At 40.3% G+C, this 144,179-nt stretch overlaps 3 protein-coding genes and 1 long non-coding RNA gene across 8 annotated transcripts; 2 read left to right on the forward strand and 2 right to left on the reverse strand.

Moving 5' to 3' along the window:
* Window positions 1-30,214: 30,214 nt before the first annotated feature.
* MRPL15 (mitochondrial ribosomal protein L15) lies at window positions 30,215-40,801 on the reverse strand. Its single transcript, XM_082046937.1, has 5 exons — window positions 40,643-40,801; window positions 37,148-37,305; window positions 34,670-34,835; window positions 34,058-34,181; window positions 30,215-32,911 (listed from the first exon to the last, which is right to left on the reverse strand). Exons 1-5 carry the CDS (start codon window positions 40,739-40,741, stop codon window positions 32,574-32,576), a joined length of 885 nt encoding a protein of 294 aa, XP_081903063.1. The 5' UTR covers window positions 40,742-40,801; the 3' UTR covers window positions 30,215-32,573.
* Window positions 40,802-44,659: 3,858 nt separating this feature from the next.
* Window positions 44,660-91,713, forward strand: LOC309435721 (transcription elongation factor A protein 1). Of its 4 annotated transcripts, XM_082044369.1 has the most exons (17): window positions 44,684-44,808; window positions 45,358-45,389; window positions 48,366-48,431; window positions 49,928-49,975; window positions 50,838-50,908; window positions 51,582-51,655; window positions 52,354-52,455; window positions 53,038-53,214; window positions 69,942-70,004; window positions 75,005-75,110; window positions 82,806-82,893; window positions 83,928-84,076; window positions 86,407-86,463; window positions 87,435-87,589; window positions 89,484-89,630; window positions 90,758-90,829; window positions 91,393-91,713. In XM_082044369.1, the coding sequence occupies exons 1-17, from the start codon at window positions 44,740-44,742 to the stop codon at window positions 91,399-91,401; spliced, it is 1,485 nt and encodes a 494-aa protein (XP_081900495.1). In that variant the 5' UTR covers window positions 44,684-44,739; the 3' UTR covers window positions 91,402-91,713. The 4 variants fall into 4 exon arrangements, with proteins under 4 accessions (XP_081900493.1, XP_081900495.1, XP_081900494.1 ...); XM_082044366.1 differs by lacking the exons at window positions 44,684-44,808; window positions 45,358-45,389; window positions 48,366-48,431; ... (3 more) ...; window positions 52,354-52,455; window positions 53,038-53,214 and adding an exon at window positions 63,544-63,802; XM_082044367.1 differs by lacking the exons at window positions 69,942-70,004; window positions 75,005-75,110; window positions 82,806-82,893; ... (4 more) ...; window positions 90,758-90,829; window positions 91,393-91,713 and adding an exon at window positions 54,648-59,621 and having other exon boundaries at window positions 44,660-44,808.
* Window positions 76,381-77,819, forward strand: LOC309435722. Its single transcript, XR_014183219.1, has 3 exons — window positions 76,381-76,515; window positions 77,103-77,279; window positions 77,697-77,819. It is a non-coding gene; the product is annotated as an uncharacterized lncRNA (long non-coding RNA).
* Window positions 91,714-98,201: 6,488 nt separating the features above from the next.
* On the reverse strand, window positions 98,202-139,122 carry RGS20 (regulator of G protein signaling 20; the record flags this gene model as incomplete). 2 transcript variants are annotated; one of them, XM_082044670.1, is made up of 5 exons in its annotated part: window positions 98,202-98,390; window positions 99,560-99,794; window positions 100,644-100,730; window positions 104,414-104,562; window positions 139,000-139,122. In XM_082044670.1, the coding sequence occupies 5 exons, from the start codon at window positions 139,120-139,122 to the stop codon at window positions 98,202-98,204; spliced, it is 783 nt and encodes a 260-aa protein (XP_081900796.1). The 2 variants fall into 2 exon arrangements, with proteins under 2 accessions (XP_081900796.1, XP_081900797.1); XM_082044671.1 differs by lacking the exon at window positions 139,000-139,122 and adding an exon at window positions 120,497-120,595.
* Window positions 139,123-144,179: the final 5,057 nt, after the last annotated feature.

Genomic DNA, 144,179 nt, shown 5'->3' on the forward strand with positions numbered 1-144,179 from the left:
TTTTTTTTGTGTCACCTGTGCTAAAAAGAAAATACTTCTAGATAACTAATGTTTCCTCATTTCTCATGCACATATGTCCACAAATCTCTCCTGCTCTCCTATATCAAGAGAAAGAGCTATTCTTACACCATGTCTCACTGCAAGAGCTGAAACAGGGTCTCACACATTTCCAAGGAATGATATCAGAAAGGTGAGGATGAACTAACTCATGCCTCATGGTGATAATTTCTTTTATGCTAATTTCTTGTGTGACAATTATTGTATGACATTTCTTGTACGACATTCCTTGTATTTTTTCTTGTATTTCTTCTGTAAATTTTCCCCAATTATTAAATGTTTCCTCTAAAGGCCTGAAAATAACTTGATTAAGGTTGTGTCCTTTCTACTCACTAGTATTTTCTTCATTTTGACCAGTGGGACAACCACTTACAATTCTCTCTTATGCTTTTTGACCTAACATAGAATAGTGTGCTCTTCTGAAGGAGTTAGACTCAGCCTGTGAAACAACAGATAAATCCTATCTGAGACTAACCACTCATATGCAGATTGATTATAAATCACAGTGAGGTTTATTATAAATCACAGTGATTCTGTAGTGCAGAGCTGTTAGAGAGCTAAAGTTATGGGATGCAGGCTAATTTCTTGTCCGTGGGCTTCTGGCAAAATTCAGAAAGCTAAAACTCAAAGACAGATGAATAGAGAAGACTTTCCTCTAGAGGAAGGGATCATGGATTTGCTGATGTTGCATACACTGTACTTTGTGGCTGACAGACACTTCATAAAGTTCAACAGAACAAATACAAGGTCCTTCACAGGGGACAGAAGAAGCCCCTGCAACACTGCAAGCTGGAGACCAACTAGAGAGGGAACAGCTCTGCAGAGCAGAACCTGAGGTGGAGACGCTGTTGAACACAAGTCAGCAGTGCGCCCTTGAGGCAATGCAAGATAAGCACATGCCAGGCAACATCAGCAAGAGAGCAGGCAGCACCTTGAGGTAAGTGGCTGTTCTCTTCCGACGGGCACTTGTGAGGCCACATTTGGAGTACTCTGTCATGTCCACTTTTGTGTTTCCCAGTAAAAGGCACTGACACATTAGACCAAGTTCAGTGGAGGGTCACCAAGGACATGGGGCATTACATTCAAGGAGGGGCTGAGGAAACCAGATTTGCCCAGCCTGGGGAAGAAAAGGCTGGGGGTGCATGGGGATCTGATTGCAATAATCAGCTGCTTAAACGGTTACTACAAGCAAGATGGAGCCCAACTTCTCTCAGAGGTGCACAGCCAAAGAGCAAGAGCAATGGCCACAAGATGCATCCAGGGAATTTCTCAGCAAATATAAGAAAACAAACAAACAAACAAACAAAAAGGTTAGAGTGGTTAAATCTAGCCAGAGAGGTTGAGGAACCTCCACCCTCAGTTACTTTCAAAACTTAACTGGACAAGGCTATGAACAAGGCTATGAACAACCTCATCTGGCCTGCCTGAAGCAAAGGGCTGGACTAGGTGACCTCCAGGGGTTCTTTCCAATCTAAATTATTCTGTGATTCTATAAATAAGTAGTGGTTGCAAGGGAAAGGACCTAAATCAGACATGAGATCTGGCATGAGTCTTTCCTGTGTTGAGAGGAGAGAACAAGCCTGCAGGCTGCTGCTGCCGTTGACCTCTCAAGGGCTGGATGATTGAAAATCACTCCTGGATGCAGTGGAGCGTGTGTTCCTGGCACAGTGCTTGCATTGAGCCATTCCCAAGTTTCTCTAAGCAATGGCCTTATCTGGGTGGAGTGCTGTCAGTCAGGCATTTTTTCCTTCAATTTTGCCTCACCCTTTGCCATTGCCATGCATTAAACCCAGCCTGTTTAAAGGACTCACCAAACTTTCACACTCCAAAAACAGGCATGTGATTTATGCAATAATTTCAATTTTTTAAAATACAATTTTCATTTATTGAGAATGAATTTGTACCTTTGATGACACAAGTGTCGCACAAGTAAAAGGTACCAATTGCACACAGATTTCTATTTCTAACCTGAATTAGAACACCAGCCAGCGGCAAGAAACAAACAGACTTGGACTAGAAATATTCTCCTCTCCTTCTTTTAGCTAAAAAAGATTTTATTAAATGTAAATAAAGACCATACACTTAATTATTCTGGTGAATTCAGGAAGTAATAGGCTGGAGTGACAACATTTTTCATGTTGGGTAATTAAACTGGTGGAATGTATAGTGTAATTACTAATTAAAAAAAAAAAAAAAAAGTTTGATACATTCCTTAGAAAAGTTTTACTCCACTATCAGCTGCTCACCCAACATGCACAACCCCGGTTACCTGTATAGAACCAATATGTTTTACACTGATTAAAAAAAAGAGTTTGATTTTCAGACTAGTCAGTTGGAGACAAAAACCATTTTTATCTGATAACACCTGCCCAACAGACTATTAAAACTGTCTTCTTATATTTTATTTCTTTCTTAGCAATAAGTATTGGAGTTTGGATTTTCTTGCTGTAAGTAAGGACATGTAAACCAATAAATAATCTTGTACATGCAAGTAGGTCTAGCAATGTGGCTTCTCTTTGGTTTAAGTTGTTCCCTGCTCATGTTTCATAGGGTTAGAGCCTATGAGAAGAGTAACAAACTATGGCAACATTAACAATAAAAGTTTATGACTAATAAATTCAATAGACTTTTTAGAATCATGTGTGTTTCATGAATAGTACATCACTCTGTTGTTTCAAGTCCCCAAAATTTCACATTTCAAAGAAGCCACTCATTTTCATCTCTCCATCATAGAAATGTCATTTTGTGTTAAAGTCTTGCGTTTCCTTATATTCAGAATTTGAGACATGACACAGTGAGTCATTTTTGCTTGTAGAAAAGAAGACAAGAGAAACTTCTACATCGTTAAATTATCAGCAGCCCAGAGAGCAAGCTGGCAGTGGGAAACTCCATCACCCTTGTCCTCATTTGGGCTCTACTGCTGCCTTTTATTCCAGCTGGAGCTCAAACTTCGATCACTCATGTTGTGCTTTTGATGAGCCAGACTCAGGATATCTTCCGAGGACTGTAATATCACACCCAATCTGTCCAGATTGTGGGAAAGGAAGCTCAGATCAAACCACAGGGCGAGTGTGATTGCACTTTCCCCTTAGCACACCATGGCTGAAACAGAGCTGGCACTCAATGTGACCGTGGGCACATGTTGCGTGGATGACTGACAAGATGAGTCTCAGGCAAGCTCATGGAAACAGCCTTACCTGGCAGTGGAAGTAGCCTCAGGCTGGTCAAAATCTCAAACATTATTAAGAAACGTACCCTGTGTTCAGCAGATGACCATTTTATGAACTTCATTAAAATCTTTTCTACTCAATCAGTTTTCAGCTTGGTTTTGGGTTCAGTTCCTCGCTAGTCCTTACACTGCTTCCTTATAATGAAGTGCCTACTCTCTGAAATTTGTTAAAGTGAGAACTTCCAGACGGAAAACTTTACTAATTGTCAAGGAGATCAAACTCTAGCATTTTCTTGTCCATTAAAATTGAGAACTCAAAAAGACATGCAAATATTGCATGCAGCAGAACACGGAAAGGAAAGACTCTTAATGTTAACCCGTATGTCCCTAGTTCTTGCCTAAGTAGACCCAGCGTCCAGCAAATCACACAGATTTTAGTGCTTGCTGCCACATTCCAGTCCTTTTGCAATACATGGCAAAATTCCCAGTGATTTGAATAGAATCAGGTTTTAACGCAAACTTGGCAAGCCTGGAAAAAACCAAACAAAAAAAAGAAATAAAAGTATTTTTAAATCTTCGTGTTAGAACAAAAAGCATCTCAGAGGCTCTATATCAAAAGTGAAAACTGAGGCTGGAACTTAACTCCAGTTTCATGTGTACTTCTAACCTTTACGCCAGTATACTGACCAGTTTCTTTAAATACAATAGAAACTCTGCCACTTTGAAGATAAGCCCTCACAGTTAGCTTAAAACAATAATTCTGTACTTTCTTTCCTGTTTCTAGATTTATTTTAAGTATTAGTATAAAATGTCAGAGTCTGATAGCAGCCAGATCAGTTTGTATAAAAATCGACTGCCTGTTTGTAGTATATTACAGTCTATATTTGACACAGGAAAGCACTTAATCATGAATGCTATCAGCACACCACACCCATCTTTGTAAGTGCCTTATAAGCTTGATTTATCACCATGAACTTCAACGGGATAGAGACAAGTAATGATGAATAATGCAAACCCTTTCTGCAGAGGTAGGGTTAAAGGTGTACTATCCACAATACAACTGCCAGACAGTTCAGAAGCTGTGCTCCTATCTATCAGCAGCACAGAGGCATCAGGATCAACTCTCTTTCACTTTGGACTGATGTCCAGAGGACTGTTTCCACTGGAGTCATCAGGCTCAGATAAACAGAGTTCAGACAAAAGAAAAGAATCTGTCTCAAATATATGATCACACAGATTCTGACATTTTAGGTATTTTTTATCTCTCAGCTCATCGTATTTGCACAGCAGAACTGATGGCCCTTTAAGGACTTAAATAAAACTCACAAATTCTTTTGCCACAGGTTAAGTTTGATTTTATTTCAGGTGCCTAATTTTTTACCTTTATTCTAGCTTTTGAGCTCTAATATACCACTTTTCTTTCAGAAACATCCTGAAAGATGCACACATTACATGGGGGACAGGACCTTCCTCCTTTTCTCTGTTGATTCATGCAGAGAACTGCTCCCTTCTATAGAGGCTGCCCCTGTAGCTGGCTCCTCCATGTTTCTGTGCCCACCACTGTGCTAAAGCTTTTCCAAGCTCACGTATGGAGTCAGCAATGGAGATGGAGCAGAGCCAGGTGGACAAACAACTTAAGCCATCCCCCCAGCTGCCTTCTCCTGCCATTCTTGTCTCCCCAGCTCCTGCCAGCAGTGCTCCTTGGAGAAGGGAAGGATTTGGGTGGCTGTAGGGGCTGCTGCCGCCCCTCTGACTGCTTCTTCTTCCCTGCCACCACCATGCTCTACACCAGCCAGCTCATGGGGGACAGAGGACAGTGTGGTGCGGCAGGACCCTCATGGGCCTGGGGCTGGGCCAGAGATGTCCTTCTCTCCTCAGAAGAACATGCCAAGAAATCAAAATCTTTGCAAGGAAAGCAAACAAAAAATGCTACCAAAGAATCACAGTGTTTGGCAAAAGTTAACTGGAGAGTAAGTTGTGATTGTCACCTTGAGATATGGTGTGGACATGCACATTTTTGGCACATGCTTACTATGAATACACACAAAAAAGAGGTTTTGTTACCTGTTTATGACATTTTTTCACTGCAGCCCAGTTAGGAAACACTAATTAAAATTTGAGCCTTTGGGTTTTGCCTTGATTAAAAGAGAGGAATTTTGGCTGGGCTTTATTAATATGTTAGCTAAACCTAACTCAATCACTTTTCCTTATAGAGGAAGACAAAGCTTTTTACAGAATCACAGAATGTTAGGGATTGGAAGGGACCTTGAAAGATCAATCTAGTCCAATACCCATGCCAGAGCAGGAACACTTAGATGAGGTTACACAGGAATGTGTCCAGGCGGGTTTTGAATGTCTCCAGAGAAGGAGACTCCACAGCCTCCCTGGGCAGCCTGTTCCAGTGCTCTGTTACCCTTACTGAGGAGGTTCTTCTCAAATTTAACTGGAACCTCTTGTGTTCCAGTTTGAACCCATTACCCCTTGTCCTATCACTGGTTGTCACCGAGAAAAGCCTGGCTCCATCCTCGTGACACTCACCCTTTATATATTTGTAAACATTCATAAGGTCACCCCTCAGTCTCCTTTTCTCCAAGCTAAAGAGCCAGCTCCCTCAGCCTTTCCTCATAAGGGAGGTGCTCCACTCCCTTAATCATCTTTGTTGCCCTGTGCTGGACTCTCTCCAGCAGTTCCCTGTCCTTCTTGAACTGAGGGGCCCAGAACTGGACACAATATTCCAGATGTGGTCTCACCAGGGCAGAGTATAGGGGAAGGAGAACCTCTCTCGACCTACTAACCACCCACCTTGTAATACACCCCAGGATGCCATTGGCCTTCCTGGGCACAAGGGCACAGTGCTGGCTCATGGTCATCCTGCTGTCCACCAGGACCCCCAGGTCCCTTTCTTCTATGCCACTCTCCAACAGGTCATTCCCCAACTTACAGTGGAACCTGGGGTTGTTCCTACCCAGATGCAATACTTTACACTTGCCCTTGTTACATTTCATTAAATTTTTCCCTGCCCAACTCTCCAGCCTGTCCAGGTCTCACTGGATGGCAGCACAGCCTTCTGGCGTCTCAGCCACTCCTTCCAGTTTGGTGTCATCAGCAAACTTTAGCCTGTATATCCTCACAACTTAGACGATACTTACTGCAACAGTGTGAAACCCTCAAATGCTTTGCAAGGAAATGCATCTGCAGGAATGTTACACATTTGTGAATCACTTCACCCTTCACAAATACCTGTAACTCAAGCTAGAACGGGAAAGCTACTGAACGATGCAATGGAATATACTTCACCAGTTCAAGACAAATGCTGAAATATACAGAGAAATAATCTTTAAGTAGAACAACATTTTCTTCTCTCCAGTAAGAAAACACGTTGATATTTCCAAGGATCAGTTTTGTACCTCATCTGAAAGATGCCGCCATCAGCAGACGGTGCCTGTCATGTGGTGGTGAAGGGCTGCTCAGCGGTGACTCAGAGGGCAGCGTGACACCTGCTGCACTGAGTCACCAATGCTTCCCAGAGCACCCACGGATTCCCAGGTGACCCAATCTTGCCAGCTTGGGATGAGGTAGCACGGCTGCAAACTATATAAAGACAGAAACCACTGAATAAAATGCAGATCAGTACATCAGCGAGATATATTTTGGATTTCAATAAGTAAAGGTCATTCTTGTTTGGGGTCATGAATCTTTCCCCACTACACAGAGCAGACACCCAACCATACAATAAGTTCTTTTGGGACATTGCTAATTTTTCTTAAATTAATGAATTTTGTTGCTTTACTCCTTTAATACACTTATTCAACTGCATAACACTGTGCTTGGAAAAAACAATGTGTTTGGTGCCCCTAATGATAAGTTTGAGCACTGAAAAATAGCGTGACACTAGGAAGTATGTCCTTTATCTCATCACTCTAGCCCTAACTTTTTTAGTCACAATGTCATTAGTGACCATATAACTGATTGACATAGTAAAAAAAATACAGATACATAGTCAGCTGAATTTGGCAACCAATACTATGGACTGTCAATTCATTTAATAGAGGTAGCCACCCACAGTTACCAGATCTAAGCTAAAAACAAGGTACAGGAAGGAAAAAATTCTATTAATGAGACACCATTGGTATTCAGGGCTTTACATTACATGAGACACTAAATTAGAAGGAGAAAAGTCAGGATAAAGAAGATGCACAGAGCAATCAATACCCTAAATCATCTCAGTCCAGGAAGATCAGACCAACAAGTAGGCTCAGAAAGAGCAAAGCTAAAACTCTGCACAGTCTTATGATAAATATGTTGAAAACTCAAGCACTGGTTAAATACAGGGATTTTGTAAGTTCAGGGACTCTGCAATAGACCTCACCCTCCAGGTGATCTGTAAGTTGCCCCAAAGCACTTTTAAAGGTAACAGATCTGGTATGTGCATTATACTTTTTCAGGGTTTTGTGGCCAGATTTATCCTTAAGGGTACTGCTGTGACCTACAATTAATGACATAGAAACAGAAAATACATAATTATGTCTAATAATCACTTCCACAGCTACAGAGATTGAGTAGACCTCTTTTATTTTTTTCTTTAGAGTGAACTTGCATCATCTTTCTGTCTGTCCTCTTTTGGTGTAGAAAGCAGAGCACCAAAATGCCTGTTTTCATTATGGCCTGAACCCAGAGAAAATGAACATCAGCTGGAAAGGGGTTTTACAAGAAGTTACAAGAAGTTGCCCGGGTTATGTGCTGTACCTTTTGCAGAATTCTGACACTGCCCCAGTTGCAGAAATCATAGAATTATCGAATCATTTAGGTTGGAAAAGACCCTTAAGATCATTGAGCAAGTCCAAACATTAACCTAACACTACCAAGTCCACCACTAAATCCTTTCCATTTGATTTCTCAGCTTTCACTCCTGTATTATTATTATTTCAGCTTAGTCACAGTTTTCTAGGGACAAGCAAAACCCAAATTCCTGATGTTAAAAACCAACCAAACAAAAGACAAGCAGAAATTAAAGAAAAAAAAAAAAAAAGGAGGAAAACTAGCTCTCCTTTGTGTACTACAGCACAGTCAAAGCAAAACACACACCCACGCTCCCCCCCACTTTGTAGTTCACTTTTAAGTCCTGCCGTGTCCAACAGCTGGAAGCTGTCTCGCCATTGGACTCTGCACAGGGATGTGCCAGAGATTCCCTCTTACTCCCTTGGGTGGGATGTAAAGAATTCCTCTCCTCATAACTGGCATTCCTGCTGCACTGAGTCACTATAATCCAGGCAACAACTTACAAGTCTTGTTCAAACCCTTGTAGATAGACATTGTGGGTTTTTTTCTAATTATATAAATATGAGAATGTCCATTGGATATGATGCTTCCTGGCCAAAACCTTTATTAAAAACAGAGTAGCCCATGCTCGCCACCTGCAGTTAATAGACATACTTTGGTGTTCTTATCCCACCTTCCCAAAATTAATTATTCAAGACTGAGGAAGGGGTTTCAAATTCACAGCATAGCTATTAAAATAAATTTTATTCCGGGAAGATGCAGGAGTCAGTAATATGGTCACCTGCTCGTTCCTCCTAGTAGCAACCAGCACAAGCACAAAACTCTATTGTGTTGTGTACTGTTCCTAAGCACAAGCCCACCTGATGCTTTGCCAGCAGACACAGAAGAGCAAGTCATCTTGTCTGACATGTTTGGGCTGCAGTGGTGGGGTAGAAATAGAAGGTTTGTGTTTTGGGTTTGTGTTTTGGGTTTGTGTTTGTTTGTGGTTCTGGAGTAAACTGGAATGAAAGAGAAATGTTAACCGCAAAATCAGTGTTTGGGGTTTGGAATAATTTCCCCCTGCCCTGCCAGGCCGAGGTTGTCAATATTGGTGAATATTGTCCATCTGAATTATAAGATGGTACCTAATCTAATCAGGGTTCTGAGTACACCAGAGAAACATTGGGGTGCCGGACCTGTTTCATGGTGTGAACTAGTCCCCCATGACTGGATTATGCTTGGTCACACTCCAAAGATCTCAGCAAACTTCTTTTCAGACCTTTGCTCACATGAAGCTTCCTCCTTTCTACGCCTGTCAGCCTAGAAGAAAAGCCTTTCTCCCTTCAAGATGAATTAAATGTGTCAGCTTTTCATTATGTGGGGTTTAGATATTTTATTCAGCTTTTTATACCTTGTTCCTTTTTTTTTTTTCCCCTGGAATCTGATGGAGGAAATTTGGAATTGTGGGGTAACAGATCAAATTTAGCTTGTATGCTGTGCAGAGCAAGGCTATCTTGGCAGCCAAAAGTAGATCTATGGAAAATAATAAGATTAATTGTTCAACAAAGTAAATTTTTGTTTAAAATTGTTTACTGGTATTGTAGCCCATGAGTAGCCCATGAGTGAGAGGCATGGCTCCTCTGCAGAGCAGCCAACACTATTCATCAGGGCAGACACTTGGAATATTCCTTAAATACCTGGCCTCATGTCTCAGTGCTACTTTGTGGTGGTTCAGTCTTTTTGATTCTACATACATAAAATCCAACAACTTCAGTCCTCCCATAAGGTCTTGGTTTCATCAGTACAGAACAGGAATAATTTCAAACGGCAGAAAGGTTTTGTGGTAAGTAAACATGATTCTTCTTTCTGTCTATCCAATCCCCACCCAAGAGCCAAGTTCCTCCAAAAACTGACTCTGCATCAAACCACTTATCCTCACGGGAATTTGGATTCTGAATGACTGGAAATATATCAACACTTTTCACACACAGATAAGAGCTCTGTCTTCTGCAAGAAAACTATATGCAGATTATCCATGGGATAAGCTTTGGGAGCTATTTTACTATAAAAACATAAGTTTATAAGTGCACACTTATAGATACTAGAACATGCTGTAAAGGTATTGGTGCATGGTATAGGCTAACCTTCATAAAGAAGACATCATTTGTGTTCAGCATCTTTCTAAGCAAATTACTGGCATTTAGCCAAGTAAAATTTTTTTAAATACAAGAAAAATGAAATCACTTACTGGAACTAACCCACTGATTCACTTTTGGTCACTTTTACCACTCAGACCAATGTCCAGGCTACAAATGACTCCTTTTCCTGAGCTGGCGAGGACCACAAAGGACCAGCCCAAGCCAGGTTCTGCAGAGCCGCGTGGGAAAGAGACACAGGCAGCAGATGACAAGTTCGTTGGGGAGTTGGGCTGGACCCCACTGAAGGAGGGGCTATTTATTTATCCAATCTCTCATTAAAACTCAAAACGTTGGTTATAAAGCACGAGCATATACAAGAGATAAACTATTTTTTAAAGTAGCATTTAGTTAACCTAGTACAAAATCATTTTTATGCATAACCTCCAAAAACTCTACATGTCTTCTTGCTGCAAAGGATACCAGTACACACAGCTAAAATAACCCTTTTTTGTTCCTTTTTTTTTTCTTTCTTTCTTTTTTTTTTTTTTTTGGTAGGAAAAAAAAATCAAAATCCATAGTAGTGGTATACAGTATGATATAGTATATGTATTAAGCACATGCCCTTTATAGGAAACTTCAATGCAGTTTTAAGTAGCACAGTAATTGCAGCTCTACAACGCACTGAAGGTGCAGGTGCCACGCCATGACTGCTGCTAGGTCTGGGGCATCTGGTTCTACCAGCCATGATTTCAAGAGTCATTACACAAAATCCCTGCCTTGTCTCACTGTATAATAAAAAAAAAGTCTTCTCTGTATTTTTTTGTTGCTCATCTTCCTCCTTCCTAGTGAATTTACCAGTAACATTACATCGAACATGGACCTGATGTGATAACCAAACCTCTATTAAGGGAGAATCTTGTATTATGCATTTTTTTAATTGAGAATTAGGCAACTGAGATGTTGCAAATGATCCTATATGACCACTATAACTACACTACACAGATAGCACTTGTCCATCAACATGCAAATGTAATAAAGTGCCAACTTCATTTGTTCTTAAACACAGAGCTAATGCGTAATAAGTTACTTCAGTGACCACATTCCATAGGGACCAGGTGATTCATAGCTATACCCCACTTAACTTTCCTGCAGTTTCTCCTTTCTGCCTCTATATGCCCACATGTGATTTTGATGCTCCATCTAACATCGTTGTGATTTAAAAATCATCTAGAGTTTCCTATCTATGTATGAAGCCTTCTACATTAAAAAATGGTCTTTTTAATAAAGAAAGTGTGTAAAGTTCCTGCCTCTATTTATTTTAAAGTGTTACATATTTATTCCTGTTTGAAAACACAGAATACATTCTTGCTGTAAACCTCTCAAGGCTATGTTTTCTTTGCAGATTTTCTGAGCTCATTCACCTTGTGCTTGAGCTGGCGAGCAGGTCAGGCAAGGCTCCAGGTCCTTCACACCCCAACATCATCTTTCTAATGGAAATGTAGAGCAATGCATCAGCAAGAGGGCTGAAGAAAACTTAGATTTCTCTGATCAAGCTCTGGTGCACTCATTTAGTGCCTTGATGCTGGGTGTTTCTCCAAGTATTTTGCACCACCATCAGAATTGTGGTTTTATCTTGTCTCCCGAGTGATCTCTTTTAGACAGATGAGGTGGAGGGTCAGCAGGAATAACCAGCTTCTACACGCACTTTCTGCAGCCATAGGAAGGGGAAACAAGGAGTAGCCATGGTATGATTCTAACCACATCAATTTCTGCTTGCTATAGTTTTAGCCATTAAATGATTCAGTGCTGGCTCCAGGTTGCTCTATAGATAGTGTCACAGGAGCATCAGTGGATGTTGCACTGCAGACGTGTTGCGCCAGACTCCTCCTCTATTAGAATGAAGATCTGGCCACTACTTTCAACATGATAGAGAAAAACAGATAAATCCTGCTCTGAAAGGGAAATCAAATTCTCGTGATCACCTGAATGTTTCTTCAGCTCCTGCGATTCTCTTTTCTGAAGATGATTCTTTTTCATGAGTCTCCTTTACATAGGCATTTTACAGACAGCTTTACCTGCCTTTGGTTTAATAACCCTGTCATGCTTGCTGCTCCCCCCTTTCTTGTGCATGTGTGTGCTTTTGTTACTTGTATTGTATACGGTGCCTTGGGATATTCGCATCCTGTGCATTGTGTGGCATTGTGTTGAATAGGAGGCACAGAAATTAAAAGCGGGTCTCCTCCTACCCACATATGCCTTTTCTTTGCAGGTTTTCCTGGAAGTTTTGTGCGGGAAGGGAAGGGAAGAGGTAAAATATGACTTGGCTGAGACTGCCGGATGCTGAATCAGCTGCGATTGCCTCACGTTTTCCTTTCTTTTAAAATAAAGGGTACAGTTTTCAAAAATGCCCATCTGACTTCTCTACAGGCCCTACCCAGCCTATCACTTCTCAGTAAGTCACTTCTAAAAAATGGTGCTGCATGTGCCTCTAAGTCACATGGGCGCCCTCAGAGAACATCTTTATAATGCCTTCCTCCATGGTCTAGAGACTACATGTTCTGGAACTGCAAGAACCTGGTGCAACCACTGCAGAGTTCATGATCAGCTGCAACTAGTTTTCACCTCCTCAAAATATTATTTAAAAAAAAAAAAAAGAGGATATCGCCACATTCATTCAGTCAGAAACCCCCACCATCACCAAACACCAACACACAACCTCTTAAAGCATAATTCTGCTCTGCTGCACTGCTCTGGTTAAAGGAGCTGAGGTCTAAAGTGTTGGCTCTGTGCTGCTCACAGCTACAGACACGGGCACAGAGCGCTCTGACCAGGCTAGTCAGCGATGGTGTGGTGATGCACAAGTCAATGGACAGAGGAGCACTTCAGGAGCAGCACACAAGAAGAATGGCATCAAGATCCTTCAAGGCCAAGACAGGGCTCTTTGCAGGAGACATACACATTCTGAGGCTGCAGACAGGTCACATCAGCCATTGGTTAGGAGCTAGTAGCAGTCTCTGGGTTCATGTAATCTATTTTTGTCAGGGATCGGCATTTTGCTTCCACAGCATCCCTGTCTTTCAAAGAAAGGAGGAGCTTGATGATACTTTTTATTTAAAGGACACACAGCCCTATAACATCCAGCCACAGGGTGCTCAACCTTTCCTTCCCTGTTGTGCACTGACTCATGCAGATAAAGGTTCATCCAGTCTTGCTTGCTTACTGAGGTAGCTACTGTGATTGAATACTTGAAACCCTGGCAAAAGAGCAGAGGAAAATTGGGTGTTAATAAGGGCTGTGTCCTCCAAGGTGTACAAGAAAAAGAACCAGCATCTGACAAGCAAGGCCTTTGCATTCAAAGGTGAGAAAAGTAATTGCCAATTGCTATCTTTCCTCTTTCTCCTCTGTAGAAATGTGTATATATTCACCTGACACAGATAGCTTTTGGGTCTTGATAGCTGGTTTTATACACCCTCTTGAAGGTTATTAATTCTTCCTACACTGTTCCCACTTAGATGGAGCACCTTATAACTTCCTCATTAACATCAAGAGCTGTGATTATGCAGTTGTGTTACCAAGGGCTTCAAAGACATGAAGCCTAAATATAATCTTACAGTACCTTGTTACAATACAAAGCACATCCTCTAATACATTTTTTTTTGTTTGCATAAAATGCAGCACAATAATGGCTCGCTTGACCTTTGCCCCTCTGTATAGTTCATTTTAACATTGTTTGAGGAGCACAGAGTTTGCATTTTGCAGGGCACAGGTGCTCTGCCCCACACTGGAGGCTGAGGCTCGAGCCGGCGGTGCGCTGCACCGCTTCTCCCCCAGAAGCAGCTGGACTCAGGGGATTGCTTTTGTGGTCCACCAGGAATTTCCTGTGATAGAATATCAGAAACCTACTGGTGACTAGTAGGAGGTGACTTCAGAGGGCAAAAGTTCTCTCCCTACAATAAACATTCTCAGTGCTGCTGTGGAGATTTCCTACACAGACCTGACAGCCGCCAGCTACTTGTCATCTCAGCAGAGAATGGCTCAGGGAAAGGATCGTTGTCCTTTGCAAGCATTTGTCACCTTAAAAGTGAAGTTGCGCCCCCACTGACATTATATCAATGTCCCCTCAGAAAAGGAAGAATTCCAATTATCCATGCTAATTAAAACAAAGAAACAAACCAACAAGCAAAACCCAACAAACCAACCAAAAAAAAACTCCAAAAAAACAACCATTTTGACTGAAAAGACACTTAAAAATATACAAATCCTCAGTCAGAGTATACTGGTATACTGGTATACACATATAGTCCATATGTACCATATATCCTGGTATCTATAGGTACTATGATGCACTCACAGTCAGAGAACTTACACAACAATTAGGAAAACACCGTACTCTCTCTGTACACAGGTTTCCTTGGGAAAAAAACACATGGATATTTAGCCAACAGATCTCTTGCAGGGGACTGGCATTTGGAGGATCCAAGTAGCAAATCTGAGCCTGACACCATTCCCTTGGCTAAAACTGGTAAAAGGACTGTCAGGGGCACTAGATTCCTGTGGTTGGCTGAAATAACGTGCAACTGGGCAGACTGCAGTGAAGTTTACAGACTGAAATAGCTTTGGGGAAACAATACATTAATTTCCTGTGGAAAATACATCTATTAAAATGGAGACTAGTCTTGGTTGAGCCCAGCACGGTAAAAAAGCATGCTGTAAGGCCTGGAAGAACATACAGTTCAGGGGTGACTGGGAAGTGAAAAAATGCTGAAAAGTAATATTATCCTCAGAATCAGGGCTGTGCCAGGGTCCTCCTTGGTAGAGGCAGTGAGAGAGAGCAAAGATTTCCAGAAGGTGTCTTCAAGCTGTCTCATCAATTTCTCAACATTGTCCAGAACTTACGCACAAAGACTGCAGCCGTGGCCTTCACCATGTACTTTCCAAGCAGATTTCCTGTCCACTGAACAAAAATTCAACCCAAAGCAATGCTTATTTATTTGGCTTCTGAAATCTCGCCATTGGCTGGTGGCCATTTCCTCAGGTGAGTCTTCATCAGGGCTGGACAGAACAGGGCAATTATTTTGTCTCACATCTCACTTTGCTCTGCAACTCATAGCGCCGCATTGGGAAGAAGAAAGGGGAAAAAGGTGGTGAGAAAACTGTAGGAATACTCAACAACACTGGAGATATTTGATGCTGCAGTCCTTGTTCACTGTTCCTGAAGTACTCCTGTATTCATGGACATTTGCACCACTACAGAAATCACTGACCAGCCTGGCCAGAGCAGTCTGTGCCTCTATGTGTAGCTGTGAGGACCAGGGTGTCAGCACTTCATCTCCTTTAAGCATAGCAGTGGGGAGGAAAAAAAGCCCTGCTTTTAAGTCTTGTTTCTCTTTACATTCACAAATAAAAATTTATATTTCCTCCAGCCATGTACAACCTCTAAACCAGCACGATTTCTACCAGAGCTCTGACCATCCCCTCTTGGAGGGCTTAATTCAAAGAAACAACATCCATCTTACCCCACAATCTATTAAAGGTGCAGTGGGAGATGAACCCACACTATTTGGCTTCAGTGTACACACCAAACTTTTAGTGGCAAATAAATGTTCATGCTGAGGAAAGACTAAATCCACCTGTCAAATACTTCATTTTTGTGTGTGTGATCAAGGCTGATATTTTTAGTCTCAGTGACTGAATTTCCAGTCAGTCACTATGTACTCAGGAAGAAGAAACCAGTTTGGTTAGCTTTTTTTCTGTTTCTCAGCAAGCAGAACACTGTATTCCATTTCTGTGGACCGTGACATCCCATGGCACATTAAAAGCCTTATTCAAACTGCAAGACAGCCATATTTTACACTCAGCAGGAGACTCTAGGAAGAGGTATGAGGCCAGGGTTATTTTGACTCTGGACAGCTTGTCAAACTGGGAGCTAGGAACAAAGCATAGGACATTCTCTGCCAGTTCATGTGATCCTGAAATAAATAAGTAGAAGACTGCCTCAGAAGGGATTTTCTTTATATTGCAAGAGACCCTCCATAGAGGAAGGTTTAAATTAAGAAGTAGCTGAAACTGCACTTGTACTAAGTCTCCATCCATTGTGCAGTATTGCAAAATCTGTGGAAATGCAGGGGACAACTCTGAAATAAACAGGATTTTATTTCTTGTCCACACTGGAACAGAGCAAATGAACAAGATCTCAGCTTAGTTCATGGTTCTGGTTCACTGGGACCTGGGAACTCCTCTTCAAACCTAGGTCATGTCTCACATGCTGATCCATAGTTTTATCTCAAAAGTATAAAAAAGTAATCAGGAAATGGGAGAGCTTGAGAAGCCTTTTATTAGTCTGCTCAGTATTTTATTCTGATTGATCTTTTCAAAGAGATGATGACAGAAAACACAATAATCACTTCTACCCTCCAAAACAAGAAATTGCATTTATTGAACTCTTCCTCAAAAACCTCGTGCATCACTCCTCACATAAAGGCAGAGGACATTACATTCCCTATGGCTATCCAGTTCTACCGTGTTGAAGAGAGCATTTATACATTTCTACATGCCAGGACATCTTTGTCTTCTGTCTTCCACAGATGTTTAAGATAAACAGGAACGGAAAAGGGTCTGCAAGGTGGACACTCTCCTTGCTCTTTGACTTTAGCATGCAAGGCTGGATTTAAGCTTGGCAGAATCCGATCTTCTGAGTGTGCTGCATGACACCAGTTTCTAGCTGATATTGCTCATGACTGTGATGTGTAAATTAGCGCTATCATCCATGAGAAATAATATCAACTGACCTTAGTTGTGCACTTGAGTTTCACAATCAAGAGGCAAAGAGGTCCAAGGGTCTTCTTGAGCAATTTAGTTCACGTTATTCCAGAATGCTTCAAGATGGATGGCTTCTTGTCTCCTGAAGCTCATTGTAGTTCATAGGCTGCAAGCAGTCAACAAACCTTTCGGCGATTTTTGCTTTTGCACATGACAGAAAGTTTAAGGGGTCTGTTCTTTTTTGCCATGCAGGAGAGGAAACCTTTACATACTGATTCATTGCTTGCATTAGTGAAGTTTAATCACAAAACATCCACTGAATATCTGAGATAAACTTAGGGAAAGAGCTTTCATTGAGTGAATGTGTAGGAAAGGTCTCAGTTTGGAGCTTGGCTTTTCACTCCATGGGTACACCACGGAAGAAAATAAATCCATTGACTTTGATAAATTACTATTTCCATCAAAAAGGAGCAGAATAAAGCATATGATCCTTTTGATCACTACATCTCCTACACTTGGTGCACATATGGAGAAAGTCCGCAGACAAACAAAATGGTTCTTGCTTTTGAACACTTTTGAAGTTAATAAACTCAATCTGGCGCTGTTGTGGGTGGAAGATCTCTTTTGTGAGAAATCTCTAACATGTCATGGAAGATGTTACATTGTGCTGGGGCATGGGGAGAAGACAATGGTGATTGTTGTCTAATCTTACTTAGGTTGTTTTAATCCTTCACATTTGTCTTATTTCCTCATTTTCCAGTTTTGAAGCTCTTGCTGTGGTTTTTGGAAGAGAATAAAATATTTCCCAATGTCAGCAGTGTATTTCCCTTCTAACAAGGTATCTGACAGTAGTGAACTTCAGGAAAACAGCAGAGTTTGTGGAGCCACTAGGCTGCCAAAACCTAAAACACAAAACCTTGTCCTCTGTGGGTTCTTCTCCGATACACTTATGCTGCAATTCTATGCTAAAAATTTCCTAAGCTTTAGGAAATCTGAAGATGCTACTTCATATTCACATCTTTCCTGAAAGTGAGGTGAAGAAGAATTACATGACTCACTAATGGTAAAAGCAAGATAGTTTGCTTTATGTTTAAGCTTAACACTGCTTATTGACAACCAGGAGGTGACACAGCTGTAATCCAGAAACACACCACTTTATTTTTTTGTGATACGGAGGGTCCTGGAATTGGCCAGCTTGTGCTTGGGTCCACAAAATGGTGCATTGCTTGATTTTAGAGTGAAAAGGAGAATAGATGCCTTTTTTTTTTCCTTTCAGTAGCACACTTACAGTACTTCTTGCTATGGACTGCACATCACACAATTGGTTTTCCATAACACTTCTGTTACAGAAATGAACATGAAATTGCTGTTTCTTTGGATTGCAGCTGATTTCCCAAGACTACTCCTTCCAGTATTTGAATGCTTGGTACTGCTTTCCTGCCTAGAAGACTAAATCTCAATGTATCTTCAGTTCCTTAATTTGTAAGCAGAGCTTTAAATGAATAAATTTAATCCCACTAAACAGTAGCTTCATAAACAGCTCAGTGTGGCTGTTTGTAGAGTGATGTAGCATAATGTAATTCTAACCCACTTGCAAAATGGTCCAAACATAGAATCACAGAATCATAGAATGGTTTGTGTTGAAAGGGACCTTTAAAGGTCATCTAGTCCAACCCCCAAACATGTTAAGCTTAATGAATACTTTCCATGACTGTATAAATCTATTAAGATAAAGAAAAAAAATCTTTACAAAAGGCCTCTGCTTATTGTTTTGTTATTACTTTGTTTTATTATTACTTCTTTTTCCAGACAAGCTTAAAAGGTTCACCACCACTTCATTATTTCAGTGTAATGAGAATATTCATCTTACCACTTCTGACATAGAGATATCCTCAAAGATTGCAGGTTTTAACACCAGGAAATGTAAAGGTAATAGAGTAGCAGCCTTCCCATTTACTAACCATTATGTTTCAAAACTCTACTTTCCTTCCCCCAAAGTCGTTGCCTCATTAATCTCCACGCATGACTGAAAGCGTTAAAAGCTTTTTTGACTAATTAATTACAAAAAGACGTCTGGGGACATTTCCCATCGTTTTCAACAGCAGTCTCTGGTTTGGTGCAAAGCAGATTTTGAAGCATTCCTGCTTCAGAACCCCCCTAGAGATTTTTTCACTCACATTAGAGACTTTCAATCTCCGCACCTGACCCAGGAACGGAGCCGCTCAGCTTCGCCCCGGCGCTCGGGAGCCGTGCGCGGTAACATCTCCCCCCAGCGGCCACCGCACCGCCGGCCTCTTCCACGGGTTTGTACGATGCTTTTGGGGAAAATAAATCGCGACACCCCCCACACACTTCAGCCTTAATTCTAATTTCTTGTAAGGTGGTTAAGGTGATGGGTGCGCCTCCCTCTGTGTAACTCTGTGCGTACCTGCCTGCTGATGGTGACTGATGCTGTCGCACTCGCAAAGCTCTGTGGATTACTGTTAAGGTTAGAAAAATGATAACTGTAACCTTCTGCTTTCACATCAACAGGTCTAAAACTTTCAAAACCGTTCCAAGTGTATTTCACACAAATTCAGTTCCCTAAGTTTAATTTTTGCACACTACTTTGTTCCAGCGATGTGCCTGTCCCCACTTAGATTCTGTGTGGTTTTTTTCACTTGCCACTCCTGAACAAGAGAGATGGATTTTGCTGAGCAATGTCAGGAAGAAATAGACACACCAACTGCCTTATTCACCAATGGCACAAAACACACAGGGCTGAAAATCATGGCCTGAGGCTAAGCGCCCCTTCTTACCTCCTGGCTGCTCACCACCCACGCCTTGGCGGCCGCAGGAGTCAGCTCGCTCTGCCTCCAGCCCTCTGTCCCACCTTGACAGTGCTGTTCTTTCAGCAATAAGCATATTTTGGTGGGCAAACTCCCTTGGGAACCCCTGGGCAGTACCAGCCAGTCTCTTTCTTGAGCAGCAAAACGCGTTGGCCCTGCTGGCCCCATGCAGAGCTGAGCTACCTCCTTGTTTCGCGCTGGGTCACGCAGGCAGGTGCATTCTGCCAGCTCCAGCCAGGGCAGAAAAGGAATCAGCTCCTGTCCCAAAGAAAACTAGTAGCAAAATAAAGGAAGAGACATTTTTTAGGTAATTAAAAAATGGTCCACATCTGCAGAAGAAGTTTACGCAAAACTTTTTTTTCTTGCCTGAGTAACTGGTAAAAGTTACCACCAAGTCAAACATAGCATAAATTAGGAAAAATAGGGAATGTTCATCTCATTAAGAAATTATCTAGCAAATTAAAATCTTCTTCTAGGTTAATAGCAGCTTCCAATATTTTTTATTCTCTGTACTGTTATGCTTTACGTCTATCTGTTTCTGACACTGATCAACAAAATGTGTCTCCTTTTTTTATGAGTGGCAAGTGAAAAAAATTGCAGAGAGTAAGTGGAAATAAAACTGAAACAAAGTAGCACGTAAAAATCCAAATTACTGAGCTGGATTTGCATTAAATACACTTGGAATAGTTTTGAAAGTTTTAGATTGGTTGATGTGAAAGCAGAAGGCTATAGTTATCATTTTTCTAACCTTAATAGACTGTCAACTTTCTATAAATCACACCACAGGTGAAAGGGTTGTTCTTACTACTGTTATGAGCAGTATTGAGACTGCTGGGAGTGAAAAAGATTTTGAGGAAAAAAACTTCTGTTTTGCTTTTGACTGGATACTTTGTGGATTTGTTTTCATTGTTTGCCTCTCCAGACAGTATCTTTGTGTGCATATTTCCAAGAGCATCAGAGGCAGGAGACATGTGCCCTTTCACCCATGGCTTATGAGCAGCACCCCTGCTGAAGCCTGGCTCCTCTAGCTGAAGCCTTGGAGCTACGTTTGCTGGTGTCTAATGAGAAGGATTCACATTTAAGCCTGTGTATTGGTCAGGACACACGAGCCTCCTCTCCCAGTCCAGCTGCTTGTCTTCATGGGGCTTGTGAGACCTTCCGCTCTTGGATTTCTCTACTCCTTCATCAAGCAGGGCTGAAACTGTTCAAAACATTTCAAAAGAAATTACAAGGAAGCCAAATGGGTGCACAGACAGGCAAGTGTGTACTGTTGCACAACACTTGAGAAAAGAAGACTCAGGGGACACCTCATCACCATGTTCCAGTTTTTAAAGGGGCTACAAAGATGGAGACTCCCTTTTTACAAGGAATCATGTGGAAAAGACAAGGGGTAACAGGTACAAGTTATTCCTGAGGAGATTCCAACTGGACAGAAGGGGGAATTTTTTCACTATGAGAACAATCAGCCATTGGAATGATCTCCCCAGGGAAGTGGTGAGTTCCCCAACACTGGAGACTTTTAAGCTTCAGCTGGACAGGGTGCTGGGCCATCTTGCGTTTTTGTCGAGAAAGGTTTTACCAGATAATCACTATTGTCCCTTCCAACCTGGTGTTCTATGATTGTATGATTCTATGACATGATTTTTCTTAGGAAATCAGACTAAAACACATGAAAAACTTGACTGTAGCATTCCCTGAACCTGATTCTTCAGCTTCTGATTGCACAAGGTTATTATAAGAACCCATCACATTCTAGGAACGTCAGTCGGTGTTAGTGTTAGCTACTGAAATATGTTGCCTCGTTCCTTTTCTTTCATTTTCTCCTTTTCTTTTCTCTTTCCATTTCATTTCATTTCTTTTTGCTTATTTTCATTTCTTTTTATTTCGTTTCTTCTTCCTTTCCTTCTTTCTTTCCTTTCATTTTCATATCTATCTTTATTTTCCTTTCTTTTCTGGGTAGGCCTGCAGCTGAGAGCTCTGCTACCTACTGAAGAAGTGGCTATACCAGCATCGCCAGCCCTTGCTCAGTCAGTGCCTCCCAGACTTTGTGACCAATGGGTTACTACTACCACCAGCCTTCCAGAAATACTTTAGACTATCATGCATCCAGGTCAAAGTTCTCCTTGAAAACTCTGTAAAGATTTTATACAGGGTGGTGTATTAATATTTTTGGCCATCAGGCTGCAGTTTGACAAAATCAGGGGTTTATGTGCACTATGCCAGTGAGTGGCTTGCTGATTAGATTTTGATTATCAGCAGAGGGGTAATAAACCACAGTATTTTCATGGTAAATAAGGGACATTGATTACATTTGTTTTCAGAGTGGATTAAAAAAAAAAAAAAAAAAAAGTTTTGTAATCTAATTGGTCCAAACAAATCAATACAGGGGGGTTAATCAGAACAGAAATGTGCCATGAGTCAGGAGGACCTGTGTCCTGTGGGAACCTCGCACATGTCTTTCATGTGGTCAGAGGGTTTAGCATCCTAGGAAGGATGACACAGAAGAAGTTGAAAGGGGCAAAGAGAAGAGAGAAAAACATTTGAATTCCAGGGAAACTAAATAGCCTTCAAAGTTTCTTCCATGTCATCATAACTTTTTCATTCATATGAGACCTTTATATCCTCCTTTTGACCTCTCTTTTAGTGAGCATTTTCTGTTCATGGTAATCATGTGAGCAAATTGCTCAAACATACAAAAAGAAATTCAGTCACTCCTCAGTGAGCATGAAAGTTCCATCATTATTTAAATGACACGGTACTGTATAGCTTAATGCATGAGACTATACTTCACCATGATGTCTTTATTTGGACTAGTTTATAGGAAAGTGGAATTAGGAATTCTCAAACGGAGTTTCAAAAAGGAGTCAGTAATACTATAGGCAGAAATTATCACAAACTGTTGACTTCTGATAAAGAATATTAGTGGACAGAGATACAAAAGTAGTGTTTCAGTGTAGAATGATGCATTTCCTGGTGGTTTTCTGAAAACAAACAAACAAAACAACAAAAAAACAACCTCAACGGTGTAAAATCTTTCACCTAAGGTTTCATCAGTTGGTATTTTTAGAATACAGCTGTGTAAATTTCAAGTGCATGTGCAGTAGGGAGACATCCTGAGTCACAAGAAGAACTAAGATCAAACAGATACATTCAGCTTCAACTTTCATTTAAGTTTAGCTGTGACTGAAATTAGGAAATGCCTTTGTACTTCATATTTGCAAGTGTATGATGAATCCAGTTGCAGGCAGAGCCAGGATGTCCTTATACACTGCTTTCCTTATAAACTCAAAGATCCCATTGAAGGCTGTCAGGGTCCCCAATGTTTAGCTTTTGAAATGAGTAATTTGACAGGTCTTTATTACTTACACCTGGTCAAATTCACATTTACATGTTTTGTGACTCTTGTTCATAACTGATCATTAGCTTTTCAGTGCAAATGAAATAAAGTTTAGAACTCAGTTTTTGTGAATTTTTAAAATATTCAAATTGACTATGCAGATGAACTACCCTTTAACTTTGTGAGCTGCTTCTGGAGATCAATCAAGGATGGCTGCAAACATGAGTGAGAAAATACAGTTTTCCCTTCAAGGCAAATGTTACTGGGTGACAGTTTTGAGACACTCACCAAACTGCACCATCAGTTTTTCAGAGAGGGAAAAGAACTGTGTTCTGTGTGTTTGGACAGTTTTGCTATCCTCATTGCTAGTGTCACAGCACAATGAGGGGTGGCCAGGTGGGGGCTGGCAGCTTGTCCATCCTGTCCCAGCACCCTGGGCAGGAGCAGGGCAGCCAGGGGTACCAGGGCAGCCCCAGCCCTGGCCATTGGGCACCTCCCTGGGATGGGAAGGGGACATCGACCAGCAGGTTGGAGGGGGATGGTCATGCTTGGTGGTGCCCTTGCAGCCTTGAAACAAAACTGAGAAAGCTGTGATGATAGAAGAAAAAAAAAAATAGGCCATGATGATGTGGACTACTCTGAATAAAAATGGGTTTCACATACACAGTGTCAGAGCACCTGAATCCCAGACTTAGACGGTTACTATTTGGAGGCTTGTATTGCTCAGAGACTAGAATCTCCTGCCTTTGATGGAGATTTGTGCCTTGAGAATTTGCTAGGCCTCTCTCCAGAGGCACATCCTATCAGAGGTGGTTAGCACATGAAAAAAATCACTGTATTTTAAAATACAGAACACTTATTTTGTCATGGGTTAATTAGAAACATGCCACAGATACAGAACATGAGCCATATGTAAAGTTCTGAGTCAGATAGAAAAGATTATCTGAAGGAAAAGAAGCCTGCCTTTTCCGTTCAACAACACATGGCTTGTGCAAGTTCCTAGTTATTTCATTCAGGAAGAATCAAAGTTTCCTTTCAGCCACAGAAAAACATCGAGCTTGGACACTTTGTGTAGTCAAACACAGTACTAGTAGCAAAGAGTCATGCTGAATCAACCAAAATGTTTATTTCCAGTATTTCAAGAAACATTTAAATGACAAAAGACATTTAAAACACAAACATTTATCCAGTCCCAATGATTGCTCCAAGGCTTCTTTAGAGCTTCAGTATAGGGTTTTGTGTGAAACCCATTAATGTGGGGAACCACTGAGAACTTCTGCAGTCAACTTTTGGAGTCAATGATTATTCTTACAAGGAGAAGACTGCTTTGGTTCACATTGCGGGGGCTGTTTCCCCAAATTTATACGGTTACTTCTTTTGGTAAAGGTCACATACAATTCTCAGAAGTAGGTTATACTCCTGAAATGTTCATTTAGATAGGCAAAGAAAAATCAGAAGGCAAAGAAAAATCATAAGCATTCTGGAAGAGTCTTTTAGCCAAGTTTTACTCTTCCTCTTTATTACGCAGTTCACTAAGGCACAGAACTCAAAGCATTTCCAGCAGGATCTGCAATGATGACTGAACAAGTAGCACTTTCCAGGAGGCAGCGTCATTGTAAGATGCTACCCCAGGTCAGCAGACATCAGTAGACAGAAAATTCTGCAACTCAGAGAATATCCCCTTATGTTTGATTTTGCATTTTTTGAAACAGGATGAACAAAAAGAATCCAAACACTAAGGTCAGCCGTGATTTTATTAAGGAAAAGCCACAGAAGGACCATATTCCAAACCTACTGGTGATTGCTATCAGCCATCTCACAGTTTGCTCAGAGCAGCTGCAATGCACAGCTCCCAGGAGACCACAAAACCTTCATGGCTCCATGGCTTGAAAGCTTGTTCAAGCTACCTTAACTTCATCTTTAGAAAAGAACACTAGAAACTGAACACTGAAAACAAAGGCCAAAAGTGATGATGACACAAATTAACTATTCCATTTGAAGTTTAAACCTTCCAGATTTAGAGAAGAGCAAATAGTGACTGAACCAGAATCCAGTGAATTCCCATAGGAATAAATGCATCTGGTCACTAGGTGTCAGCCTTGCCTGTGCCAGAAGGACACTGGACCTTCTCCCTCTGCCCAGTGAGCAGATACAACTCTGAGCACTTCAAATAATCACAGCAGAGTCCTAATTTGGGGAAAGAAGCAGAGGAAGATGCTGTTTGTGTGGGATGCTCACATACCTGGTTAATATAATGTTTGTTACCCACAGGTTTGGATGCTGGAAACAACAGTGTGTTTCTTTCATGCTGAGGAGACATGACTGGAGGTCAACTGCAGAGACAGCAGAGGAGTTATGCTCTCAAACAATGAATAAGTCAGCAGAGTACAAGCAATGAATCAGTAACTGTTTTGCAAGCCTCACAGTATTTACTGTTTATCCTAAAGCAATAGTTCTTGGAACAATGCCATCCCATGAAAATGCTGGCAACCACTTCTTAAATTTGCTTCTAGTATTGCTGGATACAGGAACAATACTTGGAAACAAGATCCCTGCAGGGCTGAAAACTCTAAGGACAACAAAAAAAACCCCTAAAATGTATTCTTTAAATGATTTCTTGAATACTTACACTTCATTACAGTACAGTCAGCAAAAACAAAGAGTAATTAAAAGTGCAGCAGAGTTTTAGTGGTGTTTGTAGAATGCTAGTATGTTTCTGCTTTTGGAATCTCTTCAGATGGAGACTCTCATACCTTGATGCTCCTGTTCCCAGGTCCCATAGATTCTCTTTTCTTTTGTTAGGGCCAGTTACAGCAGCACATTTGCCTGTCAGTGCCCACAGTGCTCTGCTGCCATTGCAGGTTCCTCATATGCCACCAGCACAGTCATCCGGCTACGCTGAGAACAACAGTTCAAACCAGGAAAATGTGCACTTTTCACAAGATGCTGCAAAAAATTACTTGACGTCTTTTTGCTCTCTATTTTCTTTTTAGGTTTTCTTAATGGTCAGATAAGATTTTCCACAATAAATAAAGTCATAGCAGCCCAGTGCTTCTGTTCCCTCGGATACAGGCAAATGAATGTAGAAAAATTGACTCGGGTAGAATTTTGCAACACATTCACATCCTTGCTACAGTAATTCATTTCACGATCATTCCACGGTAAACACCTGTCTTTAATGATGAACCTGGAAGGGCTGGAGCCTTCCAATAACAACAACAAAACATATCAACAAAGTCATAATGAGCCCAGACATTTTACAAGTCCTAGAAGTCAGGGTGGCAGCAGTGTTACACCAGCCAAGTCCAACATAAAACCAGTAGAATAATATTTTGCCTGGAACAGTCTCAAGCCTAGTACATGGGCCATATCCAGACTGCCTGCTGTGGTGATTAGTGCAATTGCCTTGCCAAAAAAAAAACCCACCAGATAAATGATTGCCTGTGCACTAGAAACCAAACAGGTCTATGAGGTTTCAGGGACTCAGATATAATTGAAAACAGGAGAAATGGCAAGTCCAAATCTGTAGAAAGATCAGTCCCAAATCTGTCTTTTATAGAAATAACACAATTTATCACAGTAGTTGTAGGGGGAACCCTAAGAGACACATTGGCCTGCATGTTCTCAGAGTGCGGTGAGACAACATCTGTGTTTAAACATCTGTCACCTTCTCTAACCATTACAAGCACCACATGCTGAAGCAGACCCCTCACAGGGACACAATCCTCCTCCCCCATTTTTTCTTTTGCAAACACACACATCAGTGTTAGCATAAACATCAGCAACATATTACACAAGGGCCAAAGAAGGCAGGCAGTCAAATTTTGAATAGCAATGCCAGTGCAGGGGTAGGAACTGGGAGCCATCCACCTTGAAAGAGTCAGCAGCTTCTGGCAAGGATGCCACTGATTTCTGTATCCTAGAAAAGCTGCTGTCTTCAACAGTTGTATAATAAAATAACACTGATTGTCTGACCGCCAGCATTTTGCCTCTTGTGGCATCAAGATGTCCTCTGACTTGCTTTTTATTAAATCAATGTGCTTAATTCCAAAGACAAACACAACCTAGTACATCAAGCTTCAGAAATTTCAAATGGTAAGCTAGGCAATCCACACTGGAGATACACTGATCCCTAAGGAGAACTTCCAACCATTAACTTCAAGCATCTTGGGTCACTGAAAAGAGTGGGAGTCAGCTCCAAATACTTAAATTTTGTGTGTATACAAGTGTGTTACGTGTTAAAACTACTGTCACAGTCAGTGGAACCTAGGGTGTGATTTAGTTGATTGATCCAGGCTAAATGCAGGGATTCTCCAGGTTTCACTGACTGTACCAATCAGATTTCTACTAACTAGGAAATTAGCTTAAACAATTGTCTACCTGAGAGCAATGTAAATTGCGTTTATTTTGAAATGAGAACAACACCTCATGGTATTTAGATTAGAGGGAAAAAGTTGGATTCCAACTGTTGAAGGTCTGAATCACAGCTACATTCAACTAAGAAAGCATCTGCCTTGTCAGATATTAAGAGTGAATTTACTTTCTTAATTTAAGGTACTCCACATTAGGAGCAAGGCAAACTATAACAGCATCCTCACCCCCCCCCAAAAAAAAAGCCATAGAGAACTAGTTTACTGTAAATTTACATATCAACTATTTTTCATAGACCACCTTATGTACACAAACCTCTAGCTGTCATTACCTGCACAAGGAATAACAAGAAGAATATTAACATTAAGAAATGGCAGACTTTCAAGCTAACCTGCCCATATTTATAAATTAAAGACCAGACAGGACAATCCTATCAGGAGACAAAATGAATCTTATAGAAGCTGGATTTCCAAAAGTGCAAGGAGGGACTGATTTGGGTATTAATGCATTGAATGCAAAATTTCTGAGCCATTAAGACTTGTACCTAGTGAGAATAATCCTGAGTTAAGTGCACAGACACTCTTCTAGGAGTGCTCCTTGGCTCTGAATAACTCTGAATCCACTGCTCAAAGGGCCCTTCAACATGGCCAGTGTATGCCTTGGAATCTACAAGGTTAACAAGTAAACAACATTGCTGTTGACATTTTTAACAACAAAAGCAACACCAGTCCAGGAAACTCAAGCCATGAAAAAACCCCTCATATAAACAGATGCAGGAATGATCAACACTTTTCCTGCTGCAGAAGCACATAAAACAACCAGATTTTCAAACCCAGAGTGGGCCAGACAGGATGACACTGTGAGAATGATTGAGGCCTGTGGTTCCCACCACTGCAACGGGAGAAGTGAGAAGCGACCTCGGGAAGATGCAGATGCAACAGAGGGAATATTAACCAAGGGAGACAAAATAGATCTGAAGATAGTTGGCTTCCACCGAGAAACCAATAATTCTGTAGACGGTGCCATATGTTTCTGCTGCAAAAGATCAAGATGGGCCACCTGGGCTAGGAGAAGGAGCTTAAAAAGTTCATAACTAAGGGGTAAGAATTATGACACACCAGGACTTCTAACTACATCTTTTCATAGACTAAACTATACCACAGTAAACTGATGTACAGACTGTGAGTTATGTAAAACTGTTCCCATCTGATCACTGATGAGGAAATTTTAAGAAATAAATCTGCATATGGAAAATTAAACTGCCCATTTTGGACAGACACAGCATCTTAGCTTAGATATACATAACACTTAAATATTTAAAGTACATAACTTGGGCAACAATTTCAAATTAGAGACAATTTTTTACAGAACTTGTGGGTGTGCAACAGTGCAAAATTAGCTTTGCATTAGATTAGCAGTGTAAACTTTAGCAATAAAACAAAAAATAATAAAATAGCAATGGGAAGCTATCTTTGTAATTGATCACTTTTATATGACTTCCTGGAGCACTAACATCAATTATGCTTTTATGTCAAAACAATGTTGGCACACTGCCAGTGAAGATTCAGATCAGGGCCACTGACTTATTCATTTATTTCTTTCTGAAAATCAGGGAATCAACTTTTGGTTGTTAAACATGTCTAATATGAAGTATAATGAAGTAAAAGGCAGTGTGTCTTTGTTGTAGATACAAGTAAAAAGGAAAGTGCATTTATTTTAACTGGCTGCATTTTGAATCTGCAGTCAGCCACCTGTAAGTACAGTATTCACCAGCTGCTGTTATCAGTCTCTCTCATAAGAAACAGGTGATTTCCAATTATCGAGGTATGATATAACAAAGTATGTACTCATTCAGAGGCCTTTATTTTTATTTCAGTCTCACATACATAACCAGTTTTATCAAGGAACCATTCAAAAGTATGATGTTGATAAAAATTGACATGGCTTTCAGTATTTTATGGCACAAATCACGTTTCTTTTCCTCAGATACTGGATAGTGCTTTTCCGGTTACAGCCAACTGGGTGCTTTTTGCTGTGTTAATACATTGTTGCGTACGAAAACCCCTATCAAAACAGGATATCTAAGACAATAATTTATCTTATGAACATGAAAACATGGTAGATATTCCTAAATAAAAAGAATAGCCTCAGTGCTGGCCTAGAGTCTTTCATCAGTGAGCCTCACCCTCATATAAACAACGGTCCATCGGGAGGCTGTTTATTATGGATTTATTAGAAACCTTGTCAATAACTTACTTGTGCTTTTGATAATTCTGTATTCGGTTGCCAGGAGACTTGTATTCCTGATGAGATAAAATGAACAGGAAATCCTCTATAACCTTGTCACTTTTTTCACTAGTAAATAAAAATCAGAACAACAGTTATAAAATACTAGCTACTGTAAACAGAAGAAAAAAGACAAGCATTGCATATTTTAAATAAAGCAACATACAGCCCTTCTTGCCCTCTCCAATTATAAGATGATAAAAGATCACCTTTATAAAGTAGAATGACCGGATTTGGTGGAACGTGGCTGTTTTGGCTCCAAGGTATTTGTAGCGTTATAGTATCAGAGCCAGGATACAGCTGCCTTGTGACTAAGACGTCGTTCACTGAATAAGCGCTATCCAATCCCTCGACGTCACCAGACATCTGTTTCCTGTTTTCATTCTTTCTTTCACTGTTATCATTTTATCCAAGTTACCCTTTCACCTGAAAACCATTTAGAAACCTACAGAAACCAACATGTGCACGCATGTATATATCAAAGAAGTTGATTTTGAAAAAAAAAAAAAAATTGCTGAGAGCAATTTGTTCATTTTAATGCAAAGAGCAGGAGTGGAAACAAAGTTGCCTTCCCCCTTCTTCTCCTCCCAAAAATACACAATGATACATAAACACTTTTGTCTTCTGGTCTTCACTAATATGACTAACTTCCTTCTTCGCTTCCAGTTAAGTAGCTTTCCTGTTGAGTACCACCACCTCCACAAAATACAATTGTGAATTGATTCATAAAAACAGAAACATTATGGCACAAATAAGGGAAGGCAATAAATACTCTTTCCCTCCTCCAACTCCTTCCCCAATGGAGGCAGTAGTATTGTAATAACAAAAAAAGAAAAAAAAAAAAGAAGTAAAAAAGTATTGCTTGTCATTTAAGTTTCCAAACCAACAATCATCAGGATGCAGAACAGGATACATCTAAAGTGAGAAAGTTATTTACTTCACATTCAAGTTAACACTAGCTATACTTTTTTTGGCATGCTGTATTATTCTTAATGTTCCAAAAAAGTGTTGTGTGCTGTATAAAATATGAATGTTAGTGCCACTAAAACCAAATTCCTGCTATTCATAATCCAATTTTATATTGGTGTTATTTTCCTATGTTTCACCTATACTTAAAGCACAAGTCAGGAGAATGACCGGTACTGATAGCATCTAACACACATTAAAAACAGACAATAGAAGCTGAAGAGTAAATTATCAAAAATTAGTGACTTTCCATTGTTAATCTTTGGATTTCAGATTATTTAATCATCATGAGAATAGAAAACTTGTTTTATTTTGTTTTGCGATTACAGATGCTCATATTAATTTACAAGGCAGTTTGTTGAGTGAAACAAATATCTGAGCTAGTTCACAAACACCAATGAAAACATTAATCTACTTCTTGTTATTCCCTGAAAGAAAAATAAGTTGTTGTTGTGGTTTTTTTCCTCCTTAAAGCACACAAGTGGAATACAGGTGTTATACAGGAGATTCTGGCACTCAAGGCAGCTTCCCCTAGGAGATGAGATGGTTTGGCAGCTACAGAAAACTATATATAGCATTTCCAAGGGCACATGAACATTGGAAAGCAAGACTTATTCTTGTGTTCTGGTCTTCCGGACTGTTTCCTGTACCATAATAACCAAATTATCCATATTTTAAAGCCAAATTCAGCTTCCATTAAGTTCATGTAATTATGAAACATCTCACTAACTTCTAAGGAGTCTGATCAAGTTCTGATGGATTAACTTAGTGTCCTCTCTCATCTTTTCATTTACCGCTTGGTTCATCATCCCAACACCCAATCCTAAACTTCCATATGAAACCTAGAATACTCCTGCATAGTAATAATACAGTATTCTGCAGAGACTGATGAAACAAATGTTTGTTGGAAAATAGTTTTCGTAGTTGTATCAAGTCGGTGTGATTAAAATAGTTTCCCATTAAAATAATTTGTTCATAACTTTTCATATCTATATTTGTTTGTCGATGGTCATGTATGCAATCTGAGATCAAGCTGAAAACTGAATCTTAATTGTGTACTTAATCACATTCCCATCCTTCACAATCTGTTGTCGCTGTCTAATATGCATTGACTCTGGATTCTACTATGCATTTTTTATTAATGGCTTTATATTTATGTCTGGACAAGTTTTAAATTCAGTTTGAATAATAAACAACATTTAAGATAGCCTTTTTTTTTGTAATTTAGATAGACAGTTCTTTTAAACTGCACACCCCGTCTTTCTCAATTCCACCTGCAGACAAAAATCAAGACCTCTCAAGCTCTAGTGATATTGATGGAAGTGGCAAAATCCAAAATGTCGCTATTGAATTGAAGAGGTTAATGAATTCTGCAGTACTTTGTTATTTCTGGCTCTTTTTAATTTCCCCCCTCCAAAAACAGATGGTCTACCTCTCAAAGGTATTCAGGATACCATTTTCTAAAACATAAATGATAATGATATGTAATATGATTGTAAAACCAATATGGGCTTCGTACAGCCACATTTCTGATTTTAAATTGAAGGGGGAAATATAAACTAATTATTAGGTCAAGTAACTCTTTGGAACCATTCTCTGAAATAAAGGCAACATCAAAACATTTTATCCGAAAAAAAGAAATGGCAAATCATCACAAGAGAAAGTGCCTGAACACACTCCTCATGTCAGATTCTACACTGTTTCCGAATGTTAGGACTTTTCATATACTGTATTGTGATAATAAAAAGAGTTGAGAGCTACACCAGAAGATTACATAAACAAAAAATGTATGTTTTGTCTAGTCTAACAGGAGTCTTGAACAAAACAAAACAAACACCAGTTAGTATCCATTATTTCATACCCAGATGTTTCCTGTGCACCTGCAGTTGTCTCTAGTCCTGAATTCATGAGCTATAGTATTTTAACAGCCTCTCATCAGTTGGTTTGAGAATTTTCTTGTCTGCCATGTTCACGATCCAGCCTGGAGCAAGACCAAAAAATATCTGTCTAGGATCCTTGCGTGCGCTTAACATTTTGAAGAGTTCATCCTTCGTTATGTCTGGTAAGACGTAGCCATATTTCTTGGCAAGTTCAAGCCTGGCTTCTGCAACCTTCGATGGATCTGCCAGGTATCCCCGATTCTTTGCATCTGTGTAGTAACGGACTAAATCTTCAGGTGGAAGCATTCTCTTTGGAATAGGCTGGCCACGCAGAAAAAATACTACTGGCTTAATTAAAATTTCTGTGGACAAACATGAAAGACAATTAGGTATTATGCTCCATAATACATATTTAAAGATATTAAGTAACACCTTATTTAGTGTTTTGTGCTAAATAAGTTATTAAACTCTTATTAAAAAGTACCATGCAAAAAAACAAATCTTAAGAATTTTCTTGTTCAGAATGAGATAGTGTTTTACAAATTTCACCTAAAAAAAACCAAACAACTCTGTTTAACTGATATTTATAGTGACAATCCAGATGAATCATTACTTCTAATACATTTAGAATGACTACTTTGGTAAGATACCATAACTAAGCTAAAAGACACCATTTATTTAAAGGAATGACTTCCAGGTAAAAAGCAATGCATTTGCATGGCTATTTACACAGTGTACCAACAAATGTTAGTATTTTAAATAAAGAATTGATGGCATGTGTATCTATTTCATCATTTGTGAGACTACCCTCTCAAGTTTTACTGAATTTGGCAAAAGACATTCTGGATCTTTTTAACCTTACTATTTTTATTATTTTCTGGATTGGAAAAAGAGAACTTGTATCACTCCAGAATAACATATTTTGCAACTAAAAAAGTCTGTTCCTCCTGTTCTCAGCCTCATTCACACATGAAAGCTCCATTATTGTCAATAAAAAACACATGAATGAATATTAGGCAGGATGCAGCCTCAAGCAAAGCAAAGCTTCATTCTTCAGTGAAAGTGTTCTGAAAACAATAGCCATTTTGACTAGAATGATTCTGAGCTTCCGTAACTTATTTCCTCACTTTAAGTGGAAAAATATTTTAAATTAAAAATATAAATATCCGCAGTTCTTTTAAAATCTATTTTTTTCCTGAATTTTCTCAAGGTTATTAAACACTTGGAAAAGTTGGAAGAAAAAAATTCAAATAAAGAGTCTTTATTAAGTTGGTAAATGACAATAACACTGGTAGGGCTAAACAAGTGAACAGTTTAAAAAATAAAGACTCCAAACTGAGGATGCATTACAGTTCAACATTTGTACAACAATGTGTTGTTGAAATTTTTAGAATAGAAGTGGATGATTTTACAGGAAGAACTATGTTTGAAACTTTGATTTGGATCATTTAATCTTTGCACAATCAAAACAACAACAAAAAAAGTCACAGATGAAAATAAATTCTTACCCAAACTCCTTGGATCATAGAATGATGTTGTAACAACACCTCCATTTTTTTCTATGGCTGCAATCGCTAATTCAGATGCCCTCTGAACTTCAATATTTACTTTTGCTGCAAAGATATCAGCACCCTGTAAATTTCAACACATATTAGAGTAAAATTAAAACAAGTGGTTTTGGACATAAATTTATTCTTCTCGGCAAAGCTGTAAGAAACATTAAATCCTGCAAAACATTATGATGTGTCTGTTCCCTGCACCAAGACAAGTAACCAAACTGTCCTCAGTGTGAATAAAAAAAGTTTGCCTGTCCAAGGTATTAATACATTTCTTTCAGTACATTCTAGGCTTCTGTTCTAAAATACTAGTTCAACCTCTTGTTATGTGTGACTTAACTACTACGTTTGTAGTCTCTCAGGTCTTAATACACCATCTTGGCTTTTTTTGCTAACACACAGTGCCCTCTTGTGGTGTTGTTACCACAAAAATCCAACAGCAAACTAATTTTAAATGGCAAAGATGCTTCCAACACAGAGGAAGGTCAATCTGGCAGCCTGGTATGGAAAATTGAAGACCCAAGGCTTTATATGCCTGAAGTAATAAATATCCTGTACGCATACCTCCTCCACCAGCTGGACACCATAATCCCTTTTGAGAGGTTGCACTGTTACACCTCTGGCATTAGTGAGCTGCGTTAAGTCAATTGGTTGTGTGGGATCAACTCTACCCAAATCAATCAGGTACTGCAGCCTCTGAAGACTGAGCGGTTGATACTGACGTCTGCAGCTGGGGAGAGAAAAATAAAATAAAACTCAAACAAAACAATGATAAATTTACAAAATTAAAGCTTTAATAGCAACTGGTTAACTGAGATACATCACAGTGTACTTCATTTTCTACCTACTCCTAAAAATACCAAGTGTTTAAAACACACTCACCTGTAAGTCAAAATTTTAAGTTTAATGCAAATACAATCCCTAGTTACAGCCCAAGACTCCATTATGCCTTCAGGTTTGCTCACACACCCCCACTCCAATATGATATTAATAATTTTGCTGTTGCTGAGCTAATTTTACTCCAGAATATCTCTCCACCTCCTGGCTGGCTTAAGGAATTAAAGAAAAAACAAAACAAAACAAAACAAAAAAAAAAAAAAAAAGAAAGAGTCAGCGTTTCTTGGTAAGCCAACAAGATTCTAAATAACTACCATCTTCAAAGTGAATCCAGCCTGGTAGCTTCACTTAAACATTCAGAAAATCTGTCAAAAAAAAATCCTCTCCTCCCATACAAATTTAGTCCAAGACTATCAGCCAAACTCTGTATATGCTGATGCATCACTTGCCTATCTCCAACAAGATTTTTTTTAGTCCACTACCACTCTACATCTCACAAGTATTGAATGGAGTCTTCCTCAAAATACCACCAGGGGAGAGAAACTTTGAGAAAATATGCATTAAGCTGTATCCCCAAAGGAAACTAGAATATTTTGTCAATAGACATCAGCTTCAGCAGAACCCACTTTTGCATTTTATAAAGTTCAAGCTTTACTATGCGAGCCAATCCACACTGTTCAGCACGCTCCCATCCTGTCATGATAGTGTTGCTCAAGTGCAGTTACAGTGTTCACTAGAAAAACATTTACAATGGCCTGCCATTGAAATTTTGCCCATAACATTGAAAAGAAATTACAGAGTAGTTTTTTTGTTCCCACATGCTGTCAGATGCAGTTAAAAACAGCAAGACCCTATTTCTTGTCACTGTAGAAACTTGGAATTTTTTGCTGTTGATTCTTCACAAACATGTGACCGCTGTTGACGTAACCTCAGTGTCTGCATTCTGCAGTGTTTCCTTCGTAGGATCTACACCATGTCTTCACCTATTGGAAGTACTCCTTTCAGAAGAAAATGACAGTACGTGGAAATACAGTTTGAATCATGCTTCAAAACTGGAAAGACTGACAGAGAAAAAACTTTCATCATCAGGACAGGTAAGTTATACTCCACGCATAAAGAATGGAAATTTAAAAATACACAGCTACTTGATGAAGTTATAACAGCAAATGGATGTTTAACAATTTTCAAATGAATTCACAAGTCCTTTCATTCTTGAACTGTCTGCGAGGTGTGGCATATTTTTCTTACTACTGCCTCGAACAACTTCTCTATCCATACAATGCTTTCATGACCATACCTAAAAGCAACCAGGGTGACCAAAGTAAAAAAAAAATGCTATCTTAAAAAACAAAACCAGCTTTAAACAATAACAAAACGAACCAACCAAACGTGTAATTGAGAATGTAGTGGAGGAAACTAATAAAAAACTGGCATACAGATCTCCAGCTAAGAACAGTGACTGGTTAGAAGAATAATTTTAAACATTAAAAAGCTGAAAGAGGGGCATGGCATAAACTAGAACATCATGTGAAGGGGATAGAAGTGTCAAACAAGGCAGAATGACTGAGGAGAACAATAGTCAAAGATGACTTAATGGCTTCATCCAATGGATTTTATATTAAAGAGCTTGTTAAGATCCCAAGTGGACCAGATAGGAGTGCAGATAAAACCCGCAGTTTTGCAGGGCTAAATAAATAAATAAATAAAATAAAATAAATTGTCATGAAGTAGAATTGCTTGGCTAGCAGTAGAGCAGGTAAATGAATGAAGCAAAGGGAGATCACAAAGCAAGGCTTTGGATTACACCTCCATGCCCAACATCCTCACTCGAGCCAATGGGACTGTTCCCAGTCATTTCAGCAGGTTATCTGCTGTGCAGACAGACTACAGGAGAAACAGATACGTGTGGAGGAGTGGTCTGAGAGAAGAAATACACTCAGCTGCAGCAGGAAGGGAGACTGCTATATATGAGGGGTTATGCAAAGAAATGGGCAAATAAGCAGAGCTGTAAACCAACAGAACATAATTCATTTTAAAAAATAATCTCACAAGAAATGGAAGATGCTGCTGGTAAGGGAGCTAACAATCAAGAGGAATGTCTCATTTTCAGTGAGGTCTGTTTTGGCATATTGCATTCCAGCTTCAGAAGAAAGACCAAGCAAAGCAGACAACAATTACTTTCTGACTAAACGTGAAGAAACTTACCTATGTCCCTCGTTAAACCCGTATTTTGGTATGGCCAAGTAAAATGGAGTTTGACCACCCTCAAAGCCTAATCGGGGGCGATTTCCTCTTTGTCTTTCTCCTTTATGACCTCGACCACACTTCCTGCCTCCATATCTTCCACGGCCACGTCTTTTCTCCTTGAAAACAATCAATGATACATTCAGGCAACTACTTTGGCAATAAGTATAAAACATAAGATTTCAGGGATCCAAACAACAAGCAAAATACTAATTCTTCAGGAAAAATAAAGTAATAGCTCTTTTATAAGGGGAAAACTTATCAGAAAAGCAGTTAATGTAATTTTTGCAGAGCACAGCTCTAGGTAGACACCACAAATAGTCTGAAACTTTACATGAACACATATTGCAACAAAATGAATACCAGTACCGAATCCTACACCTTACGCCCTGCGTTCTCCAAGTTAGGGAATTTTCCTGAATTACTATTGATATTTCCTGTATCACGAGAAAGTTGCTCAGTGCTCAGAAGTTTCCAAACGCTGACAATGAAAACAGGTAAAAAAAAAAAAAAATAAATAAAATCAATTCTAATTCAAGAGGCAGGGGAACAGGCTATATATACTATGCACATATGATTCTTTCATGGACAGACTTTCTAAAGTAACACTACAGTCATAAGTAGCAGTTCAGCAATCTTCTTGCACTCAGCTCCTATTTCTGCCAGCAGATGCACTTGCATAGCTAAATGGTGAATGGGATAAGCAAAGCTAAAACTTTTTTCTTTTTTAATTTAAAATCTAGGTCAGTTGCACCATTCAGTACAATTCATGGGTATGCAAATATCTATTGGATTACAAAACCAGCAGTAAGCAAAGGTGGAAATGAGCAACTCGGAGCCACTGCTACTAAATGAAACGGTGCCAGCTGACACTGACCTAATAAAGTTTTCTGTGTAAGGTGACTTTATTTAATTCATATACTGAAGAATCTGCAGCACTAAGGCTCACTTTGATTTCTTCACACTTTGTCAGGGATAAGACAGAGCCACAAGGTTCAGAATCCTTGCTGCTGTGCCACATGTGATAGAGCTCACTGTTCAGCTCCAGGAGGCACAGTCACATTGCTTTGATGGATCCATTTGATCTTACAAAGCTTTTCCCATTTAAACTAACATTCACTGGAGCATGAACGCATATGGAACGAGCAATGTCATGCTGCTGACTAGTCTCATATTTGCACACCACAATTCATACATTCGCTATTTTCCATCATGTTCCTTAATGTTAATCAGTCGGGCTGGGATACATGTAAAGCAACACAGTATAAACAGCATTTGTACTGCTTCTAAGCTAACTTTGGTTAAGTCACAGCATAGTCACTGTTGGATCAATAATAATGTACATAAATAATTACTAAAGAGACTACAGTAAGCCTCTTCAGCTTCTCATTTTATGTGTTCAGAGCTCAGATGGCCAAACTTCGAGCACCGCTAACCCTACAAACCACTCTGTGCAGTTAAACTGCAGTACAGAATACTCAGCAAAATGCAGGTCTGAAAACTGCTCATTACATCACGCTATTTGATTATCAGCCTAACACCACAAAGACATAACATTTGATGTTTTATGCTCTTTATTATGTCTGTAAGGTTTCCAAAGTTATGGAGCACTTAATGTGCATTGAAATATTAGTAGAAAAGTTCGTATGGACATATATCAGAAAAAAAATACATTAATATATTTGAAACATCATCTGACCTAAGATGCACAGCTTACCTGTATTAATATTAAACAGCGTAGCATTCAAGTGCGGTTTTATGCTAGACCAGACTATCCCTGCCACCAAAGGAAGCTGGCACACTAAGCTTCTTTACTCACAGTGCTTCCTGTGCTGACACAAGAAGTTGTGTGGCTCTGTGTTGGACAGGTCAGGGAATTAAAGTAGATGAAAACTAATTTTTGCCTAACTAGTTTTCAGCTGTTTTAGTTCCTTGCTTTGGCTCACCACACAACCTCCAGCAGCAGAGAGCACCTGGAAGCAAAGAGAGGACACTTCTGGTCCACCCACCCTTTCTGGCAGCTGCCTGTACACACACCAGATTACATCGTGACTCCAGTTAATACAAGTACACCCACAATATCTGGTCACAAATGGAGCGTAATCAGTACATTGACCAGATTTTACATTGTTAGAGGAGCCAATTAAAACCTTTTTTCCCACAACTTCTGTTTGTGAAGTCAAATGCTCTTAAACCTGCACTGCTTACTTGAGAACTTAATTAATCACAAAAAACGACTGTCAGGCACAAAAAAACCAAAACAAAACAGAGAAACAGAGCTGAGTTCACTTGTACGAACTCTAACTGAAGGTAAACAGTTAGCAGTAACATGAGCAAAAAATGCTAATTTCCTATACAGAGCTGCGGGTTACTTGCCAAAGACTCAGTGAGTGTAGACAAACCTCTACTTTCAAGATTTAAAAGAAAAAAAGTTTTCCTCAACCCAAAAGCCACCTTGAAAAATGAAGAGTCCTGAGACCAAACACTGTCAGGAAAGCATCAGTTCCAGTAAAACTCAAGTTTAAATTGTTTCATAACTTCTAGATGATAAACCTGAAAGCATTATTTTGGAGCCTGCATTGACTTGAAAAACCTTAGTAATCACCACTCCAGTCCTGCACAGTGCTGCTTCTTCTAGCTCTGCTTGACTCTGGCCAAGCTGGGTGTTCATGGCTTCAAGAGAAATAACTTGACAAGGGAACCCCAACAGCTGCAGAGGGGAGAAGAATTTCCACTTTCTTTTCTTGTCACAGGTTTATGAGGTTGCAACTATGCAGCACTCACCAGCTCCATATGCATCTCTAGGGAAACTTGACAATTGACAGGGAAGTGTTGTTTGGTGCTCCCTGTCAGTTCTCTAATTCTGTGACTTGAGCCCTTGAACCTCATCCCCCTGCTCACTGATACTTCCCACAAATCAGGTGGGTTTCTCCATGATTGCTCTTCTTTACTCCCCAATTACTTTACAACGAGACATGGGAGATAACATTCAGTTTTGTTTTTGAGAAAGCAACAGGGAAAATAAGTGCTGGCTGGTATCACATTCCTTTTCAAGCTTTTTTTTTAATCCTCCTTTTTCAAGTATATTACCCCATCTCATAAACATTTGGTATTCTATAGTTTTTATGGTTTCTGCTTGTCCCCCAGTGATGGTCCTGAGGTTTAGCTAGAGCCACTCCTCAGCCAGTTCTCTGTGGGGATGGGCACGCACACCGGCTACAAGACATAAAAACGGCACGAACAGGGCCAACACACACAACACTGCCACCCACTCCTCAGCCTTCCCACGCCTATTCCGGCCAGGCCGCTCTCCTGGGCCTGCCGCAGCGTCCTTAAAGACCTTCTGACAGCCCTCGAGGCAGCCGCCACCAGGGCCGGGCGTGCCCGCTGCCGAAGAGCCCTGCCGCGGGAGGGAAAGCGTGCCTACGAGCCGCCCGACGAGCTGCAGGCACTCACCCGCTTCTTGGAGCCTGGACTGGGCCTTAGGTTGGCCAGGCTGACTCTGGGCAGTGACCGCAGCAGCTCCAGGGCCTTGGTCCCGCCATTCCCACTCATGTCCGCTCGCCTCCCAAGGGCAGCAGCAAGGCTGGTCCGGGTGAACTGCTTTACGGCAGAACCGTAAACCACACCTCCCGCGCCTTCCCAACAGTGTCGCGCAGCCTCCACCGCCGCCGGCAGGGCGGGGCAGGGAGTCAGTCACCCGGTAGCGCCGGGGTGCGGGGTGACCCGAGCGAAGAACTGAATGAGGGAAGCTGCTGCTGAGAAGATACAGAGCAGAAAGGCCGGTTCTCGTTGTGAAAGTCACCCGGTCCCTCTCAGTGCCACATCCCACGCTCCGTCCTGAAACTGCTCTTTGAGCAAATTGTTCCTCTGGGTGGAATCTGCTGCAGGTCACGTCTGGGAGAAAAGGTCACACCACAGCTCTCCCTGTTCCAACAGAAAATGGGTGAAGTGGGAGAAGGCTCCAAAGAGACCATATTGCAGCCGTTCAGTACTTAAAAGGGACCTGTAAGAAAGATGGGGACACACTTTTTAGCAGGGCCTGTTGCGATAGGACAAGGGGTAATGGTTTTAAACTACAGGGCCCCATCCCTGGAGACATTCAAGGTCAGGCTGGACAGGGCTTTGAGCAACCTGATCTAGTTGAAGATGTCCCTGCTTATTGCAGGGGGGTTGGACTAGATGAGCTTTGAAGGTTCCTTCCAAGCCAAACTGTTCTACAATTCTATGAAATCAGTGAGTTTTAACATGAAATCTGACCCCCTTCACAAAATAAACACACAATGCAACAATACACATGAAATGCCATGACAAACATCTTACCTGAGTCCTGAAGGGAACGACCTATTAGAGAGCCGTGTAGGAAAAAGAGACCTGGGGGTCCTGGTGGACAGCAGGATGACCATCAGCCAGCACTGTGCCCTTGCGGCCAAGAAGGCATCCTGGGGTGTATTAGAAGGGGGGTTGTTAGTAGGTCGAGAGGGGTTCTCCTCCCCCTCTACTCTGCCCTGGTGAGACCACATCTGGAATATTGTGTCCACTTCTGGGCCCCTCAGTTCAAGGACAGGGAACTGCTGAAGAGAGCCCAGCACAGGGCAACAGAGATGATTAGGGGACTGGAGCATCTCCCTTATGAAGAAAGGCTGAGGGAGCTGGGGCTCTTTAGTTTGGAGGAGACTGAGGGCTGACCTTATTAATGTTTATAAATATGGAAAGGGTGAGTGTCACGAGGATGGAGCCAGGCTCTTCTCGGTGACAACCAGTGGTAAGACAAGGGGTAATGGGTTCAAACTGGAACACAGGAGGTTCCACTTAAACATGAGAAGAAACTTCTTATCAGTGAGGGTAACAGAACACTGGAACAGGCTGCCCAGGGGTGTTGTGGAGTCTCCTACTCTGGAGACATTCAAAACCCACCTGGACACACTCCTGTGTAGCCTCATCTAGGTGTTCCTGCTCTGGCAGGGGGATTGGACTAGATGATCTTTCGAGGTGCCTTCCAATCCCTTACATTCTGCGATTCTGTGATCTTAGCCACCAGCATGGGAAAAATACAGTTTAGAGCATGCTCTGCCTTGTAAAGCTGTCACTACTTTAAGCAGAACCTTGAAATTGGGTAGAAAAACATTACTCACATGATTGATATCTCACTGTAAAGGGACAGCCAGCTTACAAGTCTTTAAAAGCTCAGAAGCTCAGTTCCCTGAACATTTCTCTGTAACCCGCAGGACACTCCACACCAGCCCAGGCCGTCTCACTGCTCTGTGACTCATGAATCCCCTGTCCCTGCAGAGCTCATGTTTCTCCAGCAACCCTGAGCCATGCTGGCAGCAACCAGGAATCCAGGTAAGGTCATTCCAGACATATCGACTAAAAGATTTTAAAATGTTAGAATCATAGAATCAATTCAGTTGGAAGAGACCCTCAGGATCATTGCGTCCAACCATGACCTAACTCTAGCACTAAACCATGTCCCTAAGAACGTTATCTAAATGCCTTTAAACACTTCCAGGACCGGTGACTCTACCACTTCCCTGGGCAGCCTGTTCCAATGCCTGACAATGCTTTCCAGGAAGAATTTTTTCCTAATATCCAATCTAAACCTCCCCTGGTACAACTTGAGGCCATTTCCTTTTGTCCTATCACTTGCTACTTGGGAGGAGAGACCAACACCCTCCACACTACAACCTCCCTTCAGGTAGTTGTAGAGAGCAATAAGGTCTCTCCTCAGCCTCCTTTTCTCCAGGCTAAACAAGCTCTGGCTTGTTTAAACAGGCTCTTTTCTGTGCTAAACAGCAGACTTCTGACCTCCTAGGCTGGAGGTTCACCAGGAGGCCACTTCACAGAAGTGACATTTATGTGGTAAATAGCACGGTAGAGAGGGAAAACAAAACTTTGTTCATGTTCCAAAAGGATTTTCTGCAGCAAGAATCAGGTTCAGTGTACTTGATAAGCACCTAGCATAATCTGAAGTTCCTAATGTTTTAGGAATCTTTCATTCATAAACTGTATTTTCATAACAGATTTGAGTCAGGTACAGTACACGAGGCAAGAACACACACTAAAGGAGGGATAAATCAGAACACAAAAAGCTACCTGTGAAAATAACCCAATTTTGTCAATAACAGGGACCCCCAGCAGCAGTACTATGCATCAAAGCAGCCTAATAATCACAGCAAAAGAGAGTGCGTGTTTAATGTTACACCATTGGTGCAAAGACTTCTGCAATATATTTTATGCAGCCATGCTGATAAGAATATTAATGTTGTTGAGCAAAAGCTTTGTAGAAAAATGTCCCTGCTGCTTATGGAACACACCAGTGGGAAGGAAGGATGTGAAAGAAGGATAGTGTGCGTTCAGCTGCTGCTTGAGCTGCCAAAATAGCATCTATGTCAGCCAGATAGCACCCGGCAAATACAATGAGCAGATTGACTTTCTGGGAGGAAATATCTGACAAAGATGTATGGAATAGAAGACAAAGAACAAAGTATTTCATTTTGATAGAAATGTGTTTTCCATATTTATTCGGAGTCAGTCTAAATATTCGGAATGGACAGGACCGATCCAATAATTTCAATACAGAGTGCATGAATAGCCTAATACATTTCAAGATGAATAAGAATAATTGACTCTTTGGCTGTAAACCAAGAGATTTAATTTGGTGATGAAGGAAGGCATCTGATTTGCTGAGGACAAATGAGTTCTGTCTAACAATGCTGTTTGCTGTATATATGCTGGTTTTCCTGTTTCCTATTACTTGCTAATTTATATTTACCTATTTAAGAACACTGCAATTTCCCTTTTCCCCTAAGCCTTATAATACAGTATAAAAACGATTTTTACAGGAACACTCAAACCACAGACATGTACAAATTAGACTATAAAAGTGCAATATAATCTGACAGATGTATCGGGCTACTCGAAAGCGAGTTTTAAAACACTGGAAACCCGAATACAGGCGCAGCTTTGCAGAGCCTGACTTCCAAACAGCGTGCGCAGACTCGTCACTCTTCAACACACCGGGCTTCAAGCGGACTTTCCCAGAAGGGTTTCCCTACTAGGCGTTCGCTGCCGCCGCTACACCCGAAAGCTCTGCCGCACTTGACGCCGCCGCCGCCGCCTCCTCTCACACTCAGCGGGCCGGCCCGGGCAGACACGTCCAAGGCCGGGGGAGGAATCGCGGGTCGCTGCCCCGGCTCTAGGGAGGCCGCGTTAACGTTTCACGTCAGGTTCGCGGCCGGGCGGCAACGACTCCCCTCAGCCGCGCGACCGCCCGGCCGACACCTGTCCCGCCAACGCGGCGGTAGCCAATCAGCTCCAGGGAGGCTGCCCGGGAGCGAGGCGGGACCGCGCCTGGGGGAGCGGGTGGGCGCGGGGCTGTGGGCACCAGGCGCGCTCTCTCGCCCGCAGCTGCCGCAGCGCCCCCGGCTGCCGCCCGCTCGGCCGCGCCCCTCCCAGCCCGCCGCCCGCCTCACCCCGCCCTCCTGGCCCGGCGCCCGTCCCGCCTCCCCGCTCCTGGCCGCTGTCCCGCTGGCCGCCTTGCAGCCCGGTGTATGTGCGGCAACAACATGTCGGCACCGCTCCCCGCCATCGTTCCGGCCGCCAGGAAGGCGACGGCTGCCGTGAGTGCGGGCAGGGGTGCGAGCCGCGGGGAGGCGCCGGCGGGCAGGGGTCCGCCCTGGCGGGTGGCGGCCCCCGCCGCGCTTTGTTCTCTGCCGTGACCTCAGCCGCGGGTGGGGGGCGGCCGCAGCGGCCCCGCGGCCTGAAGGCGACGCCGCGGTTACAGGCCCGGCGGTGAGGGGGTACGGCGGGGCGGCCCGGGCAGGCTGACAGGTCTCCCCTGTTACCTTACCGCAGGGCTCGGGGCCGGGATCCCGCTCCACTCGCGGCCGGAGTCAGCGCCGGCGGGGGAAGGTCACCGGTGTCGGCGGGGGCCCCGCGGCGCCGTGTGGCGGCCCAGGGCGGGCGCGCCCGCTGATGGCGGCGTGGAGGCCGGGGGGAGCGCCGGGTGGGAAGTGAACCAAGCGGAGTTTTCCTCAGAGAAAGTCGTGTCGTGCTTCGAACTCCGTGTGATTTTGCGTGGGCTCTGTGGTTCGTGGGTTGGGTGAGTTTATTGTTTAGTGATCTTAAACCACCGTGTTGTTGTGTTTTGTTTTTTTTTTTTCCTTTAGGTCATTTTCCTTCATGGACTGGGAGATACCGGGTACGTATTCTGATCTGTTGCATACTTAGTAGTTACTACCGTTTCAGATATAAGGCTGCATGTTTTAAAGGTATGGGCTGTTAAAAAGTTATTTAAGGTTCTTATTTTGCCCTTACTTGACTTTAGTGGCTAAAAACAGGTGAAACTTCATGTATGTTTGAATGATGGTGACAGCTATTTATTTAAAATTTCCCAGTGTAACTCTTCAAAAGCTTCTTCTTTCTTTTCTGTCACTTACCTAATTTGCTCTGAATGTGTTCACTCTTTTGTTCTTGAGTTGAACTTGGTGGAAAAATAACTCTGTGGGTTTCTGATCTTTCACTTCCCTGAGCGTGAGCTTCTTGTATTTCTTGTGCTTGTGTAAATCTGGACTTCTCTTTTTTCCAGACTTGCGGATTGCTGATTTGCTAGGAGCTGCAGTTAGGCCATGATTTCTTCTTCAGTATGCCACACATTAAAATCCAGGCTTAGTTACTCATCTGTGTGAACTCCTAAGTAGTCACCTAGTGTCTACAGGTTTCTTTCTCTGAAATATGGTCTTCAGACTCCAAAAAAACACCCCCAAACAATCTGTGAATTACCTTGTTTGCCTTGTTTGTGTCATTTCCACATTTGAGTAAAAACAGAAAGAGTAGGGAATTTCTGGGAGGCGTGTGTTTCACTTTAAAGCTTGTGTGTTTCGAGGTATAAGCATACATTCATTAAAACCATTGAATCAACAAGTTAGGAGTGTGTTGAAACTATTTTTGGTAGAAGACTTCAGAGGAATTGGTACTTAGATACTGAAAATAAGCATGAATGCTTTGTGTATTGTGCTCCATTATGAGTGCAATTATATAGGTTTTTTTTTTAGGAACTTAATTTTTTTTATGTGTAGTTTGAATGTTGCCTCTAGATTGCAACTTGCAATGTTTAAGACAAACTTTTTCTGGAGAACTTAAAAAAAAAAAAGGTAAGCTGTCAAATTTGAAACATGAGTAAGCTGGACATTTAATAAGTTAAAAGAGTGAAGTCTATGCACTTGCCAGTATTCTACAAGTGGAGATGTTTGCTTTCATTTGTTGTGCTGACCCACCACCTTGTTTGCATTGTCTGCTGGTTACACACAGCTGAGGCAGCAGGACTGCCTGTGTCTTGGCACCACATGTTCAGCAAATGATTGTAGAATCTTTGGAGTCTTTGGAATTTGAGTCCTTCCAAATCAAGTTGATGTTGGTTTTGGCAAAAAAAACAAACCACAAAGATTTGCTCTTTAACATAAATTGTATTTCTTATACAAATGTTACGCAGTTTCAAGGTTGCAAATGCACTGGGCACACTGGAAATATATGCATTAAGTTATAACACCTCTGCAAATACGGTGATTGAGCTGTATTTGTTCCTCTAGTTCACTGCAGATCAGATGAGCCTAAAACTGCCTTTGACATACTGCCAATTTTTTTTTTTTTTCAAAAAAACATAGGTCTGACGGGAAAAATAATTGTTTGAAGAGAACTAATTAACAATTTTATAATTTCATACAGTTTAAACTGACCTACTTCACATGATTTTTTTAAAATTACTTGGTTCAGTTCACCAGCTGTAATTTTCTTACTCTGAAAAATGTCTAATAGAGGTTATGTTCTTTTTCTTTCTTAGTTCCTATATAAATGGCACTTAACGATTGGTACATACTTGTCAAAATCTGAACAAAAGGTACAGCATAGAGGATTGTTCTGAAGAGTCTGCTTAAATGTGCATACAATATTGCTTTCCAAGTTTGTAAATTAATCTTTATAGTTGGCTAAAAAAAGTCTTATTTCTCCTTTAGATTTTTATTTGGCCTTCTATGATACTGCAAATATGCAAGAATTATCAACCACAATTTGTTAATGGTATATATTTTTATGGATTGGCAGGAAGTAGGCTGAGATATGCAGCCAGTGTTTCAAATGTCTGTGCTCTCTGCGTGTTTGAAATGTCTTTAACTTTAGGTAGCACACGTTAACTTTTCAGGGTGATATTAAAACTAAGCCAACATGCTTTTATGGCTTGCCTGGTGTTGGTCTGATTAGTTCTGCTGTGTCACTGACAAGTTTGTTACAGGTGCTTTCTGCTTAGCATCAGCTTCCTAGTGGATGAATTAGGAACACCGAATAATGAGAAAAATCGGGAAATACAGCTACTCTGGCATGTTTTTGAAAGCAAAGTGCAGGCACAGGCATTGGTTCTACACAGGTTCAGATTTGGGTGAAGCTCAGTTCATGTCTAGATGAGCCCTGGAGTGAGTCATTTGGAGCTGTTCATTTAAGTTAGGGTTTTCAGTTTTCTGGTTTGTGGGAAGCTTGATAGCTCATCTGCTGTGCAGATCTTGCGTTATTCTCTGCATTCATACAGCATGTGCTTGAGATTAAAAAACTCCCTGCAATCCAAAGCGGTGTTCATGACTGCCTGAATCTGAGAGCATTCACTCTGAGCCAGAGTTAATAGGTCTGATTGTTTAGGTTGGCTCCATGTGGATTTAGCTTGGATGTCAGTTTGCTTCTCTCCTGCATCAAGAAATTTGGTTCAGAAAAAGCAAAGCTGGTTGTGAAAGAAGCTGCTTTAACTCTACAGGAGCAGCAAAGCAGCCTGTGGGCCAGAGCTGTCTGGAAGCAGGATAACTGTGTTTGTGTGTTGTAGCCCCCAAGTTGATAAACTAGCCAGATGCTTTGCCTGGAGCCACAGTGGTATTTCTTCAGCTGTGCCGTGACTGTGATAGTTAAATTAGATAAAATGTCTCTGGCTATATACAACAAATATTCAGAGGCAGAACAAACCTTATAAGTTTAGTACTATATTCATAGCATACTGCAGTTAATGTAAAAATTTTCTACAAGTGTGTTTATATTGATTTAATTCAGCATATTTCACACTTGCGCTGTGCTGTTGCACCAACTTAGAAATAAGAGCTAAGCCAAAACATAAATGCAATTTAATATATTTTTTTGTTGGCAGGCATGGATGGTCAGAAGCACTTGCAGGTATCAAAAGCCCCCATGTGAAATACATTTGTCCACATGCGTAAGTTTGTAACTTTTCTTGTTTTACATTTTTCTGTAGAGTTATTTATTAAGACACTTGCACAGATGAAGTCAAATAGGATTTGGATGTCTCTGCATTTTGCTGTTATATTAAAAAGCACTCTAAAGTAATGTTGGTACTATTAAATGTTCTTCTATTTTAGGAACTGCCGTGTGTTTTACTTTATGGTAAAAGTGCATTTTTATTCATGTTTTGCCTTTGTTACTAATTCAGACTGAAAACATATTTGGAAAATGTTATGTGCAAAGTGAGATTGTTTTGACTTTGTTTTCACTGAGTTGAGTTGGTAGTTGCCTTTTTTTTTTCCCCCCCAACAGTCATTTATTAAAAGGAATATTTTTTAATATTTTACTGACCATCAAATATACTTCGCATTAGGTACATGTACTTCTTAAACTCAGGGGCATGTACAGTAGATGAAATTTCCCCGATACCTACAGCAAGTTTCAAATATTCACAGGATATTAATATTTTCAGCAAGTAATGCAATTTGAGCTGTCTGTGCAATTTGAGAAGTGAAATACTTCTAAACAGGGTCAGAAGTCAGTAAATAAAGCATTAAGATTTATTTAGTATTTACTTAATGATAGGAAAAACTAGTTAAGTATAATCTTAAATTATTTGAACACAAAATTGAGATTGTCTTTTGTTCCAGCAGTCTTGTGAGAAGTGGAGCAGGGATGACAGGGAGATAATAAGCAATGTTTTGGTGTATTACTGATTAGCCAGGCTGTGATTTATGTATTTCTTTTATCATGTGGGTGCACTTGCTGAACCATTCAGAAAGAGCTTAGCAATATCTGCTGTTCTCTTGGCTCTCCCTTTGTCTTCTTTCAGTCTTTCCCCACATAACTTCTATTCCTCGGTTTCAGTAGATTAAAACTATTGCCAGAAGTGATCCATGGCATAATCTCCTCCAGTTGCCTTGGTGTTGTCTGAAAAGCAGCCCAAGGGTGGGCATGAGCCCTGTGGTGAAGGCGGGTGCTGCTTCAGAGCAGGTTCAGCTGCTGAGAGAAGTGCCCATGGCCAGACTGGTACCCACCACTGCGCTGTGTCTGGCTACTTCCTCGGGTTTCCTGATGCTGCTGTGGAAGGTGCCTTCACCCACTGCGTGTGTGTATGGGGCTGTGATAAATAACTGTTACTTAGAAATAACTAAATGAGATATAGAGATATAAAAATATATAAAAATATATATATTGATGTGCATGCATTCATACACGTATATAAAGCAGACTGCTGATGCTTTGCTTGCTCTCCGTAGAGAATGATAGTTCAACCCAGAATATTAAATATGTTTGAGCTGGCAGGTTTTAAGAGAGATTTATTGAAGAGATACTACAAGGTAGCTAATGGTAATTATGGCTTAAAAATAAGACAGAATTAGGGGTATGTAATTTCATTATGTAACTGCATCTGCATTATTGAATTTCAGTGTATATCTTAATGTCAGTGATGTTCATTCTCATTTCTAGGCCAGTCATGCCAGTCTCTTTGAACATGAACATGGCTATGCCATCATGGTAAGTATTTGTTCAATTACAGAAGATGCTAATCAAAAGATAGCTAGGGGTTTGAACTCATTGTTCTTAATTAAAAATCATGAACAACCTGAATGGCTGGTTTTAATCACATGTGAGTATAAACAACTTTACTTTAGTTCTGTTATAAAAGGCCTCTAATGAGTATGCTCTAATTTTCTTTTTGTATCTGTGGTAATTGTTGTTCCTCAGGACTAATCTCTATGTCTTAAAATAGAAAGCCCACTTTATTTTTTTTAGTATATTAGTAAGTATAAGTATATTAGTAAGTATAGTCTATAGTCTGTATTGTGTATGAATTCATAGTAGTAGGGAATTGATGTAGAAATATTATTGCTACCAATGAGTAATGTTTGGGTCAGTAGGATATTTAGAAACTGTTCTTTAGAACATCCATTCTGAATAGAGAACAAGAAAAGTGTGGTAGATTTCAGTGGTCTTAAACCAGTCCTCTTAATGTTTTTATTTTTTTGTTTTTATTTTTTTTTCCTCAAATAACTTGTTTCATTTTTTCCTGTATTTCTTCAAACAGCCTTTTAATATTGTACATGCAATGGATAAATTGAAATTCGTGCTGATATTTTTGCAGCAAATACCAAAACTGAGCTTTGTAATCTGCAGTAAAGTACAGAAGACATTGAAATTCAGAAAAGCTTTGTTGACTAGTTCTAGACTTTTAGCAACATTCACAGATTGTCCACCGTTTCTTGTAACCTGTGAGTGGTTTGTAATAAAATGTCAGCTACCCTTTTTATCAGGAAAATATCCCAATTTTATTATTTTTGTTTTAAGGAAGTGGAATGGATGCTCTAATGTGTAATGCTCTTGTTGATATTTTTGTAAGGTTTGATATCATTGGACTTTCTCCAGATTCACAGGAAGATGAAGCTGGGATCAAGCAGGCAGCAGAGAATGGTATGCTTAGGAATACTTTTTTATGTCTTTAAAAGTACTTACATGTATTCTTAAAAATGAATTATCAGTCTGAAACAGATTTTATAAAGACAAAATTATTTGGGAAGGTAATATGTATATCTTGTGTTATTGCTGATCAAATTTAGCCAAGTGCCTTGTTCATTGTGGGTGGGTTGTTTGTGTTTGATTTTTTTTGTGTGGGTGTGGTTGTTTTGTTTGGTGGGGGTTTGTTTGTTTGTTTTGGTTGGGGTTTTTAAATTTTTTTAAACTACATGAGTAAATAGAGTAACTCACCAGCATAAACACTTCATACTATCAAATATGAAATGTACATGGGAACCAGTGTCCTTTTATTTAGAGAGCTTCTGGGTAGCACAGTATGTTAGAGCTGTATGAGCATCTACCTCTGATGCTGAGTGGTTAGAAGAGGATACCATCTTCCTGGTAGTGGGGCTTTTGCAAGATTTACTTGCATGTTTTTCTTTTTGGAAATGGTACAGTGACACTGGAATTTCTGATCATGCTCTAGATCTTTTGATACTTTTCAATGTACAGCAGACTAGATTTTCTTTCACTAGCTTTCTATTGACATCAGGGAGAAAGTTTCTCTCCTTTTCTAGACCTTCTACAGAACAGAGTGGTTTTTAACTACTGGCCTTTATTTATGTTGTAGTTAAAGCACTGATAGATCAAGAAGTAAAAAATGGAATTCCTTCTAATCGAATTATTCTGGGAGGCTTTTCTCAGGTAAGGTGTGATTGGAAAGAACTGTGTATTTTTCTGTGGAGGTAACCTAGCTTTCCTAACATGGGAAATCCAGGAACTTGAACTGAAAAGAACTGATGTTAGGTGCTTCTAAAATTTTAAAATGTCAGTTTTCCTTAACAAATGAAGTCTTTTAGTTTTATGCAAATAATTACTCTTCACTGGAAGATTACATATATGTGGAAAAAAAGTACTAAAATTAATAGCCTATTTAAAAGTCCTTATGCACCTAACTTACATAGCTTTGTTTGAAAATCTTGCTGGTGTTTTAAATTTCATTTGGTAGGTATTTGACAGTTTGGTTGTATTTGGGAAATTCTGTGGTAGGCAGGTTTATAGATTAATTAATTGATCCATACACCAGCTCCCTAGTCTGTGTGCAAGTAAATTAAAATATTGTAGTTGTGCTAATACTGTTGTGAGTGATAGTTCTTTGTTTTTGTTTTGTTTTCAAGCTCTTAGTTATGATAATTTGCTGTTTTACTTCTAATTGATCACATGAAATTAGATAGGGGGGTGAAGCATAATAAATGTACAGGAATATTTGTTTTAGTGCTGGTTCTAAGGAGGAATAGTTTGGAGTGGAAAAACACCTTTAAATTAAAAAACAGAGATCTTCAAACAAACATTAGAAGGAATATTACCATCACCATTCTAATGCCTGTATCTGTTTCTCATAGGGAGGTGCTTTGTCATTGTATACAGCTCTTACAACACAACAAAAATTAGCAGGTGTTGTAGCCCTCAGCTGTTGGCTTCCTCTACGGGCTTCTTTTCCTCAGGTATTTATGGTTCTTTCCGAAGCTTATTTGCAGTTGGGGAATGAGTGCATTTGAAGATTGTATCTTGTGCAGGAATTAGTGGCCATTGTTATTACTGAATATTGACAGTTGTTTGATAACTCAGAAGTTTTTAAAATAGGGCCCTGGATTTCTGGAGTTTGGCAAGCAAGTAAAATGAGGAAATACTCAGTAGCTGTCTCTGCTTAAATGGTGTTCCTAGGAAACTTAAAGAGTACAGGAAATTTTCCCTGAAGATGAGTTTTCTATTTGTAACTCTTTCCATCTTCAACACACTGTCTTACTAGAGACCAGGTATTTAAAGAAAGTATCAGGTATCAGCAATCATGTTTTTCTGTTCCATAATTAGTGCCAAAATTTTAGGTTTTTGAACTTAATATGTTGTCAGGCACAGAGCTGAATTAATAAGGAACTTGCAGACTATTCATTGTGGTTTTTCCCCTTCAGAATTCAACTTGCTTTGTCAGACTACAGGGCTTAGTGCCATGGGGTAATTTTATCTCAAAGATTTTAGCCTTACTTCCGTTTATTGTCTCTTCCCTCCTCCAATTCTGCCCCTAACAGGGCCCTATCAGTGGTGTCAACAAGGAGATTCCTGTTCTTCAGTGCCATGGGGACTGTGACCCGCTGGTTCCTTTGATGTTTGGTTCTCTCACTGTTGAGAAGCTAAAGAGTATGATAAATCCAGCCAATGTAAATTTCAGAACTTACTCTGGCATGATGCATAGCTCATGTATTGAGGTAATTTTATTAATATACAATGTTTTAGCTGTGTACGGTTACTTTTTTTCCCTCAAAACAAATATGTATTGGGTGTGGGGTTTTTGTGTTGGTTTTGTTGCTTGCTTGTTTGTTTGTTTGCTTTAATAAGTGCTTGATGCTACTGCCTTATTTTAGTGAGTAACTGAGTGCCTGGCTGAAAAAGCATCCAAGGCAAGTTTATGTGACTAGTGGGAACTTCCTTATTAGATGGTATTTTTGGGACTATGCTAGTTGATCTATAAAATAGTTTGGTTTTTTTTTTTTTTCCCCTAATTTTTGTTATTTGCTTATTAAAAAAACATTGCTGAATTAGAAGTCAGACTTTCCCAGTATTAATTCAGCTTGGTATTTTGGAGGGAAGAATCTTGTTAGTTCTATAGATGGAGCCATCAAAGGAATGGAGAGCAAGGGTTGATGCTATGGAAGAGGCAGCCTCAGAACTTCTGTTTATGGATCTGGCTCAGCAGGCAGCTGAGCTGATGTAACGGTTTGCTGCTGCCAGAAGGGGGTGGACTGGTTCCCTCTGTCCGTGACTTTGTGGCCCTGTCGTCTTATGCTAGCTCTGTAGGTGATCAGAAATGTCTTTGAACTTTTTGAACTTGCTAAAATGGTGAAAGCTGCTGGCTTCAGTTTTTGCAGCTGTAGTGAGCTGAAGCATCAGAACTCACACAAAGTATATGGTAGAAGCAAGAAACAGAAGAGGAGGCAAAGAATGGATCTGCTATTTGTCAGCAGTAGTAACTTTGCTAATTTGGATTGCTTCATCTTGTGGGATCTGTACCTTTGGACAACCCCTTTGGGACATTTACGCAGTTGTATTGCATTTAGGGAGTAATAGCACTGAGTTGTTGCACAAATATATTAAATTGTGCTCTTTCTTACAACATTGACCTAATTAAAAAAAAAAAACAAACCTATATTTTTTTTTTAATGTGGCTTGGTTTCCACTGGTAGTTCACCATATTGCTTTTCCTTAAGGGAGGAAGCATCTTGAAGGTGAAACTGAACGATTAGGAGGAGAAGCTGCTGGCTTTTCATGCTGCTGCTGACTTGCTAAGTTTATACATGAAGCTACAGCCTTTGCTGCATTCAAATCCTGTCACTCCTCAGCCTGGTGCTGTTCAGATCACTTGATGTTTAATAAGTAGCTTGCCTGCTCAACTTCAAAGAGAGAGAGGAAAAGTAGTCTTTGCTCTTTTTCTTGTGTTTTAGCATCTTCTGAGTGCATAGTGCCTAAAGAGTTATCAGCCTTGACTTCTGTGCAGAGTGGTATGATTTTATCAAGTAACTAATTACTCAGTATTTGTAGCCCAGCTGCTTATTATGACTGAAATGTTGAAACACTGATTTAGTGTAGCTGAATATATATTAGTAGGGAACTTCAACTAATAAACACTTTTATCTTTAAACAGGAGATGATGGATGTAAAACAGTTCATAGACAAACATCTACCTCCCGTAGACTGAAATGATATGCGAGAAGCCTTCTATATAAATACACCAGCATCAACTGTGGTAGAGTGTTAATCTTTTCGTATGCCTGATAGGAAGCATTACTTCTATACCTGCAGTGTTACTACTGTATTGCAAATTTATATTTAGGATGAGGTTTGAATAATACACATGTACAATGAAAATCTTTCTAGTATTAATCATCCACTGGTGGGACTGTATGAATGAGGCAGCTAGGGAACAATGACAGAATGCAACCTAAGCATACTGTTTTAAAATGTCTGATTTTATTTTTTTGATTAAACGATTTGTACAAGTAATTAAAAACTAAATTTAAGTGAGCAACATCAATGTGACTGGTTTAGTTATACTTGAGACATGATTTGTTCTTAATACTCACTGAAAATACATTAAAACATTTCCTTTATGTAATGGATGCATAAAGTATACAACATGTAATGTAATGGGCATATGATGGTGGAATAAATGTTACTAAGGACAAAGCTTTAAGTATTACATATTGTTACCCCAGATAAGGAGGATTGTTCTAGAATGGCTAGAAGTCAGCTAAGATATTTCTTATCTTTAAACCACCTCAATTTTAGCTGTTTTCATATAGCTAGATATTGTGGAAATTCTAACGGGACTCATTCCTTGTTAGACCATTGCTTGTCACTTATTGTCTTTTTTTTATTACTATAAACTCGCATCAAATGCTGATTTGGAACAGAAGTCTGAAGAAGTGCATAAAATTAATTAGAGCTTCGTTTAAAAATTTCTGTTTCCGTACTGAATATTCATCTTGTGCTTTAATCTTTGTAGCTTTCATTTGTGTGGAAATGTTGATGTATTTCACATGAGCAATTCCAGCATATAGTTTTGTTTTATCTGTCTGCTTTGGAGTAAGTAACTGAAAACAATGCAGCTGTGCAGTTCTGTGTATTGTTGAAGTCTCATCTGCAACATAGCTGTTGTCAAATTTGAATTTTTTTTTTAATAGAAATATAAGTGCAATTGAGATATAACTTTAGATTTATACCATCTAATACTTTCTTTTATTGCATGTTGAGACTTGACTATTTCTGAAAATGAACAAAGAAGTCTATTTTTGAATATACCATTCTGCAGTTCCCTAGATCAGTATAGCCTAGGAATATGAAGACCTACTGTGGGGAAAAAAAAGTACGTCTACAAGATGCAGAACGTCTCTTCTTTCAGAAGTTCAAAAATTCTAGAACACAGTGGGTTACAGAAATTAATGCGCACTCAAGAGGTCTTTGTAGCTGAGAGCCATAATTTGCTTCTGGAACAGCTGTTCTTCTGTAGAGTTAGAGGCTGTCACCGCACTAAGAATGTTTAAAAAAATACACTACAGTTTTTACTACATAATATGCTGCATAACAGTGTTCTATAATATGTTTGCAAGAAAAAATTATTTTTGTTTTGGCTGCATATGTTGTGTCAGCACTGTGTTTTATACCTGCATTTGAGGTACTTTCTCTTTTCCCAACTTAATCAAGTGGTCCTCTTACAGTGTATAGGGATTTATGTCTGAGACATCTGCCAGCACAAATACATAAATGGGGAATTACACTTCTATATCCCTTCTTTAACAGGGCTGCAGCCAGAAATCTGGCTTGTTCACGTAGTATGAATTCTCGGTTTTCGGTGCTTTTTTTTCATATGTATTAACCTTAATTTTTAGGAAGCTATTTTTCTTTTTTAATCCAGTTTCTCTGGATTATTAAACATCTCTTAATATGTAAAGTTTAAAAGGTTTCTTTTTTTCTAGATGGTATTGAAACACTAAGATATTCCATCTCTCATTGAGAGGGCATGTCTGTTAACTTTGAAGTTTAATTAATCTTTTTCCTCAATCATTCTGTTCTATAGATCTGCCAATTTGTCTTTCAGTTAATTTAGTTCACAGAAGAAACCATAATACTCTTATTGTAGTTGTGCCAAAGTTCTATTGAGAAAACATGATGTCCTACTTTGGAGTCATTCCTAAATTGCATTAGCTAATTTTGCAGTCCTGCTAAATTGCAAACTTGGTAAGCAAACCGTGTGTTATTTCTCCTAGATTTTAGATTTATCCTAATTCCCCTGTTGTCTAAATAACTCCCTGAATATTGGCATGTTTCCAAAGTTCTTCACAAGCTTCTAATTTTTCCTATATTATTTTCTTGTTCTGTTTGTAAATTGTTCAATGATGTTCAGCTGTCTTGTTGAACTTCTGATTGACTGTGCATACATTTCACATATTATTTCTTCTGTTAGAAGGAGTTTAAAAAAATTTCTAAGATGTTAAAATAAGATCAGTCCTAACTTCATTCTGCATTAGCTTCATAACACTTTCTTCAGTTTGGTGAACTATGTTCACACCTTGTGGTCAGTTTCTAGTGCTTACGCATTTTAATCCAAGTCTGTTTCAACTGTTGTCTCAGTGATGCTTTCAGATGTTTTTCCAGAAATGCTCTATGTGCTAACTTTGTTCAAATATTCAGCTGTCATAACAAGATTTTGTTCATACTGTTGTTTTGCCATTTGCTTTATCTACAAAGAGCTGTGTTACCAAAGTAAATGTAAGTAAATGTTGTGACTTATTCTGAATTTCTGTATTCTAGGAAGAATTCTACCCCTGCAGTGTGTGGTTTGTTTTTTTTTTTTTCAGGGGTAAACGAGTATGTTGTAGTTGAGGGTTGTTATAGAGCCCAGAAGCTGGAGGAAACTTCAAGGAAATACCCTGTCTCCTCCAGTATCACAGTGTCTATTTTGAGCTCTTGTCTTCTGTAGCTTCCCAGCTAGTTGGAGAGCTGTGTGTATGATCTTGTAGCTGAACTTCTTCACTGCCTGAAGTGATTTGATACTGGAATGGTTGTCACAATTGCATGTGTCTTTAGGCTGAATGATAGCTCAGCCTGGAGTAGGAGTTTTCATAATATCCTATTAAAATGGAGAAGTTGAACTGTCAGTATTCTAAATGTGAATGTCATATCCTCATAAACTGCAATTTGAAACTGTCCAATAATTAAATTTATTTTTTGTAATGTTAGACTTTGCCGAAAAGGGGGTGATGTCTGTCAAACTTCTGAAAGCATTGATATGAAAATACCTGACTTGCAGATCAGTTTGTTTCAATGGGTATCTAACTCCCTAATGCATTTTTAATTTCAAAATGGTACTTAAATTTGACTGCAGTTTTGTGCAGTCAGAAGTCTGACTTCTTGCTGAAATATGTTGCCCACTTTTTAACAAAGATGTTATGTCTTATCAGACAATCTTCTATCCATTCTTGAACTAAATCTATACTGAGCTCTGTACCGTGTTGAGGGCTGTATGATTTGGTCTCATCCTCCTATCTTGTGTAATTACAACACAGTAGATTTATAACTGTACACTGCAACTGGTATTAGAACCGTTAATTAAAACATGTTCTCTCTAATGAAGCATACTGCACTTCATTGAAGTCATTAGGATGCATCTTTTATGTAGAGGTGCTGTTTGTGTTGATGGATATGACTGAGAACAAATTTTTAAGATGTCAATGAAGCCATATGTACAAGGCCTGTGTATCTTAAATTTTATAAAGAAATACTGAACACTTAGTCTTTGTGTTATGAAGTATAAGCCATTTATATTTACTATAAGCATCTAAGATGTAATTTACTTGGTTTACTCATTTTATTTATGATAAGAACTCTTAACTTTGGGAGTTATTCTGTAGTAAGGAAAATGTGAAAGCTTTCAATTTTTATCATTGTGAAATAAATTTCAGTCACTGTTTGGTAAAGTACTAACAACTTTTTTCCATACTTACCTGAAAGAAGTCAAGCTTTCATGTGCTGTGAAATGGACATTTCACAGGCTGCTTGCAGATGTATTGCATGGTAATGTATCCATAATACTACAATACAAAAGAATGATGATTTGTAATTACTGAAAAGAAGATCACCAATTTATGTTTTGCTACCTTGTTGAGAGAATGCTAAGTATGATTTGATTTTTTTCCATATCCTGGATTAATTTTATTTTAGCTTGTTTTCTTGGAATTTGCAGTAATTTTGAAAGGTAGAAGAAATGTAAGTATTTTCTGGTAGCCTTATTCTAGCACACTAAAGAGCCTCAGTCTTCTCACTGTGTACTACTGCACCTTTCTCGGGGGGTTCTGTGATGTCTGGGAGCCTTTGAAGTTACATTAGGCATAGCATACATACCACTTTACGCGTTTGTTAAACAAGCAGTTTTCAGGTCAGGATTTACATGGTGCTCTTTAGGATTAACTGTAATACTTGAGGCTGATCAGTGGTACATGTAGCATGGGGCATCCTAGAGAAAACTAGAGACTGTCTAGGAAGAGATGCTGAGGAAACTTGGGAGGGAATGGGATGTACATGTAATAAAGGTAGACCTTCCCCCTCAAGCAGTTTAAAGCAACTGAAAAGCGGCTTGTGTCCATAGTTTGCAATGTCTAGAGGTCAGTGTGGAGCACAGTTAGAAGTTCATAAATGTGTGGAAATGCATGTCAGGTGCAGTGTTGTGCGTGAATATATTGTGGCAACTTTACTGTAATGTTCAGTTTCTATTGACTTTTGGCTCTCGCTTCCCTGAGGAAGTAATTGTGAAGAGAAACTTCGCCTAGAACTTAGCACAGGAAAATATTAGAATGTATTATTGTATTAAACTTTATCAAATATGGTGTGAGACCAGTGGTGGGAGTAAAGAAAGTGATGCTCAAGAAATTTTCAGAAGGTCTATTGATTAACTTGGAAATGGGATTCCTTGAAGAATAATAACACTAGAACAGATTTTTTTTCTTTTCATCGCTTACCACTCTCATGTTAACCACTGTTTGCCTTTGGGTTAACAGGTTTTATTAATTCTCTTTGAGTGAAACAAGTGCCTTTGTTGCTGATTAAAGCTGACTTAAATAGAGTGCTTGTATAATTTAATGGACATTCACTAAGTGAATCAGTAGATAATGGTTTTCTCTTAGTTGCAATTACTAGAAAAAAGCAACCCATTGCCTCCTTTGTCTCTGCAACACTTGTTACACTCAATACTTGTAGGCAGTTTGCTGAGGTGTAGTGAACCTTGCTTCAGGCATCTAAGTGGGAAGTTTGGCTTCTCTGTGTGGAGAAGGTAAGACTTCCCTCACAGGAAGTTCAAAGTTCTTTTTTTAAAAGGCCACATGTCTGTATTAACAGATGGAGTATAAAAGTTGGAATCTGGATTTTCCTTGGTTGTGAACACGAATGAACTCTTAAAAGTAGCTTCTGCCCGAAATAATTTGCTAGCTATGTTGTAGTATTTACAGTTATTTGGGGGAATCATTAAAAGGCTTAAATATTTTCAGTCTATGTACAAAACAGTGAGCAGAGGTTGGTACAGAATAGAAAAGTCTAATAATGTGATCTTAAAACCAAAAAAGAAAATAACCAAATGCAAAATCCCAACATTTTCTTAAATATTTTTTGTATTTAAATGCCTCTGGTTACTGCTTCTAAGTTCACAAAAGTGAAGGCATTTTGCAAAGAACTTATTGCAAACACCAGAATTTGAAAATGATACTTGGTCTAACTTCAGGCTGAACCATTATAATCTAGAGCTAGTGTGAGGAAACAGAGAACAAGAGGGGAGGGAAAAAACAAAACAAACCAACCCACAACAAAAAAAATACCAAAACACCACCAACCCATCAGTTGCATAACCATAGAAAGAACTAATCAAGATGCATGTTTCAGAAATTTTTGAAGAAAATCTTGCTATTGTGAGGAATCAGAGCTCCCATTTGCTACAGCTGCCCTCAGGTATCTGTGGTTGGACTCATCGCATCTTCTGCAATGCCAGGGAGCAGTTGGCTGAGTTGAAGTTCTGTTTTGGTAGAAATAAGTCATTCTTCTACTGAGAGCTCAAATAAAGAGGAGAGGCATAATGGGTGTAACACATGGTTATATAAAACCTTTCGGAGAACTGTGAATTTTAGATTTTGCATAGATCTGTTAACACTTGATTAGAGGAGCCTTTTTCATAGAGAATGGAAATGGAGGATTTTAAGTACCTTGATAGAAGTTCAGGGATGTTTCACTACAAATTTTGTGTGTGCTTCTGTTTGCACCCCCCAAATTTAGCTTGGAGAAAAGGAGAGTGAGGGGAGACCTTATAGCTGTCTACAGCTACCTGAAAGGAGGTTGTAGCATGGAGGAGGTTGGTCTCTTCTCCCAAGTAGCCATTGATAGGACAAGAGGAAATGGCCTCCAGTTGTGCCAGGGGAGGTTTAGATTGGATATTAGGAAAAATTTCTTCATGGAAGGGGTTGTCAGGCATTGGAACCAACTGCCCAGAGAAGTGGTGGAGTCATCATCCCTGGAGGTGTTTGAAGGATGTACAGATGCAGTGCTTAAGGACATGGTTTAGTGGTGAACTTGGCAGTGTTAGGTTAAGGGTTGGACCTGGTGGTCTTAAAGGTCTTTTCCAACCAAAATGATGCTATGATTCTAATTTCTCTAGATGCTCTCTCATATCGAATGAGGCTAGTCAGTAAATGCTACAAGATCTCATATGTGCACCCCCTTAGGAGAGCTGTCTGTGCCTAGGAAGCGTTAGTGTTGTGAAAGGTCCTGTGGTCCAGCAGATGACAGGCTCTAGCGAGTCAGACACAGGCTCTTTGCAGCAGCAGGTATATCATATCCTTTAGAAAATGTTGCAAAAAAAATTGTGAGAATTCAGTGTAACAAATGGTGTGTTATTCTTTCTAATGGCTTTATTTAGGAGGAAGAAGCTACAGCGGTAAAGGTTGCATAGTTTAACTTGTTCAGTCTCTTCCCTCTCCTATTGCTCTTTGGACTTAGAGTGGCACATTATAGAAGAAATTGATGCTGTGCAAAGCAGCTTGGTTTAGAGCCATATAAAAGATAACCACAGAGAGTGCTGTGTATTTCTTTGCAATAAGGAATTGTTGTCATAAAGATGATAGAGCAGCTAATATAAAGAATCTGGTTAGTACTGGTTCAGTTAATTGAGTGTCATTCAGATATTGTAGCATACAGTGCAAATAGTGTGAGCTGTGTTTTATTTTACTGCATCAATTTGCAGAAAAAGGATATGCATTACCATCTGGTTAATCTTTGATTTCCCTACTGAAATATTTCTGATGCTACTTTTATTAGCTTAGATGTTAAAGAAGTATGTGTTCCACTACAGTCCGGCAGCAGGCCTTTTATAAGTGCTGTATAGCATTTAATTTACTTTTATTATTTCCTTATCTGATACATTTCGGATGCTAATAGATTTCATCTTCATTTTTTTACCTCTTTCAATGCATTTCCAATGAAGGTGTTGAACTACATTTTTTGAAGGCATTAATACTGGAAGACTTCATTCCCAAACATAAATATATTCAAACTAACCATGCTGACTGATTTGAGGTTTCTAGTTTTCTGATAGCATTATCCCTGACCTAAACTGCACCTACTGTAGAACACATACAAGCGTGTTTATGATACAGTGTAGCAATAGCTCTCAGCTGCTAACAACTTGTACTGTTTTTATCATTGGTGTGTTTGTGGGGAAACATGATGAGAAATTTCATTTGAGGTTAGCATATTATTTACACTCAGGTACTAGGTTACTGCATCTAGACAAAACGGAATTTAACCTGAACTGGCACAATTCCTTAAATGTTGTGGTGCTTGTCCAGTCCGTGGCCTGAATCTAACCTGTGGGAAGATCCTCTATAGCTCCTAAATAATTTTAACTGCTTCTTATCAGTGTATGTACAGGCCTTTCAGCTGGCAGACACGGCGACCATTGTGTGAACTGAGCAATACGTAGGAGCACCTGAAAAGCACCTGTCTCTATATGGCTCCAAAACACAGGACAGCCTTGCTGCAAAGTACATGACACAGAAGTGCAGCGACAGTTCGTGCTGTAATCATGTCCTTCAGTGTCATTTCAAGGAAAATGCCTCTCACCTCTTCTCCAAAATGTACATATTTTACAGTCCTCAGTTTACAACTCAGGCAGCCACAGCATTAGACTACTCACTAACAGATTCCAGAAGGATGTTTAAGCGCCTTCCTGCATCTTCGTAAGAGATTATCTTCATGCAATCTCTCTGTAACCTTCAGATATGCCTACCATTTTCTTGAAGTAAATGCTTTTATTTTACAGTTTAATTATGCTGTTCCTTCAACAGCAAATCACAGTAACAAAGGCATGTAACTCTGTTCATGAACAGAATTTCATTGATGGTGCATATTAGAAGTTAGTGGAACTTTATAAACAGTGTGTGTCTCACTGGAACAAGATTGAAGCTGGCTTAAGACATGGGGGTGCTGGAGCACATTAGAGTGTGATGAAGTTTATCTCCAACTCTTGTGCTGACTCTTATAAATCCTGAACTGACTGTAAAATTACAATTTGAAATCCTCGATCCATTTTATAGAAAAGTAGCTCTTTAGAGATAGACTTAAAAAAAAAAAAGCACCTTTTCAATTACAGGTGAGAGAGAATTTTCCATCCTTCTAAAGCTAACAAAGGTATTCTGTGCCTTCCGACGGCTGAAGAAAAGCTTGAACGCAGGAAGCGAGTTGCTGGTGCCACATTTTGCCGTGATTTACGCGTGGTACGCGCAGGCAGAGGGTGAGACGCTGTAAGAGGTCAGAACGTTTAATCGTACTGGTGTTGGGCGAAAAGCCCAACGGGGCGAGGACGGGCGAGACTCACCCACGCAGCGCCCACGTCCCCGTCCCCACTGCGTGTCGCTGCCGCCCCCGCCCCGTCGCCCCGCCCCCGCGCCGATGTTCTCGGCCTGTGGCAGCGCTGCCTGGCTCCTGTGGCCGGCGCTCGACGCGCGCTGCCTGGCGCCGCCGCTCTGGCTGCTGGGTCGGGGCGCTGCGCCGCGGCCTGGCTGCGCTCCTGCCCGCAGAGCTCGGCGGCGGCCCCGGCCGCGTACCCAGGGGAGGGCGGGTGAAGGGAAGCGGGTCTGCTCCGAGGGCTCCAGCTCCCCTCGCGCCGCGCCGGGCCCCGCTCGGGCAGCCGCAGCCATGACCACGGAGGACGAGATCATCCGCATCGCCAAGAAGATGGACAAGATGGTGCAGAAGAAGAACGCGGTGAGCGGGGGCGGGACGGGACGCGTCGGGAGGCGGCTCGGCGGCGCGGAGCCTCCGTGGGCCCCGGGCCGACCCCGCGCTCCCTCTTCCCAGTGGGGCCGGGCCCTTCCCTCTTCCCGCCGCGCAGCACCGGGGACCCTTCCCCCGCCGACGGTTCTCCCCCCCGCTGCCCGGCGGCCTTGGCGCCTTCCCCGCCGCGGGAGGACGTGGAGCTGCCGGCTGGCGCGGCCCGCCCGCTGCGAGGGGCCTCGCCCCGTCCTCCGGCCCTCCTTCCCCGGCGGGGTGGCTGCCCGCCGCCTCCCCCCGCGGCAGCGCGGCTGCGAGCGCGGCGCTCTCGACCGGGCAGAGGTTCTTACCGCGGGCACCCGCCCTGGCTCCGATCGGCGTTTCCCTCCCGCTGCCCGTTCATTAAAACCCCAATATTTGTCTCGCTCGAGTGTGGGGTGTGGAGTGGGAGGGCAGTCATCCTGGGGAGAACTGCAGAGGTGGTCCCTTTACCTGGGTTGTTTTTATTTCAAGTGTGAAAGCTGCAGTTTTATTTTGGTTGTGCAAACTTAAATGTGAATGAATAACTCTAATCCTGCCGCGGCAGGGCAGCAAGAGCTGTGTGGGTAAAGTGCTGAAGCGGATGGGGGGTGTGAGCCACTTTTTTAACCCGAAACAAAGAATGAATGTCACTTTCACTGGGTTTATCAAGTCAAGGAGTAACTTCTGCCTCAGAATGGTGGTAGAATTCAGTTAGCTTAGTTCCAGTGTTGTTCTCATGTATGCGTTTGATATAGGATTTACTTAGGTATCATATAATGTCTGTACTATTTCTAGAGATTACACATAAAATAGCATAAAAGTAAATTATAGACTCCAATTATTGCTTCTTTATCAGGTGGACATATTATTATTTTCTTTTAACTTGTATGTTTGTGCTTGCTGCTCTTTCTACAAACTATTGGCTTAGTACGCAAAGTTAAAATGTTTCTATATGTTATGATTAGTGCATTGAGTGCTAAAGCTTAGTTATAGTTTGGAACTGAGATGGGTGGAATTTCAGTTTATAGAAGTCTTAATGGGTGCAGCAATTTTTTTTTTTTGTGCTTTTTAAGATAATCGAAATTATAAATAATGCTTTTTAATAAAATTTGCATATTTGTAGAAATACTGATTGCATTACAGCAATTAAATTTGTTTGGTTCAGAATCCAAACAAATTCATTGCAAGTACACACAGGCCAGGCTTTGTTGTGTTTCAAACATCCTTGATGTTGCATAGTATTACATGGCTTAGATCTGATACATTTGAAGCCTGCAATGATACAGTGTGGGAAGAATTTTTTACAACCAATGTTTACTCACTTGAATATTTTTTTCTGGTTTGTCCCCTGCTTCTTTCTTTGTATTTCTGTTACCCATGCTTTTTCAGGACAAAATAATTCAGTCTTGCTTTCTCAACTTTAAAATTGGAGTAGAGGTTCTTTCTTATGAGGTGGTGAAAACTTACCAGCTATGAAGTATTTCAATATTGTGGCAATAAGAATGATGAAGTGCAGTTAATTCATTTTTTTTGCATCAACTTCTGACAGTAGAAAGAAAACAGCAACTCCCAGGTAACATGAGAACAAGTGTTGAGGCTGGGGAGCATTGCTGCAGAGATCCCAGAGATGCTCCTGGCGACCACAGGGTGTTTCTCAGTGATCTGGGAGGCTTGGGAATTTGGATATAATTCCTAGCAGCAGCTGTGGGCGTGTATTCACGCTTTAGTGCATATAACCTTGCTAACTTTCAGAGCTCTATGGAACGGTGCGGTGTCTTTGCTGGGCTCAGCGTCGGTCTGATGTGACCACACAGAGCTGTGTTGGGTTGCAGCCAGCATGTGTGTGTACCATGATAAAAAGCCTTACTTGTATGGTAGGAGAGGGGAAGTACAGGAGATTTGTCTGGGTTTTTTTACTAGTCTTTGTCATTTATAAGATATTTATTTTTAAATTACACAATGTGATCTCTTACTTCATCCTGTCCTACAGTTAAAATGCTAACTTTAGAAAAATTAGTAAGATAATTTCTATGAAGATATACTTCATTGTCTCACAAAGATGAAGCTGAGTTGAAAAATGCATTCCTATATAAGTACCCACTCAATAATCATGCTCGGACAACCTCTCGTATTCCTTTCTCCATTTTTACTCAACAGGTGCTTGGTGTATGTCTTTGAACAAGAATGTTCTGATGAAACCAATCAATAAAATAGGAAAAAAAAAAAGTTGTGATACATTTTCACTCTGAAGTTGTTAAGAATCAGATGGCAAGAGATGCTTAATCTCTTGTACAAAAGGTGATGGCGTGGCTTGTGACAAAGTGCTGTTTGCCATTTCACTGGGAGTTAGAGCAGACACCCTTCCTGAGTCACACTCTTGGTGATTTGCAATGACTAAGTCTTTAATTGTAGCTGTGCAGATTTCACAGCTATTTTAGTGAGGTGATATATGAAGTTCTTTAGTTTTGAAGGACAAAATAATAATTGCAATATTGTACTTACTACACTACGATATAGGTACTTGTGCCTTTACTTCAAATATTTGTTTGAAATAGATTTCATAATAACTGTGATTGGGTTAAAATGTATGTAGTGCCTTCCTATAGTTTTTAAGTACACCTTTCTTTCATTAAGTTGCTGTAATGAATAGGTATAAAAAATAAGGTTGTACCATGGATTAGAATAATTGAGAATGGTTGAGTAAGTTTGGAGAAGAGAATGTAAAATTGTTCCTGTTATTAAATGTTTGCTTCCTTAAATAGAACAGAACTATAACTGGATAGCTCTGCTGCCTTCAGAAATGTACTCCATTTTCTATCGCCTCAAGCGTAGCTTTAAAATATGAATACAGAACATCATTCTGGTGTTGTGATCTGATCAACAGAGAAGCTGAGAAGAATAATCTAAATCTGTATGAAACTGACTTCTGTTATTTCCAGTAACAAGGTAAACTGGAAGCCAACCAGCCAGGTGGAATGGGGCATTGCCTTTCATTTTCTATACAATTATATAACTGCCATTAAAAGTAGATTTAGAATAATGTTCTTAATGGTTCACATTTTTTTAAACAGAGAAGTCTTATATAAGAAAAATAGGAATCATAAAATATCTCAAATTGGAAGGGATACACAAGGATCATTGAGTCCAACTCCCTGCTCCTTGCAGGACTACCTAAAACTAAGCCACATGACTAAGAGCATCGTCCAGATGCTCCTTAAACTTTGACAGGCTTGGTGCTGTGACCACTTTGCTGGGGAACCTGTTCCATTGACCGACCACCCTCTCAGCGAAGAACCTTTTCCTGATGTCCAACCTGAACTTCCCCTGACACAGCTTCATCCCATTTCCTCGTGTCCTGTTGCTGGTCACAAGAGAGAGGGGGTCAGCACCTCCCTGTCCACTGCCCCCCTAAGCTGTAGACTCTGGGGTAAGGTGTCACCCTCAAGCCTTCTCCTCTCCAAGATAAACAGACCCAGTGAATTATAGTTCTACCGTGCAACTTTCAGTCTGGCTTTGAGGAAAAGAGAGCATTTGACTTGATGATAAGAAAAGTGGTTATGAAAAACTGTTTAGTTGCTGTGAGTTTAAACTCAATTTGAATTTAATTTTAAAGCATCTAATTCTTGGTACACCTAATATAATGTTTTAGAAAAGAGTGAAGGATTAGAAAACATCAGTGCATTAGAAATTTTGGTAACATCTGTGTAGAAAGAACCTGTGCAGTTTTTGTTTGTTTTCTCACTAGTGGCATAGTTTATTAACCTCCTATGGATCACGTTACTAGTTTTGGAAGGTATTTAGACTGGCAATATTCAAGTTAGTTTTGCATGTACAATTCGAAAGGGATTTTACAGAGGAAAAGAAATTTTGACTAGACTATTTCTAAGATGAGGTGTAGAGAGCGCTGCTTAGCATGAGAGTATCATTGTTATGCTGATATTGCAGACTACAATAACCTGTGTTTATTTTGAAATCACATACTGTGTACAGTTTCCTAATAACTTAATTGGTTTGGAGATAAGTATTATCGGATTATAGTTTTTTAAAATGGCACACTGACTTTCATTATTCACTTGGTTTCAGTTAAGAAAATTTTCTTCAATTTTATTTTGTTCTGTAGCAGAGCAGAGAATTAATTTGGTTTACTTGAACCTGTGTTTTTACAGAAGATACCTCACTGATGGCTGTTTAGCGAAAGAAATGGTTTAGTTTGCTAACTCAGTTTAGCACCTGAAAACAGCATGACATTTCCCAATCTTGCATCATCGCTGCTAAAATTCTATATTTAAAAATTGAGTTTTGTATATTGTGAATAAAAGTTTAACGGTTTTATCTACGATGGCAAAATAGTAAAAGTTCCGTTTTTAAAGTCAATTGGATTTCTGTAGGTGGTACATAGAGAAATGTTTGGTTTTAGAGGCTTGTTTGCTGTCAGATGTTTTTAAAATCAGGTTGTAGCAGACATTTGAGAGTGTCTGAAGCTGTGTGTGTTTGATTCTGACACAGAAGTTCCACTTTCATCTCAGCTTCTTGCTGGTTAGTTTCTTTGTGCTATCTTTAGTGGTTAAATTGTAGGCCTGCAGATGCAGCAGGAGATTACAAGAGTTTCCTTGCAACAAGTATCATATTAGAAGCTGGGCAGGGAGAATTTAAAAACAAAGGCAAGCAAAATGCATATTAAACAAAATAGGATGAGTTGAAAGAGCAGTAAGGAAAGAGTAAGGAACCAAATTCCAATGCTCTGCAAAATGGAAATTTTGTGGGTTTGTTTTTCCAAACCTCATGAATTTAAAAAAGAAAAAAAAAAGGGCGGGAAGGTGTAATGGGCTTAGCCAGGGTAGAGTGGCTGCTTCTGTGCACAGGCAGTTGCCTTCTGGCTGTTCGTGGCTCACAGGTTCAGAACCACGTGCACTTGAATAACAGCAAAATCATCTCAGTCTCTAGGAAGCTGCTATATTGTGTGCACAGTAAGAAGCGAATGGTGTAGAGCTTTGCTTAAACAGAGTGGTAGATCAGCAAGGACGTACGAGTTAAATTATGGAACTCATATTCATGATTTTTTTTTTTTTTTTAAGTAAGGCCTGCATTGTCAAGGAATGAATTATTAGTCAGAGTAGCTGTGTATAGAGTGTATTAATGCGTAAGAGTACAATCTCTGAAAATAACTCATCTATCTAGAAAGTTGCTGCTTACACAGTATTAGTTTGTACCTTTCCTTATGGACTTAGCAAGGGGAAAAGGAAAAAAAAGTAAAACTCACCATAGCTGAATAGTGAACAAGTGCTTTAGCTCAGATGTTATAGCACAATAGGATGGGCTCTGACTTCTAGATTGGAACATGTTGGTGCTTGACCAGTCTGATAAAGGCTGGAGAGTGTTGTCTGCACTAATGTATGCAACCTATGTATTTCATTGAATTTCATTTGAATTTAGTAGTCGAAAAATAAGACTTGAAAGCAAATCTTGCTCAGCATTTTTTATTTGGACACCCACAAAGTTGTCTTTTTCTGTTGGGGAAACTATAGCTGTGTCTAATAAAATAGAGCTTTCTGATCACAGTTTTTAAACCAGTCAGCTTTTCTGGCTTTACCATAGCACCGCAAATACAGTTAAGAGTGTTGGCTCGATCTGTTTTATATATATATAGTTATATGTGCATATATGCATTACTGATGGACCATGCAGAGCTTCTCAACTCCAAATTCTTGAACTAAAACAGGTGAGGTTGTTCTGAACTGAAAATTGCTGTTATTGTCTGGCTTGTTTCTGATGCTGTTAAGTGAAGTATCCTTGAGGCTGTTTTCTTGAGGATGCGTGTTGGTGAAGTAGTAATTGACAGAATACTTTAATTGGCATTTGAATTATATGAAATAAACTTCTCTGGTGTTTGAGTGAATACTTTTATTTCTGAGTTAATGCCTGTTAATGCTTAGAGTTTCTGGAGCAGAACATTCCTTGTCCTAGTGTTGTTCTGTGGATAAATTGGGAATTCATGGTTTGAATCCAGCCTGGGACTTTGAAGGCAGATAAGTGTATGTTGTTGATATTATATTTAAAGTACCTGATTGCTACTAAATTGACTTTTTTCCTTTTTTCCTTTATTTTTTTGCAGGCTGGTGCTCTTGATTTATTGAAGGAACTTAAGAATATTCCCATGACCCTTGAGTTGTTACAGGTATGATTTTCTTATTGTTGTTATGTTGCAAATACTAACACCATGATGATGAAAGTGAAGCAATCAAATTCGGAAGAAGGTTGCACTAATGAAGTAGATTCCCATGTAGGGAAGCATTGGTGTAATTACAGGATAACTAGTCTTATTTCACACTGATTTAGGACACTTAAGTGTTTTCTCCCAGTAGCAAGCTCTTATATCTTTCTGTTTAAGTTGAAAGTAGTGAATTTTGTTGTGGACAAAGGGAAAGTGCTGCTTATAAACTTACCTTACGTATAGTCTTAGGTTCTTACTAACACAAATGTGGTGTTCTTCCTTCTGAAGGAGAATGCACCTGATTGGAGCTGATACCTTATTTTCTCATGTAGTTAGTTCTGGTTTTGGATTGTGAGGAGAAGCATAACTCATATGTTCAGGCAAGTTGTATTTGACCTTTTCCCCCTGCCCCCTTAACTCTGAGTAGTGTATTTCCTAAGGTAATTATACTACTACTGTTCTTCCTCCCCTTTTGCTCCCCTTGGGCAGGAATGATGGTGTGGTACAACCTCTCTCACTTGCATGCATGCTCTCTCTAATTTTGCTTATATCTACATCTCTAATGTAGCATTTATATTTTATTTATGAATTCTTTAAAAATGTAACTCAGTGAACTTTGTTTGCACGTCACGTTTCAGAGTTTGTAAAGTAATTCATCAAGGAACAACTTTTCTTCTAAAATAACTAGGTATTTCCTATCTCTGTGAAAATTTTCAAATGGCAGAGGTAAATGTAAGACCTGATTTGCCATGGTAGCCAATTCAATTGGAAGAGACTGAAAAAGTGACTTTTTTTTCTAAGTGACAATTAATGGTCACAGATACAGAATAAAGTTAGAATTTTAAGTGGAATTTGAAACTGTCACCTAAATGCATGAATGGCATGGCTGATACAACACTGCAACCTTCTCCCCTATGTCCATCCTCCTTCCTTAAAAACGAAACAAAATCCAACTGAAACAAACAAACAAACAACCACAACGCACAAAACAACAAAACCCATAGAACCCCTCTGTTAGCCTGATTCTGTGGAGTTTCTTTATGCAGGTTGTAATACAAAGTATTTGTGTAATAATGTTTTTGCCTTTGGAAGGAAAAATCTCTCTGCAAGTGCTCCAGAAATTCTGTAAATGCTGCTGTGCAAAGCTTCTGCTTAGTGAGAAGAGCAAGACTAGAAGGAGAAGGTTTATACAGAACAGCAGAACAACTTTATCCTTGAACCGTGAGGATCGGAAGAATGTACAAGTAGATAACTTATTATTTTTTTAGTTGCAATGCAAATCTTAGTAATGTTATCGATAGAGGAGGACTCCCAATTTTGCTAAGTACAAACAGACTCAACTCTTGTGTGACCCTGACTTAATTTATATAGGGTTGCATATTAATCCTGTCCACTTTTCTGTCCTACTTGGAAGAAGCTTATTTATTCCTATCCATATGACAGGTACTTGTTTTTAGAGTGAAATGATATTTACAGTAAATGATTGGTTTTAATCTGTATGTGAGCAGGCACTGTTGTAAATGACATTGCTCTGTGTTACAGTAGGTCTAAAGGGATCAGGTATTTTAGCCTACTCTTGTGTAATAGATTGACTGTAGCTTAGTTAAAAAGTTTTTCTTAAGTATCCGTTACCCTACTCAAAACAGTTGTTCTGCATAAGATGGCATTTAGCAATATGTGTAGACTCAAATTTACATTATTTTTGTTGGGAATTTTATAAATATGTGAGGTCTGCCAGAAATTTTCTATATTAGTCTCCCAAATTTGCTAAGCAAGAGCTGAAATGCAAAGTAATCACACGCATCACTCTGGTAGCAGATCGTTAGTGTGGTGATGTCAAAGAGGGTGATGATAATGAGAAGGTGGGAGCACTTGCTTCCTCTGTGAAGACTGAGATGTCTGTTGATGTGTTTGAACTGGTGAGACACAGGACACAACTGAAAAGCATACTTCCACACCCATTTTTAAGCAGTTTTGAAAACTGGCTGCATTGAGAAAAGCACTGCTAACTGATGTGGTCGCTTAATTATTCCTGTGTAATAAAAGGAGTGATGATTTTTCCTGTTACATGATTGCCAGCTCACATAGAAGCAACAAAGTCCTCTGAACAGTTTACAGGTATGTGGAGCAGGAAGGTGCACATCAGTAGTCTGGACTTGTGCTTGTGTCTTTCTTGCTTTATTTTTGTCACAGAAGGTTCAAGTGGTTACAGAAAATAATACAACTGTGTCATATCTAACGAGTTTTATGTAAGCAAGCTGATACTTGCTCAGCTGGGCAGGGAGCCAGGAGCCTTCCGCACACGTGATTTATCCGGTGGTCAGAATTGCAAATCTGTTTAGCAGTCGCACAGTATTAAAGGCATCATGGTCCTAGTGCTAACTGTGAGTAGTGTGCAGCCAAATGGTGAGTAAGACAGACAGTCTTTATTTTAACAAACAGGTTTTACTGGAAGCTACTCGTCTGCAGAACTAGGTTGTGATGTATGGTTCCTGTTACTGACTTCTTGCCAGCTCACTGGTGAGCCAGGGAGACCCAGGAACCTGGAGGTGGTTGATGTGCAGGGGTCGATCTGGCTCTCATTTGGTCCAGGTGCTCACCAGTTCTCTGTCCTCATACTCTTACAATTTAAAGTTGGTAACACCTCTCCTTACTTCAGTGGTTTATTTTCTTCCCCAACTATGTTTCTTATATTTTCTCATTTGTTCTGGTTTAGAGAAGAGTGGCTGCCACCATAAGTTTTGTTTTGGGTTCAGTTGTAAGTTACTTAGGCCAACTATGGCTGGTACCAGCTAAAGGCTGCTTGGCCTACAGCAGGAATGCTTTGGGGGTGAAAACAGCTGGTTTATGCTGTCTCTAAGCCTCTTTACTCTCAGAAAGCACATGAAAAGTGCTCTAGAATTTGAAGTGGGGAAGAAAGAGTTTTGAACAGGGTGAGGAAACTTTTCATATGCCTGCACATTTATAAACTGGCACAGAGATAAAGCAGTTCCACAGGTTACACTGCGCTAGACAAAAATACCAGAGTTTTCCACTTTTAGAATGGCTCTCACACAAACAACTCCATAGGCTGGAAGACTGAGGAAATTTCAGATACTGATAGCTGGTTTGTCATTAAAGCACAGTCATTTAGAGAATATAATAACACTGATCTTTTGTGATTACCTGAGTCAATTTGCAGGTAAATAAACTGGTAGATCATTCCTTCTCCTCTCTTTAGGACAGGCCAGATCAAGTGCTGTATAAAAGCAAAAAAAAGAAACTGTTTATCTACCGCCTTAACAAAGCCAGTGGTTTAGACAATTACCATAACATGTTTCTCCTGTGTGATAAGAGGAAGAAATTGATTTATCCAATTAATTATGAGTTTTACTTGCCTAAGTAAGTCTACTAGTTGGTGTCTTTCCTTTTTGCATCTGAGAGTAGGCTGGGGTTATGCCCAGTTATCAGTGGAGGATTGTTGGGGTTTTTTTTTGGATACGTTTTTCTCATTCAGGTATGATAGGTGTTTTATGGAGTTCCAAGCACATGTTATTCTTTATTGTCTGAACATAGTGTCCAGAGTATGTGTTTAACATGTCAAGAGCATTGGCCAATATTGTTAGTCAGAGTGAGTGGGGTCCATCTTGAAACACTTCAGTTACAGGTGATTAACCATCCGTTTTCTTTAATTCAAAATATGTGTTTAGAGCTGATGCTCAGAACTGAGGTTATTTGATGTATTTCCATTGCTGAAATAGCTACTGAGTATTTCAGTACATTTCCACTCATTTAGCACATCCACAGTGCCCCAAAAAGTGTTGTGTGGGTTGTAAGGAGTAATTTACAGGAAAAAATCCTTTCGATTTTTAGTGGGCCACAAATATTTAAATTTTCCTTTAACAGAGAAGGAAATTTATGATGAGCTGCTGAAAAAGTAAGTAGAATAATTTATATTTAGTGATTCCTGTAGATACTAAATGCAACAAACCCGAGCAGCTTCAGAACAATTAAAAAATATTTATCAATCAAAATATGATACGATAATAAAATACTCATATTGTTAAAGACTTTTCTTGTCTCATGAAACTAGAAGTGTGAAAACATTCTACTTGTTAGATTAACACATTAGTCAGAGGTCTTCTAAAATGAAACTTTTGTGGCTGTTGAGCTTAATTTGTGTCCTCATCTTCTGAGTCTTAAAAGGACCAAATTGTAAATTAATTCCTTCACTCCATAGGTGGCAGTAGTGCCAAAGGTTTAAAGCCTGTCACTATCCTGGCCTTTTCAGAGGGACAGGCTGGTCTTGCTGTTCCTTTCTAAAAGCAGAGCCCTCTGTGATTAAGATTTTGAAGAACTTCAGTACTGCCAAAATGATGAAGAATCTAAAACATATCCCTCCCAACTGATATTCCAGCTTCTTTGACAGCCACTAAATGAAGTATGAAGTCACTGAAGCAGTTGGCAAGCCAAAATCACGCCAAAATGTAAATATAGTCATTGCTTCAGAGAAAAATAAGGTTTTGAGGCAAGAAACTTCGCTAAAAACTTATGTAACATTAAGATGTACATATGATTTTTACATAGCTATATGTTTGAAATGTTATGCTTAGTTTAGGTAAATCGTTTGGGAGTGAAAAATCTTCTGATTGACTCCCCTTAACTCTCATGCCCCACCACCCTGCCCTGGGCCCCAAACTTCTGTGATGGAAACAAATGGTAACACTGTTGCATTTGTTCTTAAAATGTTCATGTTGTTAATATAAGTTCTGTAAAGGCTTGCAGCATTTCGTCCTGTTATTCTTACAAAAAAACCCCACACAAAACAAAAAAACAAACCACCCACAACAAACAAAAAAAATCCCACAAAACCAAAATCAAATAAAAAGATACTTCAAAAAAACCTGTCAAATACAACTTTATATATGCTTATTAAATTATCTTCATGTCACCTTTTATAGTGTGTATTTTTACTTCTGTTGCAGTCTACCAGAATTGGAATGTCAGTGAATGCAATACGCAAGCAAAGCACAGATGAAGAAGTTACATCTTTAGCGAAATCTCTTATCAAGTCTTGGAAGAAACTGTTAGGTATGGCGACTCGAGCTTTTTTTTTTTCCCTGCTCTTGCATGTTTTAACTGTACACAGTCTTGGTGCAAATCCTTGGCCACTGCCTTGCTTTAGACACATTTGTGCTCCTGTGTAGGTATTGCAACTTTGTGCACTGATGTAGTTGGGTTTTTTTTACCCTTGGACTATCACCAGTGCGTTACTGTGAAAGTGTATTCATAGAAAAAATGAATATATTCTTATTGGGGCTGGCAGGCAGTAGGAAGTCAGTTTCTGTGACATGACTCATTTCTGAAGTCTGGTTGCCTGCTGCTGAGCCAGTGACTCTACTGCAGTACCAAGCACTAACGAACCTGTTGTTGACTATTTCCTTTGTCAAATATAACAGGTACTCTGAAGAACTTGTGCAAAATCTCATATGAGAGGGTGGAGTCTTTGAAGTTTGGTTATAAAGTGATTTGTGAAGAGGAAAAAAAAAACGGTAAAAAAGTTGACGTTAAAAAATCTGTTAGAACTTAAAGGTAGTGAGAAATAGGGCTGCACTTTCTAAAACCTTCAGAGTTTTAAACAGCATACTAATTAGCGAGTTTATACTTTTTGTTTAATTGCCCTTAAAGCAATTAATGTGGTTAATGAAACCTTTCTGTTAGCTGTTTTTTGTAGTACTTAATTTTAATGTAGTTGAAAATGCTCACATCTCAAACTGTCAAGGTATTTTTGTTCATACACTGTGCTGTACTCTATTTCTTTGTATCCAGGTTTAGTTAAACTAAGATTTAGGAGGCTTGAAATTTTGAAATAGAAAGCAGTTTACGTTATTTTCCACTGATTTAAATATTTACTGTTCTGTCTAGAAAAATATGCTAAATACCAGGAGGTGTTAAAATCTCTTGCCATTTGAAGTCAGCCTCATTTTTATCAGTTGTCAAGTATTTTATCAGATACTTTATTGCTCTCTTGTAAATGGTGTAGAAATTACTTTGTATCCATTTCACAGTATATGTATGTCGAAATGGACAATTTGTGACAGCTTTAAAGTTCTAGCAAGAAGCAATAACCTCTACAGCAGGCATTTTTTTAACCTTCCTTTAGAAAGCTAGATAATAGTAATTAGGTTAGTTTTAGTAATTAAACTTAGATAATACTAGATATTCTGATAAAAGACTTTTAAAATAATGATAATGACTTTTATTATCAATTAAATGCATACTTTAGAAAGGATCTGAATAGAGTTCACTGGTAGATAGTGAAAATTATGTACTTTTTATGTTTAAATTTCCACTTAGAACTTGAAGTCCCGCTGTATTCTATCCAATGCATAAAAGTGGTAAGATACATAAGTGGAGAAATGGACTTGCATATTAATTTGAATTACTCTAAAGACTCCTAAAAGCAGCAGCTGGATTGAGTGACCCAGCTCTCAAGGTATTAATTTAAGTTTAAAAAAAAAGGCCCTGTCAAAGTTGGGGGGTTTGTTTGTTTGTTTGGGTTTTTTTTAATTCTCTAAAGCTCAAATTTTTCAATACTGCAACTTAGTGTAGGCAGCAAAGTAGAGGAAATACTCTTGTATTTCCCACAGAGTTCTCAGCTTTTGGGAGTGCTCTTGGGAGGGACAGGGGGACTGACCCTTCTGGGCATTGCTGTCCTTCCAGCAAGGGAATTGCCATTTATTTGTTGAGACAGTAAAAGTAGTCTTCTGTCTCCTCTTTTTTTTTTTTGACACAATATCTTAAGTCAGTCAAACTTGTCTTAGTATGTTGTTACTGACTCATCTTTGTGTTTGAACACTGTAAAACATGGGGTGTGTTATTGCTGCCCGGGATCAGAGGCTGTTGGTGCCGTAGGAGTCTGGAATGAGCCTGTGGTGCCAGCGGGTCGCAGTTTGGGTGCGGGATGCTGCTGCGAGGGGTGTTCCTGGCGCCCCTTCTGCACAGGGGCCTCCTTGGAGCTCCAGGAGGCTGGAGCTGGGAACGGACCAGTTGGGAACCAATCCTTTTATTCATTTCTTCCAGCTTAGATTTCAACTGTGTCAGTTTCCTGATCCAGCCTGTTTGCAGTTACTGTTTCCTGCACAGGGATTGCGGCAGTAACACACAGCTGGGGAAAGGTGGACCTTCCCCTTTTGATGGCTTGCCACATTCAGATTGTTTTAGGACAGTTGGGAGACTACTGAAGGCTGCTGACATCAGGTGAAGTCAAACGTGAGGAACTGGAAAGTAAATAGCAAATATTTGACATTAATCAGAACTGAATACTTTCTTCTTGAACTGGGTATGTTACCATTGTGCACACTCTAATTTTTGTTACAGGGCAGGTATTGTGTGTACATTATTGTGCCAGGTCTAGTACGGTTGTGCACTTATTGTATAAAATCAAATTATTCTTGAAAATATAGCACTGCTTGTTCTCAAAACTTATGTAGCTAGATTTTCCTTGATCATAATGTAGACCTTATAGTAAAGCGTAGTAGGGCAAATGTTTCACCTCTCACTGCTCAGTCATTCATTAGAATGAAAAATCTCATAACTGTGGAAGATAGGGTATCTGGGCTGGGTGAAATATGGGTGGGAGTCTTACAAAGTACTCTCTTTCTGTTTTATCCTTAGCTTTGACTTTCTCAGAAGAATATAAAATACCATATGCTTGAGAAATCAATTTTGATTACGCTGTTTGTAGTGCATGTAAAATGGTATGGATCAAAGATGGAAGCAGACAGCTGTTAATTGTACCAAGCGTTGTACTCAGAGATCTGAAGTTTTTGTGAGTTATTTTTATCAAAGACATTTTGAATTTAGGCAAGAATCATTGGCTATTCAGCCTGCATGTACTTTCTAAGTTGAAAGCTGTTGGAACTTACCTTTTAAGAATGCATGAGAAACATGAGAAGAAGTCACAGTAAGGTTGTGAATCACCAGATGCTGATGGCTGGACCAGAGCCGTGGCATGTTACCGGTGTTTTTTTGGGGTAGGGAAGCTGCCTGTAAGAGCTTGCAGGCGTTGTCTGAAGTGACTCACCAAGTGAGTGAGCTACAGTGGAAGATCACTTTCAGATGTTGCTGTAAGAACGTTTAACCACACAGCCGCGTTAGTCACAATTTACATAAGGAAACAAATTCTGTTCTCAGAATAAAATACTGGTCAATTATAACATGGGATTTGCAAGTAACGATTGTTTTGCCAAGTGGCTGAGTGTATAGAGTATGCTATGCAGGTAATGGATCTATGCAAACCCACCTAGGTTATGTAGGGTGATCCTTTATATTAAAAAAAAAAAATAAAAAGCTTTAATGCATTTAACATTGTCCATCACAAATAATTACTTGCTGAACTGTAAAAGTATACAGTGGAAAAGAATGTCCAGACCTCTAAGTAAGCAAGCTTAATTGCAGTAAGTTTATGTACTGAGCTGGAAGCGCAGAATGAGCTGGAAACGGACAATAATCTTAACATTAAGTGCAAGTGTGATCATCTACGGCCAGTAATTAAAAATGGGTCCACAAATGTTTTGAAATGCCCATCTCAAAAAGTTGCGTGCCTGAGTAATTTTATTTTAAAGTAATGTTCAAGTGCTTATAATTGTCAAGAGAAGATAACACCAGCCAGACTTCGCAGAAGTGTTTTACTCGGATTGCTTTGTTCGTGCAATCCTTTGTTATTTCGAACCTGAATTTGATTCTACTGGCACAAGTTGGTACAATCTAGGACTATCTTACAGGTATGTTAATGCTGTTATTAGGTAAAGTTGTTCAAGAAAATCTAGTAACCTACTGGCTTTGGTCAAAAAATCGTTATTGACAAAACAGTTTCCTAAATTACAGTCTAATAGTGTTTAAGATTATCGTTTAATATTGATAAGAAAGGTACATGTCTTTATGAGATACGAAGTGCATGAATAATTTCAATAGTTTCATTTCCATGTGAAGTATGAGCTGTGGAAATTTGGAACTGTTCCATATACAATTGGTTGGTCTATAATTTATTAGGATTGTCAATGGAGAGATAATAACACGTGATACAAATTACATCGTAGTGTATAGGAGAAAAAACTTGTAGCAAATAAGTTAATGTGTCATGCTCCTTTGTCACTTATAAAAAAAAATCTTTTAAAATGGCAAACAGTTCATTATTTTTTTATTTATAGTGTCTTATTCCTCCCTATGCTACTTTTAGAAAGACACTTTTCTGATTTTCATGCCTTGCAACATCTTGCAGTGGAATTTCTGACAAGTGTAGCTGCTTGTGCATCTCAAGATTATTTTCGTCGGGGTCTGGAAAGTGTGGCCTAAAGAATTATTAACTATGAGGGTCGTTGTTAAATTAATGACTGTGCCATCCATTACCTGTTCTCGTATCTCTTTCCTTTAACTGTAAAAAAACTTTTCAAGTTTTGGTGGTGGTATCTGAATCACTAACATAAGATAACCCACTAAATTGAATTCTCATGTGCTTCCAGGGAATAACCAAGCATCTTTCATTAACGTTTCTGAAATATTCTTACTTTGTAAAATGTCATAATTTAAAGTTATGTTTATTAATTAAAAACAATACATATTTTTTCTATTTATTTTTCTAGCCGCTAGCAAATGTCTTGAGTTAACCTGTAATATAATTCCAATTAGAAGAATCTACAATGAAGCTATTAATAGCTTCTAACATTCAGATTAATTATGTTATCTCTGACTGTATACTATTGTATTAAAAATTTTGTTCTGGTAACAAAGGACATTGTCATATTTACCCTGGAGAGCTTATTTCACTGGAGAAGGTAGAAGTATCTTTTGAATTAATTTCAAGTCCCAGATAGAAACTGCAATGCAGTAGTCAGAATTTGATAGTCTTATTCCAATGGCTAATAGTCAATTCATGTTACTAGCTTGTTCTTTTTATTTTAAAAAAGCATTAATATAAATCAGCTTATTTAAACAAGCTTAAAGATTTTTTTATGGCCTTCTGAAGCTAATAACTGTGAAGTTACAGTTTTCAGTCCTAAAATTGATGACAATTTCAGTTTGTTTCTGAAAAAAAAAAGGTTTGGGTAAGTTTTAATAGCTGTATGTAATTGAAAAGGTAATTGTGCCTCTTTAAAGCAACTTGTAATTTGTGTTATATAATATTTATGATGTTCTATAGACTTCCTAACATGAATCACTTGCTCATTGTAATTTTTAAATATCTTTAACAGAAGGACCATCTTACTTTTTTAGAATTTATGTGGTGGTTTGTAGTTCCCATTATCTGTCATTTTTCCTTTGCAATAGAGTGTGGCCGTTGAATGTAAAATAAGTTAATTAGGAGGGATATGTAGTTTCTCAAGGGTAACTTTTTCCCTTTCTCCAGCGGATAGCTGGAATGCTGTCTAGCCTAGCAGGCTGTTAATTGCATTCTTGTCTTTTGTCAGTACAGTAGTTTAATAAAATAAGGAATCCTTATTAATGTATGGGTTTTAGAGTAAATACTTCTTGACACTGGATCTCCTCTTCTTGGTGATCTCCAGTGTATGATCCATAAGAATGAATGACTTAAACACTGAGGAGAATATTTTGAGCAAACAGAGAATATTGTTGACATTATTTTCAGATTTTTGACTCTATAAACTCTAAGTGATTAAAGAAATTGTAGATTTGAAGACATATTTGCTGGAGATGTACCAGTTGTCTCAGCTGCTGAAATTTGAACTTGGTTTGAGAAGTACTGGTGCAGGCTGGACCCAGCTGGTCCAAAGAGCTGGGCCTTTGCCTCATGTGTACCTGCCCTTCACAGGTGAAGGAAGTGATTGGGGTATGGACAAAGGTTCTCAGGTGCTGGGCTAAATAGAAGTGTTTGATAAACTCATGCTAGGTGCCAGCTATACCATAGCGGTGTATTTGATGCAAAAATAAGCAGGAGATAGCCAGGTCAGCTCTGAATGTGACAGCTTGCTTGCCAGAAAAAAATATGGAGGTAAATGGGCTGAAGCAGAGCTCAGCTCTAAGGCAGCTGCGCTCATTTGCAGAACCCGAGCTGTAGCCCAAGGTACCTATTTAATATAACAGTTTGTCTTAATGCCTTTGGCAAAATTTATCATATACTTCAAAAAATGGTGAGGGTAATGAGATCACATGCATATTTAGAATATATTTTTTAATTATATATCATGGAAGTGTTTATTGCCATAGAGAGTAGTCATGTGAATATGCATGTTAAAAATGGGATTGGTTTTCTTTCTCTGCATGTTGTGTACTTCAGGTATCATAGCAAAGAACTTCTGTGATCCATGCAGTTTTATAGCCTCACTTGCTTTGTAGTGAAATTACTTTTTTATAAGTAATACTTGATTGAACTGATATCTTTATTAGTGTTTTTTAATAGCACCTGTAGTTTATTAAAGACAATCAATTCAAGTGCACCTTTTTTCTTTAATGTGATCTCCTTTTATGATGATGATTTTTTAACAAAGTGATATTTGGTTTGTTAAATTCCTTAACTCAAAAGTTAAGGAAAAGATACAAATCCTGTTCAGTTTCTCTTTTCTGTGTAGCTTTAAATGTAACTTGTTCCTATTAAAAATAAGCCAGTGCAGTAATTTTCTACTCTTTAGGGGAAAAAAAAAACGCCAAAAGCTCAGTGCTTGAATAAGAGATCTGAATTTCCGTGTTCCATGCCACCAAATTCCCCTGAGAATTGTGGGGATGGGGCTCTTCAGGAAATGAGGGTGCTTTTAGATGCTTAAACAAGGATTTAGATACCTGGTCCAGGACATCTTTGTGGGAAGGACTGAGCCTTATTCAATTTCCTTCCTTTTCATCATTTGTTTTTACTGCTTTTTAAAGTATGCAATAAATGCTTATCCCAATAATATAGTCTATGGATTTAGAAGAGTAATATTGGCTTTATGAGGGCTTAGAGAGAGGAATTTACAAAATCTGTCAGTGAGTGATGCCAATCTCACTCAGCTCTCTCTGTAGGCTCTGGAGAGAGTCAGCTTTGCTAGAGAGCAAGTCAAAGCAGTAGCTTGATCTAGCCACCTGAATTGCTCTTTACAATGGAAAGATGTATGTGTTCTGGCTAGGCTAAAGTTAAATGTTGTGACTGCCATTTTTAATAAAGGCTTTCGTCTTTATTTTTTGTAAAATCATCATAAAACATAGCCTGTATAGAAAAGGCAAATTCAAATATTTTTAAACACTAAGGCAAATAATTTAAGAGCTATCACCAAAAATAGTGTATATGTATCTGGAAAACTCCTTCAAAAGCATATGAAAATTATACATACCAACTATGGTAGTTTTCATACCTCCATTTCACTCGGTTCAGTCCTTTGGTAGAAATCCAGTGAATATAATTAAAAAGAATGACACGTGTTTAGTAGGAGCTTATGTTTAAAACATGGAAGACAGACTCCAGAGACTTGATGCAGTAGTTTAAGAAGTTATTGTCTACCTTATGCAGCAGAGTTGGCAAAAGTAAATCATAAAAGTCTACATGTTCATCATGTATTCACTGCCAGTTGAAGCAGATGCTGGACTTAAAGGATGTGAAGTTTTGCCATAGTTCCTATTTGCTGGGCTGGGAAGGGTGTTGAAGAGTGGAAGTCTGTACTGCAAGACAAGGTCAAAGCAGAGAGTGGGAGCCTATAGTATTTCCAGGCTCAGGAGAACTCACAAATATTTTAGCACTGCTTTGAATCAGTTACAATTTCTGGATAAAAGAGGGTTTCTCATGTTTTGTATTTCCAGATGGACCTTCAACTGATAAAGATTCTGAAGAAAAGAAAAAGGAGCCTGCATCTTCCTCACAAAACAGCCCTGAAGCAAGAGAAGAAAGGTGCTTAATTCTTCATGACTGTGCAAATAACCTCACCCAGTATAAAATAACATTACACTGTTTGGTCCAAATTTTTCATATTAGAGACAACTTCCACATTCTTTTCTGAAATACTTAAGCGTTTTACAAGAAACGGAGTGTTGTTAGGGAAGTAAATCCTGCTGCTGCTGACATAAAAGACGATGAAAGCCACAGGTCAAGATATGGCCAGACTAGTTATTTTTTATTACATCTGTCTCATCTGTCAAATACCTCACCCTCTCAATACTAGCACTGAGCTTTGAGAACTGTAAAACAGCTTTCAGTCACAGCTTTGTGGTAGTTGCATATGTTAGTGGTTTAGAATACTACTTTTGTTTCTTAGCATTTATGTTTAATAAACAATCCCATTCTGCACTTTTTTTGGTAATCTCATGTTATCAGAAAAATGAGCCCATGTTATGACACTATAGGAGCTGAAGAGCATTTGCAAAATAGTATCTGCAAGCCCATTTCTTCTGGTTTTAGTGAATCTGTTTCCAGCAGCCATTTTCAAATTGAAATTTAACCGCTAACCGTTTGTCCTGACGCAAGCTGAAAACTTTTTGGTTTCCAGTTTGCAAGTCTACATCACTTGTTTGTTTATGACCATGGTACCACCTCACTACAGTAAGCAGACTGAATGCAATGCATTCACTGCAGAATTAATGTTTATGTGATATATCTTCACTTTTTTTTAAAGTAAAGTTCCACGGTGGGGTGAAAGATTTCATGTTAATATAGAGAACTGAGAATTAAAACTTATATGCCACATAATGGAATGAAATACCTATTGTGTGTCTATTGTATGGAATACCCTAGTGAATATTTTAAAGACACTTTTAAAATTGTGTTGACTCTAGAGCTATAAGTAGCTTTAAAAATGTGGCCTGGGTCCTTTTTTTGGAATACCTTGAAATGGATGTAGCAAAAGTCATGTATATTGCCATGGGAAAAAAGTTATTCAAAGGGAGGGAAAAAACCATTAATACTAGTTTTCTTTTTGCTTTTTTTAGCAGTTCAAGTAGCAATTCCAGCAGCAGGAAGGAGGAGGGTAGCGCTCCCTCAAATTCTTTCATCCCGTCTTTTCCCCGGGCTCCAAGCACTTCAGATTCTGTACGAGTGAAATGTAGAGAAATGCTCTCTGCAGCTCTCAGAACAGGAGGTGAGCTTTGTAGACTGTATTTTCAAGTTGAACTATTTCCTCCTTCTTTCTTTCAGTTCTTTCCACTCTCTTTTTCTCCTGCTCCATAGGATAGAATAAACTCTGTTTATGCCCATTTGTGTGCATACACCAATAGGTCAGTTCACTCAAGTTCCAAGTAATGAGTAACTTGACAGCATGGAAATGTATTGAAATACTTTTTTGTTGCCGATGATACAGGACATTTTGTGGCTTCTGTTCATCTGATATCTTGCCTACACTGGATCCTCTTTTCAGGAAGGTTATTGCCCCTTTAGTGCCTCATTTAAATCTTTTTTGTGGAAGCTGCTATTTTTTTGTCATGTCTCTGTCTGAGAGTGCTACTGTCTGCATGCCTGTCTTTCTTACATTAGTGATCCTGTGGCCTTCATATTTTAGTTTTTGAAGGCTCCTTTTTGTTTTGGTTTAATCTTGAAGTTTCATTGAGATACCTGCAATAAGAGAGTCTTGCATTGCTCTGTCTTCATACCTTCTGGGAATCTGTACATTCCCTGACTGTTTGTTTGTTTCTTTTCCTCCTTCATGTACACTGGGTTGTCTTTAAACTGACTAATTGAATGTTATGCCAGATTAAGAGCAAACTAAAGCTGGACTCATCAGAATGACATTTTTTTTTCTTGTAGATCCTTCTCTTCTACTAGAACTTAGGACTGTGAGTCGTAAGCTCCTGTTCCTCTGGTTTTAGCTTAGTGTAACCTGACCCAATGTAAGCAGATTTCTGAGTCATCCATTTTTAGCTTCTTCACTCCTTTATTCTTTATTTTAGTTCACATAAATTCAGATACAGACAAAGTTGACAAAAGACCATGAATTTGTGGTCCTCTGGGTATGTAGTTCATAGACTTCTAAAATAATTTCTGCCCAGGAAGTTGCACATAGCATCTTAGTATTTGTGTAGTCTTAATTTTATTCCATGTAGTCTTAAATTTAGCTATTTTTTCAAGAACTCTTTCCTCTTTTAATTTCCACAGCACATATAAGCTGTTCGTCCATGGGTCGAATGCCAATCTCAGTAAGGCTTTTTTGTGGTTTTATAGCCTTCTGCATGAGGATCGAGGGAGAAATGGTGTTTGGATTACTCATTGAAGTACACCCGTATTAAAATGAGAAGGAGGAAAACACAGACTGTATATAATTTGTCCTAACTTGTCTTGGAAAGGCAGCTGTCTTCGTGAGTAAGGGTTTTGGTCAGAGACAGTAAACAATTACAGAATGACAGAGTGTTAGGGGTTGGAAGGGACCTCAAAAGATCCTCTAGTCCAATCCCCCTGCTGGAGCAGGAACACCTAGGTGAGGTTACACAGGAATGTGTCCAGGCGGGTTTTGAATGTCTTCAGAGGAGACTCCACAACCGCCCTGGGCAGCCTCTTCCAGTGTTCTGTCACCCTCACTGTGAAGCAGTTTCTTCTCATATTTAAGTGGAACCTCCTGTGTTACAGTTTGTACCCATTGCCCCTTGTCCTACCGTTGATTGTCACCGAGAAGAGCCTGGCTCCATCCTTGTGACACTCACCCTTTCCATATTTATAAACATTAATAAGGTCACCCCTCAGTCTTCTCTTCTCCAAGCTAAAGAGCCCCAGCTCCCTCAGCCTTTCCTCATAAGGCAGATGCTCCACTCCCTTGATCACCTTTGTTGCCCTGTGCTGGACTCTCTCCAGCAGTTCCCTGTCCTTCTTGAACTGAAGGGCCCAGAACTGGACACAATATTCCAGGTGTGGTCTCACCAGGGCAAAGTAGAGGGGGAGGAGGACCTCTCTTGATCTACTAACCACCCCCCTTCTAATACATCCCAGAATGCCATTGGCCTTCCTGGCCACAAGGGCACAGTGCTGGCTCATGGTCATTCTGCTGTCCACCAGGACCCCCAGGTCCCTTTCTTGTACGCTACTCTCCAACAGGTCATTCCCCAACTTGTACTGAAACCTGGGGTTGTTCCTACCCAGATGCAAGACTCTACACTTGCCCTTGTTATATTTCATTAAATTTTTATTGTCTTGAGACATTTTAAGTCAGATGCTGCCTTGTCTTCAAGATTGCTGTGGTTTATTTCTTTCTGTTTACATATTTTATGACACATCTCTGCTTTGAATTTTGTTCTTCCAAGTAATATGTTGACAAAGTTTTGAAAGGATAAGTGTACAGTAAATTAAACTTGTCTGTACAAAAGGAAAATACACTGCAGTTGTTTCATAATTTGCTGAGTTTCTGAGTGTTAGTTGGGCTCTTGGGGCTATAGAACACTGATGAAATTATCAGGTTGTTAATATTTTAATATTTGTTTCCTTCAGATGATTACATTGCTATTGGTGCTGATGAGGAAGAGCTGGGTTCTCAGATTGAAGAAGATATCCTTTGTTTTACATCTATGCGCTCCAGAACGAGAGTATTTTTAAAAGCATTGGTAGTGTTAAAATTAATTAATTGGATCTACTTATTAAATATTTTAAAATCTAATTTAAAACAAAAATAGCAAACTGTGTTCAACACATCAGCGCAGCCATTTAGTGTTTAAAAAACAGCACAACCTAAATGGTTTGCCTTAAAGCATGTAGGAATGTGTGTAGGTGAGTGTGTTTGGGGTTTTTTTCAGTTCAGTATGTTTTCCGTGCAGCAGCAATATTATATCTTACTGAAGCATTCTAACATAAATTTCTGGGCTCCTCTATGTTATTTTAAAATCTTTTCTTGCTAACAGTTTTAATCTGTTTCTTATGTCTTTATTTAATTTGCTGCAAGTTTATTTTTAAATTAGTTTGAAATTTTGAAAAGAGTCATAGTAGTAGTGTTTGAATAGGTACAGAGCAGAGATCTGGGGTTTTTTTGGGAGGGCGCGGGTGGGGAGGTATTCTGAATCATAGAAGTAGTGTAAGCTTCAGGATTCTAACTTGCTAATGTCCTTCAGTAATTAAAGTCGGCCACCATTCCTGTTAAGGAATTTCTTGTTCCTGTTGCAAACCTGTTTTAAAATTCTGTTAGTGAGCAGCCAGTGTTTCAATATTTGGTTTAGAAATCAATTAATCCTTAGGATGAGGTCAAGGAACTGGACATAAATTTATGGGTGACTTTTCACAATTTCAGTTGAGATCCCACTACCCAAAAATTTGTGTTTCACTCACCAGGTGCCAAAGGACAATTAGGCTTCAGAAGGACGTCAAGTCAGCTGTGTTAAACAGGAAAGTAACTTGGGTGGGGTGGAGGGAAGGACTTAATCAACAGTGGAGAAGTGCATCGCTTTAGAAAAGTTGCCCCCCAAAATGCCCCCCTTTATAGTGCTCTGTTTTACCTGGTAATGTTTTGTTCCTTAAACACAAGGCACCTATTTTTCAAGAATTAAAAAACACTGATATGAAATACAAAAATAGGGTACGAAGTAGAATAGCAAATCTCAAGGATGCAAAGAATCCTAACCTAAGGAAAAACGTGTTATGTGGGAACATTCCTCCTGACAAGTTTGCCAAAATGACAGCAGAGGTGAGTGAAACAGAGGTCTTCAACTCTTTCCCTATTGGATTTATGTCCTGGCCTGTATTTATTACCCATGAAAGTAATTTATGTAAGCTGTCTGCACTTTTGAATTACTGTGGCTTGTTTGTGGCTTGCGCAGTCTGAATTACAGGGCTATGTTGGGGCAGAGGGGATTAAAGTCGTGTCTGTTAACATTTCCTAAATATCTGAATTGGTCTGTAAGTCAGGAGCCAGGTAAGTTGTTGCATGTAAATTTCCTGAAACACGACATGTTGTGCCATTTTTAAGAGGCTGTAGGATATATCAGTGGTGTTTTTAAAGTTTAGGAATATGTGAATATGTCTGACCAGTGACTCCAAGTTGCTTACCCATTCACCTTTCTGGATATGTAAGTGTTAGCCTGTCTTGCCATTTGTTTTTCAGATACTAACCTCCGCTGTTATACTCCCATGCAAGGTATAGCACTGTGCTTCTAAAGTTCAGTCCCTCTCCTGTTGGAATTTTTAGTGTTTACTTAAAGTTTATCTCACATTTGACAGAATACAGCAAGTCAGTTTGAAGGAAACTCTCCACGATAAATAGAAAAGGCCATAAATGATAGAGAAAATAAACTAGGAGAATTGCCCTTTAAATAAAATTAAATGTGTGTTACTGAAAGAACATTTTGGACACGTGAATAGAAATTCCCATTCAGATGCTCACTGTCTTTACAAGTTGCCATTCAGATGCTTACTGTCTTTACAAATCAAAATAAATCTAGGAAGTCAAATGAAAAATTGGATTTTATGAGAGCGAAAACCAAAAGCTGGGTAGTATCTGATTTTGGTTTTGTAGTTCTGCTTGTATGTATTGAATTCTACCCCCACCAAATCAGCTATATAGAATTATCTTGGAGACTGAAAGAAATTAAATTTATGATCAAGTAATTAAAATAATGATTAGCTTTTTCTAAAGGAGGGGTGTTTATTTTTGTTTTGTTTGTTTGTTTTCTATAGTTTTACTTAAAGTTTAGGGCAAACACACTGATAAAGGAATGTGTAAAGAAAAGTGCACATCTTTTTTCGTTCTACATGTGTGTATGTACATGTGCACAAACATACTCCAGTGCCCAATCTTTGTTTTAGTTAATGTCTTGGATTAAAATTCTAATGGCTTAAATGTCACCCTTAGTGTTAAGATTACTTCTAAAGTGAAACAGCATTAATACAAGATTTGCATTCAACATCTACATGGGATGTGTGGAGTAATACTTGATTGAAGCAATATGGAACGACTTGTTCTCGCTGTGCACACTTGATTACTGTACATTGTGGAGATCTGCACACTAGAACTTTTTTAAATGAAGAAGAAGACCAGTGAATCTGAGCTCTTCAGTTAGTGTTTTGAAACTAAGTGTGTATGACTTCTGCTCTATATGGTAAATTATGGCTGTACTGTCTGTCTCAGGACGAATACAGAAATGGTCAAAATAGTGTACATTTTTCCTATAATAATATTCTGTAGGTCAACGAGATACTTATGCAAGGATCTGAGTTAGAGAGATCTTTTTCTTCCTCTCTAGAGAACTTTTTAGTCCTCCTCCATCTTATCTCTCGATTACGTTTCTGAGCTTCAGAAATGCATTTATGTAGAAATGCTTCTTGGTGTTTGATATTCTAACTTTTAATGATTCATAAGAAAAAAAAAAACACAAATATTTTAAACTTTTTAACTATTAGCTTCTCTACTGAGAAATACCACAATTTAAGTCTTATCAAATTCTTGTAGAATTACTTTGCCTTTCAATAGAGTTGCTGTTCATGAATTCTAGATTAAAAAAGGTATGTATTTGCACAGTGGTAATGCCTTGTTTAAAATAAAAACTGTCTATTATACTTTCTCTGCTCTTTATCCATAACAGGAAATGGCAAGTGATGAACTGAAAGAAATGCGCAAAAATCTGACCAAAGAAGCTATCAGAGAGCACCAGATGGCTAAAACAGGAGGTACCCAGACTGATCTGTTTACGTGTGGCAAGTGCAAAAAGAAGAACTGTACATACACCCAGGTACATGATTATTCACACTCTTAGTTTTCATTTTTCAAAGCTTAAGTCCTATGTAAAGATTGTCAGAGAAAAACGTTGTCTTTACAAAATGAACTTAGATGAAAATGTAAACAAATTGCAAAATATGTGAAGGCAGTTGGATCTGCTTAGGTGTGCTTACATAAGGAATGTTAGTTGTATTAATTTACCGAAGATTTTATGTAAATCCAAGCTGAGAGTCTCTATAGCCTGAAATGTCAATTTCCTTGCAATGCTGAGTTTTTGGTATTTCTTCTTTTTATGTCTTATTAATATAGTGTTATGTAAAGGAAAGCTAATTTACTGTTTTTAATATCTGTCAGCTTTTCTTTACAGGGGGAATAAGTAGCAGAAAATAATGATATATACACACTTTTATATATATATATATATATATAATCATAGAATAGTTTGGGTTGGAAGGGACTTTGAAAGCTCGTCTAGTCCAGCCCCCCTGCAATGAGCAGGGACATCTTCAACTAGGTCAGGTTGCTCAGAGCATTTTTGTGTTTATATATATATATTTATATATTTATATATTTATATATTTATATATATATATATATATATAAAATCTACCATTTGACTAACCCTAGACCTGATTTACAGTCATTCCTACAACCTTTTTCTATTTTAATTAGGAAATATGTGAAAGTAGGGCTTTAATTTGTTTAGCAGTGCTTCAGGGCATGTAATTTTGATCATCGGATCAACTGCATTTATAATTTAGTATTTTATATCAGACACTTTAAGTAGAAAGCTGATTTTCAATCATGAGACTTTTAAGCCTTGGCATCAGTAAATATATGTAAAGCTGTACTGAACAGGTAGTTTTATTGCAGAATCTTTTCCTGGAAGTATGTGCACAGTTTCTGTGCTGTAATTGATATTTTTATGCTTCTAAACCTGTCAAAACATAAGTTTATGATTACATTATCGTCTAGACAAAAAAACAGTTTCAATTGATATGGAAAGTTGATTTGTATTTTTATCCAAATGTGTTTCCTTAATGTTAAATTTTGATTTTAAACATTTACACTGAAGACATACTAGCAAAAACTTAAGACACTAATTTTCTTTTTCATCTCTGGCTCTTGCCTTTGCCTAAGGTTCAAACCCGCAGCGCTGATGAACCCATGACAACGTTTGTTGTCTGTAATGAATGTGGAAACAGATGGAAGGTAAGACTGTGAGACTGCTCTGCATATTTAATAGCAGACAGCCAGGCTCTGTGCTTAATTTTGGTTAGTCCAATGAAGCGAAGACACACTCAAATGAAGGCCTGTAAAGTATACAACTTAAGATGTAATAGCAGACAATGTGAATCGTGATGTCTTCATTCTGTTATTTTTCTGTGTTAAGAATGCTGCAGCTCTGCAGAACCATGTTGCACAGCGTATGTTAAGATTACTGCATTAAAAAAAGAATGCATCTTGTTTTGCATATTTTCTTACTGAATATCGTTCAAGTCTATACTTCAAGATATCCAGATACTTTCTAAAGCCTAGAAATTGTTTGATGCAGTACCTGGAAGAGTTCATTTGTCCTTAAAACCTTCGGTAACGTTGCTGTTCCAAAAGTGTCTGTATAAAGAATCTTGAGTGAAGGACTGGTTATGATCTAAGCAAATGCTTTAACTGGTAATTTCCATATCCTGACTATGGTGTCATATTTCTGTTTCTTCTTGCAAAGATTTAGAAATAAGCTGTATGAAGATCTCATAAAAATTCTTTTCTTTTGACAGTTCTGTTAGAAGAAGAAATTCTCAAGACATCTGGACCAGTATAAAGGAGGATTTTGTAATTAGCTTTAAAAACTAGGCTAAGCATCTAGCTTCCAGCAAACAAGAAGTTTTTTGATTTTCATTTTTTTTTTTTTTAAAGCAGCATACATGCCCAACATTAGCCTTTGTTTTGACACAACCATCATTTCCTTAAATGCCTTCCTATAGCTGATAGTCAGTAGGGCCAGGTTGCTCAATTGTATGGTGAATGTTAAAATATTTTTTCATTTTTATAAGTAAGTTGACATTAAACTTTTACCAATTAAACATTTTGGTAATTGACTTGGGTTTTTTTTTTAACTATGTGAATAAGGTACTGTATTTTTTGCGGTCTGAAACATACACGCTCCTCCCATATGGATTTTACATCCCCACATTTGTTCACTTCTAAGAATGGAATTTGTTTCTTGCTGCCGCATTTACTAGTTTTGCAAAGAGAAAGGGTATCTAACTTCATCTGATTATGTTAAACTCAGTTGGTAACTAAATAACAATTTAGTTCACTCCTAGTTTGTGCATACTGTTTCGGAGTTAGGACTAGGTTTGTAATCTGGCGTTTGGAGATGTATTGGTGGATGTGATGACCTCTTTTGCAGTGGTTGGTTAATCTTGTTTGTGTAACCAGCCTTAATCAATGCAATATTTCTAATTGCCCAAAGCGTGTATTTTACATTCTATCAGTAGGTATTATTTCTAGGAATGTCTTAAGATAGTTGGTTAAATCTGATTTGAGTGTTCAGTTTTGCTTAATGTGCTTGACAACTAAGTTTAGTTCAGACTTTGTAAATAAGCAGAGGCATTGTGTTTTAGGCTGTCCTAATAACACCAGCTAGCAAATCCATCACAGTATAAACTGTCTGGGGAGGTAGTATGAAATTCACTTCATATAAATGACATTAATTTTGTTCATGAACAGAATTTTGAGATGTAGAGTATCCAATGTCAAGGACAGACCTGCAGGTGAGAATAAATTATTGAAGTTATGGTCTTTCCTATATGTGGAATGATATAAATGCTGCTTTGTTAGAGCCTGCTTTGTAACAATGCTCGTCTTTAGAATATTTTCAAATGTGCTTTCAAGGAAAAACATGTCAACATTTTCAGAACAGATTAAATTCTTTCATTACACCTAGGTTTATATTATTTATCAAAGCCTGGGGCTGCGGAGGTCTATCCTGGCAACATATAAAGGATTCATAGGGGGATGGGAAGAGTATGTATAGTTCCTGGAGAATAAATTCCTTGGCTGCACAGGAAAAACAAGATTTTTCTGTGTTTAATACTTTTTTGCATGGCGGTGACCATCATAACAAATGATTTGGAAATAGTACCATGACTCTTGAGCTTTCAAGACAAGAAGTGATAGGTGAATACTTAATAGAGCAAGCTTTTCCAGTCAGCTTGTCCAAGTAAGGAAAAGTGGGTTTTCTTTTGAAACAAAAAAATGATTAAAACAAAGGAGAAGTTTAGTTACAAACATTTGTAGGCAGAAAATTGCTAAGCATTTAAAGTTTCTTGTATAGCTTTGTATAAAACATTTTAAACTCATTTTATATTACTACCCTAATTTATAAAACATTCTGTTTTTTTCTACTAACTGAATGGGTTTATTTTTGGCTTATATGTAGGTCCTTTGACAGAATTGCTTCTTAAGAGTTACCTAAAGATGCATAATTTTTTTTTTTTTCCAAGTTGTTTAAGACAGCAACAAACTAATGACAGGTGTTTAATATCAATTATGTTGCTTTTTTTGGGGACCTTACTGAAGGAACAAGTCTAACAAAATGCGTTAGAAATGATTGCAAATTGGATGCCAAGTAGACCAAAATTTCCAATACTGTTTGCAACGTAAATACAGGACAGACACAGGTTCGTTTGCATCACCTTCCTCACACTACGTGTCCTTTAGTGTCTGTGCCCGATTGTGACACTTAGGAGAATTACCTTTTGAGAACATGTAGTAATTTTCTTTCTGTACTTAGCAAATTATATCTGGACTTTTTTAAAAGAACTAAACTGCAATAGCTCTTTTTGTGATGTAGGTGTATCCAAGTAGGAGTTCAAATAAAATGTTGTTTCACCTAATGTTACCTTATGGCTGGACAACAGCCTTCATCCATCTTCTCTTGTGTCCCCAGGGTAGAAAGAAAAATTACTTTCCTGCAGTGTAAGAAATCGTGAGAAGACATTTCCTCATAAATAATTCATTTAACGTGCTTAGTAGAAAGTATGTGTTTTAAAATGTCTTGTCCTGAATGATTCTTTTCGACTAGCACTAAGCAGAAGGTAAATACCCGCTCAATGGTCTTGGCTTTTGTGATTCCCACCTTGAAGCCCTGTTTCACTTTCCAGGCATTGCAAAGGAAACGCCTGGTTTTTGTCCAGGGTTCAGGATTCCACTTGTGTTCACATACGAGCATTTTAAATTGGAACTTACCACCCATACCAGCTTAGGTAGAACTTAAATTCATCAACATTAAGTCTTGTTTTCTGCTAGAAGTGTTTGTATTAGGTTTCAAATGCCCACCTTTTGAAATAGATCATCAGTAGTCATTCACATCAATAAACCGGAGGAGTTTCACCTCTAATTACAATTTCATACAGCTGAATATTAGCTTCTGTTTTGCTAGATCATCACTAAGCTTGAATTGTTTTGCCATTTTAAAAGGTTTGGGATTAATTTAGTTACATTATTATAGAAAATCTTTAATTCATGTCATTGAAATGATGCTTACACCCTTCATGGCAGAAGACACTGTTTCTGAATTGCTCTTTGAAAATTATTTCACATTGAGATAGTCTTTCTCTTTTTCGGATGTCCTTTGTAATCAGAATGCATAAGTACATGATCTTTGTGTGAAAAATTTTAATCTGTCTTTGTATGGTAGAACCCTTCAGGGGAGATACATATATATATTTCCCACCTCGCCTTCATTTGTATTGTGCTAATGACTTTGGAATTTAAAGGTCAGTATAAAGCACAATATGTTGGCTGAAGAAGCCCATTCAATTTTAATACGGCTTAGCAGGTTGGTGAAAAGAGCAGTTCCTAACAGTGTGCATGTTCTGTGGGATTTATTGGTTTGTGAAGTGCAGACGTTGAAGGAAGAATACCGGTGGTCTGGAAAGGTGTTAGAGCTTAATGATATCCTGCCGTTAGATAAATGCCAAGGCAAACCAATCATGCTTATTTTCAAACCAGGATAAATTGATTTTGTGGTAGTTTCTTGCTTGATGAATTATAAATAATACCTTGTGTCAATATGATGATTTTTTCCTGCTGTTCATGTAGCAGCTTGTCTATAGTAACTTTTCAGTGCAACTCACTTTTGCTGTGAGAAGAGTTTGTGCATAATGAGCAAGTATATAGTAGTGAAATGTAGTTAAAAATCTGCCTTCTGTGTGGGTGAGTGTCCTTTATTTTTATTATATTTTTCCTCCTCCACTTCAATTAAATCCAGTGCTGAACAGACTCAAAATAACATGATATTTAGGGGAGTGGGCTGGTTGTTTGGGTGTTTTAAGAGTTACTGTGAGGGTATCTAGGGACCAACATTCCGCTATTGGTTTTGAGTGTAAGCTTAAACATAAAACACAGCATTAAAATTTGTTAAGATCCTTCAGAAAAGAGGTCCAGTGCAAATGTCAGTTTGTTGCAATGCTGAAAAAAAACAAATGAAAATTGCCTAGAGAATTTTAATTGCTTAGAAGTTGTGGCACATGGAAAATAAGCTTAGAAATTATTTTTTAATAATCTGATGTTAACTGTAGAACTGTCCAAACCAATATGGTTCTCTCCCTTCTAATTTCATTGCATCTTTTTCTTGCAGAATAATATAATATATTGCTTGATTAAAAAGTATGAGTATTTGGTCTGTTTTCCAGCTCTTAATGAGGTATTTTTGCAGGGAAGAGATGTGACTTAAAAGAAATTCCTCCATTTTGTGAAATGACACACTTTGAACGTTTTGTTTGATATGTGTGTCTGATCTTTCCAGCAAGCTGAATTTGACCTAGTTAAACTTACTTTGTCAGCTTAGAGTTTTAGAGAGTCTTACCCATGCTGATTAAAACAAGTACAGCTTTGTCAGGCTGACTGCAAGCTCCCCATGAATATGCTGCTTTACTGATAGGTCTCGTTTGCTTTGTTGAAGTTACTACCTCTCATGTAACACTTTATGTAAACTGAGATTGTATTGATAGGATGTTCTATGATCTCCAAAGCACTGCTTTGGAAGGGACCCACAAGGATCATGGAGACCAACTCCTGTCCCTGCATATGACAACCCCACAGTTCACACCATGTGTCTGAGGGTGTTTTCCAGTCTCTTCTTGAACACTGTCAGGCTTGGGGCTGTGACACCTCCCTGGGGAGCCTGTTCCAGTGTCCACTACTCTGTGGGTGAAGAACCTTTTCCTCATGTCCAACCTAAACCTCCCCTGGCACATCTTCCTGCCATTCCTTTGGCTCCTATCTTTGATCACCAGAGAGAAGAGATCTGCACCTGCCTGTCCTCCTCCTCCCCTTGTGAGGAAGCTGTAGACCATGATGAGATCTCCTCTTAGTCTCCTCCAGGCTGAACAAACCCAGTGACTTTAGCCGCTCCTCATATGGCTTCCTCTCCAAACTGTTCATCAACTTTGTAGACCTCTCCTGGACACTCTCCAGTAGCTTAGTATTTTTTTCTATCCTGTGTCACCCAGAACTGCACACAGTGCTCCAGGTGAGGCTGCACCAGTGCAGAGCAGAGCGGGACAGTCACCTCCCTCGCCCGGCTGGCAATGCTGTGCTGGATGCACCCAGGACACGGTTGGCCCTCTTGGCTGCCAGGGCACAATGTTGGCTCATGTTCAACTTGCTGTTGACGAGAACCCCCAGATCCCTCTCTGCAGAGCTGCTTTCCAGCCTCTCGTCCCCCAGTCCGTATGTACAGCCAGGGTTGCCGTGTCCCACATGCAAAATCCGGCACTACAACTTCAGGTGGAACGACCAGTGTTGATATGTTCAGTGGTGGCAACTGCTAACTGGACTGTGTCTTAAACAGGGGTATATAGAAGGTTCTGTCTTAACTTAGTCATCCAGTGTTGTACTAACAGAGGACAAAACACTTTGTTTTGCTGTCTCACTTAAGCTTTTTGGCTTACATTTTTGTGCTGACAAGTTGAATAGTGCTTTGTTTTTGGAAGATGATGGTAACTGGTCCATAATTATTGTTGTTAACTTACCGTGTCTCAGGTCTTCTCCTGCGGTGCTGTGTAATGGAAAATCTTGGGTTTTGTTTAATAATGTAAATGCAGTAAGGAGAGAATGTGTCTCCTGCTGAGTGCACTGAGGAAACAAACTGATTTCCTAAATTCTTCCTTATTATTCCCATTTCCTTTTTCTCAGAGACAGAAAGTCCTCATTTTGTGCTTTTCCATAGTGCTGGAATTAGGCAAATAGCAGGTTTCTGAAAGGCTACAGTAAATGTCACTGAACTATGCCTGTCTGGTTCTTTCATTCTAGGGGTATTTTTATTCTTTGTTCCCAGTATGTCCTTTTCCTACCTATATGTGTCCTTTGATAAATTTAAATAATCCTGAATTGAAATCCACTATAAATGCCCAAGTTCAACATAGTGGAATTGCAGTGTATCTTTTAATTTAAGATAAGTTATTAGAATCACTGATCTACAAACAGATTATGCAGAATTCCATTTACTTTCTTCCAAGTACTTCCTGTGCTTACTGACTCTAGGATATGATCAGAAATCAAGTGTAATGTTTGGGGGATACTGTAAATTAACGTGGTTTATTAGCAGATAGAACTGTTGCTTTTCTTCCAGACAGTCTGAAATAGTGCTAAATCAGAACAGAGTATTAAGTACATGAGCATCTGTAATAGAAACCGTACGAGATCTGTCAGGTAACAGGAGAATTTAATGTGTACAAACCCAAGATGGCTGATACTGCCATCCTGTCAGGAGCAAATACTGAAATGTTTTTTACATCTACCCACCAAGGGAAGAGAAGAATATGTGAGAATTCTTGTGCTTTATTTAGGAATTCAAATGCCCAGACTTTTCTTCCTCTTAAGTAAATAATTTAACTTTATAAACATCAACAATATGAACTTAAAAATGCTTTCAGCAGACTCTAGTAGTAAAATAACAATTCTTCAGCAAAAGATTTTTATAGGCAGCATTATTTCAACCATTAGCTTTCACGAGCTTGAGGTTGCCATACTGATTTCCATTAGCACACCGTATACGGATTAAATTTACCAAGACGAGCGGAGCGTACCCGTGCCAGGTACGATCCGTACAATATGTGAAACGTTGTCTAGCATAACTCAGATATTGACAGTACTGTTTTCACTTTGTTCCCAGTGTGGATGTGGCAACTGGTTTGGTTTCCAAGAAAATTTTCAACACTCCACTTAAAAATAAAATTAAATTTTCATGCTCAGTTGGCATTTGTACCTCAGACATACCTTGTAACACATTTGCATCTGAGTTGCATGCTGCATTTGAAAAAATACTGCATTTTTTGAACACCTCCGCTTTCTGTCCGTTCTCTTCATTTTCATTTGCAAAATAACACTGAATTTGATCAGAAACTGTAGTTAGCTGATTGTGTCAGAGCCTTGTGCGGGTTTAAATCATTCAGTCCGTAGTAAAACTTGCCTGAGTTATTTTCAGGTAAATATCTGTTTAATTTTAAATTCCCTGTGAATTGCGTAGCCCAGAGTTCCATTTGTTTTAAAATAAATAACATTTAAGAAAAAAATCCTATGATTCAATGGATTTTTCAGATAAGGACCGAAGCAAGTCCTTATAAATAGCAGAGTTCATAAACCGAGGGTAGGAGTCTCTGTGCATTAAGGTATAAATTTGAAGCTGTGCGTCATCGAAGGTGTGTTGTGAGGGTTCCAGCATATTTCGGTTAATAACTTCTCGTACTCTGGAGTCCAGACTGACCTGCATATTAAAATAGAAAGTCACGTAATTAATAGTGGTTGGCTTGAAAAAGCGGGCTTTTTTAACCATTTCAGCTGATGTCCTTTGAGAGTGTAAGAACTGCTAAATATACTTAGGCAAAAAACGCCTGTGTTGTAATCTCTGATGGATAGAGAAAATCGCTCACCGAGGTGACCTTACTTTGAAGAAGGCTGTTTGCATTCCTGTTATTATTGAAACCTGAGAGACTGGGGGACTGTTCCCAGACCAACCTCCTGCTCTGTAGTAGAGAGGATTTGTAACTTTTGGTGACAGTTTGTGCTGTTGCAAAGGGACTGAATTTGGAGTAAGCACTGTGACACAGACCAAAACCGTAACCTGGGAAGCTGTTGCTTAATCAAATTCCTGTGGTAAAAAGCGGGGTGAATTGATGTGAATCACAGGTATTATGGCTATGTAATGATGCCATACAACATACAAGTCATCCTTATTTTTCTGCAAGGTTCTAGTCTCTGCAGAAATATATTAGTATTCCTCGAACAGGCCGACTAGATTTAAACAGCATTTTTGTAAGTAGGTAAGTATAGCTTGCACTGCAAACAATTAAGTTTGAGTTTTGCAAGGATATTGGAAGACTTAAAATTCCAGCCTACTTAGCAGGATTATATTCAAACTGAACTGAGGTGTCTTCAAAATGTGACATATTTGCTAACAGCAAAGTGACAAACAGTTTTTAAAATTTTCAGGAAGTCGGTGTGTTTGTTCCATGCTGTATTTTGTCAGCTGCTCTTTGAACAATTTATGCTTTGCCAATAACACTTTATTTGTGGTTACTGTGCTTTTGGAGAGATACACACACCCCCTCCCCCTTCCTAGTGTAAAGAAAAAAGAAACTGATTTGTTCAACAAATAAAATTTGAGCAAGGATGAAGTAATGATCTGTATATTCGTGCCTCAAACTAAAGGCTTCACATCAGCATGCCAGAGCTTTCTTACAGCCACTGGACGTAGTTTTGATCATCTCACCTCAAGGATGGGTCCGCCTTTTTCCCCTAAATCTCTGCGTGTTGGCAGCGGAACATGGAGGGGAGAAAAGTTACTCCTGAGTATTGTTGTAGCTTTAAACACGTTACAACCTTAAAACCAGCTGCAAAACAGCACCAAATAATGTGTTTGGGACAGTAATATACCTCTTTTGGAGAAAGGATAGAAATATAATCTTCATAAATTAGTCTTGCTTTTTCTTCAATGACACTTTTGTTGGATTCCTGTTTTAGTTCCTCGCAGGCCATCCAGAAAAGCATGTTTTCCTCGCTGAATTCTGTTCGTAGAAATTCACGAAAAGCATTTCTGCCAGCTGGAGTAAGCATCAACTTGTCAAACGATTGAGCCCAGGCATTTACTTCTTCAAGAGTAGGAGCTGGGCTTGGGGGGGAAGGAGAGGACAAGAAGAGAGAAGTTAATGATTGTTACTGAAGCTGTTTGCAGCTGGCAGGAGGCATCTCCCATTACGATGGAAAAAAATCACAAGGTTCACAGGGCTCTAATTCCTCACCTGAACTACTCAAGGACAAACTCTAGTAAACGTATTTACAAGATGCCCTTTTAAAGTGTGCTTATTCAAATCTCGGGTGCAGATGCTTGCCAGCGCTGTGATGCAGAAACTGCAGTTCGTTGCTCAAAGTAATTGCAATGAAGTTCCTCTGCAACTGCTAAGCATTTTTTCTATGCCTAGTAGTCCTTGTTGAATCATTGTTAAAAATTGAATGAAAATATGTAGAAAGCAGCAATGATTCAAATCCCATAAAAGGCACCTTGCTGTCTATTAGGGTTTTACAGGTGTTGCTACCTGTTGGAGCAATTCTGAAGAGAGTTGCCTGACTCCTGGGAGGATCTGAGCTCCTCTTCATAGTTCTTATTTTTGTAAGGCTGAGCACTGCCAGTTAGCTTCATTACATAGTTGTTGGGTGGGGAAAGGCTGTATTTAAAAATTACTTCAGGAAAAAAAAGGAGACCATTTACAATGCTGGTTTTAATGTACCATGTTACGGAAGTGGGGATGTGGTTACATGCTGCATATAAATAAGGTAAGAGATCATAGATCAGACCTTTGGTTCCTTAGGAGGTAAGAAACAGATGATTGCAAATTCAGCATAAATGACAAATAGGTGATAATAGTTATTTGCATATTTCAAGTAATTCGCTTTAATTATTTAGCATGTTTTCTTGGGTTTGTTTCATTTTAGCTTGACAGAACACTTGTAAAGACCATACCTTTCCTCACAGTTTGGAATACCCTCTGCTTGGAGTTCATGAGATGTTCTCCTTGCTCTCTCTTCATCTTGATTTCTAACAGTAAGACTGCAAGGTAGCAAATAAAATCTTGGTCAACTTTATAAAGCAAGAGGCTGAACGTACCCCAGATGCTATTCCTCCAAAATTAAATCAGAAGAAAGGACAGAAGCTAACATTAGCCACATTACCCCTAGTTTTGCTCTGACATTAATGTTACAGTTATATAAACCTGGCAAACTTCAATGTAGCTGCATGCTGCTCAATATTGTATCACATAGACTTTCCATACAGGGACCATAGATTCGTAGACTGTCTTGAGTTGGAAGGGGCCCGTGAGCATCATCAAGTCAAATTCCCTATAAGTATGTGTACACAAGCATATATATGCATGGGATATATATGTATACATGAGTACCCTTTATCACATAACAAATCTATGTTCCATTGATCCTTATTATACTGGGTATGCTTGATGCAATGTTTTTACTTGAGTTTGACTACATGAACTGGCTTTATGTTGAGTTATTCAAGGTTGGTTGTTTCGGGTTTTAGTTTTGAGGGTTGCCCCCACCCCCCGTGGCTATTTTTTATATCCATAGGGCACAATGAGGGCCAAGACTGGTTTAGAATCATGATACCATGTTACAAGAAAGCCAGAGTTGAGAAGCTGGAGCACAAGTTTTAAGCAAGGTAGATGCTTCTTTATGTGTTGTGGGAAGTGTAAGCATCTTTCAGAGTTCAGGTGCCAGATTGTGTGGTAATTCATTGCAACTTTAAAAAAGTGCTAGTATATGCTTCACAATGTGAGGCCTGGAGCACAAAGACCAGATATATAATTGCTGAATATCATTTTGAGTATGTCTGACTGGAAATGAGTTATCATAGTTTAGCGAGAAATGCACGCACATACGCACACACACATTCATATAATTTGTAAAGCTGCTTAAAATTTGTCAAGAAGAAAATGTCCAGCTGAGATACAACATGTAATTCGTATGAAACAGGTCCTTCAGCTGCACTAAAGCAATACAGTTGTTCTAGGAAAATAACTAATTTAATTTCTTCATTTGTATCTTACCTTTCTTTAATGCTAATGTCCTAACAGTTTTTGTTGCCTTAATCCTTAAGAATCTCATTTATCTCTAGTAAGGCTGATTTTTCTGTCCTTTATGCCTTCTAAACTCATGGCTTTGTCTTATATGGAGCTTTACTATTTACTGGTTAGCTCCTCCTCTTGCGCTCTCTAGCGTTAGTGCATGATCTGCAGAGACCTGCATTCTTCTTTGCCAAGGCGGCCTGTGCATTGAAGAGGTAGTGAAGCTTTCCTGTTGCTTAGCTGTAGAGTAGTTATTACAAACCCATTTTCTTCTGCAACATCTGAATCATACATTAAAACTAATTAATTATTTCAATTCACCTTTTCAGGAAAAATAAAAGGTAAGCAGTTAATGTTAATTTTTTATTCTTTTGGGGTGTATAGGTCTCGATCCTTTACTACCCTTTTTACCAGTGATTCTGGCTTTTTTTTAACATGCAAAGTGATATATTCGGTGTTCCTCACACACAGACAAGAAATGATATGCTTGTCAGAATTATTTTTGGATTGAGAGCAAAAAACAAATCCAAAGGAAAGGATTACAGTCTTCCTAGGATAATGCACAAAAGAGGAAAAAGACAAATAAGAGCTTAAGAGAACATGCCATACCTCAGAAAATGACTTGCAGGTAGATGCTCTCCCTACAAATGTACCAGCAAACAAATGAAAATAAAGAGACTATTGCACTACTGCAACTTGTCAGGATCTGGAAGAGTAACAGGCTAGAGGCTCGAGTTTTGGCTGTAGGAATGAACACAGGCTCTGAGCATCCAGCTGAGAGACTCCTTTCACCAGTTCTTCATTCTAAATCTACTATTAAGAGTATGCTGGATATTGGATGCTCAGCAACTCGGCTGCATGACTCATGACTGTTATTTTTATTCCTATTCATAATTTTTCTGTGCAAAGTACTTGAGCTATTTTGAGGAAGGTCTCTATGAATAGGAAGTATAAACAGCTTAATTACGGTTTGTTTTGCTTTTCTTGCTAGTAGAAAACAATTGTTCTCAAAAAAAAAAAAAAATCAGAAATTATTTTAAAGCTAAAACAAGCTGCTCTGTTTTGGAGCCTGTGTTGGTTTCCCAAATGATTCTGAAATGCAAATAGGAATTTTAAACTTCATGAAATTTGGGTACTTTCACAAACCCTATTGAGTAAATTGCTTTCTTTGAATTGTTTGAATAGTGAGGTGGACAGAAAATGAGCATCCTGAAGATGTCAGGTAAAATGGCAAAAAAACACTTTACTAACAATTTAAAAGATAAAATGCAAATTTTATGTACTCTGACTTAGTAGATAAATGTGCTTTTGTGGAAAGACATGTTTGTGTGATATGCAGCTCTAGATCAAATGACTTGTGATTGCACTGGACAGTTGTTCAGACGACACTGGAATTTGTATGGTGATGCTTTGACATTCTGCAAGGTAGTGAACTGATCTTGTACAGGCACAGCACTTACTGTCTCCTGAAACTCTACCTTAGTTTACCTCTAAGCACCTGCTGAAAAGCTTGGTAGGATCAGAGCCACTGTACTTGGCATCTTGCAAAAAAATCCAAGCAGCCTTTTTGCCCTTGTAGAATACTCACTGTTTGCATTGGAGAGGGCACAACTGGGTCATTTCTGTTTCTGATGAGCTGAGTACCAATAGGAAAGAGGTGATCAGCCTGCCCTTCCCTCACCTGCTAATGCTGTTCTCCAAAGCATTTGCTATCAGCTGCTGTTGGAAAAACAAATAATGGTGGAATAGATTGCTAGCCTAGGCTGTAAGATTAGTTATGACTTCTTCCCTGTACCTCAGTGCCAGCTTTGCCTGCTCTGGTGGATAGTGCATTTGTAAGAAGCACTCAGCTTGCTGTCTGTTTTGGCTGAACTCCTAAGACTGTTTAAGACTTCTTTTTTCTTTATTTCAATGCAAGTTCTGGTCTCGCCCATTAATTAACATGTGGGCCCAAACAGATACAGGACTTCTGAGTATGATTTGCTTCCCTGATAAATTTTCCTCCTTATCACCTTGTAATAGGAGTTCTTCTGAACTATGTTTTGTTAACTCCTCATCTTCAGCAAATACTTAAAATACTTAAAATCTCTAATCCTACAGATTAACTTCATGCAAGTTGCAGGTGCCATAAATTGGCAACACTCATTAATGACAACAGATCAAGTTTTGAAACAAAGGAACAGCGCTGGGCACCTGGTTATTTGTTTTCTGACCTATACATTCTTCCACCCTCTTCTAACTCTGTTTAACACCACTTGTGCTGACCGCTAAGTTACAGTGATAAATCCAAAGCTGTTACATATTCTGGTATTGCTTTCAGTTTTTACTGAAAGCCCTGGTGAAGCTCAAGGCTGAGGAGAACCAGTCCTGCACAACACAGACCTTCCATTACACAGTATTGACAACAAAAGTACAACAAAGATACTGTACAGAGATTTTCTTCTAAAAAAATATGTTATTTCAATGGCAGGAAAAAAAAAAGAGTAAACTGGAGTGGAAGGTTGTGTCTAGTACTAGAGCAGAGTCATCTCTATTAGACTCAGGCTTGCAGAGTTACCCAAGTGGTTTGTTTGGCTTGTGTTGTCCAGTTCACTGGCTATTACCTCCCTCCCCTGTTGTTCTGTTCCCCAGAGGCTTGAATGACAGGGGTTACCATGAGCAGCTGCAGCAGCAGCACCAGCAGAAGCAGCAGGCGTTGGACCCCCGGTTCCCTGTGCTGTGCTGGGCCGGGGCAGCGCCTGGCGTCTCCTGGGTCGTAGACATCTGCCGTTTGCGCATCTCCATCCGCTCTGATCCCATGGGCTGCTAGACAGCAAGAGAAGAGGCAAGTAAGAAGCGTCTCTGTCTTCTGTTTGCTTTAAAAGTCGTACCAAGGACTGCCAAAGGCCACAGCTCCTGAGGGAACTGAAAAGCTAAATGCTTGGCTTTTCCACACAGATGCTCTTAGGTGTTGAATCTTTTGGAAAATGCACAGATTTTATATTTAAGTGCTGTGATGGAAAGCAAGTGGCTATTGAATTCTGCACGTGGGTGGGCACATGAAGAGGAGAGAGCGGTGATGTAGAGAGCAAAAGGTGGAAGTGAGGGATCTCAGAGAGCTGCAGCTCTTAGGACAGTGGTATATAAGCCTTGGAGTTGAAAACGGTTTCCTGAGGTTTTGGCTTCAAGGCTAATCTTAAAGAAAATGGTACAGAATAGAGATAGGTAGAGCCTCTTGTTTTCTTTTCTTTTTTAAATTTTCTTGTCTTGATTAGCCAATGCACAGGCTTAGTGATGCTTGAGAGACACCTGAGCTCTCTTGAAATTCTGGCCTTTGGTGAGAGTTGAGGATGTCTCAAACCTGCTGGTTGTCCTACAGCAAAGGAGAAAGGTCAATAATACTTACCTGTCCATTAGAGGTCTGTCTGCCACAAATTTTTAAAATGTTTTTCTCTCAAGAAGGAGTCAAGGCAAGATGAGGAATTATTAATGGAGAAAACGTATGACTGCATGTTAATATTTAACATGCAGGTTTTTGGTTGCCTCCCCAGCTGAAGACAGAATGAAACAATTTTTCATGGAAACACTGGTTATGGATTTTGCACTATTCTAGGAAACCTTTTTGGAGCCTAAGTTCTGCAAATTGTGCAGAGAAATGGTGTTAATGAAATGACAAGTCCCCTTGAAGTCTCTGTCTCTTTCTAACCTCTCTATGAGCTTCAAACTTGCCCTACAGCACTTAATAATGCTCTCCCTATTATGCTGAGGGTTGTGCCATATTTAAGTGACAGATATCTTTTATAGATGAAATGCCAGCTTGTACAAAGACAAGTACGTCTTCATTTTGATTATTTCATTTTTGGATACATAACTAGTCATCTTCCTGTGTCATGAAACCCCTTTTTGTGCAGGTTTTTTCAGGTTGCTAGAAGTTCTTTTGGGACTATGACAGTTGTAGGGGAACTAAAATTAGCTGCTACAGATTTTGAGTTGTTTCAAGTCTGATATTAAATTATCGATAAAAAATCTGATGAGACAAATACTGGAGGGTTAAAATTTGCCTTCATTTATAAAATGTTTAGCCAGGTTTAGAAAATACTACTTTGGTAACATAGGGGAGAATGCATAGATGCTGTCACGGACGTGAGAGAAGTGTCAGGAGAAGAAAGGAGATTATTTTAGCAGAGTGCAGCATTAAAGTGTGCTGGATTTTTTTTCTGCTGAATTTTTTTCCCTTTTATAGAGCTTAATAGTTTTTGTTTTTGTGAGAACCACCCACTCTCCCGAGAGAAAAATGCACGACATGCTGAGCAGAAGGTGCACCTGTTTTGCTGGAGGAATAAATTAAAAGAATAACAGTACAGATATAAATGATAACCCATTTTGTAACTCTGTAGACCTAACCTGACAAGCAATACCTAAATACCCAAAAAGAGAAAATCAGAAAAATAACATAGCTCCCAAAACCTCACCACCTTTCTCATTTCAAAATGTATAGAATCACAGAATGTCCTGAGTTGGAAGGGACCCACAAGGATCATCGAGTCCAACTCCTGTCACTGCATATGACAACCCCACATTTCACACCATGTGTCTGAGGGTGTTTTCCAGTCTCTTCTTGAACACTGTCAGGCTTGGGGCCGTGACACCTCCCTGGGGAGCCTGTTCCAGTGCTCCACCACCCTCTGGGTGAAGAACCTTTTCCTCATGTCCAACCTAAACCTCCCCTGGCACATCCTCCTGCCATGCCTTTGGCTGCTATCTTTGGTCACCAGAGAGAAGAGATCTGCACCTGCCCCTCCTCCTCCCCTTGTGAGGAAGCTGTAGACCACAATGAGGTCTCCTCTTAGTCTCCTCCAGGCTGAACAAATCCAGTGACTTTATCCACTCCTCATATGGCTTCCTCTCCAAACTGTTCACCAATTTCATAGCCCTCTTCTGGATACACTCCAGTAGCTTTATATCCTTTTTATCCTGTGGTGCCCAGAACTGCACCCAGTGTTTCAGGTGAGGCCGCACCAGTGCAGAGCAGAGCGGGACAGTCACCTCCCTCACCCAGCTGGCAATGCTGTGCTTGATGCACCCAGGACATGGTTGGCCCTCTTGGCTGCCAGGTCAACATGGAGAAGATCATTCCGGGAGTGAAAAACATCTGAACGACAAGAGTCATTGGTCCCAGCCAATGTGTGTTCATGAGGGGAAGTCCTGCTTGACCAACTTAATTTCTTTTTACAACAAGGTTACCCAGCTAATTGACCAAGGGAAGCCTGTCAATGTGATCTTTTTCGATTTCAGTAAAGCATTCAACACTGTCTCTCACAGTATCCTTCTGGACCAGATGTCCAGCATACAGCTGGATAAATGCACAGTGCAGTGGGTGAGCAACTGGCTGCCAGGCTGGGATCAAAGGGTTCTAGTAAACTGGGTTATGTCAGGCTGGTGACCAGTCACTAGCGGGGTTCAACAGGGATCCATCTTAGGGCCAGCACTCTTCAATGTCTTTATAAATTACTTGAACACAGGACTTGAGAAAGTAAGTTCATGGATGACACAAAATTGGGAGGATCTGTCGACATTCTTGAGGGCAGAAAGGCCCTGCAGAGTAATCTGGACAAATTGGAGAACTGGGCAATCACCAACCACATGAAATTCAGCAAGGGCAAGTACTGGATTTTGCACCTGGCACACGGCAACCCTGGCTGTGCATACAGACTGGGGGACAAGGTTGCTGGAAAGCAGCTCTGTGAAGAAGGATCTTGGAGTTCTGGCTGACAACAAGTTGACCATTTCTCATTGAATAAGCAAGTAGTTTTTGGTCATTTATGTGATGAAGATTTGTTTTGAAAGATACTTTTAGCAGATATAACGTGCTTTCATGATAGCCGAGCTATATTAGAGAACAGGGAAATAAGAGAAAGGGGACTGGGATATGTCTGTTGGCTGAAAGACAGCCCAAGTTTTTGAATTACAGACCTGTTTAGTGATTATCTTGTATTTCCTGTGGCAGTTGACAGTCATATTGTATATTCAATAGAGCTTTGGAGTTGATCACAAACTAATTAGGATTTGACTTTCTGTGGTGTATTAGCAGGAATACTGGGGTAAGATACAGGAAGTAATTTACTCCTCTGTGTAAGTACTATGGGTATTGCATTCCAAGAAAGAGAGAGCATCTGCCTAAACATGTAACGAGATGTTTAGAAGGCATGACTTACACAGAAAAATTGTAGGAGTTTGTGTTGTTTAGAAAGGGGAAATGAGAAGCGTATTGATCTTCTGATCAGTAAAAGGCTATGGTGTTGTGCTGTCCTCTGTTTCTTTCAGAGATAAATAATGAGTTACCTTAGGCTAAATAAAATCTAGTCTTGATTTTATAGGATAGCAAGGTAGAGAGCTGAACAGTGGTGCAGGTTATTATGAAGTTGTAGAAACTCCTTTGGCACAGATAGTATTAAGACCCATGAGACAAAAACATATCAAGCTATTACAAGTTCACACAACAAACAATGAGTAGGTGAACCATCCCAGCATTGTTTTTCTACCTTCATTCTTCCCTGCCTTTTTAAAAAAATTATTTATTTTTATTTTTAATGCAGCTCTGTCTCTAAACCAAATGGCCATCAAGCACATGATTCTATATACCTTTCTACCTGGACTAACTCCCTTTGGCCACATAAGAATGATTAATCTGCAGAAGGGGATGTCTTACATTAAAAGTCTACATTTTTCTGGTTCATTGTCTAGCCAGAACTGCAAAATAAAGTGTAAATGTTAATGTTTGCCGCACAATTTGTTGTAAATGTATATCCTAATCATGATTGTACTGAGACTGTAATGCCAGACATGAGGCCTGAAAGCACAGCAAGAAATATAGGCTCTGCCTAAAGGATATATTTTAATTTCATATGTATATTTGCTGGTTTTCTGGATTTGTTTTTTAAAAACATATGTAATAAAAAAGTAAACCAGGGAAACACAAGCTCTGCAATTCTGCAGCTGTGTATGGTGATAACAAGAAGTTTACCATGAGCTCCCTGTCTGCTGCTTTGCTCTCCTATAAGCTGCACCTTGGCTGCAACAGAGGCAAAGGCACGGACGCTGAGTTTGTGCAAGTCTTGTAAGGACCCATTTTCAAAGAAAAGTACCTTGAAAAGCATTGAGACTATCCTAGTATGACTATACACAGGAAAGTATAATAACCTTGGAAGGTGTATGGAAAAAAGTCATAGAGGTGAAGCAAGTTGTTTGAGATCATGCAGTGAGCTAATGGGACAGAAACAGAAAAGCCTTATTTTATGTCTGTAGTTGGTTTTCTACTACCTCTATTATATCCAGAAATTCACTATGGGTCGTTGAAGTTCTCCATCACACTTTGCTGCTTCTTGATGTGTAATGAACCTTTCCAGACAACTGCTTGAATTACTGTTTTCAGTTGTGCTGTGTGCAGGAATAGACAATAGATTCCTCAACAACTGAAGTGAATATTACTTATAGGAATTTACAAAATGCCCTGCTTCTTTACAGTACAACCCACGTTAGTAACAACTTCAACAATTGCTTGACTGACTTGTGGATCTGTGGGAATGGAGGCAGCTGGGTTTTTTTTCCTTTAGTAGACTTTAGGTGCTCAAGGCAAAAAGCAGAGGGTTTTTTAGACCTCCCAATAGAAAGGTCTTCTCTACATATAATGTTACGTTTGTTAATTTGGGAGATTAGGTGATCTGACTAGGTCATGGCAGTAGGTGTAAAACCAATTAGAAAATACAGTGCCTGTGTTCTTTTCATTAATGATGAGACTAACATTATATATTAGTTGAAGAATTATTCACCTGTGGATGCTACTGCTATGGTACATGCTACCTTGGCAACCTCTTCAAGTTTATTACCCCACAGTACTAGGCCAAAGGGTATCAATCAACTGTAATCAAAACCAGTGGAAGTGTGACTGCTAATTTTGCAAAAGGGCTCTTCTTATTTTCTGGACTGACATTATGAATGATAAGGTTGTTTTGATAAGGAAAATTTCAATAATCAACAGCATTTTAAGCTAATGGCTTACCTTAAAGTTGTTAAAGGGAATTATTTATATTGCTACTTATGTCTAGCTAAATATTTTACTTTCTTTGTCCTAGTTGAGAATACACTCAGTAGACAACACAACTTGTGGAGCTGGCAAGTAAGATAAGAGGCACATAGAATGATAGAATAGTTTGTGTTGGAAGGGACCTTCAAAGGTCATGCAGTCCAATCCCCCTGCAATGAGCAGGGACATCTTCAACTGAGGTTGTTCAGAGCCACATCCAGCCTGGCCTTGAATGTCTGCAGGGATGGGGCATCTACCACCTCACTGGGCAACCTGGGCCAGTGTACAACCATTCTCATAGTGAAAAATCTCTTCCTTAAATCTAACCTGAATCTACCTCATTTTAGTTTAAAATCATTACCCTTTGTCCTATCATAACAGGCCCTGCTAAAAAGTCTGTCCCCATCTTTCTTATATGCCCCTTTTAAGCAAAGATGCAATAAGGTCTTTTCCTCGGAGACTTCTCCAGAATGAGCAACTCTAATTCTCCCAGCCCATCCTCCCAGAAGAGGTGTTCCATCCCTCTGATCATCTTGGTGGCCCTTCTCTGGGCCCTCTCCAACAGGTTGTGTCTTTCCTGTGCTGAGGGCTCCATAGCTGGATGCAGGACTCCAGGTGGAGTCTCACCAGAGCAGAGAGGGGCAGAATCACCTCTCTCAACCTGCTGGCCACGCTCCTTTTGATGCAGACCAGGATACAGTTGGCCCTCTGGGCTGCAAGCACACATCACCGGCTCATATCCAATCTTCCATCTACCAGTACGCACAAGTCATTCTCTGCAGGGTTGCTTTCAATCCCTTAATCTCCCAGCCTGTACTGATACCAGGGGTTGCTCTGACCCAGGTGCAGGATCTTGCACTTGGTCTTGTTGAAGCTCATAAGGTTCACATGGGCCCACTGTTTCAGCTTGTCCAGGTTCTTCTGGATGGCATCCCATCCCTCAGGCATGTTAACCACACCACTCAGCTTGGTGTCATCTGAAAATTTGCTGAGGGTGCACTTAATCCCACTGTCTGTGTCACTAATGAAGATATTTAACAGTATTTGTCTCAATATGGACCCCTGAGGGACACCACATGTCACCAGTGTCCATCCAGATATTGAGCCATTCATAGAATCATAGAATCATTTCAGTTGGAAGAGACCCTCATGACCATCAAGTCCAAATATAACCTAACTCTGGTACTAAACCATGTCCCTAAGCACCACATCTACATGTCTTTTAAACACCTCCAGGGATGGACACTCCAACACTTCCCTGGGCAGCCTGTTCCAGTGCCTGACAACCCTTTACATGAAGAATTTTTTCCTAATATCCAATCTAAACCTCCCCTGGTGCAACTTGAGTCCACTTCCTTTGTCCTATCACTTGCTGCTTAGGAGAAGAGATCAACCCCCTCCACGCTACAACCTCCTTTCAGGTAGCTGTAGACAGTGATAAGATCTCCCCACAGCCTCCTTCTCCAAGCTAAATAGCCCCAGTTCCCTCAGCTGCTCCCCATAAATCTTGTTCTCCAGGCCCCTCAACAGCTTCATTGCCCTTCTCTGAACTCTCTCCAGGACCTCAAAACTGCACGCAGTATTCAAGAGGGGGCCCCATCACTACCGAGTACAATGACCACTACCCTCTGGATATGACTATCCAGCCAATTTTCATCCACCAAACAGTCCACCTATCAGATTTGTATCTCTCCATTTTAGTGACAGGGATATTGTGAGGGACTGTGTCAAAAGCCTTAAATTGATATGGGTATTGCTGGCTGCTGCATTTCATAAGCAGCATAAGAGGTGGCATGAACTTGTCCCCACAACCTGATGGTGATGCTTAAATGATGATTTCTGGTTGGTTTGTTTGTTTGGGTGTTTTTGTTTGTCTTAAAAACAGCAGTATGATGTTGCAGAGAAATGCACATACAGAACTGGACAGGGAAAACAGTTGTAGCAATCAGCTGGAACACTTTGGAGCTCAAGGAGCCATGAGAGCTGAAGTCTGTATAAAAGTAAGTTAATTCAAGGGTGAGGGTTAGTTCTGAGCTGCTATTTGGCTGTAGAACAAGAGAGTGCATTCCTGGGGAAAGCAAGGGGAACAGACATCCTCCTAGACCTGGAGCTGTCAGGCAGGTCACTCAGATCTGATAGGAGACTTCTTTGGTTTTAGTCAATCTGGCACTGAAGTGGGAAAGAACTTCCAACTCAACTGGACAGGTTGCTCTTTATAGAGAAATTTTATAATGTGGTTAGAAAACAAAGAATAAACTGGGTGTATTTTCTGTAAACATCAGAGCAAATGTTCTTGCATCAGCCAACGTATTATGTTGTTTTTCACCAGGTGTGCACTTTAAAAATGGCAATTGGTAAATACAGCTTGTTGTCCCACCACCCTCCCAGGACAGTCGCTTATTTTGTCAGCTGACACTTTGAAATAAAAGCAAGATGGAGTCGTCCTTTCTAAAGTTTTTAGTTTGCATGGCATGCAATCAGTATCTTGTTTTAAATGGAGTTGTTAGTGCCCAGTGTCAAGGATTTTCTGTTTTATTTTCCTGGACAATCAAATATAAGTATGTCCATCGGCATGTTTTTTTTTTGCAACACCAAAATCTTCTTGTGATGAGAGAAAATTCCATCCCAGTTTTTATACTTTAAATTTTGAAGTATTAATGCTGATTACATGTAGCAAGAGTCAATTTTTAAGCTGCTGAAAAACTCTATCACTTCACTATGGCCATTAAAGACAAAGGGATTTATACCAGCTGAGAATCTGATCTGCTATTTCACAGCATCACAGTATGTTTGGGATTGGAAGTGACCTCAAAAGATCATCTAGTCCAATCCCCCTGCTGGAGCAGAAATGCCTAGGTGAGGTCGCACAGGAACATGTCCAGGTGGGTTTTGAATGTCTGCAGAGAAGGAGACTCCACAACCAACCTGGGCAGCCTGTTCCAGTGCTCTGTTACCCTCACTGAGAAGAAGCTTTTTCTCAAATTTAAGTGGAACCTCTTGTGTTCCAGCTTGATCCCATTACCCCTTGTCCTATCATTTTTTGCCACCGAGAAGAGCCTGGCTCCATCATCATGGCACTCACCCTTTATATATTTATAAACATTAATAAGGTCACCCCTCAGTCTCCTCCAAGCTACAGAGACCCAGCTCCCTCAGCCTTTCCTCATAAGGGAGGTGCTCCACTCCCTTAATCATCTTTGTTGCCCTACGCTGGACCCTCTCCAGCAGTTCCCTGTCCTTCTTGAACTGAGGGGCCCAGAACTGGACACAATATTCTAGATGGGGTCTCACCAGGGCAGAGTAGAGGGGAAGGAGGACCTCTCTCAATCTACTAACCACCCCCCTTGTAATACACCCCAGGATGCCATTGGCCTTCCTGGCCACAAGGGCACAGTGCTGGCTCATGGTCATCCTGTTGTCCACCAGGACCCCCAGGTCCCTTTCCCCTACATTGCTCTCTAATATGTAATTTCCCAGCCTATACTGGAACATGGGGTTGTTATTTGTATTTTTATGCTGCGGAAAAAAGTGATTTCATATCTTGGGTTGGACTTAACACCAGGTCGTGCTAAGCAGAGGTGTTATGAATTGGCTGAAATGCCTTTCTTCAAAATTTGTCTGTTGTTTTTTTTTTTTAAATCCTCCTTCTGCTTCCTGAATGCATTTACATGGATCGTTACCAACAGTGAGAGTTTTATCTGATCACTAAAAGTGACTTTTATCATCTTACTAAGAGAATGCAGAGGGTGAATGTGTATCTGTGTGCATAAACTATTGTTCTCTATTTCTGCTCTGACCGAATTAATTCTTTGAGAGAATTCTTACTGTTTTGACTGTAAATTTAGACATGGATGTTTTAATTTTTTCTAAGGTAGTTTAAGTATGTTTAGGTTTTTAAATATATTTCGTTAAATAGTTAAAGATTCAGACCTTTGAGATACTGTTCTCCTCCTGTTCTCATTGTGGTCCTTGCAAGTTCAGGAAGATCAACATCCCACAGGTTCAAACTGAAATTACTGCTCTGGTTTTGCCTGGGTTTTTTTAAGTCACCTGGGTAGTCACACTGAGCTCTAGTGCTTTCCCTCTTTAAGATCCAGGCAAGGTTATATTGCTTCTTCAAGGTTAGAGGAGAAGGCCTAGGAGAACTTAACTCTGAGCACCAATGGAGAGATTCATCAGCCTAGCTTGTGACAAATTTATCCTGGATTTCAAAAACCTGAGATGCTCCCTGGTCTCTTGTTCAATTCCCTGTTACCAGAAGTTCCCTTACTAGGTTGCTGTACTATAAGAGAGATCTATACCTTAAAATTTGGCTCACTGAGGAAAAATAAGCCAATCAAAAATTGCTTCTCTTCCTCTAGGTTATCTCCCTCACACCAAAAATGAAATTTCATTGCTCTAAACTCCCTGTGCAGTGAGCCTCCTTTATCTTCTCAGATTTCCAGACCTCCCAGAAGGTGTTATGAGAAAGAACAATTTCTGTGAGAACCCTCTGTACTTGGATGCTTTCTGCACTTTGAGATTTGGGGTCCGCCTTTTCTGTCCCCACCATCTGGAACAGATATGTGCCTTGTTTGAACATAGATTGGAGAAGAAAAAAAAACAAACAACAAACTGGAGATGAACTGCTATCTTGTTCAAGTTTTGTAAGGAATCCAAAAATACTTTTAAACTACTGATGGAATGAGGTGAGATACCTTTAAGCAAAGGACTTTAATCTCTATCATCTCCAGCATTGTTTAACCCCAGTCTGGGTACAGTTTTAGCCAGCTGCTGGATATGACATGAAAAGTATCTCTATATCAAATGATATCAGTCTGGCTGCCTGAACTAATTACAGCACTATCAAAGGCACCTACTTCTGCTTGGTGAGGGCTTGGGTAGCCATAATTTAATTGAAAAAAAAAAAAAAAATACTTTCTGGTTCATATGGGTCAGGGAGGACTAAAAGGTGCTATTCTGCTGGTTCTTGGGGAGTCAGTGGGATCTGATTTTGCTAATAGGTCACCATGGGGAGTCAAATCCTTGTAAAGGACGGTCAGTCAATGTCCACATGGCAACAGGAGTTTCTGTTGCAAAGGTCCTTGTAGTGCTGCTGTTGGCTGGACCAGATGGGACTCCCTGAATTGTGCTTTACTGTGCAGCTCTTGCATGCTCCCTGGGACCACCCCAGCACGAGTGATTATCTTGAGCTACATACAAAATAACTCCTAATTACCTAACCTGTGTACAAAAGAGTATCCTACATGATCATTCCTGCATCTGCAGGAAGGTTCTTCTGACTATTTACAAGTGACTGGCTACTTACAAGCTTCCTGTGACTACCTGCAGTCTGTGTAGAGGTGGATTCATTTTGTAGCCTTGGAGCCTCTGGAAGGGACAGATTCTCCACTCAGGGTGTTAATCAGCACATTGAAACATACAAGGACTGGTCATGGCACAGTGGGGCATGCCTTAGGGAATCCATAGAACTGACCAAATCCCACCTGGAGAGCACCAATTAGTCAAATACTTAATTGAAAAAGGGGAGTAGGAGTTGAATTGATCAGCTTGTTCCTGGTTCATTCACTATTTCAAGTCAATCTAATGTAGCATCTATGCAGATGCCCAGGTGTGGAGTTTCTGGATCTCCCTGGGAGAGATCCTTCTCTATATAATGATAAGAATAAATGTAGACCATTATAAAAATGTCTCTAAAAAGAAATGAACTAAAAATAAAGGAAAAATAATGGCACATGTTCTTGCTTCTTATCCAGCTAGACAGCATCTATGATTCATATAAAAAGTACACACTAATATTACTGAATGCTAACAATGAATTAAAAAAAAAAAAGTCCAGGGATTTAAGCAAGCATCTGAAAAGCTACTTTTGACAATAGTGGAAAAACTACTGTATGCCTTTAGAGTAACGTTGAAGTACTGGAATAAGTATGTCTGTCATACCTTTTCCACTCCAAGGCATGCCTATCTGACATTCATATTATGAGGCATTTCTGTATGTAACCTTATGAATGCAAAGGAGTGTGAAGGTCAGGAATGAAAATTAAAAGCACCTCAGATGATACTTGGCTTAGTTGTAACATTTATAGTATTTGCTAATCTCTCAGTAGAAAGGTGGGCTACCAAGAAAACAGCTTTCCAGAAGGAGTAATATTTAAAATCTAAGCCACAAAGATAAGATTTAAACAGAACAGAAAAGCCTAACACAAGAACATCCAGGAAAAGAGTGCAAAGGTTTTATTACTTAAACACCCTGTTTCTCCAAAAATAAGATGGGGTCTTACACAATTTTTGCTCCAAAAGATGCTTATCTTTTTACATGTATAGCTGCCTGGACACTATTTAAATTGACTTTTTAATGGAACTGGGTCTTATTTTTGGAGTAAGGCTTATATTTCCACCATCCTAAAAAAATCATGCTAGGGCTTATTTTCGGGGAAACAGGGCATAATGTGCACTCCTTGTGCCCACTGCAATCAGGCAGGTGTGCAAGCCTTAACTCATGCTTGGGTCTGACTTGCACAGCCGCAGCACGAGCTTTCGCAGTAACACAGCGCGCGTGAAGCCCTGGGCTATAACTCCAGCTGACACACATGTGGATCAGCACAGTCCAGTTGTCTTTTAGTAAATACTTCGGGCCTGATCCAAACTCCATTAAAACAATGAAAACCACCAATTAGTTTCCGTGAGCTTTAGGTGAGGTTACATAACTCTCGCAATCGCTGCTCTCCCTTCAGATCCCCCCCAGTAATGGTAACCAGTGAGCTGGGAAAAAGAGATTCTGTCCTTGTCTACTCGTGTCATAAGAGGCTTGCAACTGGGGTCAAGCTCCAAGTAAATCTCTGAATCTATATTTTATTAATTTAAAAATATTTGGGGCGGCAACCTACTTCCACTTAAGCCTGTGGCAGCTTATTGTCAACTGAAATAAGAGCAGAAAGCTTGATGTTCGTGCTTCTTCCTCTTCATTGACATATTTGACATGCAGAATTTCTGCATCAAGCATTGTACTATTTTAGATAGAGAAAAATCATAATGTATGTTAATAAACTCACCCACACACGTGTACATACTTTAGGCATAGTTGTCAGATTGCCCACGTAGTGAATTAAGAGCAAGGGCTCTTCAGAGTTTTTCTATTATTGGAGATTTGGTGTCTTGTAGTGGGGTGCCTGAAATGGTGGAGAGTTTATGAATGCAAGACAGAGGTTAGTAGAGGGGAGACTGGCAGCCACTCAGAATAAAGCAGCTTCTTGTTGCACTGCTGTGCCCATGTCTGTCAAAGACTTAAGTGAATAAAATTGCAAGAGAAAGCAGTATCCTTCTGTGATTTAAATAACAATTCTGGGATGCTTTTAAGTAAAATGTCCAGAAATTTAGTGCCTTTACCTGTTTTATTTAATTTATTTTTCCAGAGGTGCTGGGATCACCAGTCCAGCTTAAAGCATTGTTTTAGCTTTCAAAAGGAATGACTGAAAGTCTGCCACATTCATGTAGTAACAGGTATTGGTGCCTTGATGATGTCACCTGGAACTGAGGCCTTTTTCTGCCACAGGCTTAAATGTCTTCTCATTTTTCTTTGCTATTTCAGTGCTACACATCTGTCCACCAGATCAACCTGCTGCCTGCAAAAGCTTTCTGTACTAAAGTATGAGTAAAATCGTACTTTCTTGTTAAGAAACATAGTTACTTGGGGTTTCGGTGGGATTTTTATGTATTTTTTTTTAGAGGGGTGTATTGCATCTCCTCTGGTAGTATTGTGAAGTATTTATTTACTTTGAATTTTAGCACAAGAAACTTCACTGAAAATATTACTCTAGCATGCAATTAGCAGGGTCACTCTTAGTCATTATTTTTCCTGTAGTGTGGAAAAGACATGAGAAATTTTTACCAGTTGCATAGAATAAGCAACAAAAGGAACCTGTCACTCTGGTCCAGCTCTTTATGTGAGTGTAATGGCAGTGCAGCAGTATGAATGAGAATATGGGTAGAACTTCATCCCATGCTGAGTCCCTTCACAAACTGGGTCATCGCAAACTGCAATTAAGTTAAATCAGTGTCAAGTCCTTCTCTGCACAGCACAGACTGTCGCCATCCCTTGCCTTGTCTTCTGTGGCAGCTGGAGTCAGCCTCAGTGGATCTGTCACCTCACACTGGCTGACCAGCTCTCTCAGGAGCAAAACTAAAAAATAAATGTCAGGCTTCTCCAATGTTGGGAGTTTTACTGCTGCTTCAGCCCTGCTTTGGCTGGCTTTAATGGCAGAAGTATTTGCTTCTAGTTATTTGTATGCAGCTCACTTTAAAAAAAAAAAAAAAAAAAAGTAAAAAAAAAAATCATTCAGCCTAATATTTTACAAACCTCTTTACTATGCAAACAGTGAAACCAGTGCGCATAGCAGATTGCTCTGCTCACTTCCCATCGTCTCCTACTGAGCACTTGGTTGCATCGTGCTTAACTATGAATGGTCTCCAAAAAGCCCATTTTACTGTACTATGAAGTGACTCATATCACACAGCAGCCCTGACAATTCGCACTGGGTGCTGGAGTCACATGGCGCTGTATTACTCAGTGACTCATTTCATATTGTACTTGGTGCTGGGATCTGACTCATATCGAACTGTGCGAGGAGCTGAGTGACATTGTACTGGTCTGAAAGCTGGTTTGAATCGGGATGACTCACCCTGGAGTGCATTAAATAGTGATTCACGTACCGTTTCCTATTGATTCTGATTGTTGCGATTCACTTCGGATTGTACTACGCCGGCATCTGGATGCTCTGGCAGGGCAAGCGCCATGGCAGCTGCCCCTCCACCTTGTGAGCTGGGCTCTAGCGCCAAACGGAGCAGCGTCAGCCGGGAGAAGTGTTAGAAAAGTCAATTTAAACCTGAAGTAAGGTCAGAATTTGATTTAACATGCCGACATTTTGGTCACGACACTCTCTGGACTTCTTTGCTTCACCTGGCTATGACAAATTTTGAAATGCCTATAAACAGAAAGTTAAGAGTCGTAAATCTTGTGCTAAGAATACTCTTGCTTCTCAATGCCTGGAGATCTGTGCAGTATTTCCAGGACCTGTTGCCTCCTTGGGGTAACTTTTAGTGAAGAAAAGAAGGGATGAATTTTTGTTGGTGACTGAGTGCTGGTATTTGCCTACACTTCAGGTTCGCCAACTCGTGACCTGAGCTCCAAGAGACACAGAAACCTTACACGTTGACAACTCCTTCCTGGTACTTTAAGCTGAGCCCTCAAAAATCACTACTCACTCTGAAAAATGTGTGCTATTCTTTCCAAGGCATGAAAAGGTGTGTAACAGCTGAGTCGATGCTTCCGTGATTAATGATTTGGGACCCAGAGTAAAGACATCATAATAAGTTTTTGAGGCGGGTCTGGTGCAGATAAGGAATTAAAGGGGAAATAAAGTAACTGTTTTCTCATCTTAGGACATTTTATATTGCTAGTTTTGCATTCAGTTGGCTTGAACGTGCTCTTAGTTTAGAAAGATGCTTCTAATTTTAACATGATGCTCCTAATTTTAACCTGACCACAACTAGGACTCTTTTAGCTGATAGTGATTTCAGTGCTTTGTTGAGCTGAGCTAGGGGTTACTCGGTTTTGGTCCTGCAGCATAGCAACAGCTTTAACTGGCACCACAGTACATAGCTCTGCCTGACGGATCTGACGGTGATGTTCTGTTTGTGCAATGGGCATCGAGGTACAAGGAGCCTCCTCACCGTGACGTCATACCAATGGCACAGTACGAAAAGTTCCGATCTTGCATTTTTCAACAGCAAAAATGAAATAATGGAACAGTTGCATCAAGTAAATTGTATCGGTATTAAATTACTATAATTCTTACTGGCATGTACAAGGATAATCTTATTTCACTTTTTGCAGTTGTGTCCAATTTTCATTACCTGCTTTTTCCTACCTACTGACGTTAACTAATGACAGAACTCAGGAAAAGCTCGCGCTCTCACCCAAAGATGCGTGATGTGGCTGAGCCTATAGGGGAGGACACGCTTGTTGCTACTCCTCTTTCTAACTTTGCAGGGGAACCGAGGGCCCCGGGAACGTACGTGCCGCGGGACTCCCTTCACGGAGGGGCAGGGAGGTGACGGATGCTGCCTTAGCTTCATCCCCACTCGTGAAAAGAGGAGGAAGGGCCCCTGGGAGGGTGGTGGGAGCCAAGCCGAGCTGTTACCTGCGCTGGGGCGAGGGAGGCGGCGCGGAGTGGGGCGCAATCCCACCCTGGGGAGCGGCGACAGCGGTGGGGCCGAGCCTGCGGGGAGGAGTCGTTGTCCCCGCACCCGGAGGCATCCCGGTACTACCCGGGCCCTGCGATGGAGACTCGGTGGGAGCCCGTGGGGAGGGACAGGGCGCCGCGAGCCTCAGCGCCGGGCGCTCCCGGCTGCCGACCTTCCGGGAGATGTTGGGAAGCGCTTTTTGCGCCGGGTCCCTCCAGTTCCTCCCGGGGAGGGCGGGCGCGGCGCCTCGCCCGCCCCGACCGCGGGGGACGCCTCTGGCAGCACCGCCCGCCCCGTCCCGTCCCTCAAAGCCCGGGGCAGCCCTGGCTGCGGCGCGGCGGTCGCGGCTGCCGGCGATGAGTCCGCGCCTGCCCGGGGAGCGGGGCCGCGGGGCCCGGCAGCCTTCGGGCGGGACCGAGCGGTACTTACGGTGTCAGCGGCGGGGCCTCGCCGGTAATCCTCACCCGCTACCCCTCCGGTAGCGGCGGGCTGGGCGCCCGGGGACGGCGGCTCGCCAGCCCCGCGCATGCGCCCGTCCCTGGCGGGCTCGTCTCACGGTGCCGGCCGCGGATGCGGGTGGGTTTCGCTCGCCGTGGACGGAGCCGGGAAGGTCTGGCCGGCAGCCGTCGCTCCCCGCCCCGGCTCCGGTACGACGAGGCGGGCTGCCGCGGGGCTGCCCCCGGCGAAGGGAGCACCGGGGGCCGCTGCGGCTCAGGGCCGGTTTGCAACGGGAGCAGCAGCCCGGACGCCTGCACGGCGGCGGCGGGCTGGGGAGGGCGCGGGGTGAGCCATGGGACCGCCGCCGGGGGGAGAAATGCCAGGGAAACCGGCGTGAGAGAGTGTGTGCGCGCTCAGGGAAAGGAGTGGGAAGGGCTTGAAGAGGCGGCGATGCCGCCGCGGGGCTCCGTACTGGTGCTTTAATGTTCATAGATGCCTTAAATGAGAACCGTGCTTATCAAAGCCGGGATTGGAGCACGCTTGCATTTTAAGTATCTGCAGGGATGCATCTTCCTTCCCGCCCCCCAGCTGCCTCCCGCCTTCTAGAGGCGCACAGCTCACCGCCGCCGGGCTCTCTCGGTCTAGTTCTCCGGTTTCGGCGTGGCACGATGTTAGCCGGCTGCGGCGGCTGGCCAGGAGCCGCCGGGCTCGGCGCTCACCCCGCTCTCCCGGGTCGGCTCTCTCAGCAGCACCCTTACCACCACCGCTTCGTTTTGGGGACTATCTCACTGCTACCGTCCCACCACTGCGCCCCCCGGGCAGTCCCAAACGCCGTCTGCCGGGAAGGCGCAGCGCGCTCGTCGGCGGGGCAAGGGTTAACGGGTTAACGGCTGCGGTTGGCTTGTGTCACAGCGGTCCCCGGGCACAGCGACATGGTCTTCCCCTGAATACGAGACTGATGCACGAACGCTCTGCGCGTCCCTGACTCAGGAGCTGAGCTCCCGGTTACCGGGAGACCTGGAGGGAAGCTCTGCCGTCGGGGCTGCTCCCTTCCCGCCTGCGCACTGGGTGCGGAGCACGGCGGCCACAGAAGCTGCCTTGCCGGAGCCAACAGACCCGGGGAGCGCCGGGGATGGCAGAAGGGCAGTGGCGGGCTTTGCCTGGGGACCCCGGGGCTCTCAGCCGTGGGGGGCTCACGCAGCGCCCGAAACTCCCACGCCGGTACCGGCTGGGGAGAGGTGGGCGGACAGCGGTTTCCCCGATGCGGGGAGGAGGAAGGGTCGGTCGCGGCCCCACGAGCGGTACTCACAGCGCCGGGCGGCTCGGGGGCAGCGCGGGGCTGCGGCGGCGCGGCTCCGTGGCACGCCGGGCATCTCCGGCGCTCCGGGGGGAGGAGGCTGGGCGGTGGAGGCGCTGGGGCCGGGGCGGGGGCCGGCGACGGCGGCGGCTCAGACCAGCGGCCCCGCAGCAGGGCGGCGAGCGGGCAGCGGGCGGCCGCCCCGCTCCCGGCCAGCAGCGCCGCCAAACCCACGGGGCCGAAACGGGGCCCCGGGGTGTCTCGACGGGGCGCCGAGACGAAGCGCGGGCAGGGCCGGCGGGCGGGGAGCTGCGGCCGCAGGAAGGGGCTGGAAAGCAGAGCTGAAAGCGGAGCGAGAAGCCCGGCAGGCCTCGGAGGCTGCGGCGTGCGGAGGAGGTGTGGGAGCAGGGAGATAGGGCGGGGAGAGAGAGAGAGAGAAAAAAAAAAAGACAAAATAAGCGTTACCCGGGGCAGGCGGGCGCCCTGCCCAGCCCAGCCCCGAGCGGAGTCCCTCCACCACTGTGCTAATCCGGCGGGGTGGCAGACTTGCACCCCCACCGGTCGGTCCCTGGGTGCTCAGGGTTGCTCCGTCACTCCCGCGCAGGCACGCTCTGTGTTTTTAACTTTTCTAAACTGGCCTTTCAGGCGCAGGGTGGAGGAGACTTCTCGTACCAAGCCAGTGCCCCGTGCGGTTCAGAGTTGGACAAAGTGCCAGAGAAGCACGAGGACGAGGCTGGCCACTTACAGTCTGAACACAGAGCGCACCCCGTGCCCCCAAAAATCTCCATCCAAAGAGCCGAACGCAGCCCGCGGGAGCCGAGCGGAGCCCCTGCTTCACCCTTTCCGGCCGCCCGGCCCTGTCCAGGGTGCTGGAGCTGCCCCGCCGCCTCCCGCCACGCCGGCGGCTCGGGGGTGGGCGGGCGGCTCAGCGAACCCGCTCTGGTCTGCAAGTGACAGAGAAGCATCATCTGCCCTTTCCTTGCCGAATGTCATGGTCCTGCAGACAGAAAGCCACCCTACCAGAGTATGAGCCCGGGATAGGAAAAGGCAGAAATCATTGCCACTCGAGCTCTGTGGTCATTTCCTCCAGCAGTGATTTCTACTTGTTCCTCGTCAGGGCTTGTTTTTGCATTAAGGCCCAGCCATTTTCAAAACGTCTTCCTAATTTCTGGCCTACAACCCACCTCTTGATATCAAAAAGACAGAGAGGAACTGAAGTCTGCAAAGTGTGAAGAAAACCCTTCCCACGGTGATGGTGCTACCCTTGAAGGCCAAAGCCGGTGGTAAAGCAATGGGAGGACATGGCTGTGGTGCCATTGGTGCCAGGGGAAGGTGCTCAGTAGAGCTGAGTCCCACAGGAAAAGCTACTGTTCCTGCACATAAGAAGAGCTTGCTGTTGCTTAGCAGCAGAGAGTTCCCCTAGGTCTCTTAGGAGAAGTGAACCAGGATGGAAGGTGGACAAGGTCCCCAGGAGACCATAAAAACAGAAGGGTCGATTTCCCTCCACCCCCATGCCCCCTTAGTATTTCTCCTGCCCAGTGATAAGGAGTACTTCTGCAAATCTCTGCCCTTTAGGTCGTGGTACAAAGCACAAGGCTGGGATGTGAAATACACTTCTGTGCTGAATTACAGTTGTCTACGCCCAGACAAGACCCCTGGAGGCTTGACAATTAGGATTAAATGATATGCCTCACTCTTTAGCAGAGAAAAAGGAAGAAAGACTCAGTAAGTGTACCAAGGTGGTTCTTCATGTGTCCTGAGACCAAGATCCAAACACCTGTTAACACCTCTGAGCTTTGAACTCAGGTCCTAGTCACTCTGCTGGAAAGGAGAGACATTTCTCAGACCGGTGAGTGAATGTGGTTCCCCTGAGCCCTCTCTAGACTAGGGCCTCAGGTGGCTTTCCAAACATTTCCAAATGAATAGTGATAGTGCATAGTATTGTATAAAAAAATGGTACTCATGCTCCCCAGCACAAATGGTGTTACATAAACACTCACCTAAGCTGAGCATCTTCCAGTGCTTGCTGTTTGTAGACAACTCTGTCTAGTTCTCTAGGCAGGTATATCTGCATTGTTGCATATGTACACAGCCACCTAAATCTTGAAACTGCTGAGCAGCTTGGAGGCCTACAGTCCTCCCAGAACTTGTAAAACAGGCATCTTCTTCTCCTTTCTCCCTGACTAATGGAAGCAGACTGATGTCCGGCTGCATAATACAGAATGGCATAAACAAGTGCTTGGGCTACGATGAAATGGGGTTTAAAGTTGAGGGACTTTAAGCCCTGAGAGACACAGATTGAACCTCTTCCTATGCCTAAAAGGAATCTGACCATGCATTTCTCATGTGTGAAAGAAAATTCCCTCAGTCATCAGAGAAGCTTGCTCTACATGTGCATGTTTGTGATTGTACTCTTAGTCCCCGACACTGCCGCACTTTCTACAGGTTAATTCAACTTCACCAGGACAGAGAGAAAGCAAAATGTGCACATCTTGACAATCTAGTTAGGCATGGGAGTATTTGGCCTGGGTCTTGGTTCTGTTGCAAAAAATATGCCACTGAAAATGGAGCCTTTACATGTGAACTGTGTATTTAATAAAATTATCCCATATAGTGGCACCTCTATAACATACAAGGCAAATATTAAAGCAGAACTTAATTTCAACATTGATATTAGCTACTGGTATATAAAGCATTATGAAAAAATCTCTTTACTAAATTTTCCTGAACATTTTGCATTAAGTCTACATAGGTTACTGATAGACATTTAGGAGAGAAGTCCATCCAGCATGTAGAAGTTTTCTTCTGTTATACATCTGAAAGGAATGGCTTTGTCTGAGGGTGCTCTTGCTATTTAGTCTTGTCCCTTTAAATGTTCCTTAAATTCCAGCCTCTCTCTTTCTGCAGACTTGTCCTGTTAATATGTTCTCCTAATTTTGCCTTTGTGGAAAGGAAGAAACCTGTTATTGTTGCTGTTATTACTGAAAACTGGTATGACAGCTTTTTATTTTTTTTTTATACTCCCTACCAGAATATGTTAAGAACAGCTTATATGAAAAGCAATATGGAATATGTATCCATATTTTGATCACAGCATATTCCAACATTCTTGCAGTCACACTTAGATGGGTGACATAATGCACATAGTAGTTCTTCTGGGGCCCATTTTACTTTGAGGTGTGAGCAGAGATTGCTGGGCCTTGCATCTGAACTGCTGCTCCTTGCCCAAGGACAGGTCATACACATTTGTATGACAGCTTACGTGTATTGCTCTATTTTAGTGTTTCCCGCTCACTTCAATTGTTAAATAGAGAGCTTCTAGACCATTGAATGGAGCTGATTCATAGCGAATTAGGGAGCAATTCAAACAGGAAGTAAGAAGCCATTTTAGACTATTTTCGTTGATATGAAAGTGCACTTGTCGCAAATCACTTTGAAGACTGATACGCTTTTCTGAGAGAGGAGGTATTTTCAGAAGTAAAATGAGTTTCCAGGGACTTTAGTTGAACTTCAATTTTCTTTATAGATCAGCAGTATTATAATATTTGCTTTAATTCACTCCTTAATAAAAACTTGAAATGCAAACAAAATAATATTTTTTAAAGATTCGTTTTAAGTAACCATATTTTGAAGTGAACATAATGCAAGTGATATTATGGGAAACAGCTTTCTTGAACTTTTAAATATTTGTATTCTTTCAACATCAGTTACTTACAGGTGTAAGTAACTTTTCTTAATGGATCTATTAGTAATTGATTTCAAACAGAAGATGTAGGTTAAAGGCTGATGGGAGGTGGAATAAACCAGAGCCTTCAAACATGTAAAACTAACCACAGAGCTGCATCAGGTAGTCCACAGAGCATTAACATATCCCACATGTGGGGATGCCTGTTAGATTTTAATTTATAATAAAAAATAATAGCAATATGTTAATTCTTCTGTTTTTGTTTTTGTTTTGTTTTTTTATTTTTTTGGTTTTTTTTGGTTTTTTTTTTTTTTGTAAGTCGCACTGGGAAGTTCCTACCAATGACATTGTATTCACATTGTCAAAACCCTATGCTCTACATATGTGCTACTGAATAGGGTTTCTCTTAGTCATCTGCTGGAGGATTAACTTTCCTTAAGGTCTTATGCTAAAACTGTTCATTGCATTATGTTTGGACTAATGCTTGAAAAGTTATCATAATGGTTAGACTTGGCTTAGATCTCAGTGCAGCCAGAATTGTTTGCTATTGATGGCTCTGTTTAGTACTTTGTTAATTATTTCAGCACCATGAGGTTATTTTCTAGGGTGACACACTTTCTCAGGGTTGGGCAATCTCGATATATGTTCTGCCAAAACTCTCTGCCTCAGTATTTATATCAGTCAGCCTCTACCATGAGGTCTTGGGAACCTGAGAATGAACCAGTTCTGTCTCCACTTACAAGCTTGTTTCTTTTCCACTCCCACGTATCACATCTTTGTTACTTCTAAGGAAGAGGAAGCTTAAAGAGAAATAATCTTTGAGCTGGAACTAAATATTAGAAATAAGGATTTGTTTTCCAGTAACACGGCTGAATGACAGGTTGTAGAGCACTACAGTCAGCTCTGCTCCCCATGCTGGCCTCAGTCCAGCAGATGCACACAGGCACCACAGGATGAGCCCTGGGACAGAGTCCTGTGGCACAACTCCTGTGCTTAAAATCCTCGGTGACTCAGAGCTTCTGGCAGATTGACAGACTACCCAGGAAGCCAGCAGCTTGGGCAAAGAAGGTTTAATTAGAAATTGCAACATGACACATAAAAAAAATGAATTCTTTGCTGAAGTACAACTGCATTAAGAAACTATATCATTCATTTTGCTTACCATGTTTGGCAAACTGAATCCTCACTATATTCTGTCTGACCATCTCACCTTATGTATGTCAATGAATAGTTAAACATATAATGCCAAGAACACTTTTTAAAATCATGAGGTTAACATCCATGTCTAATTCTATCTTTTTTTTTTTTTTTTTTTTTTTTTTTTTTTTTTTTTTGCACATAAACCTTTGCATTATTTGGAATCATTAAAAAACCCTACACGTTTCAGTTGATTTAAAAAAAAATTCTCCAATCATTACAACGTCCAGTTTGAGTTTTGACATCAGAGAACCAAAGGTCTGTGCAAAATGTTGAGCAGAAAAAGATCAGCTTCTACATATAAGAATTGTGAGTTTCTAGATGATGGAAGGAAGCTGCTCAGTCACTCTCATTACAAGCTTCCAGAAGGTGTCACTGTGCACCTACAATTTGATTGGGGAACTTCAACAGCTGGAAACGAGTGCCAAAGCATTATGCCTCCTTGTGCTATGAGGGGTCCTCTTCTCTGCTCATAAGGGAAATTAAATGCATTAAAACTGGAGACACAAACATTTTTCCTCTTTTCATTATTAGCAAAGGGGAAAAAAAAAATCTTCACAGTATCAATGTCACCCAAGAGGCAGCTACCCATTTCTGTAGGAATATTCCTGCCATTCTGGGTCACACATAACCTAATTATTACACAGGATCCTTACCACACAGGTGTTTGGTAAGTAATAAATATAGTTAAATTAGAGTCTAAAACTGACATGTATGCAATTTTTAGGTCTAGAAAGTAGTTTGTAGTTACATTCCAGACCTGATTCAGAAAGGAAGATTAATAGGGCAGTTTGGAACCAATGTTCCCAAACAGCTCGACTTTTCAGAGCAGTTTAAAGTGAGTCTGAAAGACTGGATGCACAACGTGGCTGCACAGTAATATTCCAGCTTGACAAGATTCCTGAGGAAGCCACTGTAACTTCTGCCCCTGACTTTTGATCAGATTTTGGACCTTACAAAATCTAGAGGAATTGAGGGAATTAAGTTACCACGTTAAAAGGGTGATGAGAGACAATACAACTCAGTCACAGAATGTGTTGGGGAACACAAAAAGAGATCAGAGCTAAAATAAACTATAATTCCTCTGAAAAAGATGAACAAAAGAATAAAGTGTAGGCAATGAGGTACTGCTGAACAGTATTAGAAATGAGAGTGTTCTGGGCTCATAGATACTGGCATGAAGAATAAAACATGTATTGGTCTCATTGCAGACTAGTTTGAGATGGTGACCAGCAGTATTTCTCTAGCATCTTAAAAAGAGCTTTGAATGATGATAGGAAGAAGAGGAGCTGATCCAATAAGAATGACGGTGAGAAGGTATGAACATAATTAGGAAATGGGAAAACTTCAGGTGATATCTCCTGCCATGTACTAAGTGGTCAATGGTACTGAACAAGTACTGATTTAGAGAGGTCAGGTGGATGCTCTTGTGGAAGTGAGCAGAAAGACCTGGGGCTTCCTTGCAGAATCTCTTACTAATCTTTCTGTCAGAGATGCCTTATGCGATCTTACCCATATAAGAGTGCTTGCCTGGATTAGAGAGACTGTGGTTGCAGACAGCACAAATTACTGGCTAAATGTCATGCTTGCTTTAGGCTTAGGAGGAGGCTTACAAATGGCATCAGTTCCCAGGTCTCTCTTGGCACCAGATACCAAGTTACAGGTTATAGATACCAAGGAACTAAAGAAAAAAAAAAAAAAAAAAAAAGAGAAGGGGCGGGGCGCGCGGAAAAATCTCAGAGCTACTGAGCTGTTGGGGAAGGCACTTGATATGTTCCTGTGAAACCACATTTCTCCTGTTTGATGCTCAGAGAGACTGAAACACTTTTCTGCAGGTTGAACCTCTTCTTCTGGCCACTCTGGGGCTGTCTGTCATGTTTCCCTGCAATCAGAAATACACCGCACTTTGCTGCAGATTCTAGAAGTGTCATTAGAATGGAGAACAGCAGTCCAGATGGGTAGAAATTTGGACAAACCTATTTTTATACCCCACCTTTATGCATCGTTGTTCAAAACAACTCAGTAACAGACCGTTCTTGTGGTGGTTTCTCTCCATTACACTATGTTTTGAAAGATCTTATCCTACACCTGGGTGGGCGAAATGGCCCTTCCAGCCTCACTTAAAATCTACCTCCTAACTGAACACTGAAAAGACAAAGTGAGACTGGAAGTGTCCTGCCTGCACTGGCCTATACTTTCTTCTCTGATCTCTAACAACTTAAACATATTTCTCCTGATGATTTGGAAAGGCTAGTAAGAAACCAGTAGAGTTTGGCATTTCTTTCTGTTTAAAGTGTGTCTGGTCACAACCCAGTATGATAGTCAGGAAAGCACAGCTTTTTTATGCCTCTGAAACAACTTTATAGTCTGAGAATGCTGCTGTTGATCAGGTAAATCATTCAAGCAGATGCTATTTTTGTAGTGAAACGAAGAGCATGCATTGATCTGTACAGGGTCTGGAAGAGCAGAATAAACACAGTGCAGTGAGGAAGGCTAGTCTGTCATAAAAATAGTAACCATCTTTCAGAATGAAAAATTTCAGTGAACATAAAGAAATGCTAGTTTGAAGAAATGTCCCTGGCATTTAAGGCTGTGACTCACTTCAGTTTTCTGACTGGAGAACTATCCAGCTATTCCACGCTAAGTCGTCCAGAAGATTTGAATGCAAATCAAGAAACACCTTCTAACCCTCTTCTTTAGAGCTTGTATTATATATAGATGTTATAGATGTCACGTTTATTGAAATGCAGAATTCTGGGTAATATGGGTCAGTAAAAGGAACAAGAATTGGGAAGGGAAAAAACAGGACAAAGGGACAGAGAGGAGCAACTCAGCCACTTCCCCTGCACAGCCTGAGCACCTGTGCAAATTTGAGCACAAGTTCCCAGCACCAAAATCCACAAAGGGCGTGAAGTTTGTTTGGGATACTAAACTCCAGGATGGGCAAGGAATGCCTAAAAGGACATTCCCTTCCCCAAAGACATTCCTCCTAGAAGATTGCTTGTGTTTAAACAAATCAGTTTGGTAATAAAAAGAGGAGACCACCGATTTTCCAAAATCAAGCACTGCAATGCAAGAAAAATAATAGTTTAAAATATTATAATCCTTCTATGTCTCATAATAAGTGCAATCATTATGCAGTTCGAGAATAAATACTTTATCCTATCTATCTTGGTCTAAGTATGATCCACTATTTTTGCTCTTGATTACCCTCAAAGGAAACAGTGAAGTTGACAGAACAGTAAGAACTGGTTTCTTCTTCATTGAGTCCTAAAGTAAATCACACAAGATGTTACAGGAAAAATCACAGCTACTTCCTGAAATTAGACTGTGTTCACAAATGACCCTGAACAAATAACAAACCAAAGTTGAGCCCTTCCTCTTTCTCTGTCTGAACTCCTCAGCCTACCCCTGACATCTCTGAACTCCTAAGAATAATTTTAATCCTTGTGAGAGTAATCAAGCACTTGCAACAGAGAACCAGGAAAACTGATGTGACATTTCGTAAGATCATCAGCCGCTGCTTGGATGGTGTGATTTGGCAGCTCCTGGTTTGTTGCAGCCTGTTCTTACCTCTAACTGTTGATACGGTATTTTAGATTAGCTTTACTTTGAGAATAACATTAAAAGTATAATATTGAGGACAATTAGCCTCCTGAGCTGTTTTCAGCCACATCTGGTAGGAGACTGAAGATCTGATAAGCTCAAGATCTCAGCACCTAAGTTCCTGAAAGTTTCTTTGGATTCAGTGCCCAGCACAAGAATGGGCTGTGAGAAAGGCTAAGCCTTCTCAGACATCAAAATCGGTCAATAAGCTGTCACAGACCCAGGGCGCACCAGTTCACCTGCTCACAGATCCCTGTCGTTTCTCAGGTGTTACCCTTCAGCACACCTTTTGGATGTGGCTGATGGAAAAATATTCTGCCTGCTTCAGTGTTTTTTAATGCTTGTGATGAGACATACAGTTACTTATACTGTACATAATAAAGGTGCTTTCACAGAATCACAGAATGGTTGGGATTGGAAGGGACTTCTGGAGATCATCCATTCCAACCCACCTGCTAAAGCAGGTTCACCAGAGCAGATTGCACAGGAATGTGTCCAGGCGGGTTTTGAATGTCTCCAGAGAAGGAGACTCCACAACCTCTCTGGGCAGCCTGTTCCAGGGCTCTGGCACCCTCAAAGTAAAGAAGTTTCTTCTTATATTCAGATGGAACCTCCCATGTTTCAGTCTGTGCCCGTCGCGCCTCATCATATCGTTGGGCATCACTGAAAAGAGTCTGGTCCCCCTTTGACATCCACCCTTGAGATATTTATAAGCATTGATAAGATCCACTGTCAGCCTTCTCCAGGCTGAACAGAACCAACTCTTTTCCCATGTGGCCTCTGTGAGAAGAGTGAAGGTCTCTCCCTTGCATTTCCTGGCTTGGTGGGCTTTGATTTTGACCTGCTCCCAGGAGGATGTGCCTAGCTGCTACCTAGCAACCTGGAGCTGGGCTTTAAAATGAAGGTATTTGTGGTAGGATATCCTGATCTCCTTTTGTACCTTTCTTTTGACTGGATTATAAAGAGATGCAAATAAACAGGAGTAAAGAGCTGTCTTGTTATTGCACAGAAGGGGCCAGCAAAATGTAGGACTGCATAAACTCTACATGGCTTGAAAGAAACATTTATTTTACTCTAGAGTCTGGTTCATTCATGACTTGTGTTCTTTGCACCACTCATGGGAAATGCGTATCAGGTAGCATGCATTGTATGCAAACAGGAAAGGGGAAAGAGTAAACTACTCTTCATGCTCACTACATATACAGCAGGGAGTAATGGACTTAAATTGCAGGCAGGGATATTTGGGTTAAATATAGGTTTTTAATGGTAGGATGGTGAAGCGCTGGAGCAGGTTGCCTAGACTGTGGAGTCTGTGATAGTGAGGTTTCAAAAAGCAAGTGATGTAAACCTGTGCCATGAAGGGCTTGGGGATGGTTATCTTAGCAGCAAAAGACAGATGACACTTTCAAGCTCCCACTCAGAACCACCTTTGATGATACTGTACCCCACATCATTCTCCTGGCCACTGGAAGGATTTGCTAATTGGAGTGGACTGGCTGATACCTGCAATCCAGGCATGACTTATTCTGGCACTTTAAGATTCCTCCGGCACTTGGAAATCCCTGAGAAATCTGAGCAGAAAGAAACCTGCACCACAGTTCTTTCATTTGGATATGAGGTGTGTTGGAAATAAAACAGGGTGTGATGGGAACATTGTGCTCAGGTGATCTCTAGCACATGATGGCCTCTAAGAGAAACCATAAATCAGAGCAGCACTAACTGTATTCTGTCTTATCACTCCAGGGCTGGTGTTCCATGAAGTTACTTCATTTTAGTTTTGTATTTTACTACAAATCATTTACTTTCATCAGTCTGGATGTCAGAGACATATTATGGAGTAAAGGTCAATTCTTCCTGACTGACTGACAGCCAAACTAGCTGCCTTTTTAGGAAGGTCTCCATGGTCTTCCAGGGAGAGACTGATTGTTTTTCCCCAGTCTCCTTCATCTAAACTGATGATTTTTGCTGGTGAAAGGATATCCTAAATTAATGTATTCATAGATCTGAAATGACCCATATCTTGAATTAGTTGATTTAGATTTAGGCTGAATGGGTTATTTATTAGTCAGCATAACATTTTGTTCCACTTGAAGAAAGCAATCTTATATTAATGAAAATGGTTTCTGTAATTCAGGCCAGTCTAGGATTATTTTGCTGAAAAACGTCTTGAACTGGTGTAAAACCAGTTTATCTTTTGCATTTTGTATTAATTAAATTATTTCTGACCGAGATATCCTAATCAGCCCAGAATTCTGCATTTTTCCATTTCAAAGGTGCACAGCTAAAGAGGAAGTTTAGGCCTATTTCAAACATAAAATATGTAAATTATTAAATTGTAAAAACACAATTGCAAATTATTACAAATTATCTCTGAGGACTAGAAAATTTGCACACCATTAATATGCAAGTAATCCACCTATTAATGTGTAGTACCTCATTATTTTGACAAATTTTACAAAATAATGCCATGTGATTGCTGTTTGTGCAGCTATTATTGGCTCATCGACAACACCGAGCAATATATCTACCTATTCTCAGAACAGTGTTTCTGGATGCAAAAGAAAAATCTTTCATGAATTAAAAAAATATTATTATGGCATGTAATCAGAGAACAGTTGAAAAAGAAAGGCACTGTGAAGAACTCTATTTCACAGAATAGCTGAGGTTGGAAGGGGCCTCTGCAGATCACCTAGTTCAACCTCCTGCTCTCAGGCTTCCTAGGACTGTGCCGGGCAGAGTTTGAACACCTCCAAGCATGGAGACTTCACAGTCCCTCTGGGCAACCTGCCCCACTGTTCAACCACCCCCACAGTGAAAAACCAAACAACTTTATCTGCCTGATAGAATAATACCAGCATAAACCACATTCATCTGTTCTTACATTCATGTATGACGCTAAAGATTAAAGCATATTATTTTTTAAAGGAGTTATATTTAATGATTTGAGCTGCCTGGACCAGACTAGTATATAAGGACATTCAGATTCACAAATGAGAGGACTGTCTCTAATATCATTTGGTGTTTCTGCTGATGACCACCTCTGCAGAATCCTGTCCCAGTTCTGCTCATACACACGCAGACACTTGGTCTCCAGCTCCGACACTTGGGCTCTAGGGGACACCAGTGCACCTAAACACAGAACAGAGCGATGCTGGTCACTGGGGTGACCATGGCCTGTTGCGGATTGTTCTGGTTTTAGCTCTAAGAATAACTATTAAATAGCTAGCAATGTTTTTTGTTGGTGTTTTTTGGTTTTTTTTTTTTTAATTCCAGGCCTGTACTTTTTACTTTCAACTTATTGGTTTGTTTTACTTCCCTCACCCAACACAGAAAACTGTAGGAGCTTTACCTGACCAGCAGATTCGTACCCTGATGAATGTAAATCCTTCAAAGATGAAATGTCTTTACCATAGTTACAAGTTAAGCTAAGCTAACAGATCTCCTGCTTCAAATGACCAGATGAAAGGGAGGACTCTACCCCCGCAAATGACCAGTACAGTTTTTTTCACAGCACAGATGACCTGAGCCTAACAAGTGCTATAGAGCTGGGTATGGCATAACTCTGAAATGCTGCCTCCTGTGCCTCAAGAGTGCTTTGTGACTTCTGAAAGCAGCAATTCATGAAACAAGTTTTTCCTTGGAGGAATTATCTTGCAAACAAGAGAAACATATTCAGTTTCTACCTGGCTCCTCTTGCAGAATTGTGGGCTGACAGGCCTTAATCCGCCCAATAGCTCTCCTGACAAGACGTGAACCAGTATTTTGCTGGACACTGCAGGTCTCAAAAGGATTGATACTTTAGGATTGATACAGTCTGTAAAAATACACAGTAGCCCTTTCTTAACTAGTAAAAACAATTCAGGGACAAGATAAACCCTTGTTATAAAGGATACATGTCAAGAAAACAAAATTAACCAGCACAGAACACCACAGAGAGATAATGTTCTCCAGCTTGTCCAAGAAATAATTTTGCTTACCTTTAAAACCAACTGCACAGAATTTTAACTCGTTATCTTAATGTATAACTATTTAGCAAAATACTCTCTCTTTTCTCTACCTAAAAGTATACTGTATTATCAAAGAAGCTGTCATTTAGACCAGCTGCTCATAACTTGGTTGTCCTAAATGCCCTGTAATACTCCCAGTTCTCCCTCAGAATTCTGTCTCCCTTTGAAATGTTGCTCCAGAATAAAACAGGGCATAAAATATGCCTCAAATTTTACATCTGCTCTGTAAGAATAACTATTTTGGCAGACGAAGAATGTCAGCTGCCAAGTGATTCAATCCACAGCCATACAGTTTGCATCCCCTGCCCATCTCAAACATATGAATGAGATAAATTGTGACTATTAAACTATGTTTCAGACTATTTAACTAAGCACAACACCTGTTCAAAAGAACAGAAAGAATGTGTTCTTGGTATTAAGTTACTGCTTATTTTGTTCTTAACACCCTATGACACAATCACAAACTTTAAGACACACAAATGCTACAATGACTAAGTATGAAAAACAGACTTCACAGATAAACAATCCTGACCTGAAAATGCACTTGGGAGAGATTATATCGACTGAAGAGGGTGAAAATATTTACTAATATCAGGACTTTTTTTACTCTTATAAAAGATAAAGACAGTATCTGAGTTCAGAGGGACTGTTGACGGTAATAGTAACTCATGACTGACAGCACTCATCACCTGAAAACACTAGAGTATTTGGCAAAGCAGTGCAATCATTCATCTGGCATGTTGTCCTTTGCAAATAATATTCTTAATGATTTTTGGCCTTTCTGGAGTTGTTTGTGAATGGATACTTACTTTATCAAACAAATCATGATTCATAGCAGTTGCTGAATAATTTAGATGAGCTATGCATGGTCACGAGGGACTCCCACACTACATGCTGTTCATGGAATAGCGTTTGACGTCTCCAAAACCAAAAGATCTCCGTAGAGCTGAGGTCAGCTAGATGAAGGAAAAAGGATGCCATACTTCCCCTGAGATCCTCCTCCAGCCAGCATACTTGTGGCCATTTCAGCTCCTGCCTGGTTGCCCACACAGAACTCAAATGGGTAGGACTTGGCAAGCAGAAAGGCAATGCCAGTATAACCAGGGTCTTATTAGGCTTCAGCCTACACATTGATGTTAAAGGAAGCTTAACAGCTGCTCTCTGCCTTTCCTTGGCACACACTTTCTCACTTCACACTATGCTTTTCTTCACCTCCATGCCTTGGGGAACAGAGGACAGAAAGCCCTTACAGATAAGACAAATCTCAACAGGAGCTGGAAAAGATTCTGCTTTCAGGGAGCAGCAAGAATAGGGCTGCTCTCTCAGGGAAGGTGAACTGGAAGCCAGAGAGAGTCCACAGCCCAACCCACCCCACGGTACCTGGCAAACAGGACAGACATGGAGATGGCCCAAGCAAGGTGCAGATCATAAGGCAGCATCCCAGCAAGGTGGAAATTGCTAATAAGCCATTAATGCTTATTAGTGCCCTTAGATCTGACACTGCTGTCCTGTCTGTGCTTGTCCAGTTGCCTATTGTCTGTAGGTGTATTATTAATGTAAATCCAACCAAATCTGGAGCCTCTATGCTTAGAAATCATAATTACGTTACAGAAGTGAAATGGGTCCAATCCAGATGTAACCTGGATGTGAACTATAATGTGGCATCTTTGTGAACATTCTTATCCTCTTCTGAGGAAATGATGGCAATGAGCTCTGTGTAACAGGACTTTGGGCAAATTGTGTCACTAAGAAAACATTGTGATCTATCTGCAACCTCTCACTATCTCCCTGCACAGTGTAATGTTTCTGGAGTATTTATTTAGTTAACTGGCAAAAAGTACATTAGGAACACACAAGAATGGGTCCATGTCAGCTCTGGATTAAGCAAGTACTTGCATCTTGTGTTGAGACTTGTAAAAAGTTTATTTATTTTTGCTTTTGAACACATTTATAAATCAAGGTGCAAGCATATCAGAGGGAAAGGCTCACTGAGTTAATTTAAATGTCATGAAGAGAATTTAAAAGGCCTTTAAATTCTGCCTACCACTTTTCAAAACATTTCTCTTGTAATTCAGTTTTTTGCTGAAAGCATGTTCAAGAATAAACAAACCTAATTCAAGTGTTCTCTTAAAATATTTTTTTTGCCCCGATTTATTTAATATTTCAACCTTGGCATGTTGAATTAGATGGCAATTTGCTCAGAGAAGCAGCCACCACTCACATTCAGAAACATCAAATTCAAAATCCCACCCAAGGCGGAAGGGAACATGGGAATTAATGAGGAGTAGGGGGATCAGTCTGATCAAAGTCCCTGTCAGTCAAGAAAATTTATGGGTGTAAGGACATAGTTTGCCTTGCAGCAATCAATGTCACATATAGAAACACTACCAGAAAGAATCTGAACTTTCTGCAGGCTTCAATGTCACCAGGAAAAAAAAAAAAAAAAGCTTTAATGTGATCTTGTCTGTTCTGGGAATGTAAGTGACAAACTAGTCTGGAACTTTACAAACTTCAAATTTATATCCTAAGTCCTGGGAAATCATGGAAACCCCCTATGCCTTGGTTCCCTATCAGTAATAAAGAAAGATATTTATTTCCTACATGAAGTAAAGCTTGCAATTTATTTTAGCTCCCCAGCCTCAGGGCTGTATGCATTTCTAGACAGGTAAGTTTTCTAACTTCCTAACACTAACACTGTCCTTGTAGGATCACAGAACCATTTTGGTTGGAAAAGACCCTCAAGAACATCAAGTCAAACCGTTAACACAACACTGGCACTAAACCATGTCACTATGAACCTCATCCCTGTGTCTGCTAAACCCCTCCAGGGATGGTGACTCCACCACTTCCCTGGGCAGCCTGTTCCATTAGAGTGGTAGACTCAACTCCTAGTAACATTGTTTATGTTGCATGTGTGAAAGGATCATTTGCTGATATCATTTATGAAGTTCTGGAGACATGTTCTCCTAGAGCATATAGCCTCACCCAAGAACTTTCACATGACAGCAGTTTCACCCCAGCTGAGGCTATGAAGAGCATCTCCTGGCCTGTCCCTGCTACCAGAGATGAGAGTCACACTGCTGGAGCTGCAGCACTTAGAAATATTTAGCATTTAGAAAGCACAAACCCAGGTAAAGGGAATAGCCAGCAGGAGAGGGGAAGCTGGCAGTGCTGATGTTTAAGGAACTGTGGACAGTAAGAGGCCCTGAACTTTGCAGTGTCATTTAGGTTCCTCTGCAGATAAATCCTTTCACAGCAGAGAGGAGAGAAACAATATGTTGTCCTCTGTGAGGTCCCTGACTCAGCCCTGTGCACCACGTTCTCAGAAGCTCAGCAACAAACTATGATTTCAGGCGAGAGCTGTAAAAGCAATCACCAAGCTGAAAGGAATGATTAACATGGGGTGAATAATAGAATGGTTAAATGAGAAATTACTATGGACATGAGCTGTGGAAAACTCAGTATATGGGTTTCAGAAGGTATGACAACCAAGGATTAAATTTAGGAGCCACTGTGCCTGTGACGAAACCTCCTTTGCCTTCAAGAGCTTCAAGAAGACCTCATGCTTGTGTGCTAAATCGACAGATAATGAGACAGAATGACATGAAGTTCTAAAAGGAGTGTACTTGGTTCATTATCAGAAACAGTCTCCTGATAGTGGCAAAGCAGGCTGAGTATTTCCTCTCAGCAAAACTCATTTAGGATTTCTGATGAGTGTATTCCTGTAATTAAAATGAAATGGCCTCCTGGAAATGGACATGCACTGGCTAAGGAGATGGGATGGGGAAGCCAATTCTTGCTTTAACTTGAATGTCCATAAGGCAGATGTGCAACAGGAAATGGCTTCTTCCCCAGTCTTGCCTTTCACCAACACTGCCAACAACCCTGACTGGCTGCCTCAGTCCACCTCCACTCTGGTGCTAAGCTAGTCTGAAAAAACCCCAAGCTTTGTGGTTCCAAGAACGCGTGACTTTGCTATCACATTCTCTTCCCTACCATGCACCAGGGTGCATCACTTCTGCACCAGGGTTTTAATAAGATACGGTTTCTTGCACCTGTCTTTCTTGCTCTGTTGAGCTGCACAGGAGTGTGCTGATCACTATATTTATAGTGTTTGTTCACCTCTCAGGCAGCTTTCAGGCTTTTGACAAAATCTAGAGGATAGATGACTGCTGTTTTTAATTAAGCAAAATGGTTCAACTCTACAGCTTCACTAGAGGGGATTTTAACGCCCTAACAGATTTCAGTATTATGCTGTGTTTGATTTCTTTGGGGTATATTCTTTTGTTAACTATTCATATCAATAAAAATCATCTGAGGTAGCATCAGTAAAAAATGCAGACCTTTTCAGTGTATAAAAACCATGAAACAGCATGTTTTCCCTCCCCCTTTTAACCACAGATCAGCTCCACAAAGTATGAATCATTTTTATGAGTTAGATGGATGTGTTTAACATGTTGTTTGAAAGCAAATACTTAACAGGAAGGCAAATCAACACCTTTGTCACTGTGGTTGCAACATGCTGAGGAACAGAATGCAGATGATTATGCTCAGGAATAAAGGAAAACTACATGAATACCGATGTCTTGGTGACAAATACCCTATGGTTGTTATATATGACATTAACACTTTCTGCTTCATTCCAGATACATGATTTTCCCCCTCCTTCAGGACATTTGGATAACTCTGGATGATATCTTACCTTGAAAATCCACTGTGCTGCTCTAATATCCTCTTCATCTTCATTTTGGAGGGTCTCCTTTGCTTGACAGTTGTCTGCATGGTAGCTGTGAGTCCTGAAGTAGAGAAAAAATTGCCTCCACATTGAGAAACAAAAAGGCTGTTCCTGAATCCAATTTTGCAGTGACCTTTCTTGGAAAAGCACCACTTTTATTTAACTATGAAACAAAACCAAATCCCAGACATTGGGCTGAACGACAACAACATAGAGACGGCTCGTCCTTACACCGATGGGCAAATGTCAGGGCCTCTTGCAGATTGCCCGTTCTTTCTGCAGCCTTCACAGTTCTGGAGACAAACAGGATTATCTGTCCTCAGATATCTGCGCTGCCTCATCCCCTCAGCATTGCGCCAGCTTAGAGATTAGATTTACGACTTTGTAGGTTTTAGTGAGTTGAAAAGGAGGAAGACGGGCACATAGTGGTTGAATACATGTCAGAGAAACAGGCTGTAAGAATCATGAAACACATTCTATCACCTCAGAGCGAATGTATTCCATTTACAATTTGAAGGAACAAGCAACTCAGCACATAGTTATACTGTGCAGGCAGCACCAAATGGAGATGTCTGTCTTAGGTCAGTGGCACCTGTCAATCACGTTTTTACTCACCAACTGAACAGATGGTCTACTGGTAATCCTTCCAGCCCCAATGAAAACACCACACAAGCAGCAGCCCTGTCTGCAGATGGAGACAAGCTATATATAAAGACTAAGACTCAGGTAGATTATTAATAGATTATTTCTCTTAGCTTTTTAGAGGGCTGCCAGCCTTTTGCCTTCTGTTTGTCTGCATTCACTCGCTACTTATTTTTTGTGCTTTTCAAAATACAGCCAGGAGAAACACAGAAAATTTTGGAGGATTATTAAATTGTTAACTTTCCATTTAAATAATTATTTGAACATCATTTATAGTTCTGGGCATTATCAATGCTGCTGTAATGAGAGCTAAGCAAATCATAGTGTTCCTTGTGTGGGAAAGCATACAGAACCCTTTGAAAAAAATCTTATCCTGGAGACAGCAGAAGGTCAAGCTCATACATATGTTAGTGTTCACTGGAAAGAATAAATCTTTTAACTTATACTTAATTTTAGAATACTTCCAGTTTAAATAATTTTATATTTTAAATTAGTATTTTTATTAGAATTAGCTGAAACTTACAAATTAGAAGTTACTATAAATGAGAAGCCAAGAGACTTTCCATTTTGAAAGTGTCTGATGGGATATTCTACCTATTTGGAAAGTTTACAATGTCTTTTTCCAAGTTGAACAATATGTCTAAAAAAACTTTTTTTTCTGTCAAGAGTCACAAGCTTTGACAATTCACCATTGCAGATATAAGGCAGGGCTAACACCATCTGCCCCATAGCACCTCTTGTGAGTAGGGGTGCCTTAGTCACATCTTCCTCTTTTAAGAGAAATCCAGTAAGTGCCAAGGAGAAAAATAAAGAACAACGAAAGAACATTTTTCCAGCATTTGGCTTGATGAGCTAAATTGCAGTAGAAGTCATCACATAGCAAGAAAGCTGCTGCATAGGTTCTGGTAATAAGTCTGACTGATGTTGATGTTTAGGTAACCTCCTTCTTTTCTGTCCTCTGGCCAGGCTTACTGTCTGCAGCACTGCATAGCTCAGCATTTCCTTTTTCCTCCAAAAAGCTACTGCTCTAACCTACCCTTTGTTTTGTGAGAGGGGATGGAGTTAGAGGATCTGTCTGTCTATCTATCATCTATGTATCATCTATCTATCTATCTGTTTATCTATCTATTATCTATTATCTATCTATCTATCTATCTATCTATCTATCTATCTATCTATCTATCTATCTATCTATCTATCTATCTATCTATCTCTAATTATTTTAACACAGAGGTGGGCTTTATTTCGCCTGGTACTGCAGCAGTTTCCAGAGAAGGGTGCTTTTCCTACACATTCAGATGCTGACCCCCTTGTCCAGAAAAGAGCACAAAGCAGCAGAGACTGACAGTGAGAGGAGGAGAGATCCTGTAAGGTTGCAAAGAGAGGCTGGAGACTCTGAAAACCTCCAGCTTTCAACACAGAAGAGGGTGTTCAAGAGACAAACACTTGTGCCTACTCCCTAAAAAATGTACTGTACTATTTTAGCCCCAGCTATAAATAGTTAGTTTTGCTCTGGCCTTTGTGTTCCTGTTTCTGCACAGTACTTCACTTTCAATTTTCTGACAATAAAGCATTATTCCATTCTACTGGTGAAAAAAATGAAGATGTATTCATTCCAATAAAATGTCATTTTTCTTTCAGAAATACTGTTCCTATTGAGGATAAGATATGTGTAGTTCCTTAACTGAGCATGCACAATTTAATTTCAATGATGTGGTGGAGCAATCAGAAGATTGTCTGATACAACGTTTGCAAAATTGTGGTGTATTAGCTTTACCAGATCCTTTAGGCCAGGACATGATTAATCTAAAAGAAAAACGAGCCAAGTTCTATGACCTAGAAGCCAGATAATTCCATATTGGTTGGAGGAAGAGGTATTTACTTGTTTAAAAAGATGTTCACAGAATAACGAACTCCCACAATGACACAGACATTAAAGTGAAGATAAACTTTCCAAGCTATTTCTTCTATACGTGCTAAAAACTTGTACAGACATGCAGGAGACAGCAAGGTGGGTACAGAATACTGAAAGGTTAAATGGCAGGTGTGCAAAACACTTATGTAATTTGCAGAATACATGAGAGACAATGATACATTGTTCTTATTACAAAAAGGCAAGGAGAACAAAAAAATACACTCGCGATCCAACTGTCTGTAGTCTTACTGTGAGGATGACTCATCTGCATTCATTTTTCTAGTAAGTGTTGAACATTTTTATTCTTTGTGATCCAGGCAACTGATGACTTTTATTCCTGCATGCTGATATGTATTTCATTTTTCTCTGTGTGTTTCACACATCCATAAAGTCAACTAAATATAGCAACTCCAAGTGAAGCTGTGCTGCCAGCAGTTAATGGACAAGCACTGATGTGAACAAAATTAACTAAATAAGAATTGCTTTGCAGCACCTGAATGATAAAAGCTGGACGCTTACCAAAAAAATTGGAGCATAGCACTTTTCTAATCATAAGCCTTAGCAAGATCCAGTTTGGAAAATCAACCAGCATGAATAATACACTATGAGGTGCTCTCTCAAGTTGATGGCATATGATGGGTTTGCACTGGTTGCTGAGGATCGCCTCTTGCTGTCACAGTGATGACATGAACAAAAGAGACAGGTTCCTGTGATGACCACGTGTTTTTCTCAAAGCCTGCTCTTGCAATGCAAGTTCCTTAACACAGAGAGTGCCTCATGGGACTCATATGGAGAGAAAATTTCCAGACATGCCCACTGTGAAACCTGATTTCTTCCTAACCTCTGTTGTATATATATCGTTCAAGAGTTACGAATCAATGCACAGACCTTTCCTTTTAACACAGTACAGTTATTTTTTTAAGACCACTGCATATCACTGAATGCCTCTTGAAAGTCCAAGTGGATGGAGTCTACCTGCACCACCTTGTCCACATGCACAAAGAACTCCAGCAGAGGTGTAAGACATGAGTGTCCCTTACAGAAGTGTGGTGACTTTTTGTTAATGTTTTCCATTTTTTCCCTTATATGCTGTAGAAACAAAATGTAAATTAAGTATATTAGTATGCAGGTATGTTCAGGAACAATGTATTGTTTGCATTGTCTAATATGATACATCGTGTTCACTAATTTGATTGCTAGAGACTAGTAACTTGACTGGTAGAGATGTCACGCTCACTATTTTGTAGTTCCTTAAATGCTCCCTGGAACTGCTGTTAAAAATCGATGTAATTAATTTCTATTACAATTATTTCTCCTCTCTTTGAATTTCTTTTTGCTAACTCAGTAGATGCATGCTTTCAGACATTACACCTCACTCCAAGGTTACAGAAAAGCCACAGGAAAAAATTTTTTACTTTAGCCTCTCAGTCGCCTGTGAAATGAATTAAGAGAGTCAGAGTCTGCCATTTATGATGAAGAACATGCCACATCACAGCTTTTCAAATTTCTTTTCTATAGAAGAATAACCATGTTGCCATAGTATCAAAATTTCAACTGCAAATAGCAAACTGTCTTCTTTTAGCCAGACTGAATGTATGGTGCTAGACTCCTGCATGTGGTGCAATTAGGCAAAAAAAGTCTGCTGTGAAAACAAGGACTACTGATGACCTAATGCATGCTCCAAATAATGGATCACATTAGGCAACAAATTGAAACCATGAATTTATATTTCTCACATGAACACTGTGTACTATAAGGTACTGAATGATACTGGGAGCAGTTGTATACTTGTACTTGTATACTTGTACCCTATACTCTGGGTTCACCCAGAGTACTTGAGTACTGGTGCTTGGTAAAGCCAGAAGTGTGCTAAAGGGATGGGGGAAATATGCTGTGCAAAGTAGACTGAAATTCGGTGGTTTTGGGTGGTTTCCTGGAAATAGGTGATCTCCAGCAGAAGAAATGGCTTTGCATGCCTAGGCAAGTATTATTTAATGCCAGGAAGATGTGCCAGGGGAGATTTAGGTTGGACATGAGGAAAAGGTTCTTCACCGAGAGGGTGGTGAAGCACTGGAACAGGCTTCTCAGGGAGGCAGTCATGGCTCCAAGTCTGACAGTGTTCAAGAAGAGACTGGACAATGCCCTCAGACACTTGGTGTGAAATGTGGAGTTGTCACATGCAGGGACAGGAGTTCGACTTGATGATCCTTGTGGGTCCCTTCCAACTCAGGACATTCTATATTTCTATAATTTGGGCTATTACCCTGCTAGACACAGGGGTGGGCACGTTATGGGGAGAAACATTATTTGTGTCTGAAAACTGGTGGCTGGAACTGCACTTTCACAAGTGCTGATTCAGTTTCCATGGATTTACTAAACTCTGAGAACAGCTACTGGACCGAGCTTTGAAGGGTGAAGGTGGAAGAGTATCACTTCTCTTTCAGGTAAGAGAAGGCACTAAGTTATCAGCATTTTCAGTGCTGGGACATTTTGGGTTTCAGGCAGAAGTGTAAGTTTGGACAACTGAGGACATTTCATGGAAGGAAAGCTTGAAGTGCCTCCAGGTGGGCTAAGGGCTGAAGGGTAGCTT

This window comes from Streptopelia decaocto (assembly GCF_964273445.1).
Source record: "Streptopelia decaocto genome assembly, chromosome: 2".
NCBI classification, from domain to species: domain Eukaryota; kingdom Metazoa; phylum Chordata; class Aves; order Columbiformes; family Columbidae; genus Streptopelia; species Streptopelia decaocto.

Bases quoted from the DNA above. Each gene is read 5' to 3' on its own strand.
- MRPL15 (XM_082046937.1), bottom strand. From the start codon at position 40,741: ATGAGTGGGAATGGCGGGACCAAGGCCCTGGAGCTGCTGCGGTCACTG. The intron at 34,836-37,147 runs GTAAGTTTCTTC...TTCTCTCCCCAG, and splicing joins GGGTTTAACGAGGGACATAG to CTGCAGACGTCAGTATCAAC. The intron at 34,182-34,669 runs GTATGCGTACAG...TGAAATTTACAG, and splicing joins GTGTCCAGCTGGTGGAGGAG to GGTGCTGATATCTTTGCAGC.
- LOC309435721 (XM_082044369.1), top strand. From the start codon at position 44,740: ATGTGCGGCAACAACATGTCGGCACCGCTCCCCGCCATCGTTCCGGCC. The intron at 51,656-52,353 runs GTAAGGTGTGAT...TGTTTCTCATAG, and splicing joins TTCTGGGAGGCTTTTCTCAG to GGAGGTGCTTTGTCATTGTA. The intron at 86,464-87,434 runs ATATCCTTTGTT...AACACAAGGCAC, and splicing joins GGGTTCTCAGATTGAAGAAG to CTATTTTTCAAGAATTAAAA.